Consider the following 106,889-nt stretch of genomic DNA (forward strand, 5'->3'; position numbering starts at 1 on the left):
CTAGGGGGGGAAAAAAGAACTGCATGTGACGCTTGTTGTGCATCCCACAAAGTGAGAAAAAAAAGGCTCAAAGCCAACGTGTGCAACAGAATCTTGTCTGGAAACCCCCAGCTTCCATTCCAGGGCAAAGGAAGAAGGCAGTGTGGGGTTTTCACATTTTCTCATGGAAAAAGGAGAAGATGCCTGACTCCACGGCTGTCCTGAGATTTGAATAATGAAATAGTCCTGGCTCATGTCTGTATTAAGGTTTGACTTCTGTGGTGCTTTGAATTGCATCCGTAGCATGCATAGTGCTTTCCTGCCACCAAGGAGAGGCATCTGGCTCCCATAATCTGGAGCCCCAGTCCCACATACCTGTTCCACGTTAAAGGTGTCTGTGAAGTATATCAATGATTGTAGAAGTGGAGCTTTGGGAGTGTTAAGGACTATGAATTTTAAGATGGTTTCTGCTTGGGATTTTGTGGACGGATCGTATAACCAATGTTTGATACTATTTTTGTTTTTAATTAAGATTTTAATCAAGGTTTCCATTAAATTTAGTATACTTCACTGTCAAAAAACATCCATTTTGACCACTTGTAAGAAATTGCATCAGAGTGACTTTAATATACGGGACTGAGCAAGTCTCTGTAAATACCAGTGATGTAGGAACAGAGTGGTTTACTTTAATGGAGCCCCAAAGCTCTTTCCTGTTTCAAAATGATGCATTCCTGGGCAACCTTTGTGCCCAAGGCAATATGAAAATAGTCATGCAGCTCAGAATTGCTTGCAATATTTTGTTCCATTGCTAGCCTAGCCTTTTTTCCAAATCTGTGCCTAACTCACTTCATGCAAATGCAGGAGACAAAATATTGGTTCTGCAATAGCTGAAGTAGTCCTGCAAACCAGTGTCTAGATATCACAGACTCCTCAATATTGCTGCTCTTGTGCTGAGAGGATACATTTTTCCTATGGGAGACAGTTGATCTGTTGGTTGATGATTTCTGCTATTACCTGCTCTCTAGGTTTCTTTGTACAAGTTAAACAGCCTGCACTGGTGAGCAGGCTAATGCCACGCTATGTCATCTCCCTGACACTGGATATTATCTCTGCATTTATCCTCTGGTTTACCTTCCAGGAAGAAGTTATGTCCCAGATAAATATCACAATCCCAGTTCCCCTGGGAAGTCCTTACTGCTGTATTCAAATTACCAGAGTGGCACAAACTGAGGCTTGTTCACCCATTGCTAGTGAGTTACATGTATATATGTATGTAGTCGTTAGTCTGTCTTGAAACTAGTTTTGGAAAACGAGGCATCAGCTCGTTCCTTTCAAGGGTTACATAGATCAGTGTCCACAGAGAGTGCACTCTTTCATGGTATTTTCTCCTCAAGTAGACATCTGGTGCTACTTCTGTTGTCTTGGAGGCAGTGAATGTTGCTTCCAGTGCACCACCAAATGTCTCATTATTAAGTAATTAGAGTATGGTTTTTATAAGCATTTTGATTATAAAGAGCCCCAATTATTACTATTACTACTACCTCCTGGCAATGGAGAGGAAGACACTGATGAATCCTCCTTTGATGTCTGTTGAAACAAGCTGAAGAAAAAGGGCAGACCTTTGGACTAAATAATGATACTATCCATAAATAATAAAGCTCTTCAGAGCCCTCTGTGGACAGACTGTAACTTCCTTCCGAAAGGTATTAATCTTCATGCACAGGCACCGTGCCTGTTCCTGTTCTCTTCTCTTACCACTGGTCCAGCTGCATTTCATGGCCATAAATTTCTTACAGAAAGTATTTCTTATTGTGGTAGTTGTAATGCCATCCAAAAAAGCACACATCTGGACTTTGGGTGGAGGTTTTTTTGATAATTTAGAAGTTTTTCCAGACAGAAATTTTCTTTGAGCAAGAAAAAAAAAAGAAACAAGAAGCAACAACCAAGGTCATTTGTTTGAGGTTTCCAGACTACAGAGGTGACTACAATTCTGGCCCAGTTCTGCAACTTGGTAGCTGCAAAACTCAGCAAGTCATTTGGAATGTTTTTGGACTTTGGACCAAGAAGCCCAGAATGTAGTCACCAAACAACCTTACTAATAGTCAGGAAGATCTGCTAGGCCTGCCGGACATCCAGAGGTCCTGGTCTCCTGGCTCCAGACAGCTTGCTTTGCAGCTTTGCAGTGCACATAGAGTAGGACCAGTACAACTAGGACTTAACTGACCTGCTGAGCTGGTCCTGCATCGTGGGTTGCTGCATGCCCACCAAGCATGGTCTGTTTTGGATGTGATTGACTGTGTGTGGCTATCCAGCAGACACTGGACTTCCCATGCCCTTAGCACAAGACTGTTCAACAGTACCTGAGTGTAACTTCTTCTCTTTCTCTGTCCCATATCCAAGAAAGATTCCATGTGATGGCAAAGTTGTAATATCACCTCTAGACTTCGTCTTGCCATCATTTCTGTTAGAAACATAAAACTGCCGTGTGGTGTCAGATAAATCCAATGTTGACAACTCTCTGAAGTGTAAATCTAGAGTGAGATCTTGCCCATTTGGTCATCCAGGGATGGGCATATCATGGCTAAAGATCTCTGTGTGTGTCAAGGGCAACTCCCAAGATAAAGGTGCATCATTTAACCACTGCTGAGGGTGTACTGATGGAAGGCAGCTTGTTAATTGCAAACTCCAGCTCTGCAATTGAGCCCCAAGTACACAGCAGCACATCTTACAGCAGCTCCCAGTCTTCCCCAGCACATGTACCACACCTGCTCCCCAGTTCTCCGAGGTCCACGCTGTGTGCCTTGTGCTCAGGCACCTGCAGATTTGGAAATATGGGCCATCAGTTCAGAGCATGCCTTGAATAAGCCCTTCTCAGGTGCGTTGCATTGCTGTCATCTCAGTGAATCAGATCACAATCCTTCCTGAAGGACCATGCTGTTTTCCCTTGGGAAGGGTGCTGGTCGTTAGGGAAAGGAGGGGTGAGCACTCTCTCCCAGGCTGATTACTGAGCCTCAGGATGAGCCACCCTCCCTCACCCAGTCACTGAAGACTGCCCATCTCCCTTGTATGAGTCACAGAATCAAACCTTCTTTTGGGACATCTGTCTTATATCAATGACCTGATGAGGGGAAAGGGTTCTTGAACCTTTTCTGTAAATCAAGGAGCTTTCAAAAACAGTCTGTAGGTAAGCAAGCCCTTCTCTGCTTCTGTCTGTGCTCCTCCGTCACTGTGGTGCTTGGGCGAGATTATTACAACACATATTTTTCTTCTGCAGCCAGCAAGTTCCCAGCTATAGGAGGCTGACAGGCCTTGTGTAACTTGTCATTACTCATCAACACTCCCTACACTCATTTAGATCTCAAGGTGTGGCTTTAATTAGCTGATTTTGTAATAACACCCAGGTGACTTGGTGATGGATAGACAACCTAGAAACCTATTAAATAGGAGTATAGTGACTCTAGCTCCTTAGAGTACTCTCTTAGATTGCTTGCTCTAGAAGTTGAGGCTGTGGGGTTATTTTTCCATCCTTCCCCGCAGCTTTTAAACCTGTTGCTTGGATTCAACCAGGTGATGCTGGTGGATAAATCCCACAGACCTGTAGATATTTCATAGAAATGTGCAACCAGGTAGAGCAGTAACAGATTAAGTGCTTGGACTGAGAATCTTGTGCTGGTTTAGGTAGCAGAAAATGCACATGGGAAGGAGCGTGTATGAGTGCCTGGGGTCGGGGGGGAAATATACCTCACAGATCAGTTAGCAAATCTGAGCAAAGCAGATTATAAGTAGGTGTTTTATTATCCTATAATAAACTTAGTTCATGTTTGGGTTTTGTTGTTGTGGTGGGGTTTTGTTGTTTGTTTGTTTATTTTTTCCCCTCTGTTGCTGCCTTTATATTCTATTATCTCAGCAACTTAGTGACTTTGCTAGGCTTCTGTGGTGTTCAGCATGTATCAACCAAGTCCCATGGGCTTTGGCTGACGCTGCTTGGGGCTTTGAAGTGATCTGCTATCAAGGTATGCACTTGGCCAAGGACTTTCTAGTATTTGATATCAGATGCAGTTGTCCTTGTATATCTGAAGACTATATTGTTTGGAGCTAAACAAAGCTTTGCTTTAGTTTTCTTTCTAACACTGAGCAGGTTTTTGGGCTACTTCATTGTCTTTTGAATAGCTCAATAAAATCGTGCACCTTCTGTACAAGTTGGAATTTTGCTTTACCTCTGTTTTGCTGGGGTTTCATCAGACTTGATTTTTCAGTGGTGTCCCTAGATCTGAAATAACAAGCTAATTTCTAACCTTATGCAGTAAAGACTGTCCGATATCTTCCTAAGAATGTCTTGCCCCATGTTCTGCAAATTAGGCAGCTGTTTGATCATCTGCACACATCTGTACTCAACCCAGATGTGTTTGGGTCTTTCAGCCCAGTATTTCAGGCTCCGTGCAAAGGTGTCTGCCCAGACATAAGCACACTTGGGAGCTGGTCTCATTTTTACATGGTGAGAAGTAAGATGAATGTTCATTTTCAGTGGTGGTGGTAACTGCTCTGTTGATACTGGCTTCATGTTCTGTATTGCAGTATCTCTCAGGATATATGCTCTTGGTGTTATTTCTTTCTACTGTTTGAAGTCAACCAGCTGTGAAACCAATCTTCCATCTATTATGGAACAAAGAAAAACCTTTTCTAAATCACAGGATTGAGAGTTTATCTTCATATAGTGTGCAGGTGACTATAGTTAATTTTTACCTTAATATGATTTTAATCTTTCAGAAAAGATGTGTTTCCATTGCACACACAACAGCACACTCTAGATACAGCTGTTGTCATAAGCATATTTTGCCAATGCTGTTTCTTTATCCTTGCAGTCTGTCCTTAGGCCTTTTAATTTAGAAGCTAGTTTGGGCATGGGGGGTTGGCAGCTTTGCTGACACTTTCATTTGGAAAGCATGATTGTCTCTAGCCTTGGAAATACCCATTGTTCTTTGTAAAGTCAAATCCATTTTTCATAGTGACCTTGCTTTGACCTTGTTATCGGTCTTACCATGTGATTTCTAATTGGTCCATCTGTTGGCTGTCCAGGTTGACACAGGTCAGAAACTAGCTGAATGCACAAAGAAAAAAGGATAAATGAGGAATGACAGAGAATTTGGATGCTGGTAGCTGTCTAATGTCTTGTTGCAAAGCCTGGTGTTAGAGCTGGTCTTCACATGGTTAATAATCTGGAGTAAGAGTTGAAGGACACATTGATGAAGCTTTCAATGATATTATCTGCTTGCTTTTACAAAGCAAGGCTCTTAAGCAAAGTTTGCCTTGAAATAGGCATGCTTGTTGCATCAGGTAGTGCTCACTCGCAAGCCTTGGGATTCAGTGGGTTTGTGAAGATTGAAAGTTAGACCTTGGCCCTGAGAAGGAGAAAGGGATTTAGTTAAGGAGACACCACACATGACTGAGCACAATGGGTTAGTGAGCTTAAATGCAGACTCTGAAGGGCTGTACGTTGTTTGGCTTATTTGATGAGCAAGAATGTGGAATAGAAGGGGCATGTGGCTCTGCACTTTGACTGTACCAGGGAGAGACTAATGTGGTGTTATCAGTGAACACCAGAGTCTACCAGGAGTACCTCCCCTTCACTGTCCATTCCTTGTGCTAAGAACTCTCTGACTAACTTTTAATCCTTATTTAGCCTTGTGTGCAAATGGTAGCATGGGAGTTTGTAACTGATGGAAAAGGGGCAGTGTGAAGCCTTCGAGCAGCGTGGAGTAGGGTAGGTGAGCATGTGGGAGCCTCAGAAATAAAGCCCTCAGCTGCTGGGTGTGGTGGGAAATGATTCATGGACCTGTGGGTTTGTTGGGACCAGATGAAGGTGACCTTAGGAGCAAACGAGTAGGGTAAAGGGCTGGCTGGTAACACTACACTTCTGAACAGAAGCACCATGGCTTTAGAGCCAAAAGTTGCATTTCCCCACCCTTCCCTAGATCTGCTGCTGTAGAGAGTTGTTGATATAAAAGACCTGATGATGAGCTCTTCTGGAAAATGCTGTCACAAACATTTTCAGCCCGCCGTGCCGCTAATGCACTTGCTCGAAGCTCAGACATTTTGGTCCTTAACTACTCTTATATCACAGCATCCCAAAACTTGCCCTGGATTTGAGGGATCTTTCCTAAAAATGACGCTGCTCTGTAGAAATAAGCAGTTAATGTCTAAGGGTGTTGAGCCAAAAACCAGCAGCACAGTTCTCCTTGAGCTCTTTGGAGTGGATCCTGTGTGACAACATTCGTGTGTTTCCAAGCTAATTGATGACTGTGGACCACTGAAGGAAAAACTGCTTCCAGAGGGGGCTGGTTTGCAAATGCATTTTAATGGGGGGGAATTGTGGAAATATCTTTTTAGATGGCAGAGTGGTACTGTGGTGATGCCACATCACCCAAAGTTTCCATACTGTCTAAAAAGAGTATGTGCAGTCTCTCACTAGGGAATGTCATGGGCTGCGCAGCAAAAACCTTTCTTATCACTTAGCAAATGGTGTTCTGTTCACACAAGAATCTTGTGCTATTTCGGCATCATCCGGCTCTGTGTACCATGTTGTTTAAACCTGGCAAGTCCTCAGGCAAGAGCCTCTCTACCTGTGAGGAAGGCAGTGTTTTAAGTTGGCTATAGCCTTTTAACTTTTACCTTTCTTGGTGCTGCAAGGATATGTGATGTTCTTGGATTCCTACTCATTCTGGCTTGAGAGTATCCTAGAATTTGGACTTCATTTGAAGGCCTGCCCCTTCATAGAGGGCTACTGGATGAAAATGAGCAGCTATCCAGTGGCTTTGAGCTGAAAATTAGTCATGCCCATTGAATGAGGGCTTTTCTTGCCTTGTTCTGGTAGAAATGGTGACACCTGAATTTTGTGGTGCCTTGCTAGTGCATGTGACCTGAGCAAAGTGCCAAATAACAGGAGATGTAAGTGTGCACTTATTTTTGAGCACACAGGTCTGCGAGTGCCCAGAGCTTGCAGAGAGGAGTGTGGGGCTGAAGGCCGCTTGCTCAGCAGTCCTGGGTTTGGCTGTGTTTGTGGATAAGAGATCACAGCTAAGGAAAGCCTGTGCATGGCATCGTTGAGATCTTTATGGAGAGCGTGTCAAACATTTGCTCGGTATTAGCTTACACAAGCCATAAGGAAAATCCATTTGCACAGTCCAGACTTGTTCCTGAGCTAAGTTTGGTAACTAAAGATACTGCAAACTCTGTACGAGGAAAGTACCGAATTCGGAGTCCTGCCTCTTCGTGAGTCATGGCATTACCCCATCGCTCCCCTTGCAGATCTCCTTCGGTTCATTCCGCTTTGTCTGTATTTCTCTGGCATGGCAGTTAATCTGGTTATGCTTCTTCTCTCGTTAATGGTGTGGTCTCTCCTCCTCCAGCCCCCTGAGGGCATCTAACCACCCTTCCCTGTGTGCCTCTGGAAGTCTCTGCAGTTGTAGCATGCAGAATCACTGCAAGATTAGAGTTTTGTTTTGGTTGTTTTGCTGGTAGCCAGCAGAATAGTTTTTTTCTTTCTTGTCTGGCAATGACTTAAAGGGGGAAAATATTCTGCTCTATCAGTTTTGCTCCAGCTACATTTGTGTTAAAAGCCAAGCCAAGGGGGTTAATGAGCAGACAGCTGCCTGTGTTTTGTGGTACTGTTAGCTTTGTGGTGCGTGGACCTATTGCTTTGACCAAACAACTAGTGAAACTTTACCTGTAAGGCTGGCCGTTTCTTCTCGTCATCCCTGTGTGTCAGATCTGGAAAGCGCTCCCCCCGCACCCCTGGTGTGGCCCTGTGCAGCAGCTCTTCCACAGGACAGTGTTCTCTGTTCATGGATCCCTCCCTTGCATTGTGCAGTGCTGCTGCCTGTGGCACACGCAGCTGCTTGCCCTCACGCAGCAGGACCCATAAAGATATGTCCTCCTGCAAGCATGTTTCCAGCACTCTTGCAGGTCGTCTGCTCATGGGCTTCATCTTCTTCTGTTAACCTGTTCTGTCTTGCATCACTTCCCTGAGCTTTCATTTCTCATAGGTGCAACTTGGCACACCTGGAAGGCATGAGTGCATTCATTTTGACTGGAGTGAAAACTCCACTACTTCAAAGAGCATCTCTAGGAAAGGTCTCAGTTTGTGAGTTCTTGGTGCATGGGGAGAGTTGGGGGTTTATTGTTGATTGGTTGTTTTTTATTCCCCTGGAGGCTACAGCCCCTGCTTTTGGCATTTTTGTGAGCTGTACCCACCACTGCAGTACATGTGATGAGTCATGTCTCTAAAGACCTGCATTGGATGAAATCACAGTTCAGAGCTCCCCTGAGGGCTTCCTCAGCTTCACAGTCACAGAAGCAGATACTGCTTTTCTTCCCTATGACCTGAACCAACAATTTGCCCTTCAGCCCAGAAAAGCCCTAGTTCTTCAACCAGAGGAATAAACTGAGAGCGTATTTGGAGAAGGAAGAACTTGGCCTCTCCCTCCTCTCCTATATGCACATTTGGATTGTCCCTGGGACGTCCGTCTGCTCTGGTCACTTTGTCCAGGAATGGCCAGTGGTTGCACAGCCTCCTGTGTCATCTACAGGAACTGTTAAGCAAAGGAATTAAAAAGCATAAAGGTATAATGGCTTAATAAAGCTCTCAACTTGTGTTCTCAAGCTGGAACAGTGTGGTGTTTGGGGAGTTGAGTGCAAGTGCTCTGAGAGCCAACTGACATTGAATTATTCTGGTTATACAGTGGTGAATTTGAAGAAATTACCCTTTGGGTACTTCCCAAGGGGAATGTTTGTTGACTCAGTTCACAAAGGAAGTAAGGATGTGCATTTGCTTGGGAAAATTATTATACAAATCACAGTGTTCTTTTGAAACAGTTGTTTGACTGAATACCAAAAAGAAGCAATCAGATGCTTGCCTTAAAAGACCTTCGCAAAGCAGTGAATGGTAAAATTATAAACTTATTCTCTTACACCCTCAGAGTGGAATGATCTATATTTGGATTTCTTTTTTTCAGCCACAGAGAGGAAGTGAATTGAGTTTTCAAATGGTGTTTGGACCAAATGCAATTAATTTGGCTGTGCTTCTTAAATGTAGCTGAACTAGAACGGCATCCTGGGGAGCAATGCCTTTTCTTGACTCACAGACCCAAACAATATCCCTCTCTTTCCTAAAGACATTTGGTAAAAAAAATGTGAATATAGAGCTGGGAGGTTAGACGTTTGGGTTTCTTCCCATCACTATCAAAACCCTACCAGGGAAGCCTTTTAGGCTCATTTTAGCTCCAGCTCCACTCCCACCTTTGGAATGTCCAGTCTATTTAGACTACAGGGACTGCTCCATCTCTGTTGCTATTTCCTATTTCCTAAGAAATCCAGAGCATCTGTTTCTCTTCACTGAGTACCAGGTCACCGTTTTCCTCTCTTTCTCTTACTCTCACAGCACTTTTTGCAGCCCTTGGATCCTAGCTCCTCTCCTCCAAGATTGTTCTGGACAGCAGGGCTGCCCCCTCTGCTGTTGTCCCTGGGTGAAGTTGGGCAAGCACTCATTCAAGATGTTTTTCATTTTTGAGGCACAAAGTTTGTGGTTGGGAGAAATACCATGTAGGAGCATCTTTTTTGATTTTTTTTAGGAAATACACTGAGAGCAGTGAAGTATTCCATGGCTTACTTAGGTACTTTGAGGATGATCTCAGTGCTAGCAGATGGGGTGCGTGAGTGTACATGTTCCTCTCCTGAGCAGAAGGACCAGAACTCATCAGACGAGTCTGTATCTGGTTTCAAATCTCAAATTTGTTCTAGTCCTTGATGCAACAAGCAGTCCTCTCTGCTGTCATTACTTTCCTGTTTACCTGCCATTTGCTCTTTCCTTTCATCTCTAGCTCTTTGGAGTTTTTTGTTTGTTTTCTTTTAGGTATCTTACCACTAGCTTGAAAAATTCAATGTATAATAACAATGTTCAAGCTATAGTAGTGCTCTGAGATGTTTGTGGGATCTGATCCTGCAATTCCATTCCCAGTGGATTTGATGTGTTAGATTGAATTGTATCAGTGAGAACCTCAGGACTGATCTCCTGGAGGAAAGAGAAGGTGCAGGAAGCTGAGCAATTAGATCCATCCCTGGAATTTTCATTTTTATACTTTATATATTTCTTAACTCTTTAATGTAATTTCCCTGGATGGGTGGATTTTAGACATTCAAAAGTGTTAAAAAAAAACCTAATTCCAAATTAGCAATGCCAGGAAGATGCGTGCTGTGGATACTTTCTTCTTCCCAGCTGTTCCTGTGAACTTGGAAGTTGGACTGGCCTGGCAAGTGGCCCAACTCGTTCCTGTTGATGACACTGCTCCAGCAGAAGCGGTGTGTGGGCAGACAGGTAGTTTCATCATGGGGAGGAGGAGGCATGCATCACCTTTTGTTTAAGCAGAAGCATCTTTTTGGAATGCTATCCATTTTATCGGTTAGGGCTTGAACAAGGAGCAGCCAGCAGAGGCTGGATATTGTAATTAGCACAAGTGGAGGCAGGCTGCTGTGCCTGCCTGCCTGCCTGGAGAAGAATAACCTGTTGAATTTGCTGGGAGCTATTGCTGTGAGGACAAGAGCTACGGTAACTTGGGAGTACAGCAGCCACAAGTAGATGAAGTAGCTGCTTCAGAGCTATGCTGTGGGGAAAGGGCAAAGGCTTGGATATTGGACACTGGATGCCCGTTTGGGTTAGAGCCTCTGCTTTTGCCTTCTAAGCCTGGGGAGGAAGAACACACAGCCGGTCTGGTTTTGGTGGGGTCGGCCAAGGATGGCTGCGCTCTCTCAGCACCTGAGGATCCTGCTGTGGAAGAACTGGCTGAGTGTCAAGAGGCAGCCGGTGAGTGTGGAAATAAAGTAGCAGAGGAGGGGGATGCTGGAAATCACAGGAGACGAGGAGCAAAAGGGGGCACTGCAGGAGAGGAAGGTCACAGTATTAAAATAAAAATATTTTGAGGGCTAGTGATAGAAGCAGAGAGGGAAGGAATGGGATGGAAGTGAAGGTGGGTCTTTTTAAGCCAAAGTGATTGGGTCTTGCTTTGACGCTCGTGCATGAGGGCTCAGGAGTACAGACTGACTACCATGGATGCCACTGTTGTTCCACGCAAACAAAACCATGCACAAACTCTTGGGCAGGCCTGAATTCAGGCTGCAGTTCAGTATCTTCTGCCATGTGAGCAGACCCCATCGTCTGTGTACAGCCTCCAAGGGGTCCCTGGGATTTGAGGGTGACAGGGGAGTGCCCTTACATAAAACAGTTTGTAAATGAGGGACAAATTAAAAAGTGTCTCTGAGATGCAAGTAGGACAGATTTCCAGTGTAGTACGGTGTGTTGCAAATCAAACACCCCAAGTGGTCTTTCTTTCCAAAAACTAAACCATTGTCAACAGTGTCTAGCAATCTGAACTGCAGCAGCATTGAGGAGACAAATGTTCTTTTGGGTGGCATTTCATGTCCAAGCAAAGCTTGCCTGGTAGTTTAGTCCCAGACTGGTTACAGTACAGCTGCACAATAATCTCAGCAGAACCATGCTGCTTGTTCGTGCACTTGTATTGCAACCTGTCCTTTTGCTAGTAATCCAAATGTGATGGTTTAGAACTTTTCAGCGGAAAGGAAGCCTTGGCAGGTGCAGAAAATGCTGACAGAAGAGAAATGGCCATGGAGGGTGTGATCTGAGGATGGAGCATGAGGCCTCATATCACTGAATGCTTCTGCAAGGTCTGCTCTTGCCTGCCCTGTCCTGCCTCTCAGTTTTGGAGCCTGATTCAGAGAGGTGTTGAGTTTGTCTGATTCCTCATGATCCTCCATAGGAGCTGTGGATGTGCAGTGCACCTTAGAGTAGCGTATCCTGCGAAGGATGCAGGAGACTTTTTCTGGAATGCAGAGGAATCACAAATTATGTGTAATTTCTCAAGAGAAACTGTAGCAGCCTTATTAAAAGCAGAAGGCTTGGGTCTGTCTCACCTCTTCTGTACCCAGAGTAGATGCTAACCTAAGCCCTACCTGTACTTCTGACCATGCAGTAGCACTTGCTTTAAGTCTGGCTTGCTGTGGAGTTGAAATATCAATTCTGTAGAACTGAAATGTCAATTAAAATAAAAATCTGGCCACTGCTGATTATTTTATGGCAGGTAGTCCCTGCAACCCTCCTTCATTTCCCTCTCTTGCTCCAAATCAGGGAGGTTGTTCATTTGGAGAAGATGTGAGGAGGTAAACCCAGATCTTTGCTCCCAAACACATCCTGATTTCTCTGTCCTCCTGTTTGTAGTTTTGTTGTGCCTCTCTGTTTCTGATCAGGAGTGAAACTACCTTACTAACTTGCCTAAGTGGACTAGATGACCTTTGAAGGTCCCTTCCAACCCAGACTGTTTTATGATTCTATGAAGGCAGTTCCAGGTGCTGCAGTCGTGTTGGCTGCCCTTTCCTCAGCTAACTGGTGTGTCGTGGAATGGTAACCTCATCTAGGTGTTCCTGCTCCAGCAGGAGGATTGGACTTGATGATCTTTCGAGGTCCGTTCCAATCCCTAACATTCTGTGATTCTGTGATCAGACAGCCCATGTCCTCACCCCACAGACTCAAGTGCTTTCCTGCTCTGTTTATCAACCTCTCTAGGGCTGGAAAACATATTTGCTTCTTTCTTTTGCTTTACGCTTTATTTCCTCTGGAAATAAGCCCTGTGAGAGACTGCTTCTACCTGTGCAGCACACAGGGGAGAGCTACGGCTTGTTTGGCTCTTGGTTGAAATCAGCTGAAGCTCTGCAGCCATGGCCAGGGGTTGCCTCGATACAGGTTGCTCCTGCTGAGAAAAGAATGTTCATGAGTTTAGGCGGCAGCCTAAGATTTGGCTTGTGTTCCGAGAGAAACTGGAGAAATCAGTGCCTCTTGCACTTCTGGTGCTTTCCATCCGTCACTTCTAGGCAACTCGGTTATTTAAACATAGAAAAATGTGCCTGCAACCAGAGATACTAAGTGAGGTGTGAGCAATTAAATCTACTTCTAGCAGTGAAATATTCCAGCAACCAAAGGATTATGCAACAGGCATCATAGTGCTTAACGTACCGAGAGCCAAATTGAGGTTGGTTATGGCTTCTTTCAAGTCAACGTGTTCCACCTGCAGTCAGCTTGGCCAGGATGGCTCTTGTTTTTGTTGACTAGAAAGGCCTGGGACAGTGGGAATGCTGTTATGTTGCAACTGATGTACCCAGCTACTATTAAATCCAATTAAGTCGAAGGACAGATACTAAGGGAGGAGCTGTCTTGAAAGTGGGGAGTAGAAGCACCATTTTAGATCTGAACAGAGAGCTATAAAAATTTCCCAATCAGTATTAATTTGTTTCTCCAAGAATATGACAGATCTCTTGCCCTTCCTTTAGGCAGCCGCTGACTAATATCAGTTCCTCTGCTGTTAACCCATAATTTTACTTTAGCCAATCTGGTACTAAACCAGGAGGAGAAGTTAATAATACTGTTTGCATGGGAATTAATCAGAGTTAAACAGTGTGTTTGGGGATTGATTATAGGGAAAACAGGTGATATAAAAATTTAACAAGATTCATCACTGAAACCAACATCTTTTTATGTAAGTTGTCTGTGCATACATAAGAGCAGGAAGAGTACTGTCTGTAAAAGCTAAAAAGTTGCTGAGTGCTGAAATCATAGGAGTACCCTCTCTGAAAGGATACAGGAGATGTGCCTTGTGGTTTGATGTCTATCAGGTGCCTCTTTTGGGGCACGAATCTTGCTCCTACTTTCATGACTATGTGATCTTGCCAGGGAAGATAGGGACGGAGTTGCTGTAAAACAACCATCTTTAAGCTGAATTGCTCTCTGGGATTTTTTTTGTCTGTTTGGTTGGTTTTATGTTCCAGTAAGTATCACAGGAAATGAAAACACTGTTATGGGTTTGGAATTACTATGGAAAAACAGTTTTGGGTAATATGTTCTGATCTGAAAAAAACAGCAACACAGTGATGAAAAATGGGATGATTTTGAAGAAAGACATCTTTGCAGTTTCAAAAATTGGCCTGAAGATAGCATAGCAATTTTGCAGCACGGAGTGGTTTGAGCTTAACTACTGATGGATGGAAAACTCTAATCTAGTAAGCACAGTAGCAAGCTAGCCAGCTAGTGCAAAAGCAGTTGATTATTTGAATAATTGCGTTTTCCTAACTTACAAAACTCCAAGGCTTGTAGTTTTAAGACGGACTGAGTACCTCATACCTAGATTGGTTTACTACAATGGATGACTAGCAGACTGTGTTTTCTTTATTCCTGTCCATTGAAATGGTCAACCCTCATGTCAGAGACAAGAGCTTTATACATTTTCATGGTTTTTCCAACAAACTAGGCTGATTTTATATCATCTTCCATCTCAGCTCATCTGCATGGACTGCTACAGTCTGGAAATGGAAGAGTGTCAGGCAGCTGGGTTGCTGGGGCCAGAAGCTCCTATGAGAGATCCTGGTGATCAGTGTTTAAATATGACTTCTCCAACTGGTTGCACAATTCCACAAGCCTCTTCCTTAACCACGCTTGAGCTCCACATCCTGTAAATGACTGTAGTGAAAATCCTTTGGTTCAGCTCTGCTGTGAGGCTGAACTACAGTTTGAGAAGAACAGTGAAAATTTGGGGGGGAAGAAAAGCTGTAGACTTGTCAATTTGCCTGCCAGACATTTTAGTTTTGACGTATAACTGAATCAAAGTCATTTTTACCCATTGTTTGAGCAGTGCTGTTCACCGAAAGCAGAACCAACCTTTCACGCTTTAGCTCTTTTATCTTGCCATCAGTACTTCCAAAAGTCTTGTACTTCTCCGCGTGCTTTTACTATTACATAGCAGTGTCTCAAAGCTTGTGTAAACACCGTCCTTGGTAATTATCAGCTAAACTGAAACACAGGAAGGCTTATGTTATTTTCAGGCTTGTTATTTGCTCCTAAAATCTCATGTAGTTTTCCTTCCTGCATAGATAATATTTGGCTTTTAATAGTATGCATACCAAGACAGGTGTGATTTACAATGCATCTTATAATTCGTTTAGGCAGCTATTTGTACATTCCAGACAAACTCTGGGACACATCAATACAACAAACATAACCGATATATTTTCATTGCTGTTTTATAGGTATGGTCGTTCGTTTTAATTTCCTGGCCTGTGGTGGTTTTCATAATCTTGGCCATTATCCGTCTCCGATTCCCTCCAGAACCACAGCCAAACTGTAAGTAACTGGTTTTGTTTTACATCTTTGGGGTTTAGTTCTCATTTTGGTGGCTGATGTGTTAATTTGATGCATTTTGTTACTTTTACAAATTTGTTTATTTGTAGTTTCCAGTGGAGATTTCCTGGGATGCAGCATGCTGTAAATAAAATGCCTGTGTTCCGCTGAGGTTGTTCCTGTTTATTTTTTCAAATTAGTTTTATAATTAGAAAACAATTTTAAAGAACTGTCTTATCAAGATGCACTCAGATACTGCTGCTGCAGAGAGCAAAGTAAATTTACATGATAAATTGAGGTACAGGAGTGCAGCTGGGGGAGATCCTGTTCAGTAAAATAAGGGTATAGGCTTCAAGTGGGATTCTGAAGGTAAGGTAACAAGCATGATGTTGGTCAACATGAAAGATACTACCTTGTGTGCTACAAGCAAAAAGCACCTATTCAGGCAGGTACTACTAAGGCTCAGCTGAAGGGTGTTTGGCTCCTGTGACCTGATGGAGTCAAGTCAAAGAGCAGATCTTTAGGTGGGTGTATAGTTGTTGGTGGTTAAATGGATGATGAGTTTGCACAAGCTGTTTTTTACTTGCAAGCCATTTTTTCTGTGTCATGAGAGTGTGTCTGTATCTACAGCATGGGTGCACTTAAATCTGCTCTAAAAAACTTATACTGGTTTTGTGAGTCCTTATCATGATCAGAAGCAGCATGTCCCCAGCCCTGGACATATTTGTTTATGAAGTTGTATGGTAAAGCAGAGCATGGAGTTTATCCAGTTGAAAGCCCTTTTCCCTTCCACAAAGTTAATTTTTGTGTTGGATCAAATCCCTGATTCTGCTCTCTGTGGCCTCAGAAGTGCAGTCCCAAGTGAGATGAAAGGAGAGGTTGAAAGGGCTGAGCCCCTATTTTCAGTGATGGTCTGCCATTGTGTTGGGAGAAATCGAGTGTGGAGCTGCACTCTCTTTGATCTGCTCATTAGAGGGGTTCTATGGTCTTATTGTGGAGACTCTGAAAGTATACGCAAGATTCTTGCTTTGTGTTGCACATCACTTCTGCTGAATCCCATCCATGTGCTGCAGCATGAAACTGATCAGAGAGCTCTTAGCAAGAGCCATAGTTTCCCAGCACAGGGTAGGAGTTGCACCCTCAAAAAATATCCTTACTGAAAGATTTGCAGCATGTAATTCGTAGAAAGAGACACCACCATGGATGCCCTGCATCAGACTGTCATCAACTGGGCAAGAACAAAGCCCTGGTGTAGGCAATGTTGGATTTTTGTATTTGGGGCATGGAAGACTGATGCAGGGGGAGAGGAGACAAAGTCTGGCAGCAGGGAGGACAAGCAGTTGGCTTCCAGTGTTTGTAGCTATCATGTGCAAAATGTGGCCATGAGAGATCTGCACTTGATGATATGTATGTGCACTGGAAATGCTCGACCTGGTTAGCATGATGTGTGTGATTCTTTAAGAAGTCTTTGTGTCTGTATGATGTGTGAAAATGGACCACATTGTGACAACCACTGGATATACAGTTAGGATAACTTTGTTGAGAGCTTGCGGCCTGATCTAGCTAAAGGTTTGTGAACCTAATTTTGTAGACAGAGGTAGAAAGCCAGAGTAAGCAACAAGTATCACAGGAAGTCTTTAATGGAGAAGGACACTCTTGGTCTCTTAAGGTGGTCTTTTAACACCAAGCCCATCTGCTCTCAGCAAAAGGCCTTCTTTAGGTGTGTTATGTATTTTAAGTTCTCCCAAATTCCCTTGAACCAGTTGGAGCAGGCAAGACGGGACATGTTGTACTTTGTGAAAAATCAAAGTGTGGAAATGGCAGTTCTCCCACGCTTCTCCATTGGTTGTACTTCCTGTCCCTGATAAACTGGATAAGATGAGTATCAAGAGAGCCAGCTGGATGGTAAAATATTTATTCTTTTACTCTACATGGCTATTAGTTTGAATGTTTATTTAATTGGAGCATGTTTGCTCTGGATGGTTTCATCTTGGAATTAATGGATTGGAAGGAAGGTTCTTAGGAACAGCAAGGAGCTTCATCACTTGTGCTTTGCTGTATCTTTGGACTAGTTCCCTTTTCTTCCACAGATGAATTCTATTTTGGGACAAGTCTCAGTAAATATGCAAGTAGGTGTCTGTTTCTCTTAGAAGCAGATGATAGGAACTCTCTAATGCAAGAGAAGGTTTATGCTGGAAAATAATAGTTTTGATGTGTTCTTGTGATCCAGATATTCAGAGACTTCCTAGGAATCCCAAGGGATGAAGAACGTTAACCAGAGCATCAGACAGCCAGTTCCTTCTACTTCCCTGGTTAAACAAGAATAGCCACTTGACAATTCCTCTCTTTTTTTGAAAACTGGAAAAATATATCAACTTTTTGCTTGAAAAGCGAAAGATAAATCATTTGGGAACTTCCTTTTCTGATGGGGGGAAAAAGTAGGGCAGATGGGCATATCTAGGAAAACTAGTGCAGGAGGGAGTTTTTAGTTTGTTTTGAATAGGAATAAAATCCACTTTGTGCTGAGTTCTCATGCCTTCCTTAAAAAACCACAATTGTTAAGATGTGACAAGAAGCTGTTTCCAGTTCTGCTGTCAAGAAATGATTGCAGGTAGACAAAAGTCTGGAAGCACAGGCTCCATGGCACAGAGACAGAATAAGCTACTCAAATTCTGAGTTTTGAAGCCTTAGAGATAACCCCTGCCAAGAAAATATCAGTCTGTAAGCTTATCTCATATATTCAGAGCCACGGAAATATCATGAAATCTATTATTGGCTCAATTAAAATAGCTCAAATTCGAGACAGTAAATTCTTTTGAAATATGTCTAATAAACATTCAATTGATTGAGGATTTTGTAGAGAAATTACTTAGCACGTATCAGTCAAGAATGACCAAGTGGTAAGAGTTTCCTGCAAGAGTAAGTTGCTTGCTTTGAATTATACTTGTGTAGCACCGAATGCAATGGGAGTTTGTGCCAGGCTGGACTTAGAAGGGAGATGACATGCCAAATAAATGTCACCTGTCAAGAGGATGCTCATAGGAAAACTAAGAACTGAAGAAAACAAATGAAATCCGTCTAATATATAATCTTCTTCACAACTAAAGCATCTAGGAGGGGGAAAACCAAACAAACAAACACAACACCTCTCTTGTTTCTCCCAGGCAGCTGTTTGATGATGTATTTCCAGGTCAGCAGAGATTCTTGTCAGGAGAAATGAAGAAGAGGTTTCTCTCTTTCTGGATACCCAGTTTCTGTGATGATCTGAGAATCTAACCAAACAAAATCCCAGTCCAGTTTACTATGCACATCACAGTTGTGGCTTTTGACCTTTTTATTACAGCCTTTACATTTGCTAGAAGATATTCTGATGTGTTTTATGGCATCCATGTGGAATAGGAAGCTTTGGATTGGAAGCCTGCAGCGTGAAAGCCAGTGGATGGGGTTTGATGGTATCTTCCAATCTTGTGTGCCTGTATCACCTGTATTGTAGAGTGAGCAGGGACTTAAGTCCCTTTCCATCACTATGGGTTTTTGCAACGTATGGGAATTGTGTACAAGATACAATCTGTCCCTCAGGGCTCAACCCACTCAGTCTACAGAGAAGCCCAATTACACTCCTTGCTTTAACGAGCTCTGTGACACCCTGTCACGCCTTCCCTGCCCGCTTTCTTCCCTGCCTGTTCCCCATCTCTCTCCTCCTGTCAGTTTGGGCTCATCATTATTCTCCACAGAAGCTCTCTTGGGTGTGGTTGGTTGTCCACTCATTCACAAACCCTTCTCTTCAGTGCTATGGAGAGGATGTGGTAGAAGCCTTGCTCTGCTTCCCCTGCCTTTCCACGGGACAGCCCATGGGATGTGGAAACTACACCCCTTTCACAGATATTTATCCTTCTTCATGGAAGGAAGCTGTACACTATCCTTCCTCTGTGACACCATCCCAGAGATGAGAAAGTTCTGGAAAGATGGGCCTGGCCTTAAAATGCACCAAATCTTTTCTGACAAGGAATTTGTCAAGCTCTTCTCAGTGAACCACATCCTACTCTTTACCTCTGTCTAGAATTTCCATCCACATTTCATCAAGCCCATGGAGATGCCTTCAGGGTGTATTGCATTCACTTGGAGACATTCTGCAAGACTGCTCTTTGCAGCCAATATTCTGGGGCAATATTGTAATGGTTGAGCACTACATTGTTTCGCAGGACTAGCATAGCTGTTTAGGTCTAGTTTAGAGCCAGAGCTGTGTTGTGCAATGCTATGTAGGAGCAGATACTCATACTCTTCTCTCATTCTTGGCTCCAGGGCTCCTGGGAGAGGACCCAGGATAGGAGGATCTCTGAGCTATGCTCACAGAATCACAGAATGTAGGGATTGGAAGGGACCTCAAGAGATCATCTAGTACAATACACCTGCCAGAACAGGAACACCCAGATAAGGTTACACAGGAAGGTGTCCAGACGGGTTTTGAATGTCTCCACAGAAGGAGACTCCACAGCCCCCCTGGGCAGCCTGTTCCAGTGTCTGTTACCCCCACTGAGAATAAGTTTGTTCTCAAATTTAAGTGGAACCTCTTTTGTTCCAGTTTGAACCCATTACCTTATTATTACCTTACTATTGTTTGTCATTGGTTGTCACAGTCTTACTGTGATCGGTAGCCAGAATTTGACCAGGTCCAGAATTGGTTGGAAAAATCAGTGTCACAGAGATCTGAGATGCTTTAGGAGAGCAGCTGTGGCTTGTACCTGCAGGTGAAGCTTTCCTGTGACTTCTGTGCTGAGCACTATTGCCATGTTAGAGATAAATGAGACATGAGTTAACCTGGGCAGGGCAGTGTCAGAAAAAGGGGGAGGATGCTCTATATTGCTTAAAAAAAAGGATAAATGTAGATGTTAGTCCCCTTTCCCATACCACTGGGGAAGCAGATAATGCAGTTGGTTGTGATGGGTGCGAAGTGTCTGTTCTGCCAAGCAGTGACTGTCATGCTCTGTCACAGCACTGTCCTTCCTCTGAGATACCATACTGAGTATCAGAAAGGTCTAAAAAGATGCTTCCACTTTAAAGGAGTTTGCTTTGTAGTTGGAAGAACCTGAACTCATGTCTTCTTCCAGTAGTGTGGAAAAATTAATAGGTTCCCATGCTAATTACAGGGAGTTGAGATGGTGGCTCAGTGACACAGGCCACTCCATTAATTTGGATACGTCACGGAGATTTATGCAAGACATAATCCACCCCAAGGGTTCAGCCTTCTCTATATTGACAAGCACCCATCAGACTCCCAGCTCTCCTTCACCATTTGCCTGTGTTGGAGCAGCCCTACTCTTCCTTTACACTGCTGTCTGCATTTTCCTCCCTTTCTTTTCTGTTTCTTTTCTCCCCTTTTTGCACAACTCAACACCATATTTTTGTCTGTGTTCAACTGCAGTGTGTTTAGCGAAATAGCCTCATTAGGTCCCTCCTTGCTTTGATATGAACTTTTTGTTTCATTCTGTTGTGCTGCTGTTTTGCCAGGGAGTAGATTGCCATATGACACTCTGTTTCTTTGACACAATGCTGAAGGAGGGTATGAATTACATTAATTATCCCCACATTTGCTGGAATAGACCTATATGTTGATCTCTTTGCACACAGAAGCAATGTGCAGCCATACAGTTCCCTGTGAGTTGCCCAAGCATCTCCTTAGCTCAGAGACCCATAGCCTAAACAGAGCACTGTGATGTTTATAATGCTTCCCTTTCCATAAATCTCCACACCTCCATTCTTTCCTCAGACTCTTCCACCTTGTGAGCTGTGACTGAGGGATGTTTAGAATTGGAGATGGGAACTCCTGAGTTACCAGTATTTTTTCCTCCCTACTGAATTACAACAGGACCTTGGGGCAGTCACTTAATTCTAATTGACTTCCTGAAGCATCTAAATCCATATGCTGGGACCTAGAAGCAGAGAAGTATTCTTCCAAAGGTACTGAGCAGTTTGCCTTGCACTGACGTTAGCAGTTATTGATGTCTGTGTTTCTGGAAAGGTCACTTTTGTTTAAAGAATCCGAACCTGAACTCCAGAGACTACCTGGATGCACTCAGCATTGAAAGACACTGGCTTAGTAAATACAGCTTTTGTGCAGATTTTTTTTTCCTAGAGTCTAGATATGGATTTAGGCTTTTAGGATCCAGTTTCTAGTTAGGAAATATTCTGACTGTCGTCTTTAGTCCTGTTTGTGCTGTGCCCTGCTGCTCATACATACAAGAGCAAGGTGGCTGTTATTACAAGGCTAAGTTAGCCTTGTTGGCATTAAATATTGCTTTAAAAAGCTCTGTAGGAACAGGGCTAGTGTACAGTTCCTCCTCTCTCTAGGTGTATTTGTGCTTCTGTTGGTGGTGCATCCTTCCACAAGGCAGTCAATCACTCTGTCTGCAGTGCAGACATCAGGTCTGTCACTTCCCCATCTTGACCTGAATTTGCAATACCCCTTAGAAGGTTTTACACTATCTCTCTTTGTTCTTTGTGTTTGGTTTGGGGGTTCTTTCTCCTCCCTTTACACCTGCTGCTTCTCCTGCTCCTTTGAAATTTTTATGCTCTCTTGTCTTTAAGATCTTCCTCATCAGTACATGAACCTAATGCGTTCAGATTCAAGTGCTGATTTTTAATTTATTAAATAAGAGGGTGGAAGGTGAAGGTCTGTGGGTGAGCAAAACTAGCTTGCCTAGTCTTAATAAGCATGGAAGTAGTTGCAGTCTGCACTGGGATGGTTGTCTTATATGCAGAGCCTGAGATGCTGGAGGGAACAATTAGGTGATGAAATGCTTCCTCCGTGGAGGCCACCAACACAGGGAGGAGCCTTGCAGTGAGTTGTCTGCTGCTTCAGACAACTGAGGACATGGTGTTATTGGGACACTGGAGAAAACAGAGATGCTATTGCTGTAAAGATGAAAAATGCAGGCTCTTGAATCTCACCCAGCCACACTGGGATTCTGGGGGAGGGGATTGAAAGGAGTTATCTGGAGTCCTGCTGAGCTTATATTTAGGAAAAAAGGATCCAGGTAGTGGGTGTGTGACTTGCAAATCAGGATAGGCTACGCGTTACCCAAGAGAGCTGGTGCATGTGCAATAGATGCTCACAACATTTTTGTTACATAATGATTTCTATAGGGGAAATTTAAAAAAAACAACCAAACAAATTAGGGTTGAGGAAAAGGGGCTGGAGATGCATAACAGGAATGCAGTGGAGAAATGTGTGTGCTCCAGAGACTGTGAGACATATTGTCTCTGATAGAATAGATACTAAAGGTGTTTGATGACTTGCAACTTAGGGAATTTATTTCAGTGCCATCTGCTCAACAGGTGAAACTGTGGAGGTTCTGCTGGCTCGCCAAAACAGGGTGAAAGAAATCACCTGCTGGCTCCAGGGTGTTTTTAAAAATCTGCTCTATGATACGAAAGGCAGCAGTGTAGGGACAGTGGGAATGCAAATACCAAATCCTTATTTCTGATCCAGTATGGCTCTTAAGTGTGTGTTTGACCTGAAGTCTGAGTAATCCCATTAAAATCAGTAGGGCTAATCACTGCTCTGCTATGGGCTTTGGACACACTGAACAAGATTTGGCCTGTACTGCTCCTCACCCCCTCCAATTTTTTCCCCTTTTTTTCCCGTGTCACAGCAATATAAGTGTCATGGCAACTAAATACTCTTTTTTTTCATAGATAAGGAATAGGCCAGCTGGCTATTTGGACCATTCTCCATGTGTTTAACAGAAATACTCTGCTTCAAAATTAATATTGTTCCATAAGTTTAATGGTTGAGTTTAGTTTTCCGAGAGAGATCAGAAGTCCTAGCATTGTCATAAACCTTTCTATTTAATATAGGCAGTGTATGTTGTTACTCAGAAATAGATGTGAACAAAGCTGGAAATGGGTAGTTGCACATGGTTGAAGAGAAACAACATTGTCATCACGTCATGAAACAGGCACGTTTGTCTTCTTGACTGTTTAACAAAGGAAAGGAATAAAGTTTACTGCTGTGTGACTATAGGAATGACTAGAAAGGAAGTGAGAAGGTTGTGTGTATAAAATACAAACATTTTGTTTAGAAAACTGGAAGTAGATCACTGTCGGAGTAAATATTTTCATTATATTTTGTAACTTTTTAGATAAACATAAATCACAGCTGATAAACAGAATAGCCACTCCAGGTTAGAGCCCCAGCTGCATGTGGGAATGCAAGGCATAGGGTGTTCCCTCCACTATAAAAGATCTTCAAGGTTTTAAGGTTTCTTCAGCCAGAAGCTGAATGGGTTGCACCCAAGTGCTCATATTTAATAGCCACTGGGAAATCTATTTTTGTTAATTCGTCTAATAGTTTTTTAAATGAACATCCACTTTTCAGCATACACCACCCTGTGGCAGTGAGTTCCACAACACTTTGATATCTGTTTAAAATGGTACTTTCTGTTCCCTTTATCTGCTGCCTCATGATCTCATTGTGTTTCTTTGTCCCTGTGTTGTGAGGAATGATCATTTACTCACCCTTTTCATGACTGATCATGCTCATATTTATTTCTCTATCAAACCATTTTTTGGCCATATTTTTCTTTGCTGAAGAGTCCCAGTTATTAAGTCTCTTTGTGTGATTTAGCAGTGATTGAATGCATTTTCAATTAAACACAATGCTTCCTAATGAAGTCATTTGCTCATTAATACATTTAATTCACCAGTGGGGGAGTTGAGATTTGTATGGATTCTTTATGAACTATGGAAGGAATTAATGCGTAAGGTATTCGCAGTACCAGAGTGCATGAAATCTGAGCCAAGGGAATTTTTTCATGCCCAAGGAGGGGTAGTGATATGGCACTAAACTATGGGTGAGTAGAAAATAGAAAAGCTTAGCATGCTTTTTTAAAAAAATATTGGTGGTAAAAGGGGAAGTGAATACAGTTAACGTACCCAAATTTATTTAAGTAGTAGCTATTCATAGTGTACATCCCGTATCTTTGATATGAATAAACTGGAATAGACATTTTGCCTGGTTTTGCAGGCTGGATGGCAGAGCTTGGTAGGAAACCCTGAAACCAGAAATATAGTGTGGTCAGAAGAGGGGGAAGGGATGCATGGGTGACAGTTTGAAAGCCAAAGATACGGCCCAAGTAGTTCCATTATATTTAAGGGGATTTGCACGTTGGAATTTTGGGGCTGTGGTATAGTCAATGTCTATCAGAGCAGCAGAGCTGAGACTGGGGAATGGAGGGAAAGGAAGGTCCTTTGTGCACTGAGTGAACTGGTTGCTGGTTTACACAGGGGATGTGGCTGGTGTAAACCAGAGTGTAACTTGTAATGGATGCGGACGTATTCCTGTCTTTATACCCTTATTCCCTGCACAGCAGTGATAATAAATGCAAGCAGTTATAACCTGAAAATACTACTTATTTCCTTCCTTTGCTCCAGTGTGGGCATTCATGCTGCCAATGGGGGTGGCATGGGGGGGCTGTGTTCTTGGTGCTGTGCCTGGGGTCTGCCGAAATGCACAGTTCCTTGAGATGAATGGTTGGATTCGGCTGATGCAAATGCCTGAAACCTCAGTTCAGTGAAAGAAGGAAAATCAATGTGGCAACATAAAACATGGTCCATTTAGATTTAAACGTTTCAGTCAATTTCAATTAATCTTATAGATCGTAGTGAAATAATAATTTTCATCTGTCGTGTATGACTTCTATTATTACTCTGACATTTTTCATCGTTATTATACAAGGCACCTTTACCTGAAGAAAACAAAATATGTTGCTCCTGTTTCAGGGAAGCAGGCTGGAATCTACAACAGTCAGGGAAACAAGACACATGAATTTTCCTCATTTTATTCTGAATGAAAGCAAATGCAGAAATGCCAAAATTTCCAGTGGCATACATGTATCTATTATAGATATGTTGTGTTTATTATTGCTGGTGTGCATGCTTTATTTCTCCTCAGCTCTTGGAGATGTGGCTGGCCTGGCTAGATGCCCCTGAGCAGGGAGAACCAGCCAGCCCATGCAGCGCTGAGCCCTTGACCTCTCCTGCCCTTTGGGGAGGAGAATCTTCAGATTCAGTGCCCTTCTTCCAGTGGTGACAGAAAATCAAAGCTCTCAGTAAGAGGAGGCAGCAAAAGCCTCTGCGCTTGGGATTCAGCTGCTGTCAAGCCCTGAAGTCAGTCTTTACTAACATGATACAAATCTGGGCTCAGATTTTGGTCGCAGACAGGCCAGCTTGATGAGAAATGTGCTGGTGACCTCTCAGCTCAGACATGGGGCAGCAGTGGGTGCAGTGGTCTATCCCTCCTGGCTCATAGGCAGTGTAGTGACACCCTCCAAAGGTAATGGTCATTTTAGGAAATGAAGAGATTTAAAGCTAAATGCAGTGGAGAGAATGAAAAATGATGTCATATGTTGGGGATCTGCTGTATTGTGTGATGTGGCATGATAAAGTTGGGGACTAGAGAGCTAGGGAAATCCATATTCCTTGGATGTGGCATTGCCATAGACTTTGAGAGAAGGAGCTGCCTTCTGCAATGTGTGGAAGGCTGTGGGGATTCCCAACAATAGAAATACTACAAAAGTCACTAATGGTGGTGTTATGTTTCAGATTGCAAAACTGTCCCCATTGAAAGACTGTCCTTTAAAATCTGCAGTGTCTTTACAACTTTCTTTCAGTTATGTTTCATAGCTAATGCTTATGTAGTGTACTGATCTTGTGGACGTGCCAGATAAACCTTAGCCAAGGGAGGGACAGGTAGTTCTCCGTGTCTCCTTGAAACATCACAGGGAATCAGGAGCCAACTTCCTTCTCAGCCGTCCCTGCAGCGGCGTACAGGGCTGACATAGGGGGTGGACATGGATGTGTGGACAGAGCAGCTCGTGTGGCTCTGTGGAGTCACGTCTCCTTGCCACAAGCAAGAGGACGGAGGGCGGGAGGATGAAGCAGAGAGCACCTTAATCTCTTGACTCACCTTCTCATCAGGAAATTCCTTCCTTTGCAGGGGAGAGCTCTGGGGGTACGCTGTATGTCTGGGGGTTGGGTTCCCAAATCAGCTGTGCTCCCTCCACTTCAGGTTACAAATTCCTGTCTCTATTTTTCAGCCTGCTATATCAAAAGAAAAAGAGCTTACATCATCACTGTGTTCTTACGCCATGCACCTTGTTTGTGATATTAGCAACTCATTGTTTAATTGTCCACTTAATTCAAAGTGTACCACCTTTGAGTCCAATCTTTGAATTTGTTATTGCTACTTATATCTCAAGGAACTATCTTCCCCCACTCTAGACTCCACAGGATCTCTTGCATAATTGTCTCTGTAAACATCTCACATCTCTCTGAAGAAAGACAGCGCTCCCCAAGGTCCCAGCCTTGTGTTCCCTACTCTGCTGTCCAGGTTGGAGTCTCACTGCTTCAGCAGCTCGAGGTCTCCCAAGAAACATGAGCTTAGTTCCTGGTAGAAACAGTGACAGAAAGGTCTGTGGTGTGTGTTTTTGAACTGGGGCTTGAGTCAGTTTCCTGCATGGGAATGAGGGTTATGGGAGATCAGAAGGAAGATGAGAGAAAAATGCCAGTGTGTGCAGAACACCACGATGCAGGGTTGTAATTGGTGATCTCAAAGGGCAGATGTCCCAGGCGTGGTAGGGATATTCACGCAAAGAAGCTTCCTGATTAAAGTGCCTTACTCTAAAGTTTCCCTCGTGGGCAGCTGACCTAATTACACTTCCAAACTTTCCGAGTGGCGTATGTTTGGTCCTTTGGTTCCAACACCAGAACGACTGCCTGTAGGGACAGGAGAGATCCTGGTGCTCTGGGATGACCGGGAGCTGGCTCAGCCTGATGTGAACTGTGGTGGCCCAGGGGATGCAGTGAGTGTTGGAGGAGCTTCCCACAGCATGTAGAGCTCCAGCCTTCTCCTCTGGCAGGATATCATCTCCTTTAATTTTCTAGGGCAGTTCTGTGCTGAGATATATGAGAGAATCACAACAACACTCAAAACAGGTGCCTTTGACTCTGCAGGTCTCAGTGATCCTCTGTGCCAGTTGCTCACTGGCCCAAAGCACTGGGAACTCTGGTGCTAAACTATAAGCTTTTGTGTTTTGACCCAAAAATGCAGTGCACACTCATAGGTTGTGACCAGCCATGCTGAGGAAAGCTCAGGCAAGTAAAATCTCCTTCAAGGAGACTGACAGCTGTGTATTCCACCTGTCATCCCCTTTGGGAACAGATCGTTTTTGACCACAGCTGTAATTAATAAAGGTAGTACAAATGTAGTATGGTGTCCTTGTTGGAGGAGTTAGAGATAGAACTGTGGCTGGGCAAGAATCACAGGTCATCTTTGTAGTCTAAAGAGCAAGGTAATCAATTACCCCAAGCCTGCCTGCAGGCCTTTTGTAAATCTGGCTCCTTTCCATAGTAGAAATAATAGCAGTGTCCTTTGCCAGGTAATTTTCCAAATGATTATTTTAAATAATATGTTGCTGTGATCCAGCAAAAGAGTTCTGAGATTTATTATAGCATTTGTCAGTGAGAGGAGAAGCAGCCAATGAACTCTGTGGGCTGGCAGTGAGCAGAACAGGGCAAGTGGCACATAAAATACTAAAGTCTCTAATTGCTCAGGTCCACTCTGTGTTTGCAGAAATGAGCGACAGGGACATACATCTCACCCCTCAGCTCTGGCTGCCAGCATCACATGTCACCAAGCAGATGAGGTGGGACCTGCTCTGAGATGATGGGTCGTGGTGAAAGATTGCTTCTCTCCCTTCCCTGGGCAGGTGTGCACAAAAGCAAAGGAGGTTGTCCAGTCCTGGATCTGTATCCAGGACCAGAGCCCTGTTTAAACAGCCTGAAACTGAAGCTTGTGACTTTGCATAGAAACTGATCCAACCAAGCCTTGGAGAACATGCTCTTAGGTGCTTCAGGTGACTCTGGCCATGTGCCTGCTTTTATTGTATGTTATTGCAGGTGGAATTAGGCTATCATAAACCTATGGTGCTTTTGTCATTTCTTGCCTGTTTCTTGCATTTTGGAGCAGATGGAGGACATCCGAAGTTGCTTTGGGACTGACATGTTTGTTATAAACAAATAGTTTGACTCTTTTTACTAATAAATAGCCTTTCATAGGTTTGTCAGTGTTGAGGAGGCACTTCTAGTGGGATTTGGCAGATAGTGCAGCCAGGGTGGAGTGAAAGAGCCTCAGTGAAACTGAGAATCAGTCTTATGGCTTGGTAAGAGGAAACAGCGTATACTGATATAAACACATGGCAAAAAAGTGCACATCTGCATCATAATAATGGTATTTTCTTTCTCCTTCCTTCAGGTTATCTTGCACCCCGAAACCTTCCTAGTGCTGGCTTCTTCCCATTCCTGCAAACTGTGCTGTGTGATTCAGATGCCAGATGTAAAGGCACACCGTATACACCAGACGATCTGCTGCCAAGACTTAATGACATCTCATCCCTCAGACTGTAAGAGAATCTGAACATATCTGGGGGTTACAAGCTGTAAAGCAAAACTTGCTCTGAGGTGGAGGGAGCAGCAATGCATGTGTGTATGTGCAAGTCTGTTCACAACAGAATTATCTCAGGTGTCTAAAGACCTAGAAATGAAAAGCTGGACTGCAACATGGGACACTTAGAAAATGTTCGTATTAGGGACAGCTATCAGTAATGTGTCAGTTGGTCCAAGCTTGATAGTAGAAGAGAAGTTTAGTCCCTGAGAAAAATGCTTTTGCTCACACAGGTCAGAGCAAAGAAACTTTTTTGGCATGACTGTGGGTCAGGTCCTGCAGGGTGTCAGTGGATCAGTCTTGCACCAAGAGCAGCCCAGTGTGCTGATCTGCCACTGTGGCCATTGACTCAGAACTCTTTGGGTGGAGGTGGCAAATGATCCCCAACAGCTCTTGTTTGAGGTACACTTGTTCTGGAGAAACTGCTCTCAGTAGATTCTCCAGGTGTCAACCAGAATGAGCGTCCTCTCTGCAAGCCATCAGACATACCAGGAAACGGATGAAAATAAAGCAACAGGTTTTGCCCACAAAAGCATAGGGAGTTGCAGCGTGGAGCTGGCCGGGCATGTTTTGTTGGAATGTTGGTTTGTTGAATTTGAAATCTTCAGTGGAGGCATTTCAATTTCATTGATGTTCCAGTGGAAGCGTTTGTTTTCAGACATGCCAGCCAATGTTGTTTCTACCTCCTGGCTGCCCGGTTCTCACACACCCCTGGGGAACGCGCTACTATGAAGCCTGGCTGGTTAATGGAGAGTTTAAAATCTGGGCATCTTGTATACAAGGTCCCTAGTTGCTTATGTTTGCTTTCAGGTGAGAGGCTACTCCATAATGTCTATGTCAGAGCCTCAAAATCCCCCTTGGCCAGAGCTGGAGAATCTGGAGAGCTAAGGTGTGCCCCATGCTTTCTACCAGAGAGCCCATCAGGCAGGATGGGGGATCCTCGGGTTGGTGGCTCCTTAAGGAGCCAGACAGGTCCCCAAGGGTCCTCCTTAGTCAGTGCAGAGGGACTGATGTTTCCTGGTCCAAGTCAATGGTCAGGATCTCTCCATTGGTTAGAAGGAGTCTGGGTGACTAAATATGTGGATGGCTAAAGTTAAGCAGGGTGAATCCTAATAAAATTCAAGGTCACACAGCAGAATAGGGCAGAACTGTGCAGAGACTAGATGCCTGCATTCACAGCTCTTCACTTGTTTCCTTGGTGTCATTGTTTTTCCCTGAGCGTGTTAAACAATGGTTAATTTGGGGTATTGAAATGAAGAAACAGGAACTTCTAGTGCCAAAGCTGGAGGTCTTCCATGGGTTTCAATAGCTACAAATCCTCCTTGCTTTCTGGTTTTGGTTTCTCTACAGCTATTTAGGAAATAACTGTTTTTTTCCTGCCAACTGCAAATCAAAGGATTTGGCCAAAGTACAGCTCAAGCCACATGAGTCATTAATAAGCATCTTAACCACTACTGATGCTAGCAGTTGGCTGTGTGAAGTTATCACACAACTATGTGGGTATACCTACCCTTGTGTGGTCAATGTCAGCTTTAGAAATATATTTTATGCAACAAAAAAACCCACCCAACTATTAAGTAGTCACAGCAAACCTAGCAGTATACAGCAGAACCTCAAACCTCAGCAAAAGGTGGACTTGGTAGGGGAAGGCTCCAGAAGCCAACATGAGTAGATGCAGCTTTGCCTCAGGAGATAAATCACCCTGGGTGAGTTTGTCATGAAGGCAACGTATTTGAGCTGTGACCTTTCACTATCTGGATATATTATTGCTTAATATTCTAGGGTTTGTAATATTCAGCAGTGCAGACTATTCTTTTTTCCTCTCCTGTTCTGCAGCTCACTGAAGCTCTTATTAAACAGTTTTATAACTTGTCCTATAACTGTGTCTTACCAATGGTCAGCAGAGAAAATATGCAAAGTTCTTAATCTTTGATTCTGTTCCTCAGAAGCCTTTACCAAGGTGTGCAAGTCATGGTTGCTTGAGATCTCCATTAATAAAAGGGGACAAAAAACAAGCTCAACACCAACATCTTCAACCCTTTCTTTTTCCTTGTAGTTTGGGAAGGATGAAGTAAGGTCCTGATGTCTTGAAGGATTTTGTGGTAGGGGTGTGTGACCAGGTATTATAGCTTAAAGGCATTCCAGCTCTCTGCTCATTCCCAGGGTCACTAACAATACCATAAGGTTCTGCACTGTTTCTTCTGCTGAGCATACACTAGTGGAGAACAGAATAGGACTTGATGCAATGAGGCCTTCTTTCCAGAAGTGGGAATTTTTAAAGGTTTGACCCAATATGTATGTCAAGCCTTGCCTGTCTCTGGTGTCCCTGCAGAGCAGGCATGAATGCAGTCCTCTCCATCGGTTTCATGCCTGGGTGTGCTGCAGTTCACTTCCCCAAAATACACACCAGGGCTCTGGAAGGAACCAGACTTTTGCACAGCCCAGGTTTCAACATACCTGCCATGAAATCTGGCTGTAGACCCATCTGAGTCACGGGTAGTTAAGTGTGTGCTTAATCATAAGAAACTCTGAGTATTACAGGGGTCTTCTAAATTTGTTTCTTTTTTTCCTTCCTTCCTCTAGGAAGCGAAGGAGCTCGTCCGGTGTGACAAAGGACAACCAGCCATCACCAGGGAGCACAGAGGTTCCTAAAAGCAGGAATGCTTCACAGGGTAGGTTATTCACTGTTCTGCAGACTTCTGGTCTTTAAAGGCTGATCTTTTGAAGATCTCTGGACAGAGATGCAATCACTAGAGCACTGCTGGTATGATTTACATGTTCTGTACAGGCATGTGATCATGGCTGTGACATTACTGTAAGTTCTTGGGAATAATTACAAGTAGCTGTCTGTAAAAAAGACATTCAGAATTTGACCAAGTTACCAGGATTCAATTGTTGTGCTTTACAGAAGTAATGTGAGATTGCAGACTGTTTGGACATTAATTAAAGACTTGGCTATTTATGGAATATTGCCCTTTTACTGCCCACAAATTGTCCATAAACAGCTTATGATTTTTTTTTCAAATTTATTTCTTATTCACAGTTATCCAGCAAATAAGTCTTCTGTGCCACAGTGGATATTTATTGTTGATGTTCTCCTCTGATGTGATTCTCTTTCTTGAAGGAACTTTCAGACTTAAATTTTCCATAAAATCATTACAGCTATCATTTATTGATGGTAATGGCTAGTACTATCCACAAGCCACCGTGATGGATAGTCCTTTCTCCAAGGGAGCTCACAGTCAAACGAATGATTACAAATTTGCATTCTGTGGCTGTTCTGCCCCAGCTATTCACCGTTCCCATTAGCATTCCTGCCAATGCACTCAGTCCTTTGTGTACGGGCAGAAAAAGGCAGAACACGAAACAAACCAAATGCAGAGACATGGGGAAAATAATAATCAATGAACTGTTATGGGAACTATCAATGCATGTTGATGACCGTGGATGGTCAGGAAGGAACTCAGTTCTACATCTGGAGAGTTTTCCCTTACAGGGCTCCTGGCTTGATCTGCCATGGGCTTCCTTGTAAGGCCACCCATGCCTCCTCCTGCATGGGAGAACTGCAGGGCTGGAGAAAACAGGTGGAAATTAATGTTCAACTGAAAGCAGATAAATGCGTTTATTTCCTTCTGTAACTTTTTTAAAATTAGAATGTAATCCAAGATTTAATTACATCAGAAAAAAACCTTACATAGGTAATTACAGAATGCCATTGGCTGTACCTTTGGAAATAGATTAGTAACGATGGCATGCCCAAATCTGTAGTCGGATATCTTGTGTCATGGTTTGATGTAGCAAAGAGGTTAAAAGACATTAAGTAAAATACTGTGTTTCAAACTGTTATTGCAGCATTTGGGGATTTGGTATCTTATGGAGAAAAAACTCTTCGGAATATTTCATCATCATCCAACTTGACTTCCAGCATCAACACGTTCAACAAAATCCTCAGTTTTGGGAAGGTAGGCCTGTATTTGCATAATAGCTGAGTGTGAGGATTTATGTATAGTCACATTTAAAGAGTTAGTAGCTCAAAGTACAAACATACAGATTTTATTGCTTTTGGATCTCCCCAATTATGTGAATGTACTTGATTTTGGAAAGAGGAAGACAGTTATTGTGGGTGGATTTTTAAGCTCTGTGGTAAGTTTCTTACCTTCTAAGCAGAAACCAGGTAAGCCAGACACCTTGGGACATAATACTGTGAATTCCCAAATACGGTCTCACACAATACCATGAGATATCTTGCTCAAAACTTGTTCAGAGTGTGTTTTCTTTCACATGAAATTAAAGATATGATACTACAGGCTTTGCCATTTAATTTATTTGCTCGCAATACTCCTGCAGTGGCATCAGAGGCACTGTGTGTGTATTATGTAGGTAATTGATTGCGTGTAGAAACAACTCCTTTGTAACAGGAACGTGGTACCATGTAATGGACACCAGTATGCTTATGTTTTTGTATTAAGGCCTACAAACACTTGTGCACACATTTCTCTTTACATGAGGAGTTTGAGGGATTTCAGTGACGCTTGTTCACCTTCTAGAATTCTGTATGTGTGTAAGTGCCTTGTAATGATAATACTTTTCAGATGTCTCTACTACCCCTTGAAGTCTCATCACTATTTAAAACTATCTCAAATAGAGTATTTCTTTAAAGCTACCTTTAACATTATGTCTTACTTTTAGAGCCAGAGCCAATATTCAACTGCAGCAAATCTCAAAGTCATTCTGTGCGAGGTCTTGTCACGATACATCTCGCATCCCAATCTCACTGAAGAGAAGATGGCAGCCAATATCCACCGGATGTTCTGCTTTACTGATTCATCACTTTTAGAGTCATTTACCCAAGAGTTCAGAAGTCAACTCTCTCAGGTGAGTACCTGGGACCTTTGCTATATCCACAGCTACTAGCTGTGTTAGTCACATACCTTATTGCAGTCTTAGGGAGATAGAACGTGACTCCACCTGCCCAGGAGTTGCTTTTCTCTTTACCAAAGAGCATGCAGTGCATGATGAGGCTGAGCTAATTCTTGTGAAAGGGATTAGCCCAGAGACCTTAGCACTGAGAACGCAGCTCGGAAAGGCAGGGACATGGAGCTATCAGCTGGTGGCCACTAAGGGTTCTCACCATCGCTGGGTCTTGTTTCTCTTCTTTACTGGCCCCGCTGCCATGATAGGCAGATAAAACAGTGGGAGGGTGTGGTGTAAATAAGGATATTTAAAGCTAGGGGAGGCAATAAATTTAATCATGTATTACCTTAGCTGTATAACTTCATCCAATAACTCCTGCATCTGATCCAACAATTCATTCTTGAAGCAGTACTTGTCTTTGGGAAAGCTATGTAATTAAAGTAAGTTAATCCTTTAAAGGTAATGCCTTCGTTTTTGCCAGGGTGAGGATTGATATTAATTTTTCTTATATTCCTAGTCTTTTGACTGCCTGGGACATAGTGAATCGTGGGGCTTGTCTATGCAGAGAATTTATTGTATAATCTGGGGTGTGAAGGTAAAGCACAGTCACTCTCTCAGTTATTGCCTGTCACGAGAGTCCTTTGAATGTATTGTTTGTAGGGTTGTGTACAAGTGCAGTGCAAACTGGAAATCATAAGACCCACTGGCAACAAGGGTTCTTGTTCTTAAATAATTTTTTGCATTGTTATTTGTTAAGGTGCAACACAACCCACAGTACCAGGCAGCATTCGTCAATGAAATGGTCTCATTTCTAAGGCTCATCTCCCAAGTACAGAATGATACCTCTCTGTGGCATCTCCTTTTGCTGGCCCCAGATGTGTTTCAGGACAGCATGCAACTGCAAGATATAATGGATTTCCTTCAGAATCCAAGCAGGTAAAAACACAGAGAATGCCAGGAGGGTCACTGAAAGCTGACAGGTTTGTGTAGTGAACTGTAAGGACGTGTCACCTCTCATTTTGCAGAAGGGGTATTAGCTTAAGAGCATGGCTCCATACTAATGTATCTGGGAGTGAGCAGTGTTTTGATTCTCAGTGATTCTTGTGTCGCTTTGCAAATGGACGCTTTATATGAACTCTTAGTTTTCTTCCAGCCTGGTTAGAGGCACTGTCATGCCCCTGTGTGGATAGAAAAAGTGGTACGTGACAGCCACTGCTTTTAACAAAGGCATTCCTGGCTGGAATGGTTTTCTGCCAAAGGCAGCAGCTGGCCCCTTCTTTCCAGAAAACCATAGAGCCGAATTCAAGTTGCTTTGGAAGACCTTAAGCATTTGCTGGGGAGCCAGGAATTCTTTCTTGTTTGTTTTTTTTTTTTCTTTTAAAAAATTGATTTCCTGATTTACTGCTGTTTTATCTTTCAAGATTGATTCCAAGAAAGCAGAGAAGAGAGGGAGCCTGGTTCTTAACAAATGGGGCTTTGAATATGTGTGACTTCAAGAAGAAAGTACCAGCTATATTCTTGCTCAATGGTTATACAAAAAACAGAGCTGGCATAACTTCATTAATTGTGCTGAGATGGTTGATGTCATATGCAGCTAGGACAATAAAAGCTCTTCTAAAATTATTTTAGCCTTGAAATCCCTTTCCTAGTCCATAGTTGGGCTAAACCCTCACTGATATCTAGAAGACTTGAGTTACTCAAGAGTTATGGGGATTCTGTTCTGTATCATCTACTGGATATGTGGCAGACACTGCTGTAAATTATTCTGAATAGTCACTTGTTACAGCACATGGAGGACAGCAACTGAGTGTCTTCAGATTTATATATATATTTTTTTTTCCTTGGATATGTAAGCAGTTGGGTTAAGATTCCAAAAGAGGTTGTAGAACCTTTGCCACTTTGGTGACACATAGGCTTGGAGAGATTCACTTTTCATCACTGGCATGTTACCAAGGCACTTAAAAACCTGTACATTTAATATATAGCTAGTTTTCCATATTGTGTTGTGAGAACTATTTGTAAGTTGTAATGTCCTGCCCTTAAAGGAGTCAGTAGCAGTGTGGCAAGAATTTTAATTTTATTCAGAGATGTTCTGTCCGTGCTGCTGCTTCAGTCACAGGACTATTGCATTTGTTTGCATTTACTGGCTTGCGGAATCAAGCCTGAGAACCTGCACTCTTTGGGTGCCCAGGAAGAAGTAATATTTACTGTGCTGTTCTGCTTTGCTCTACAGCTGCAGAACTGGGCAAAGTTATCATACAGACAACAAAGAAGCACAGAGAATTTCATCACCAGAACTGTGCAGCGCTTTTATGCTTAGCATCTGGCAGTGTAAGCGCATGAGTAAAGAGTTATTGCAAAGAGATTGCACAAATAGTATTTTTAATGATGCTTACAAAAGCACATCTTGGCTAGCCTGGCCATGTCTTTTACTCAGGCAGTACTGACCTCCAAAAGAAATGCTGTCCAGGGCATTTTTTGGTAGTATAAATATGAAGATATGAAGGCAAATAACTTTTGCACATTGTGGCATCTGTATTAACCACATGATAACAACCACCACTGTGAAACACTAACTTCAAAATCATGAATTCTATAGAAAGTTTAGGAGCAAATTTTATTACCCACGCAAACCTGTTTTACAGGCAGAATTCACAAATGCTCCTGTTTGTTGCTTTAAAATAGTTTTTCAGATAAGCACATAAGCTGAACCTTTTCTCTAAAGCCGATGTCTGCAAAAGCCCTGCAAGACTGAAATAAAAGGGCAACAACACCACTTGTTTCCATGTTTGCTGCTTTCTGATCTGTATGATAGGTGTCCACTTTTGGCAAGCCTGTACCTCCCTCCTCCTGGCCCTGCCATTGCTCAACTAAATATGTCATTTATAACTGCAGATTCTTCCCCATCCTCCCCTCTAAGACTCTTGCTAACAGGCAGCTCTGCAGAATGGAAATGGTGACCACCAAGTCCCTGAAACCTGCACGGAGACATTATGTTAAATGAGGAGAAGAGATCTCTGGTGCTCTGTTCTCACTAGCAGTCTGTTCCCACAAATCAGTATGTATTTATTCATGCCACTGAAATCAGCTCAGCTAGGTTCTTTGTGTGTCACCGGCAGAATTTCAGGCAAGCGAGAGATTGTGCATTTCACGGTGACCCTGTGCCTACAGTGAAGAGCGACTCGTTATACGGGAGAAGCAAAAGGGACTAATACTCACCGTGAAGTTTTCAGTAACCTGCGCACATTGAACTGAGCGTCTTTTAAATGACTTCCTCTGTGATACAATATGCCTGATTATCAGCTCATTCTTTCCCAAGACTGAAAAATATTCCTTGCTTCGCTGTCAGCCTGGTTATTACAGCATAAAAGAGGAAAGAAGCAGAACTGGAAATGGTAATTGTTATTTGCAATTGCCTCTTCCATCCACAGATGTTTTTCCCTGGGGATCCCTGCTCTCTGTGGAGCCTTTTCTGCTCACTTCTTGGTTTCTTTTAGGAGGAGATTCACCCGCAGCAGTGGGCCTGGCATATCACCTGAATGTTTTCTAAGCCCTATTGTGGGGATTTAAGTGGTCTATAGATTTTGCATAAGCCTTTAAATAAGTACATCTAATGAATGCAACACATACATTTGTGCTATTATACTGCCAGGGCTTTCCATCAAAGATGTTTTTATTTGCATTTTGTGCATGATCGAACAAATATTAAAAGTAGGGACAATGTCATGTCTGTCAGACATTTTAAGAAGCTGTACTCCAGCTGCTTCCTATTTGAACACTTGTTTTATTTCATTTCATTTTGTGTTGTGGTGTGGGTGTTTTTTTTCCCTTTAGTGTTGTGTTGGCAGCTCAGAATGTCTCTGCCTTGCCTGTGACTGATGGTAGATTCAAAACTGTTCAGGATGGGGTTACAGATCCTCCATATTCCCTGAACTGCTTGGAGCAAGGTAAGACTTCCACATATAGTCATGACTCTTCCACATATAGTCATCTCTCTCCTGACAACCTGTGATGCTGAGGAGAAGCAAACTGCAGGCTAATGACTAACCATACAGATTGCATACTGTTCAGGACTCAGCATAATGAATTCTTTAAACTTTTTACAAATGTGGATAAAATACCTTATTTCAAATGGAAAAGTAAAAAAGCTTGATTTTGTCGGTAGACATGAGTTTGCAGTCTCAGTGGAAATGGGGAGCAGTAATTCTTTACCTTGGTTGTTTTTTTTTTTTGGGGGTGGGGGCGGGAAGTCAAAATCTGCCTGTAGTTGTGGGCTCTGTCAAACCTCAGTATATCAAGGTAGGGGCTGGGCTGCACAACAAGGTGTATGCATCAAGATTACCCATTCCTTTAAACCCCTGTCTGCTCACAGCAGGGTCCTGGGCATTGGCTATGGGAGAGATAAATGATGCTGCAGACAGAGCCTATGTGTGGGTAGTAAAAAAGCATTCCTGAATAAAAGGAAAGAGACAATACATTTTTGGGCAGCTTCTGCTGCATTCCTGATAGACAAGTGCTCCTAAAGTGGGAGCAGAGCTCCATTAGCACCCAGGTCTTAGGAACATCGAGCTGTTCCTGAGATGGAAAATAACTTTGATAATGACAGGTGGCATCCTGACGTGCTTTGGAAGGCCAGGAAGAGTTACAGCCTAAAAGAACAGTCAAATTTCTGACCAGGGTCTCGCGTCTTGTAGGAGCCCAACTTCAATATGCGTGTCGTCTTTAAAAGATTTGCCATACAGCTCTTCTCAGTTTCCAAACTTATGTGATCTTTACTAATATACTCTTTAAATGTTTGTTGTAGATAAAGAAAAAAGTTTGGTGACGAGGTATATTTGTAATCACTTGGTTAACTGGAAAGACGATCGGACTTTAGTGTCTGAATTGGAGGAAGTTCTGAGGTAAGACATTAGCTAAAGGGATATTACTAACAGTATAATTCAAATCTATGCTCTTTGCTCTAAATCACTGTACTTTTCCACTTGCATTGATTTCATATTCACTAAAATGCTTTTTTCCCCCTCTAGAAAAATAAAGTCACCAGAGATTGGTAGAAAAGACTCCAAGAGGTCCATTAATTCAGATGATTTAGAAGCCATACAGAAGTCTCTACATCGTTTAAAAGGCTTTGAGAAAAATATGAATAGAAGTGAATTAAAAAGCTTGAATTTATTCAGAAATTTGAGGAATAAAACATTACAAAAATTGTATGCAATTCTTGAACTGGGAATGAATCCACATCATGATTATAAATTAAAGGAACCATATAATAAGGAAATAATTGATGAAATCTATAACTTCACATCACAGCAATTACAGAGTGACTTTAATGGGACTTCCATTTTCAGTATAATGACCCAGTGGAAAGAAATTCAGAACGCTTTAAAATTAGCTACAATGATTTGGAATCCAGCTATGTTAAATAATTCTAATTTTAGTGCGGAGCAAGCTAAGGATGCTGTCAAAATGTTGCTCTCCACTAGTGTGCCATCATTTCTGGAAGACTTCAGAGAACATTTAAATGGAATACAAGAAATAGAGTCTTTGTTTTCTGATTATCTGCTGAAGACTGTGTCCTACAGAAACTTTCCAGACCAGCTTCTAGCTCTTCAGAAGATGTTTTTTCTGATGACAGGCACCAACATAGGTTATCAGTACCTACTGATGCCTGTGTTTGAACTGATGCGGGAAGTGGAGACCTCCATGGGTGACGCCTGGTGGGATGAGTTCAATGCCTATTGGCGCATTGGGGAAAAGCTGAGATCAATGAAGTGGAATAACACAGGCATCATAGCCTATGGGCAGTTTTTAGAGGTATTAAACAGCCATTTACAAAAGCTGAATAATAATTCAAGCAGTGTATTCAGTGAACAATTGGATCAGCTGTCAGAATTTATAACAGCCGTGTTTAAAGAGTTTGGGGAAAACTCCGAAGTAGCCAATATCTCACCAGTCGCTCAAGCCATACAAAAGACCTTGTACATATTAAAAGACTTACAGCTGAATTATAATGTCAGTAAATTAAAATCTGTAGATCTTTTATTTAATTTTGACAATAAAACCTATGAGAGCTTGTCTGAACTTCTGCGGACAGGAATGAAAATCCTTCATTATACAAGTGCTAGTGAAGCTCCCAGTGAAGAAATAATTACCTCTGTCTATAACTTCACACGTATTCTACTTGAGGAGTTCAGTGAGTCTTCCTTACAGCACAATACTACCCTAGAGGCAAAAATGTGGGAGTTCCTGCATTTAGCCTTGAGTCCTTTCCTCAAGAACAGCGACAGTGGTTATAGGACACCCCAGAACTGCTCTGCACAAGACATGCTCCACATAGCACTTGAGATGCTGTTTGAAAATGTGACTCTAAGCGAGCCCTTAGCCGGGAGCCCCTGCAAACCCCTCTTTGATTCCATGGACATGGAAGATGGAACAGTGCTCAATGACACCTTCACAGAAATGTTCCACCTTGCCGTAGGAAACCTGAAACAGTCTCCAGAGTTTGCTGCTGTCTACGAGAACAGCAGTGAACGCTTTTCCAAGGAGTTGATGTGCATGGTCCAGTCTCTGCAGTTTTCTCTGAGCTTCCTTTCCAAATTAAACCTTGTCTCAGATCTGGAAAGCTCTTGGGTACAGCAGAAGGCGAGAGCTCTGACTGCTGTCACGGAGGAGCTGCTGCAGAGTGATGTCTCCTGCCCCATCCCAGTCCAAGACGTGCATGGTGTGCTCCCATCTCAGCTTCTGAACGTGCTTGTTCCTTTCGTGCTGAATGAAACAGTGCTGAACTCCCTGAATTTCTCTGACAGCTCAGCAGCCTGGCACAGGCTGCCCACATTTTCCCATCTGTTACCTACTGCTTCTGTGAGGAACAGCAGTATATTTGAATTGCTACAGGTGGGCAGAAATGCTTCCAACCAGTCTGAATGGGAACATTTCTCGCGTCTGTGGCACACCACTGGCAATGTGTTGGCCACCAAATGGAACCTGACAGAAGTGGATCAATATGTGAAACTTCTGGAACTTATGAGGAAAGCTCTAATTCTTGTGGACTTTGGGGTTGCTCCTAGCAAAACATCAGTATATGAGATATTTCATAATTTTAGTGGAGGAATTAAATCCTCAGATTTGAATGATTTGTATAGTTCATTAAAACTCTTTTTCAATTCAACTTCTGCCACAAACAGCACGCTGGAGATGGAAAGAATGTTTCAAGAAGTACTTCCACTTTATGAAGTTGGTGGTGAAGGATTGTTCTACCCTAATCCCGATGGAAAAGAAAATCAAGATGTTCTAACTATGGCTGCAGTGATTTGGAATCAGATCATTTTAAACAGGACTCATTTTAATACAGAGAAAGCATGGGAGGTTATCAAAATGATTGCACTTCATGCTATCTCGCTTGAAGACATTGAAAATTACCTCAGCACAAATGAAAAAGTGTCATCATTATTTTCTGACTTCTTGTTGACCCCTGTGACTTCTGAAAATTTTGCAGAACAGCTTTTGTCCCTTGAGCAGCTTCTTCCTGCCATGGCAAAGGTGAATACCAGTGATCGCTATCTGCTGATCTCGTCTTTGTCTAAACTGATGCACAAACTCCAGAGTTCTCTTCATGGAAGGCATGGAAATGAGCTTCGTGCTTCATGGCAGATTGCTCAAGTACTCCAGTCTCTGAACTGGAATAGCACAGATGCTCTCACTTTCCAGTCGCTTCTAGATATACTGCAAAATCAGTTCAGTGCCAATGAAAATGACTCCAGTCTTCCTTTCAGTAAGGAACTGAAGCAGCTGGTAAACTTTGCATCCTCTATATTTGAATTGTATAGTGACGAAGAATCCAGAGGAACCAACATCTCTCTACACTTGCAAGCCATGCAAAGGAGTATATTAATTTTAAAAGGTTTGCAGAAAAGTTATAATGTCAGTGAACTTGGAACTGTCAACCTATTATTTGATTCTTACAGTAACTATACCCAGAGACTGATTGAAATACTGAGAGCAGGAATGGAAGTCCTTCATGACACCAACTTAAACAAAACATTCAAAGAAAAAATCAACATTGTCTGTAATTTCTCACATCTGCTGCGGCAGAAGGAGTTCAGTGAGTCTTTCTTACAGCACAATACTACCCTAGAGGCAAAAATGTGGGAGTTCTTGCATTTAGCCTTGAGTCCTTTCCTCAAGAACAGCGACAGTGGTTATAGGACACCCCAGAACTGCTCTGCACAAGACATGCTCCACATAGCACTTGAGATGCTGTTTGAAAATGTGACTCTAAGCGAGCCCTTAGCCTGGAGCCCCTGCAAACCCCTCTTTGATTCCATGGACATCGAAGATGGAACAGTGCTCAACAACACCTTCACAGAAATGTTCCACCTTGCCGTAGGAAACCTGAAACAGTCTCCAGAGTTTGCTGCTGTCTACGAGAACAACAGTGAACTCTTTTCCAAGGAGCTGGTGTGCATGGTCCAGTCTCTGCAGTTTTCTCTGAGCTTCCTTTCCAAATTAAACCTTGTCTCGGATCTGGAAAGCTCTTGGGTACAGGAGAAGGCGAGAGCTCTGACTGCTGTCACGGAGGAGCTGCTGCAGAGTGATGCCTCCTGCCCCATCCCAGTCCAAGATGTGCATGGTGTGCTCCCGTTTCAGCTTTTGGACATGCTTGTTCCTTTCATGCTGAATGAAACAGTTCTGAACTCCTTGAATTTCTCTGGCAGCTCAGCAGGCTGGGATAACCTGTCCCTGCTCTTCAGTGTGGCACAGGATGAGCTCCACACAAATGACCTGCTGCAGAGACTCCAAGGCACCTTCAACCTCACCAAATGGAGCTATTACTCAAGGGTCTGGGATGTGGTTGGCAGTTTTCTAGAAGCTAAACTGAGTCTAACCGAAGTGACTGCCTTTGCAAAGTTGTTGGAAGCTGTGGAAAACAACTCTGCCAACAATGTGTCAGCTGTAGAAATCATAGAAGCCAGTCGCGACATCCTCAAGGGGCTGAACTTCTCTGATCTGCTAAATGAATTCAATCTAAGTTCCAGTTTGTCTTTTCTCTCCAACAAAACTATCTTTGACAGTGTGATTGATATTGTTGCTCATCACTTCATCGTCATGGCAGAAACCATGTACAGCAAGACCCTGCCTTGGACTCAGAGTGACCAGACCCTGTCACCGACCAGTTTGATCACACAGTGAGTTTCCTTTCTGCTTACTGTAATTGCATTTATGGGTAGTGACCATTATTCTCATTCCAGCAGGAGATGTATGTAATTGTCTCTCAGTGGAGCAACTTAAGCCTGAAATTACCATAATTTAACACACTACATATAAGATGGGTTAAATTAAAGAGGAGGAAATTTCTTCTTGAACTGAACGTACAGCTAAAAGTGAGACTTTCAAGAATTTTTGTGTTGGCATGTGTCAGCTCACAGTGAGAGCAGAGTCCTGCAGGGAGGCTTGCCACCAGTGGTAAATGTCAGAAGCTCCTTCTCTGAGGTGTGCCTCTCTAATTTTGGATTCTTAGTCTCCCCAGGGCATGCCTTTCCATCTGTATCTTGCATCCACAGCGAAGCTTTCAAGTGTATTTTCTTTACATATGATTTGAGAGTGAATGACAGCTTCGGGAGATAACAGCAAAAAGAATTGATGAAATAAAATTGGGTGGGTATCCACTTAGGAGATGTCATGGGAGACACATGGCTTCATCTGGAATTCTTATTTACACGGCCAGGGAACAGCTTCTACACAGCTGACAGGTCGCTCACTAATATACCTTGTTTCTGAAAAAGAAGCTGATTTAAAATCCTATCTTATTTTCAGATTTCTGTTTTTAGAATTTGAAAACACCATCTTACAGGTGACAGCAAATAACAGCTATAGCCCTTACCTGATGTGTTTAATAAATGCCACTGAAAACGAAGACAGCAAGTTGACAGGTAATCATGATTTCATTAATGTTGTGGGACCTCAGCTGGAATATGTTGTGCCTGTCTTTTCAAAGTGTTTTCTGTAATGGTGGGAAGGAATGGTGCTACATGTTTTCATCTGCTGGCAATTAAGTGGAGCGATGAGACCTTGGGAAGCCAGACTCCTTTTTGTTTGAGTTGTGTCACATAGTGGATATAAGTTTTCCATCCAGCTCTATCCAAAAGGCACGTGTACTCTTGGCTGTGTGGTGACAGGTTGCTGACACTCAGATAAAGAAATCTTACAAATAGAAACCTATATTGCCTTCACAGCTTTATGTACCTGTAAGATGACAGCAGTTATTTTTGAGAGTTAACATGGTATTTCGCACAGATATTCATCATAAGAGCTTATTGTAAAACCTGAGAGGTTTATCTGCTCGCAGAAGAGAGATACCGGGTGTGCTCTGAAGGGCACCATAAGGAGTCTTGTTTCCAGCATGGGGTGGATTTCTTCAGGAGCAAAGCACTGACTTGAGCTGGCTCCATTAACAGCCAGTGTGGTGGGTTGACCCTGGCTGGACACCAGATGCCCACCAAAGCTGCTCTGTTACTCCCCTCCTCAGCTGGGCAGGAGAGACAAGATATAATGCAAGGCTCTGAGAGATGGCTCAGCAGTTACCATCACGGGCAAAACAGTTTCAACTTGGGGAAAATTAATTTATTACCAATCAAATCAGAGTAGGATAATAAGAAATAAAAACGAAATCTTAAAACACCTTCCCTCCACCCCTGCCTCTTCCCCCATGGCGATGCAGGGGGCCATGCAAACCCAATACATCCAGATTAAAACCTAGGTCTTGGTCTGTGATTTCAGAGGTCCTGAGCCATGGGAATTCTGTGAACAATAGCAAGGCTCAGTAGGCCTTGGAATAAAAGTGACGGTATTCCCATCTGTGAAGTTTCTGCAAGTCTGGCATTTTGTCTAAAGTAACTTTTGTTTTCTTCCTTGCACAGAAAACATCACGCTGCTTTTGAAGCGAGCTCATCTGAAAAAGAACCCTTTTATGCAAAATAATACCTCTGAGAAACATTCATCCATACCAGAGCTCCTGAAGCTAAAAGTGAGTCTGCTTAAAATGCTGACTTGAAGGACATCCTGCAGTGATACATGAATGTGCAATAGGATTTTTTTTGAAACAGCATATAGAAAAAAAGTTTCTTAAAAAAAACTGATAAAAACTAGGACTGAAAATGTGTTTTCTGCTTGCTGCCTAAATTTAAAGTTCACCATTAAATGGGCTGAGGAACTTGTTATGTGAGTGCCTACCCAGTGTACACCCATTTTTCTGAGAAGGGAGAGGTGTTCCTGTCCTCCCTGTCTGTTGGATAGAATGGCTTCTGTTTTCCACCAGCCATCCCAAAAGTATGATCACTACATAGGTGGCATCATATTCCTCGTGAATCTGATCACTAGTAGTTTTGAAGTTCCATGCACTGATAATTAGCGAAGCACCTTGCAGAGCGGAGATTGGTAGTCTCCGTTCCTGGCTGCCTCAGCTTCATTTGAGAAGTATGTCAGGAGGAGTTTCCAAAGGCACAAACAGCAGTTAGATAACTCTGCCCTGCTGAAAACCAGTGGAATTGTGGATACCCAGCTGGCAGTTAGAAGCACCACTGATTTAATTATTAGTACGTCTGAGCTGTACCAACACCGACGTGGCTGGAGTCCAAGTCCCCGCATGCTCCCTTAGCCCTGGGTGCCTCAACACTGTAATGGTTTCTGACATTAAGCACCTAAACAATATTAATTCATTAATTTCCTTCACTAGCTTTGGATTTGGCAATGCCTCATTTGGATAAAATGCTTCTTACACCATACATACATGATTGCACTAATATCGTGCATGCACATTATTTTTCTGTATGAGAAATATAATTAAAAAGTTTTTTATAAAAAAGCTAACAGCATGCAATGCTGTTGCTGCCTAATGTCTGTAACAAAAATACAGTAAGTGTCCCTGTGACAGGTGCTGTAGGTGGAAAACAGTTCTTGCCCTAAGAGACTGATAATATAGTGATGTCAGACAAGAGGGAAGCCCATAATAGCAGAATAGGCGAAGTCCTGACTTCTAACCAGCTCCATTTCAAATACTGTAGTAGAGATGACCAGGTGGTATCTGAAATGCTAAGCCTGTTGGACAAGGTAGATTTATTTGGTCTCTGGAAATGTTAAGTCATCAATAGGTAAGTCCAAATGGAGTGTTGCTGGGTATGCATGTTGGACAGGGGAAATATGTTGAGGCTTGCAAGGTTTGTTAGATCCCGTGCAATGTTGTGTACTCACAGCTGCTACAAACTCATGTAGGAATGATTGTTATCAACTGTTTTGTTGGAGACCTTTTTAGTGAACTAAAAAGATATATTAAAATTTTAATCCTAAAGAAGAATGGAAAGGGACAGCTAGACTCTTTAAAACTTGCCTTTTATAATTCTGTTATCTAACTGGTGTTTGTACATTTGTCTTCCTTTTCAAAATTTGCTTTAAAGATATCTCGCCTCCGGGATCTGACAACACTTCTTTGTGACTATGAGAGCTTTAAGTCAGTACAGCATGTTTGCCATCTCCCTGATGTTAGCTTTGGAAAACTGTGTGAACAAAGTCAATCTCCTGAGCAGCTCCTTCATGCTATTGAACTGAGCAATCAAGTTGTGACCAATGTCTTAAATCACAGAAGAATCTCCCAAGAGCTTAAAAATATATTGATTGGGGATGCCACAAACATCCAGACACAAACGGAGTGGTAAGGTTCTCCCTCTGAGTTAGATTCCTTTATATTCTATTTATGAAATGATGAAATGGCTTTTTGTCTTCTTTTCGTATTCCCAATTTTGTTGATTGTTTTGTTTTGCCAATTTAGGTTTCAAGAAAATGTACCGGAAATCGCCTTTTTTCAAGAGATTCCTCAGTATATGAATACTTTGAATTCCGTGTTGAATATCACTGAGAATTTAACAGATTCTAGCACGCAAGGTAGCTTTCTGTATTTACTTTACAATGTTGGTAAACATCATCACTAGTGCCGTATTTTCAACTGGAAATCCCAAGGCTTGCTTAGCTGCCAAGAAGTTATATTAATTAAATCACCATGTCCTTAGGTTTGTTCACCTGGGGTAGTTCTAGAGCATATTCTAGACTACTCTATGTTTTCTGTGCAGCCCAAGTAGTCCTATGTGCTGACAGTTCCAAGTCTTTGTATTTGAGTAACTTCTGTTATCACTAGACCTGGCAACTTTAGCCCACAAATCAGATGTTAAACCCTAGGAAACGCGTCTGTATTTTGCAAGGTTGTTTTTTCATCATCAGTGATGTACCACACTTCCAGACTTAACCTAAAGTCCCATCTGTGTGCTTGAGATTGCTGTATGTCTGGAGAAAGCAATTGTTCTTTGATTGTTCTTTACAGAAAAGTTAAGAGATGTGTTAAAAAATGTGGACCAGCTTAAAGAGGATCTCAAAAACACAACAGGAATGTCTACAGCCAGTATTGATGCTCTTCTAGAAGCATCTCTCCCAGAAAACAGCAGTCAGGTAAGTTTGCTGTCATCCTGGTGGAATATCTTGTTGCTTTCTAACTCTCAGACCATTAAAACCAGAATTTGTTAGTGAATGAGCTAAGCAGATCACTGTGTGTGTGACAGCACAGAGAGAGGTAGATGATCCCACAGGGACAGGCAGCATGGCATGTTATGGATCCAAACAGCCATCAGAAATGCAGTAAGGGCGATATTTGATGTTAGTTCAGCCACTGGAGCCCAAGAGCCATATGGTGGTTGCTCTGAGCCGTATCAAGGGCACAGTTCACTGTAACAGGCTAATGAGGACCAAGTGGTGTCCTCGGTGGAGTCCTCAGTGCTGAGGAGTTGTTGCAGCCCAGATGGAAAAGCAGATTTCTAACCACCTGAGAGCATGCAGGGTCCCAAAAATAGCCTCCCATAACAAGAGGTGAGCTTGCCTGTGCAAGCAAAGCTCCAGATGCTTTTCCCCTTCCCAACCATCTTGTCTGCACCGAGCCCCAAAGAGGGGCTCTTTTCCAAATTTCACGTGCATCAATCAATGGGAAATTGAAGCCACAAAATCTTTTATTACTGTGCCAGCTCAGCAGTAAAACACAACCCTCAGGATTTGTCCCTTGCAGTGGGAGTAAGGGGTAGGCATTTTCTGGTTCTTGTGGAAAGCACAACAGCAAGGCAAGACTAATCCATGTGTGCCAGAGCTAGCAGTCTACCCCCCTAACAAATCTTTTCTTCTGTTGTGCAAACAGCTCATTTCTCAGATTCTCCAGCTGGAGTCCTGTAGCGCCCGTCCTGCTGACCCACAGCTGCAAACAGTAGCGGAGGAGCTCTGCAATCTCTCTCTTTCAGAGAGGACTCGTGAGATGTACATCCTGGGGGTCACCCTGTTACGACACTTAGACATTTACAATTTCTTATACAAGGTTAGTGCTGGATTTGTAGAGTGCTTTCTATAGTCTTTGCCGCGCGTAGTGGCTGAAAGGTCATAAAATATCATTGCAGTGGCCAGAAGCTATGCTGATTTACACAAGCCAAAGATCAGGCTTTGCTCGTGCAGTAATTTTTATTGCATATCCATGCTGTGACAGTGTGGCTATAAATGAGGATCCCAGCTGGTGTAAACCAGCAAACCTCGTTTTAAGGCACTGGACCTACTCTAAATGCCTCCCTATCTGCTAGTATCTTTTATATGCTGTCACAACCTCTTGAACATCCCCAGTTGAGGTCAGCCTTCACAAAAGTAAGGCACTGGGCTAAATTTCTTTATTCCTTGGAAAGGAAAGCCCTGGAAAAAGTCCTTTAAAGTACATTTTCCCAATCTAGTTGGTACTGCCAAGTTATTAAATTATTCAAATATCCCATGCACACAACTATATAAACGGCATGTAAAAATACCATTCATGGAGAAGTGTGTATTGAATGCATATTTAAAAATGCTACAGCAGTGATCCTGGGGGGGAAAAAAGTTATTAAATGAGAATTTCAATGAATTTGGCTCAGGTGAAAAGTCACTTGTAGTGTTTGGCATCTGTGTTGTGTGAAATGCTGCCTCTTAGAGACTTAAACTATATCCCAGCCAATATCTGATAGACATTTCCTAACTGTAGGCGTTTGGAAATATGCACTGATCGGAATATGTAATATTCAGGGGAGTGGTTTTCAAAAGCATTTGGAGATTTAGGAATACAAATCCCATTCATTTCCCATGGGACATCCTCTCCCTAAGCCTCCTAATGGTTTTTAAAATCCCACAGTCTTTGTCTTAAAATTAATACAATATGGATGTGTGCATGCATATGCACACAGATTCCTTCCTGCTAATGATAATTGATTTCCTTCCTGCCTCTCGCAGGTGTTTTTCCCTAAGGAACTGCAGAAACCCATGGACATGATGTTAGACCTTCTGACAAAAATGAAATATTTCAGACACCAGGTTGAATCTGGTGTTGAACCGTTGCTACAAGCTATTCATTCATTGAAAAAGCTCCGGGAGTCTAGAAATGTGCCACTGACTAAGGTACGTGTAGTCTGCATGTGCTTTGGAGGCAAAACACCACTGGAACAGTTCCCACAGGAATTTTTTACCCTAGAAGTCAAAGGTGCATTAAGTCATTGATTACTGATTCTCTTTAGAAGCAGCAGTGTTCTAAGAAGAATCTCTGTCAAAGTTGTATGTTGCCCTCTTGGGAGAGCTTTGATTTGGAGCAGTGGGCTCATCATGTGCTCATAACGGGGGGGGACATTGGGAACATCTGCTGTGGGAGGGACACTAGGAACAAAAATGCTGGGAATGAACAGCTGTCTTGAAGGAGTGTAGACTTCCAACAAAGTGCTGGAAGGGGTCAGCTTGTGGAAACAGCTGGAGAACAAGGCTTATCCAAAACCACGTAAATCAGCAGCAAAACTTTGCTCTAGCTTTAGTGTGCATGAGATTACACCGAAAGCCTCAAGGTTGCCCAAAACATTCAGTACAAACCCAATCCTGCTCTGACAGCTTCAGTAACTTCAGGTTGCACTAACTTCATCCAGCACTGGATCCAATCCCTCTCTGATCCACAGATGGCAGGCATAATTTCTGGTAATCACACATTGTAGACATTTCTCACATTGGATCTTGTACCTGGAAATGAATTTACCACCTCTGTCATAGCAGAGGTTAGCTGAAAAAGCATGGCAAGTCACTCTTTTTTTTTGGTAGAGACAAACTTCTCATAAGAAAGCAATATATAGAAATGTTCAATCCTTGCCTTCTAATTCTGTTTTTTCCCTTTTTCTCTCAGAATGGGGTGCTTCTAGCATGCAGGATTTATTTGTATTTTATCTCTTCTGCAGGCATTATTTAAACCAGACAACTTTAGGACAACACGTGGCACATTTAAGTCCATGTCAAAAGTTCTTTGCAACCAGCAGATCACACCCCTGTTTTTTGAGTCCTTACTTCCAGATTTTGGAGACCATGTAAGCAACAGTTCTTCTCTGGAGGATATCCATGTCCAAAAGATGATAAGGAAATATGGGATTCCTCCTGACTCCAGTAAGTCTGACTTTTCCTTAAGGCAAAAAACATTTCAGAGCCAAACTCTACTGTTTCCAGAGAGATCCAGTGCTGAGCTGTCCCTCTGTATGTCTCTGGGGGGCTGTAAGTGCTCATGATTTATGGAGCTGAAGATCTGCATTGCCCTAATTATCAGCGGTTGATTTCCATAAATGTTAAAAGGAAAACAGCCTGTGTAGCAGAGCAGTGCTTGATGCTGTGCTATTTCCCATTTGTTGCTGATCTGGTCTTAGGGCTTGACAGGTCACTGCTTTTCCTTGATGTATAGTTTTTCTGACTGTACTGACATTATTAGCTCCTATGAGTTCAACAGAACTTAATTTAACCTTCAAGCGGAGAATCTTGGCTCGAACACTGAGACTTTTGTTGTCTTGAGTTCAGCAACAGGAGGTTTTGGGGCTGGATTGCTTTTGTCAAGACACATTAAATCAGTCAGTGAAGAGGCCCCTGAAGTCTTTCACTGGACACAGCAACAAACTGGGCAGATGGGGAAAAAAATACACTGGTAGGTTTCTCAGGAAAAGCAATTTGTTTGCCTTTCTCCCCTTGCAGCACCGTTTTGCTTATCCTTTTACCTGGACCTGGTCAAGACCCCAAGTGGAGCTTTAATCTGGTCTTTTTTAAAACCAATGGTGCTTGGGAAGATCCTTTATACACCAGATACCATAGAAACTCGAGCAATCATGGAAAAGGTATGGCTCTGTTTACACTACATCAGGATACACCCACTTAAAAGGATTTTAATTTATCTAGCACGGGCTTGTTTCTTTGAGAAGAAGTAGTCTATTTTCTGACTGTTTGGAGTATTAGTCAAATTACCTTTTCCTAGTTGCATTGCTGGTCATATGAGTAATCTTTTGTCTTTGAAAGCATCTTACCTCCAAAATATTGCAGTTCGTCTAATATTTATAATACAATTTTTTAAGGCCTTCAGCTTATAAGGTTTTACCTCCATGTTTTCAGCCAGTAACAGAGTGATGTCTCCCAGGACAGATGCTATAACCAGTGCTTGTTCACAAGCAGCCCAGTAGTAGAGGGAATGCTGATATCCAAGGCATGCTCCAAACGTCCCATATGAGGCTATACTTTTAAGTATTTGCATCCCAGTTCAGTGTGTTAAGGGGCATTTTGCCAAGCAGTGACAGGGCGCTAAGAAAAATCCTAAGGAAACCGAAGTTGGTCTCAGCTGTTTTATTGACTTGTTTATTTTTAAAAAGCTTTAAGGTAAATGAATAAATGAATCGCTACATGATGTGGGTTTTTTATAGTCTAGTGCAACCCTGAAGCAGATGGCTGATCTAGCCCTGAAGTCCCAGGAGTGGTTGGACAAGTCTCCTGTCATCATGAATTCACTGACTAAGCTAAACCAGACAGTTCCGATGATCAAGGTATGAGATCCGACCTCTCCCATCTCTCTCGCGGGAGGGAACTGGGGGGGTGGATTTCTGCCCTTAGGTAAACTGGGGTTCCACAGACCTCAGGGACATCTTAAGTCAGCTGGGAAAACCCTTCTCAGGCTTTTTTTGTGCCAGACTCCACAGTTTCTGTGCCTGCCTGTTGCTGTAACAGAAATACTCCAGACGCACCTTCCCATTTAAATCCTCTTTCTGAAATGACCTGTTTGTAATATGCCCCCTGACACTGGCCATGCTGGGGCCTGCTGGAGGGTGAAGATGAGCGAGGAACACTCTTCAGTTTGTAAATTAACTTTCTGCTTGATGGAGTGATTCAGCCAGCCAAGACCAGGCAAGAAATGACTTTTTCAGAAAATGAAACAGTATCTATAATAAGCATGTAGCTCTGGGTACACACATAAGAGCTATAAGATGTCTTTGTATCCCAGTGAATGTAAATAAAATTTCTTTTTCCCTTCTTAAGGAGCCTAGCCTTGCTTGGATACAGAAAGCAGTAGGCTGTAATGTTTCGCATACTTGCTTCCCATTCTCTGCAGTAAAAATTGTCTCCTTTTCTTACAAAACTATGAAAATTAGATGTCTGGAACCTCAAAGTATTAGAAGTTAATTTTGGTGGCTGGAATTCATTGTAATTTTGATGGCACTGAGAGAAAATTCAGAGTAGAATATGCAAAAGTGAAATGAAATATTCTCTGCTGGCTGCACTCGTTGGTGGAATAATAAACTATTTAGCAAAAGAAAAAAATCTGTCTACCAGTCTTCAAGCTAAACTTTGGTCACCTACCCATTGTTCTCTGGCTGTGTTCACAGGACTTAAAACACAGGTGAAATGTACTGCACTTTTAGAATAACAAAGGTTTTCTATGAATTTTCTATGGGACTCTGGTTCCTGGTAGAGAGAGACAAGAGACATCCTCTCTTGACTTCAAGAAACATTAGCCTGGACTCATAGGGTTCTCTATGTTGTTTTTCATGGCTAACATTTCCCCATCCTGATAAATAGAGTGAAATATGGAAGGTCAGGAAAAGACTAGGGGAGGGTTGTACAAATGCACAGTGAAGGCAGCTGGTTTGTTGTATTTTAGAAATACATTGAATAAGATCAAGGGGCCTCTGGTCAAACTGATGCTTTTTCTTGTTAACAGAACACCCTGCAGAATCCCTTTGTGCAGGTTTTTATCAAGTTGATGGTGAATTTGGATGCAACTGAACTGCTGAGTCAAATAAATGAACTGGGTAAGTTGGTCCGCATGTGCTGTCCTCTTATTTGTAACTTCAAGTGTGGGAGCTCCAGAGTCACCAAACTCTAAGCCATCCTCTGGTACTGCTGTCTGGCCAGTACCAGATGCTTTAATGCAAGGCAATCTCAACTGTGACTCAAAAACCTAGTCGTCTATGGGAAAAGGCTCTTGGAAAGCAAAGGGCTTGTATGAAGAGATATATCTGGTGAGTGTTGAAGGGATAGTAGGATGGGAATCTCTGCAGCTGAGTGTGGCCACTGGAGGACACTGTTTAACCATAATTATCACTTCAAATCAGCTACCTGAGGCTCTACTGGTAAATGTTGAGGTGAGCTCACTTGTATCACATCAGAGTTCAACTTAAAAGTTTTCCGGAGCAGAAAAGCAAGGGATCAGATACAGGTACCCAGGCTGATGAAGCCAGAGGCATCATTACAGGAGATGCTCTGCTGGAATTTGCTGTTCTCTGGTGGTCTTGCATGGTCTTTCAAGGTGAGAGTTGCTGGTCTGCACTGTGGGAGTCACCAGCTAGCAGTGGTGGAGGATGCATCCTGTTAGTACACAGTGCGATGAGCACAGTCCTTCCTAGCTGGTCTTATTGTCCCTACCTGCTTTTTCAATGAGTGGCCATACATATCAACATAAATCTGGGTTGTGCCAGCAAAACCCAGCATAAACCATGAGTGGTTGTCATTTGTCGTAGTCAGGATATTTACATACTGTTTGTGATGACCTCTGTGTAATTTCACAAGTAGCATCGCCTGTCTTTACTCCCCATAAAATCATCGTGCCTGCAGCAGCTGTTCCATATTAGTTACACTGCATTATGCAGTCACCTTTTACAACAGCCAAGAAACAGCAGCCTCTTTATTAAACCGCATTATCAGGTTTAGTACACACATCAGCACAACAGACATAACTTCTCCTTGATGTGCTTGGATAAAGCACATTCTCCCCTGAGACAGAGCAGCTCAACAGACAAGTTGATTACATCAAAAACTGTAAGATGTGGAATGAATGGCGAGCATCATGTGCGAGTCTAAAACCTCAGCAGGTTAGTAGCAACTTCTGATTTGGGATGGCTGTCACATCCCATTGCTGGCATCCTCCCAAAGGTGAACTCACAAGTGTATTACAAATGATTAACATAAAAATCGGGTCAACAACATACCTTCATTGTGCTGCTAAGTGCAGAAATGTATTTTACACTTAATGTTTAGTATGATGGCTTGCTTTCTTCTTTTCTGGTGTCATTGTTAGTGTAAAGAGCAGAATGATGTGTTGGATTTTTTGCCCTGTGTAGTGATGCTACTGTTTTTGTTTGTGTTTCTTTTCAGATGATATTCGTCTGGAATTACAGGACAATGCTGACATCGTCGATCAGCTGAATACATTAGCTACCCTTGCTGTAAATGTGTCCTCCTGTGTGTCATTTCATCGCATTCGGGCAGTCAAGAGCTTAGAGGAAATGGAGAAGATGGCTAAAGAGCTCTTTCTGAAGAATGAGCTTTTTGCAAGTACGTGACAGACTTGTGTCCCCCTGTGAATTAAAGTTGGCCTCCTTCAGGGTGGGAGTCCAGCATAAGAAGTCTGACTTTCCAACAGCAACTGTCGTGGTCACAGCTCCTACCACACAGTGATCAGTTCTGAGCCAGTGTCTGCGGGACCCACACACTGGGACCTCCTTATGGCAGTGGTTTACACTCTCTTTTTTGTATGTCCTCTTCTCTTACACCTCTGCTGTCTGTATAGAAATTCTTTGGTCAACTAGTGTCTTCTCTTGGTTAATTCTCAGTTTGAACAAAATTTCACTGCCCTTAGGATAACTTCATGACAGCTGCCTTCTTTCAGGCTCCCCTAGGAAAAGATGCTTTAACTGAGAAAGAGATCATGGAATCCTAGAATCATTTAGGTTGGAAAAGATTTTTAAGATCAAGTCCAAATATGAGACAGTTCAATTTATTAGAAGGTCATTAGAAGGTCTTGAGATGTTCCAGCCAAACAATGTGATATTGTATTAGATCTCCTCAGTCACATATTTCACATTTCTGGGATCGGATTGTAGGCTCAGATCAGACTACAGAGAGGGGTGGGAGCAGTAGAGAATAGGAACTTATGTTAATTTGAATGTCTTAATTTTTAATAATACCACCAAATATTTCCTCAATTAGGTTTTACTTTTAAGTCCTGTGACCTATTTGATTTTATACCTCGTAATTGAGGAGTAGATAGAAACTTTTTATTTTCTTGAAACTTCAGACCCTGATAATATTTGTCTATTCCCATAAAAGCAGTCTTTTTCCATGTTACTCCTCCGTTCCGTCATATGCTTTATCTATGGAATAATCAGGAAAAATATTCTGGAGAGAAGAACTTCCATAGTATTGCCTCTACTCAAACAGACATTTTAAAGGAAAAGAAGTCCTGTCTGTCAAACTGTCCTACAGCATGCCATTTCCTAACAGGAACTTGCAAAGCTTTTATATTCTTAGACATCTCAGCTTTGCAGGAATTTGTGTGGGCGCAAAAATATGTTTATAGGTCATGAACAATTTTCAACACTGTGTTCCTGATATTTGTATGTTACAGCATCACTGTGTGAGCTGTATTGATAAGAGAACCTTTGGGCACGTTCACGAGAGGTTTGTGTGCTGTGTGATGTACCCAACAGATGTGTGGCAGGTCATGTTAACAGCAAGACTTTTCTAAATACAACTGGCTATTTTGAGAGCCTTTGATTTTTGAGTGCTCAGTGGGAAAAGATTTAAAGGCTTTGGGGGTGTATTTTGGGGATGTATTTCACACTCGGAATCATTGGTCACATTTGAAAGTTTGAGTAGCTGCAGTGATGTATAGTTTCCGCTTCCAGACCCTCAATAAGCAGCCTACCCATCTGAGCATTATTTGTGCAGCAACAAAATGAAATGATGGATTGTAATGTAGAAAAGGCTTATATAAATGAGGAATTCCTACATATCTGTGTGTACTGCTCCCATGCTATCCACTCTGAAGGGAAAGCCTTTTCTTCCTTTCTCTTCCAAGGTATCATTTTCAAGCTGCCTTCGAGCCAGAGCAGCCCTGGGGACTTGGCCCTCCCTCCCGTGCTCAACTACACCATCCGCATGAGCAGCCGGATCACGCAAACCACCAACAGGATCAGGGAGCGCATCTGGACGGTGGGGCCGCACAATTCCACCTCGCAGAGCCAGATTTACAGCCGGGCATTTATTTATATCCAGGACAGCATCGAAAGAGCCATTATTGAGCTACAGACTGGCAAGAATCCAGAGGAAATAGCTGTTCAGGTCCAGGCCATGCCTTACCCCTGCTACAATAAGGATATGTAAGTTCGTGTGGCTTTTGTCTTCATGCTTTGTGTAAGCTCATCTTGTCTGATTGCTGGAGTTTGCCAGCTGTACTGGTCTCCTTAATTTGATGTTCACATGGCATAGAAATAATTTCATTTTGTAGGTGGTTTTTTTTGTTTGTTTCTTTTGTTTGTTTGTTTGTTTGTTTTTTCGTGAGTCTGAACAAAATTTGGACCCTAGTGTAAATTATCTCTGTTTACTTTGCTCAATCTTTTGTTTTCAGTGGTCTGTATGTACCTGAATTGTCACAGTAACTATAGGTTTTACAGCAGGTAAAATTATCTGTCCCTTTTTTTACCACACATAGTAGAACTGAGACTGGGGTTGGAAGGACTTGGGTTACATATGAGTGTTGGCTTGTTCTGCAGGTGTTTACATGCAGACAATGCAGCAGAACTTAGAAAATTTATTTATTGGGCTAAAAGTCCCTAGGTTTATGAGCTTTGTTCCTAGAGATTGCTATCCAGCTGTGGTATTTGTTTTTCATTCCAGTGATTCTAGCTCATGTTCAGTGTATAGTGAATAGTTCTAAATACAGGTGCTTCTCAGATGCTTTAAGAAGGATAAGAGGGAAGATGAAATTATACCATTCATCTCTGCAATAATGAGGGAGGACAGAGAAGCTTTTGATGCGCTGGGTTGCCGGAGTTAACAGCCTGTTGTACAGAGCAGTGCAGCATGAACAGTGTGTGGACCAGCATTAAGTTTCGAATGGTGAAGCAGATCAGAAAGTTTTGGATCATCTTCTGTTCCTCTCATTTTGAGCCAGAACTGCAGCTAATATAAACTGCATTTCTGCCAAACGCGATGGAGAGAAGCAAATCTCTCACAGCTGAGGACCTGCCCCTTCTGGCAAGGCAATTTTGATCTGCGTTGGAAAGCTGGCAATGTAGTATGTCCTCAGAATTATTACCCTGATCACAGCTGGTGGCCAAAGTGAGTGGAAAACACACAGGGAAGGGATTTCAGTGTCCATCAGAAAGCACTGAAGGATGTTCAACAAATAGTATTGGTAGGTTGGATGGTCCCTCCATGCTGACATGAAGGTCTCCTTTGGACCAAGAGTACAGACTAGACCTAGGAGCTCTTTCTGTTGAAAAGCCTGCGTGTCTCCCGCCTGAGCTGGAAGATTTCTGGGAGCTATAGCTATAGGACCTATAGCAGACCTATTAACCTTCTGTCACTCAAGAGAGCTGGGGACCTGTTATCTCTTCTCGAGGTAGCAGCATGCAAAATGCCTGCAAGCATGCAGGCAGTAAGCATTCAAACCAAGTGTCAACTTCTTGCAGCAAATATGTTGGATTAGTGCTGAGAGAGAGTTTTGTACCACGATTAACTGGCTGCTGGAGGTGTTTATTACAGCGTTAGCTGCTCTTTCTCTTGTTCTTGAGCTGCTAAGAAAACCACTTGCCTTCGGGTTTCCCTCTTCACCCCAGGTTCAGAGGGATATGAGGTTGCTCAATTATTAAAATACCTAAAGGCTACATCCAGTAGACGTCATCATAAAATGGTTGTATATTGATTGTTATCGCATAGTTACCATCCTGTAGGGAAATGGAGGAAATACGTAGACCAGTACACAGAAGGTGTTGAGAATTTTTAGTAGCCTAGAGATAATGCATAAGGTGGTAGCCAAAAGAAACCCTAAATAACAAAGAGGTAGTAGAGCTACTGAAATGCACTTTCATTGTTCTTTATATATATGGCTTCATTTGCATGGAAGCATGCCCTGAAACTGCTGGTTTGTGGGAAAATTTCAGCGTTACATGTAAGAAATTTTAAAAACAGATGTAGTCGTATTAATTTCTTCCTATTATTGCACATTAAATTTTACCTAGGAATAACACTTTTTAAACCAGGTTTAGAAGTGATGGAGGAAAGCATAGCCCTGTAGATACAACAGAGTGAAGCTCCTGCTAAAAAAGTTTGCTTTTCATCACAAAAGGAGAAATTTTGCATTGGCCATTGTTGTCTTTGGGCACATTTGGCACAGGAGGAAGGCTTTAACTGAAGTGAGGAGCCAAAAATTGTGAAGCCCATGTTGCAGACCTCGATCTGCGATACCTCTCCTGTGGGATAATAGGACAGACACTCTGAGGGGAAGTACCTATATCCAAACTCCAGCACTAGGAAATATAACCTGATAACAAAATTTGGCCATTATATTTCTGAACAGAACTGGGGATTATGGCTGGCTGCTGTGATGTTTCAAAATGGGATGCACCCCATCAGAGAACCAGGAGATGCCCCTATCTGTGGTGGATCCTGCTCCTGCCAGTGGTGCAAAACTTGCAGAATGCATCTGGAAATCCCTCTGTGATTCAGGAAAAGAAAAAAAGATTTTGAACAGTCAGGAGTCCCATGAATAGAAAATCCAATGCAATGGCAAAATAGCTTTTTTTGTAGTTATTAATTATAGTCCACGTTTTGAAATATAAGCATGTCTTTTCCTGTGCCAAAGTATTATTCTGAAAAATATATTCTGTATAAAGCGTTAATCCCCAGAACATTTTGTATTCAGCTAAAGCCTCTATTTGCCTTTTACAGGTTCTTAACCAGTGTGACCTACTCTCTTCCATTTGCTCTGATGGCTGCCTGGGTGCTGTTTATAGCTGATTTTGTTAAAACACTTGTTCAAGAGAAAGATCTGAGGCTCTATGAGGTACGGTGAAACTTTTTGGGGCGTGCAAAATTATAAACAGATTTTCCTTATTAGTGGGTAGTATGTCTCATGTGCAATAGTAAATGGAGCAAAACAAGCATTAAGGCAACTAATATTCCAAATATCTATTGTTTGACCTGCAGTGTTTGAATTCTGACATTGTAACCAAGCTTGAAACCACAGAAATGCAGGGCACGTGCCCTTCAAGTAGCGAGAATATTCCTTTGCAGTTATGAACAGTTGAAACATGGGGACCTCACAAAATTACAAGTTTTCTGAAGATTTAAAGCTCTCTAAAAATTGACTTTGAGTCATACCTGCTGGGGACAAAGACATGAAAAGTGACTTATTTCCTATCCTTGAAGTTATTATACTTAATATTTCAGAAGGTGCTACATATTACATCAGCTCCCCTGAAATGAAGTTCTTCATTCAGGTTGCCTATTGGAAAAGAAATGACATTGAGACACAGGGAATTTATTAAATTAACTCAGGTTTTCAGTGTGAACACAGTCAACAGAGATGAGCAGCAAAAAACTTTTGTAAAACTAAGCTTCAGCAAGCAACAAAATCTCGAGCAGATTTGGTTTTTATCCAGTACCATGGAAACAAATACTGATTCACCAAAAACATTTCCAAGAAAGATCACTCTATGAACTGTGATTAGACTGAAAATGAAGCCTGGTGACTAGATGACAGCCCCTTGCTATAGTTTAGAAAAGCCAGTTTCACTGTCTCTAAGAACCAGGCTGTCAGTAATCTTTTCAGGTGTGTAATAATCAACAAAATGACACCAGCACCTGTAGTTTCTTTTGGATTTAGCAATACAAACTTACAGATTTACAATCCCAAACATACTGTGATACGTCTGTGGGCTAGGTCATCAGCTAATATGGTTTAATAATGCTTCCTCATAACCATGGTAATTTAGACATTATTTTTTGTCTTGGGGGTATGTGAGAAATGGTTTGCTTTCGAAGACACTTAAGAGTTTTTACACTGAAGCCACTGAGTCAATTAGCATTATTTTTTTTTAAAATAACCAAAATACTTTAGAAAAGTAACGAATCTAAGGGCAGAAATGGCTTTGGAGCTTGTGGGCTGTGACACTTCATACTTGCAGATCCTGTCTGTGCTGTTCTTTTGTAATAGACTGCTTTGCAAACCTGGGGCATTCCAGAAATGTGAGTGCATGGTTTCTCCCTCTTTATTGACATTCAGTACTCTGAAGTATGAAAGAGCCTGTTTGGATTGTATGCCATGTCCAGAAGCTGAAAAAAAGAAACATTTCAATATCAGCAGAAAGATCTCTTAATAAACAGTTGTATTTGTGATTCTTTTTTTCACCTTTCTCTCTGTAGTACATGAAAATGATGGGTGTTAATGCCAGCAGCCATTTCATCGCCTGGTTCATAGAGTGTGCCATCTTCCTTTTAATTACTGTCACCTTCCTCATCATTATTCTGAAAGTGGGCGACATCCTTCCCAAAGCAAACACAGCGCTCCTGTTCCTGTACTTTATGGACTACAGCCTGTCCATCATAGCCATGAGCTACTTCATCAGTGTTTTCTTCAATAACACCAACATAGCAGCCTTGGTGGGCAGTCTTGTGTACATCCTCACCTTCTTCCCCTTCATTGTGTTGCTTGTCATCGAGAATCATTTGAGCTTCTCTGTGAAGACCCTACTGGTAAGTTCTGCTTTTCAGTAAGAGGACCGTGTGTGCACCTTCAAAAAATTTCCACTCTTATTATAACTTGTGTTATAAATATACTTGAGTTTGGTGCCTTTCTGAATTCCATCAGTGAGTGCTGACAGAAGAGTTGGCCATGGCCTGTTTGAGGGAGATCTGGAATTAATTGTGTCCCATGATTCAAAGCAATACTTGTGGAATTCTAGTAAGTTCCCACCTGCCAGCTGAATCAAAGTATGTTGAGCTACATACTTTGCCCTTCTGAGTTGCAAAGCAAAATGGGTTACTTTCAACCACTGTGGAAAATGAGGCTGTCTCAGAAAGGAGTTTAGGTAGCAGGGCTGTGAAGCAAGGCTGGCTCTGCTCATTGCTGTCTCTGCCCACTCTTTAGTTTCATGTATCTCAAATTCCAAGCTGTGGAAGTAGAGGTAAAGCCTTGTTTCTTACTAAGGGTAGAAATAGCCAGGTATTAGGTTCCAGAAGGCAGACTTGTTTTCTTTGAGTCACCAGATTCAGGAAAGGACATCTATTAATGCAAGTGGTAAAAATATTAATGACACGGCTGGTAATTCACAAGCACTGCTGTATTTCAAAAGCCTGAGATAGAGCCCTGTATGCAGGAGAAAATTTGGTCCTGGGTGTAGAAGCAAAAGAAAGGTGGGCTCTAAGGAGATGTTACAGCCCATCAGTAGAAGCACTGCCCATCATAAGCCTGGTCCAGTGCTCTTTGTGACTGTTGGGAAAAAAACCCAAACAAACTAAAACCAACCCTATTCATTTTTCTGGCTCCTGGACCAAGCCAATGAGGTACCTGATTGGTTGACTGACTTGATTTCTCTTTCAGACTCATTCATAAGTTCTTTATTTTCAATATGTATGTATATATTTTTTTTATTCCACAGAGTTTGTTGTCTCCGACTGCGTTCAGTTATGCAAGTCAATACATTGCTCGATATGAGGCACAGGGCATAGGTATGTTTATTGTGGACGAAACTAGGCTTTGAGCTCCCATGGTAGTGACGTTTCACTAATATGGATTCTGTATTTCTAAATTCCTTTCTGCAGGTCTGCAGTGGGACAACATGTATAAGTCCCCAATGATTGGAGACAACACTTCCTTTGGTTTGATGTGCTGGCTCATTCTGATAGACTCTCTCATTTACTTCATCCTGGGATGGTATATAAGGAATGTTTTCCCAGGTAAGGATATGAAACATCAAGGCTGATGCTGAACCATCTATTTTGGAAAACAATGAATTCAACACTGGCTCATTCCATGGTTCAGGCAGTAGAGCAGTCTGCACATGCAGGATACATCTTCTGTTTCTAGGCAGCATGGCTTTGTGGATGTCTGAGAGTGTTAATGAAACTGAAACAGAGCGGAGCAGGGAAGAATTAGGGTTTCTCTGCTTATCACAGGGGTAGGTGGGTCTCCTGAAGAAGCTTGAAACCAAGGACATGGTAGGATGTGTTTATGGTCTGGTGGGTGAAAATGAGAACAGAGCATGTTGGTCTGCATTTGTCAGTTGAGTGATTTTGTGTTGCATTACTTATATCATTTGATTTCTGAAAGTAATTCCTGCCTTGGGCAAGAACCAGTACATTTGTCTTTTACTCTTCTTCCCCACCTAATGAAGCAGTCCACTGGCATACAGAAATCTACCCAGTGGAAAATGTAAAGTACTCCTGCCCTCCAGCTCTGAAGTTACTCAGAATAACAAATTAGTGAATGCCTCTTATTTTGTCAATCAGGCAAAGTCTCTACCAAGTATCAGTAGTACATGAGCACATCAAGAGGGGAGAGATCTCTGTGGAGTTTTATTTTTGCAATTTTGAACGCACCCCGATGTTGATACTTCCTCAGAAACAGACACCTGAATGAGATTCCCCTTCTCCTTGCAGGTAGATATGGCATGGCTGCTCCCTGGTATTTCCCGTTGCTTCCATCTTACTGGGTCGAATACAACAGTTACCTCCCCCTCTGGAATGAGAAACGAGGAGGCCTTCTCTTCACCAAGCTGATATTAAGGAAAGAAGCCACCCTCAACAATAAGATATGTACGTGAGTACGGGATGGGGTAGTGTGATACTAACTTATGTTCTAGGTAAAGGAAGCCAAATTTGTACAGGGGCACCATACTGAGAAAGCACATTTCTATATTGACCCTGGTTTGTAGCTCAGAAAGAACTGGAAGCTGTTACATGAATGGAGATATGGCTTTTAAATTGTACTTGTTCTTCCTATTTGTGGAAATCCAGTACTGATATTCACATACAAATTTGTGTGTGCTGTAGTTGGGCAGTTACCTTAGATGCATATATCCGCTCTACAAAGCTCCGTTTAGGAATACATTTTTGTTTATGCAAGCAAATAGAGGTTTCCACTTGGCAAAATGGATGTGTGCTTCTTTGTTCATCTCTTTAAATATTTAGCCTGTGAAATACTGTGTGATCACATATAAAAGCTTGCTGTTTCTACCTCACTGAAAATAACTCGGCAGCTTTCCTGTATGTCCTCTAATTTTCTGTGCTTGCTTAATATAAATTAAGTTAGGTGCTCCGAAACATCTGAATATGAGACCTTTTCAAAAGTGATTAATGCTTATTGTCAGGAGTTATTAGAAGCGGCAGAAGTAAAAAGGAGAAATCCCAGAGAGCTCAAAATGGTACAGACCCTGTGAAATGTTCTCTGTGTTCCCAGCTGAAAGGCACCTACTTCTGCTGCATTTTGCTTTTAAAAGCCCTGCTTGTCTCTGAGGTGGAAACAGAAGCACAAACGTGCTGCAGTGCAGTAACTGTCGTCTGACCCTTCTCTTTGGTGTCAAAGGTGCTCCCCCTCCTCACCTGGAGCCCGAGCCCACAGATCTCACCTTGGGAGTCTCCCTCCGTGGCATAACAAAGGTTTATGGATCCAAAGCTGCAGTGAACAACCTCAGCCTCAACTTCTATGAAGGGAATATCACCTCCCTGCTGGGACACAATGGAGCCGGGAAAACTACGACCATGTGCGTATCCTTTAAAGACGTTGTTGCCTTTTTATACTGTGGTGCTGTGTAGTGTTGGGAGACTGAATAATGTGCTTTATTAGGCCAAATCTCTCCTGTAGTTTTATCTTGCTCATGGATGACCTTGCCAGTCCCTTCATCTATTAGAATTAAAGGTTCTTTTCTGCTTAGGAACATGCTTTTTCATCTGGTAGGATACCTGTAATGCACAGCGCAGCAGTTGTTCTAGCATTTTGTTCCATGACAGTTTGGTGCCTGGCATTGGGTTGTTCTGAAAGCCGTGGGCAGCTTGTGCACACACCAAAGCAGAAGTGATGTGAGCAAGAAAGCTTAATAAAGGTGTATTTCAGCTGTACAAACTCATGTGTTGGCTGGGCTGGAATGCTAGTGGGTTAATATATCAGCCTTTCAGCCCTTCCAACCTTGCCATTTATAAATTATTATTTGAGTTGTTAGATAATAGCACTAAAACAGACCTGTAGAACTTGACTTCTTCACTGATATATATGTACATCACACTGAAAGCAACATTAAGCTGATAAATAGAAGCCTCAGAAGAGCCAAAACCAGTAAGACAGATGTGTGCTTCATCTCAACTTATTATCAATTCATCTCATATCCTCTTTGCAAAGTGTAGGCAGAGGTGATATACAGAAAAGTATAATGGTTTCTTGAGACTTAGTGCCAGCTTCAAATCCTAAGTAAGGTCACAAGTTACTTCTTCTCTTTTTAATGATGGCTAAAACTCCCAGGAGAGAGAGAAGCTCTGGGGAGGTGAAGGGCAGTCTGAGACACATCTTCTCCCTTTAGTCTCTACAGGACAGCACCAAAAATTACTTATAATGTGCAAGTAGTTATTCTGAGCAGAGGGTGTTTGACTCAGGTCTGCTAGGTATTGCTAGGTAGGTAATTATTCGCTTGAACTAGATGAAAGTGCTGCTGACTGTGAGGTGTTTTGTCTGGAAGTCCTCCCCCATTTTTTGTTAATAATGGCAGTGAAATCAGGTTTCCATACTCTGATGTGGTTAGTAAGATGAAGCTGTGGTTTTCAGTCTCTGTTGTGGTTAGCAATATGAGGCTGTCTGGCTACTGCAGACAAACCTCAAAGAATGAAGAGTAACTGGATTATATGAATTCCCAGTGGTTAAATTGGAAGCCCAGGGCATACATGAGTATTGATGTATGGGATATGCAATGGTCTGACTTATGGAGGGGAAGGTTGAAAAAGATAAAAGTGCACACGAAAAGTAGCCAGAGTTCAGTGTGTCAGCTTGGTACTTGCCCTCGGATTCTCACAAGGGGGTACGAGGATGTCCTTTGATGTTAATTGGCCACAGCTCTGCCAAAGCATGATCAGACAGCAGAAGCAGCAGTGGCCAGTGGTCTCTGGCTGGAAAAAGTGTGATGGTGTTGTAAGGAAACTTTGAAAGCGAGGATAGGTACAGGACCATGTGAAAAAATTCACTATGGCTTTCTCCTTCTGACTTCCTTTTCTATTTATTTTTGCCTTTCAGATCTATTTTGACTGGGTTGTTCCCTACATCATCAGGTACTATCTTTGTGTATGGCAAAGACATCAGGACTGACCAGGAAGTTATCAGGAAGGACATGGGGGTGTGTATGCAGCACAATGTGCTCTTCAACTACCTCACCACAAAGGAACACCTGCTGCTCTATGGGTACATCAAAGTCCCTCACTGGAGTAAACAGGAGCTCTACGAAGAAGTGAAGAGGTATAAACATAGCAGGGTTGGAGAAGGGAAAGAGGGCTGTCAAAATTATTCTGTGCTAGTGCCATTGCTACTGCAAAGCTCAAATGAATGATTTTGAGGGTTGTTGCAGATCCAACTTACAGTTAAAAGAATGCCTTGGTTTGACTAGAGGAGTATTTTGATATCTGTGGTTGTAAGAAAACGTCTCTTCTCCAGGGGGCTTGCAGGCTTCTGTGGCAATTCTTTGGAGATGAATTTACGGGCCTAAGGGTCTAGTCCTTGCTGCTTTACAGTTTTCCCCAGAGAGAGATTTAATCAACCAGTCAGAATGATGATGTTGGCTTTATTGGTTGTGTAGAGAAGTGAAGCAGCCAGAACATCCTGGGGAGCTGGGATCTTGGTGTTCTCACTTGATGAGGTTGAGCCTTTAACCTTGACTTCTCAGACGGAAACTTTGAAAATGTCCTAAAAAAAATGTTTTGAATTAGAATCCCAGTGACTGAGCTGCAGGGTGAATAATTTCCCTGCACTGTGACCATTCAGTAGAGCAGTCCATACTTGACCAGTTTTTCATTTGCAGTTATGTTTTTTTGGGGGGTATTTTCAGATTCCCTGCTTTTAAAAGGTGCCTAAAGGACAACCTTTGGGGGTTGTTTTTTCATTGTTTTCAAGGACTTTGAAGGAGACAGGACTGTACAGCCATCGTCACAAGCTAGCTGGCTCTCTGTCCGGAGGGATGAAGAGGAAGTTATCTATAGCTATTGCTCTCCTGGGTGGATCAAGGGTGGTGATACTAGATGAACCAACCACAGGGGTGGATCCGTGCTCTCGAAGAAGTATTTGGGAAATTATCTCCAAGAATAAAAAAGGTACTGTTATGCTGCCCAGTGGCAAAGGTGATTTGTGGCGCTTTTGAAACCGATGGCTTCAAACAGTGTGTTTTGGAGACCGCAGAGAACAAATTGTGGCAGGCTGGGATTTTGCAGGCTCTCTGGGTGCATCCTAGTTGGTTTTTGTAAATTCACAGTGTCATTTGAAAAGTAACTTTCTCATAGTACACAACTTATAATGCGGTAACTTTCAACTTCTCTCTAATGTTGCCTTTCACCCAATTTCACTGATAATTAAAAAAAGCACAGTGGATTTTCACGTGATGCTCTGTTCCCTCATTCAGCATAGCTTTCACCTATCCCGTGGAATCATGTATTCTGTGGTGGCTGATACCAGCTTTGTGTTTTCCAGGCAGAACCATCATTCTGTCAACACATCACTTGGATGAAGCAGAAGTTCTGAGTGACCGGATTGCCTTCCTAGAGCATGGAGGGCTCAAATGTTGCGGTTCACCATTCTACCTCAAGGAGACATTTGGTGATGGATACCACCTAACACTCACGAAAAAGAAGGTTCGTGCCTGAGTTGCTCCTAAATTTTCAGCGCCTTTGGCTGGGAAACTGAATCAGTTGTATGATAGGAAGGAAGAAGGCATGTCATAGTGTGCCACAGACATGAAGCATACTGCAGAAGGTTCATCTCAGTCTTAGATGTCTGTGGTGGAACAGTTGTTCCAGTATCATTTCAATTTCATGGAATAACTTCTTTATGCCTAGGCAAAAGTGAGGTGTGTTTTGGGTTGAAACCCTTGGGTTTAGCCACACAGGTTCAAGAATATGCTGGTCTGTTTCCTTGGGCTGCCATAGCATCATGTTTTCATGAGATGCCTGGGTTGCAGTCACTCTGCTCTCTGGCTCTCTCTGCCTATCCCATGCTGCAATTCACATCCTTCTTTTTTGTATTAAGTTTTTTTCAGAAAGAGAGTTCACCAGAACACAGAAATCCCAGCTTCAACCCCTCTACACAAAGCCTTGCAGCTCTAGTTGACAAGGCACAGGTCTGAACGTGAGCCCCCTGTATCCCAGGTGCACTGTGCAGTTCTTTTTATCCTCCCTTCCCTGCTGGGCCTTGGCTCCCTTTCATGTCCCATGAGCACGGTCACCACAGCAGGAAGAGGCAGGGATTCTCTTGTTTGTGAGCCTGTGTGGAGCTGAGCTGGAGCTCCCAACAGCTTCATCTCTGAGGGGGGCTGTCAAGGCTTGCTCAGGGAGTGACAGATGCGAGCACGGTAGTGATACCAAAGAACTATTGAAGATCTGGATGTGAGCGTGCTGCCTCTCAGTGAGAGATGCTAACAGAACGTGTGGCCCCCGCTTCTCTCGAAGCAGAGAGAGACTCTCCAGCAGCGCCACCGGACCAGCCTCCATGCCCTTGGAAAACAGGAACGTCAGTGCTCTGCTGTGTAGAACACTGCTTCCTTGAGGGTTAAAGGCAAGGCTGGGTGCAGAGTGTGAATTCTGGAGTTTGGAGAAAGCAAGCAGATGGGGAGAGTTCACCGATAGTAACTGGCCTGAGGCAAAATGTTCTTGCAAGGAAGGGGGAACTCTCCTCTTGACAGCATTTATTGCAGTGCTGTTCGTAACCCAAACACACAGAATAATGTGCAGATACCATAAGAGATCAGCCTCTCTTCGAGTATAGATAGAGAAAATGGAAAAAGAGCCATGTGCAAGTCCTGGTTTTCATGGGAGAAAGAGTGTATTTGTGCTGACAGCCAAGTTCAGGTGTCAGTTCTCTTGTGGCTCTCTAGGCTTCTGCTCTGTTGTACTACAAACCCTCTAGCTAGTGCAGAGTGGTTGATTCAGCCCAGTCCCAGTATCCCTGTAGACAGAGGGAACCCAGTGAGGTCTCAGATGGACCAAGGTGAGCATGGTGCCACATATCCCTCTTCAATGGCCAGAAACCCACTTTCATCTCCTTTTGATATTTAACTTGAAATGTTGCATACCTGGGCTGAGATCACCTGCCAGTTATGCTCTGAGACAGGATTTGGGCTAAATCCTACAGTAGGAAGTCTGACCTTGCATCCCTTTCAGTGACCACAGAGTGTTTTCCTCCTTTTTCAGAACATGATAGAGGAGTGCGACACCACAGCAGTGACCTCCTTGATCCAGTCCCACCTCCCGGAGGCTTATCTCAAGGAGGACATTGGTGGAGAGCTTGTGTACGTGCTTCCCCCCTTCAAGTCCACAGTCTCTGGGGCGTACCAGGCACTTCTCAGAGCCCTCGATACCAGCTTGAGTGATCTCCACCTTGGTTGCTACGGGATTTCAAACACAACTGTGGAAGAGGTATGAGCTCAGGATCTGCTCAGTTTAATGGAATGTTATGGAGATCAGCTTCACAGCACTGTGTAGCTCTGCTTTCTGGGCCAGACGGTAGCATGTTCTGGATGTGACAGGTGCAGGCAGGGGACCAAGTGGTTTGGTTGTTCACTGAGTTACACTTATGAACATCTGAGTGTGTAGATGTATTTATCAACCTATAAATATACTAATGCACAAAGTGCACCACTGTCTCACCTTGATAACAGCTTTATGGTATTTTACCCATAAAATGAGATACTAGAGTTAGACTAAGGAGAAAAGGCGATGATGTGTTTCTCTTTGAACTGTTCTCCTGGTCTCCACTAATCTGGGTTGTCTACAGATGCAGTGAGTGGGGAAGGAGTTAGTGAACCATCTAAGTTATGAACTTCAGTATGGATGTTGTATTATACAAGTAAGTCACCTGGTGCATCTCGGAGTAACATGGCACCTTTCTGCCCATGGGAAATCTCTGGTCAAATAAACACAAACATTTAGTTGCATCAGAAACAAAAAAGTAACTTTAAATGATGAACAGTGGTGACCCTTGTCTTGCAGAAAGGAGGGAGGGAGATTGCTACTTTTCTCCTCGGAAATTCTTGCTTGCTTTCAAGTTTTACTGAGGCAGTGGGAATGAGTTATACACCATATACCATGGGCAGCTGGGATGCCATGGCCATGTACACTCCCAGCATGGTGGCAGTGGGATTGTTCAGAGGCCAGAGGGAAAAGTATCCCAGGGAAACATCCTTCCTTGTATCTTCACTGGTGCCATGCAGGGAGAGCCGCCCGTGCGCTGCTCACTGCGTGGGTGTGGGGGGAGCAGAGTTCTGTGGGACTGAGCTGAAATGCAGCCTCACTTACATCTACTCATTAGCAGGTGGTATTAGGACAAGCTAAGTCCAGGGGGCAGCAGTAAAGGTTTAAGTTTCCACTGCTGCAGCAGGAGAGAGACAGGAGGAGGTGACAAAGGAGCCGGACAATAACAATTTTATATTGAAAAAAAAAAGTGAACTTCTCTCACGGAGCACAAAGAGAAGAGAAAGAGGATTGTAATTCACAATTGCTGAACCAACTACAGCTACAAAGTTAGGAGAGTGGATTTTGATTATTGTTTTGGTAAACTGAGTCATTTGGACCAATTTTCCTTCATACTGTCTTGCTCCACAGGTGTTTCTCAATCTGACAAAAGAGCTAGGGAAGGACCGGCAGGAAGATGCTGAACTGCCCCAACAGCCTCCTGGAGCCAGTGGTCAAACTGGCAGTGACGATATGTCTATGAGCACGGAAACCTTCACAGAAAGAGACGGTACTAAATTACCTCCAGGTTTTATTTCAGATCTGTTGCAGATGTAAACAGTGACAGATGGACTGATTTGAGCTCCCCATCTTCTTTTTTTGTTGAAAACCACATTTCACCCAACCAGGAATCACAAAACTAGTGAATCACTGGAAGCACAACACTCAAGATTTGTTTAGATCCGCTGGTTTGAAATAGTCTGAATCACAGAATAAATTACAAAGGGGTTTTGTTTGCATCCGCCTTCCTTTAAATTGATCCAGGTTTTAATCTAATCAAATACAGTGTGTGGGTGAAAGAGCAATGTATACCTCTGAAAGTAATTGCTGTAATTGATGTAGAGGATTATTTCTACGCAAGTGGTAGAACTGGAGAGAAACTTTGTGGAAACCTATTAGCCTGTTGCAAAAGCAAGACAGCTCTGAGCTGGGTCCATCTTATGTTGTGTCCCAGCCCTTGCAGGGTGGAAAAACACCTCAAAGGGCCTGGCAGAGGGAGAAATCCACATCCAGAAGAGAGTCAAACTACACCAGTATCTCTGAGGGTTTGAGAGCTGCAAGAGGTGTCATGGCACAAAAATGATCAAATACCTGGTTGAAATGCTTTCTCAGAGTAGAAACATCTTTTGTACTTATGAGTACACCGTTTATAGTTAGGGAGCCATCCAAGGGACAATGCAGAAGTGTTTTCGTACTTACTTTTCAAAGCTGACCCTGCACTGTAATTGTTACTGTAAACAGTAACTCATATGCTTGGAGGAGTGTTTTGTGTCACTCCTAGTGAAAGCACTGGAAAGGATTTGCTTCATGTATTATATAGGTTAATATTTCATAAAGAGAAATAGGTTGCACAGAATTTGGCTCTCTTTTAGTATACCACAAGCCTGTCAATGCAAGAGATCAACTGTTTTATGTGCCTTATTTTCTTATTTCAGGATTAATTATCTTATTGATTTGTCCAAGGAATTGCTTTCTAAATGATGAAAAAAATCCAGTTTGCAAATACAAAATAGTAATACGTTTCCTCTGTAAATTGCAGCAGGGAAGGTAGAATGTAGATAACTTGTAAGAGGAACACAGGCTTCCAGATGCTACAAGATCTCAAAATGAATTCACTACATATACACATTTGAAACTAATAAAAAAAAAAATGGTGTTACATGAGCCAAAATCTGAGTTCTGTCCCAAGCTTGACACTTTGTTTATGTCCAACTTAATAGTTTTGATTTGCTATCTGTAAAGGAGTGCAGGAAGCTAAATATACTTGCCAGGTACTAAAACCATCAGTTCTCCCTGCATTTCACAAATACTGATCCATGACAAATGCTTTCTTCTGTTGTACCCAGATCAGCTCCTGATTAGATCAAAAAGCCTGCAGGGTTTGCCGTTGCTGCTTAAGAAGACGTCAGCTCTGTTCATTAAGAGATTCCACCATACCCGTCGGGATGTCAGAGGCTTCATTGCTCAGGTCATCCTCCCGGTCCTCTTTGTGATGGCTGCAATGGGACTTGGGACGCTGAGAACCAAGGAGACCGAATATCCCGAGCTGATTCTTTCCCCCTCTCTGTACGGCACATCTGACCAGGCAGACTTCTTCGGGTGAGGCGTGTTCTTCGTGATCCTTAAACCCATTTGTTTATAAAGAACCAGTTTTATAATCTTTCTAAGACCACCCAGTGGAAAAGTGTTACGCAGATAACATGTGGTTACATTATCTGTGTAGTTATGTTACGCAGATAACACAAACATTAGCAACCAATTTATCTGTTGCCATTCTCAGTGTATGATCCTGCTCAGTACTCTCCTTGGTTTATCCTTGTAATGGATGTATACTTATGGCCACAGGGTTATGTTTCAGGTCCTCAGACTGCTCAGATTCAATGCTAAGTGGGAAAATGAATAAGAAAGCTTTAGCAAATGCCTCTCAGGTGTATGTTAGAAGGATTTTATCTGCACTTTAGGAATACTGTCTAAGGAATATTAATTTAGATCACCTTGATTACAAAAAATTATTTTCCTAAATCAAGCTTTTTAAAAAAATAACCCAAATTGCTGTTATTTTGTTATGTAAAAGCCCGTTGAAACACCACCACCACCTCACCCCCCAAAAAAAAAAGAAATTTTGATAGCTCTTTGAACAAATGTTAATATAAAATTAAGTTAAATAATTTACTAGAATCTTGTGTGAAATGTATGATTAAGAAACATGAAGGAACTGCTGATGGCTTTCCGCTTCAGTACTGCTAGATGGCGGAATGAGCCAGAACTGGAGTCCTCTGTTCCTAATGTTCTCTACTTCTTCTGATGGATCACTGCTAGAAAGCAATGGGTCAGAAGAGAGAAGCATCTTCTTGAATGACCAAAACCAAATGGACTTCACAGATGAGAGAGCTGATTGAGACGAGGTTGGAAATAGTGCCTGAAAATTGCAGTAGATGCTTTCTCCCTGGAAACAGAATCTTGATTGTCCAAAAGCTCATCATTATCTTGCTTAGATCTAGAGGCAGCAGATCACTGAAATGTGTGCAATGAGGAGTCCTTTCAAACATGTGTGACTATGCTCATGTACTGCAGGCACTTAAGTGGTTTGTAGGGCCAGCACCACAAATAATCATTTATTTAGCATCGTAAATAAACCTTATTTCGTTCAGACACAGGAATTTCCTTGAACATTATTTTTTTTTTTAATTTGTTAAATCTTAGGAATTTTAATGAAACCACAGATGCTTTAGTCACTTCAATGCTTGCTTTCCCTGGAACGGATAACACGTGCATGAATGAAAGCAATTCGTAAGTAGTTCTTGGTTTTCTTCCATTTTAAATTCCAAATCTGCGAGAGAATTGATGTAACACTGTTAGCCATTAGACCTTAATAACCATCTCTGATCATCTGCAGAATTTTCATACATTGGTGTCACATGCAGAGAAAAAAAGAATCTGCCTCTCCAAATCAACTTGTAGGCTCTTTCAGCTCATTAGGAGATGTCAAACTGGCCTTTTGCAGGCAGGTGACAGCTTGCGCTGCCCGCAGACTTGAGCTGGTGGGATGCGTGTCGGTTCTGAACAGGGAGCTGTGTAGTGACTGGTGTGAAGCAAAAACTCAGCTCTGCTGAGAGCTGATGTGGCTCCCACGTGGCTCAAAGTGATGGCTTGCGTCTGGCAGCACAGAACTGTAGATATTCTCGGAGTCAGAACTATACTCTGCTTTAAGGTTGAGACTGGGACTTCCACACAGTCCTGGGACCTTGACACGGGTGTTCTTTGCTTGTTCCAAGACGTATTTGCAACCACAAGCAGACCCTTTGTTACTATGAGTAGTAAGGGAGCAGCTTCGGTAGTGACAGGATGCCAGGACAGGAGTAAGCTATTCTCCTATTTGGGAAGTAGTCCTTGTCTCCCCAGTAATCCCAGTTATAACACTGAGCCCACCCAGAAGGTTCTTAGCATAACTGTTGTTACCTGTATCTAAAAGCTGTGCCATGGGGGTTGGTTGGTTTGTTTCAGGCTCTGCAGATAAATTTTCAAGGAATTAGTAGTAAAATCCTGGGCAGATTTACATGCTCAAGGGTGCCATGTTTATGTTTATACTGAGTGGCTGCCCAGTCAATACAGTCCATTGCAGGACTCCCCAGTTATTGCACTGACAGTAGCCCTTATTTCTGCACTGTAAAATGGTTTTGGCCTTTACATGCCAACTCCTTACACTATCTACTGTGGGAAAGAAGTGCTGTCTGGATTCCTTCTGATCAGCTGAACGAATCTTGGTGCAGAGAGGAGGAGTGAGGGCTCTGCCGAGGGGCAGCGGGAGGATGGGTGTTCCCTGCAGCACCCATCCCTGAATCACCCAGACCTGACAAGGTCTGCTTTTCCACTCACTGCCATCCTTGCTGTCATTGAACATGACAGCAATTAGCATCATTTGCACACCTGAGCATAGAGAACCTCAGAGGAAAATGTGTTCATTTTCAGGCAGTGTTTAAAGGAGGACATGCTTGGCCCGTGGATTATCAGCAGAGACCAGGAAACTCAGTATTCTGCCTGCAACTGCACAGATGGCATCCAGGTAATTTGAATAAACCCAAAAGAGAGGGGGCTTGGGAGGATATTTGGGGGGTCTTGTAGGTTGGGAGGTTTTTTGTGGGCAAGCACAATACTAAGGGGAACTCAGTGTTCAGATTTCTCCTGTTTCTTTTTGGTCTTGTTGATTTTGTGCACTGGATAACCACTGTCTGCACCAGTTTTGAAAGGAAACAGTGTCCCCAGAAGATTCACATGTTAATATATCTGCCTTCCTGCCCATGGTGGGAAAAGGCTCAGTGGTGTTTTTGAGTGTCATATGATTGTCCCATCTAGCTGAGGTGAACATATATTCTAGAGGAAAATTGCATTGTGTTAAAGATGAAAATTGCATTTTATTCAAACACAGTCATTATATAACAGCACAGCTAGTGTTCCTGTTTGCTTCTCAGAATTTAACTTTATGCAAAGGCTAGATTCATCTGCTTTTCCTCTGCTCCATACTATAAATAGCGATGATAAATAATATTAGTTATTTCCTTTATGGCGGTACATACAGAAACAGATATGGACACTGCTGGGCTTAGTGTTTTTATATGCACACGGGGAAAAGGCAGATTCTACCCCAAGAATGTTACGATTTTACAGTCCAGTTTGAAGTTGATCTCTTCTCCCTCCAGTGCTGTTCAGCTTGTTTACAGTAGGAAATCGGACTCAAGGTGCAGTGTGATGCCATTTGTACAATAAAGCATGTCCTTAGTTGAATGTTTGTAGTCATTCCTTAAAATCTGGCTATTTTGTGTGGGTTTCTGGACATACACTTAATTTCACATCATGAAAAGTGTTGGCATAGTTTCTCTGGTAAGTCATTATAATGTTCAGAGCAAATTCTCACCTCTAGCAAGCAGAAGCAGGTGTTCCTCAGCATGAAGGAAGCTATTTTGTGCATTCTGATGCAAAGTTATGAACAGATACACAATGGGAGAGACCAGGGTTTTTCTTATGGATAAGCAGAAAGAAACAACCAGCATGCTGGTAGGACGCTTCAACCTTATAAAACAGTCAATGTGACCTTGACCCTCAGCATGTTAAATTATATATATTCAGAACTAATCCAAGGTTTCTCTGAAGCTCTGGTAAATATTCCTAGAACTGATAGTAAAGGAAAATGTGGACTGTAGCTGCTCTGAAATGCAAGGTGAGAGCTTGAGGCCACCACAGAGTTTTCCGCTCTGTGAATTTTGCCCTGTGCCATTGTCTTTGCAGTCACTCTGACGCTCTGCTAAGTAGGATCACCCTTAATTCAGCAAAACATCTTCCTACATAGCATAAAGCACATGTGAAGATCTCACTGATGTCAGTAGAACTGAAGTGTAGGTTTAAGCAAAGGTTGTTTTTAAGCACCTTAAGAAATATATTCAGGACAGCATGAAGGAATATATGCGGTGTGTCTTTGCACCCTGATTTGTGAATTGGTTCCAGGACCAGATTGTTGCCGTTACCTGCTCTCAATCTAATCTCGATACGCTAGTTTTCAGTTAAAACACAGACACTAACATTTTTGTTCTTTTGTCTCCACTCAGACATGTCCACAGACAAACTACACTCCCCCTCACAGAAGGACCTTCTCGACGCGGACAGTTTATAACCTCACAGGGCACAATGTGGAGACCTACATTCTGGCAACTGCCAAAGACTTCCTGCAGAAACGGTACAGCATAAATCTCCAGTCCTTCTCCTCTGAATCCTACTGGGAGCAGACTCTTATACATATCTTACCCACCGGGCTTGAAGAGGTGTCAGTGCGGTAGAGGTTTAGAAGGCCATCTCGGCTGATGGTCTCTGTGAATCTGGTGAAAGGAGGAAAATGTCCTGCAATCAGGGAGTTAAAGGTTTGTGCTTGATCATAGCAGAAATAGCCTAGGGATAACATGTCAATCACCCCGCAGGCTGATGGCTGGATCTGCAGACAAGCCTTTGTCTGACTCAGAAATGCTTAAAAAGAGGAAAATCTGACATAGCCTGTCACGAAGTAAACCCCGGGGAGAGACTTTCCTCCAAGTTTGATTCTCTGAAGACTCTCAGTGTGTGCTTCACTTAAACAAGTGCATCCGTTCCAGTGAAATCAGAGGCTGAGCGTTTTCTTGCACCATAGGGCTGTTAGAGCTATTAGTGTGTCTGGACTCTGCAACGCAGCCGCACAGCATGTCTTGGGGCAAAAATAGCCTGCCATTAAGGTTGTCAAGGAATACGTTCATCTGCCATTGATTTACACTGAGCTGCTTGTCTTCTGGTTAAGAAGCAGTTGTCTTATTCCAGTGTGGCGGGTAAGCGGGTTAGGAGTCCACACGGCTCCAAAATGTTTCTCAGATAGAGGCTTTCAGCACAGTTTTGTGATAGTGATAGCCAAGTTTGTTTCCCTTTTTTTTTTTTTCCCCACAAATAAGGGCTCCTGCAGCAGTGTTGGCTTGGTCATACACTGTGTACTGGGATATGTCCTTTTAAGTCAAGCTAGAATTAACTGGGGTGACAGTGGCATGCTAACATGCACCAGCCAAAGGTATTAAAGCTTTTGAATGAGGGTGGCAATGCACTTCCCTCTGGTTTTCACTCAGGTACGGTGGCTGGAGCTTCGGGCTGCCTTTGACACCAGATCTTCAGTTTGATATCAGGCCGGTGCCCCCCAACAGAACGTTGACTAAGGTAACTAACCTCCACCTGCTTATCCTAGTGTGGGACCCAGGAAAAGTGCTGTTGAGTTCAGGGATATTTCAGAAAATGAAGCGAAACCTTCTGAATTCTGCAGCTTGGCATGGGAGAAATGGCTCGCAGTTAATTTCCTTTCCTCTCCCCATTCTTCTTTATTGGTCTGACTTTTCTTGCTAGCAGGAGACAATTTTTCTGCTGTCATAATTTTATTATACAGAGGTGAAAAGACCAATTAGTTAGCACCTTTATCTCATGAGAGAATGTATGTATCTTAGCTAGGGCTGGCTGGTGCATTCTGATATACCCTTTCTCTGTTTCTGCTCAGTGAAAAAGCTGTAACACATCAGCATTAAAAGCACCACTGCTGAAATCTGAGGGAGCAGGGAAGTGCAAGAGAGTTACCAAGATCCTGTGATCTCACTGCAAAACTGAGCTACCAGGAGAGTGTTCCTGCAAGAGCAGTATTGTTTTCAGAGATGGCTCCAATGAAAGGGAACCACGAGATTTGTTTCACTATCCCTCAGAGGTCATGTAATGAATTTGCAGGGGTTTTCACCCCTCCAGTCTTACAGCTTCATCTTAGATCTGAAAGTGTAGCTGTTTGCTTATCCCATGTCAGATTCAACACCTGGAAACCTTGATAGTGTTGGAAGCTGGGCAGACTCCAGTCCTTGCTCTGCTGGGCAAGGAGAATGAAATCACTGAGCACGCAGGATTTGGGGATATGCAAAGGTGGATGCTGTGGGCTGTGTTGAAGCCTCTAACCTTAATAGCCTAAGCTCTCTGTCCTTTGGTAGGTAACTTACACCTCCAACCTGGGTGCTGTGAGTTGTGCCTAAAGTAGGTGATGGTAAACTCCCCCAAAGTGCACGTCCTGTGATCGGATTTTTCCCTTCAATCCCCAGAGTTTATGAGGGATAGGTAAGAAAAGTTTTCATGGGGAGGGAAGTGCTGTTGCTGAATGAGAAGGTGACGACTGGCCATTTTCTGCCCCAAAGCAACCTTTTTTTCTCCTGGCTTTCACGGAGTGTCAGACATTTGACTGCTTAACTTTCTTTGGGAAGTCTCCACTGCTGGTGTTCATCAGGTCTGAGCAACTTATTACAGAGCAGAAAACAAATGTCTGTCTGCTTTACATCACATATCCAGCTAATGCTTCTTTCTTCTCTCCCAGAAGGCAAATTAAGCTGATAGGACTGCTTCTGCTGAAAGTGAAATGTGGTTTTATGCTCATTTAGTACTTGATGTGGCTTAATCGTGGGACTTTAACTTGTAGAGCTTATGACTTCAGATAACAACCATGGAATGTTTCATTTGCGCAAGCAGAACAAACCAAAATGTTATCAGTAACAATTTATCTCCCAAATTGTTTCAATTTTTCAATTGTTGCAGGTGTGGTATAATCCCGAAGGTTATCACAGCCTTCCAGCCTATCTCAACAGCTTGAACAACTTCATTCTTCGAGCTAACTTGCCAGAAAATGAGAGTTCCAGATATGGTAAGTGTCCCTTTACATAAACAGGTTATTTCTCCTATTTTTGGGGGCAATATCCTGGTTCTGTTGAAATCTATGACAACACTTACCTTGACTTCAATGAGGCCATTTCTTTTTTTCCCAATTATGCAATTCCTTTATAAACAGAATTGAAACCCATGAATAAATCACATGTTTAATTTGTCTTTGTCGAAGACTCAGGGGAGCTGGACAGAGATGACCCCAACTCCTACGTAAACCACTTCCTTCATCTAAAAAATGCAAATGGTTGCTATTTGATTTATTGCCTCACATCATGGTACTGAAACAGCTTTCTTGTGATAGGTGGCCATTAGTTATGCATAGAAAGGCTACTTTAGGTCATCTTCGGGGGTGGTTTATATTAGTAAATTTTAATATGTCACCCTTCTGCTGAGAGCAACTCAGGATGTGGGTATGTGTGTGTGTTTGAATGAGAGGGAGATTAAGTGAGAAACATAATTTTCAGCTATATTTTTCCTCTGACATCCAGCAGACACAGATTCCAAGGAGTGTTAGCGTAACCCATTTGGGGTTATCAGTTCTCAGAGTTTCTCCTCAGTAATGTAATGCAGCAACCCAAATTCCTGCTGATAAACCAGGGCATCCTCTCTCATAGTTTGTGGTTTAGCCTACTTTAAGGGTGCGGCATGGGCACAAACACGTCTGTGTGTATATGCCTGTCCCTAGCGAGGGATGGGGTGCAGGGAGTAGAGAAAGATTTATGTTGATGCCATTTTGAGAAACCTTATGCACAGATTTATGGGATCTGACAAGAGTAGCAATTGTGTGCAGAAATGCCCTACCGATTGATTTTTCTGTGACAAATGGTGCCCTCCCAGCTCTGTCCTGGTCCTGCTTTGCCCCCTCACCTCAGAGAGCTGCTGCTCCAGGTGATGGTGAAATAGGTGACAGTGTCTCTTTGCTTATAAGACTGTTGCTCATTGATGTGTCTCAAATGAACTACAATGGAAAAGGCATCTGGTCTGAAGCTTTGAGTGTCATGCCATGAATTAAAGAGCAGGACACTGATTACAAGTCAAAACAGCATCTCTTTCACCCCACCTCCACATACTGATGCACCAAAACTCCACTCGCAACAAGGTCGGCTCAAAACAAGTGAAGCCAGTGCCTTGTCCCTGCCGCCATCCTAAAATACCCCCCGGGCTCGTGCCTTTGAGGTCAGGAGGTTGAAGCTCTTAGGTGTGCACTGCAAGAACGTTGCACAAAGCTGCAGCCCCTGCCTGGGTGCAGAGAGAGGAGACCTGAGCTGGGTGCTTCCAGCAACAGGAACATCCCAGAGCAGATGAATTATTAAGCAGTGAAGCTTCTTGCCCTATCTCTGTATTCCCAACACATGCTGTAGCGAGAGCAAAGGCAGGAGGCTCATGTGAATAGTCAGAGAGTTTTCACAGGGTAAGTTTTATACCAGGAAAAAAAAAACAAAAACAAAACCAGAAAAACTATCACAACACAACAATTTTCAGTGGGAAAGAATAGCAACAGTTTTTATTCCATCTGTCCTGCTGCTTATGCATTTTTGGAAAGAAATGCTTAGTAGTAAATGACCAGGCAGATAATTCCCCACTTCCCACTAATGAGCCAAGCCATAGAACAGGGGAAATAAAATGAATGGATAAGGATGGCTCCCCTGGGGTAGTGTAAATCCAGTTTGAAATACAATTGAACAGACGTTCTACGTGGTATGTTCCTGGCAGCTAAATCTATTTGTTGTTGTGACAAATAAATGACAGTTTAAGAACCGCTGAAATGGCCAGATAAAAGTGTGTTGTCATTTCAGCAGTTTGAAAGAGGTGCCAGTCCTGCTTTAGAGGTTTGACTCAGGCTGTGTATATTTTTAAAAAATACATAAAAAGCTTTTTACCCTGTCACTAAGCAAGTCATAATAGCTTTTGACTTACGTATATTGTGCTTTCTCTCCTCTCAATCCCAACTAACAAAAAAGAGAAAGCATTGAAATGGAAATTTTGACTTCTAGCCTAAGCTTCAGTAAAGGAAAATGGCTTTATAGTGAAGTATTAACAGATTAGACAGACAGTATCTTTCTCTCTCTCTTTTAGAGAAGAGAAACATTTCCTGGCTGTTTGTGTGGCTTTATCAGCAGCCCGAGATTTTAATTCCGTTTCCCTCACTGATGACAAGACTGAGGGTTTTTTTTTTCCCCCCTCCAAAATGAATTTCCTATGGAATCATCCCTTTTGAATTTATTTGCTTGGTATGGTATTTAGACAGCCCAGCCCACAGTCTCCCCCTTTCTGATCCCTGTGTGGAGTGCTGGTTCTTAGGGAAAATAACCCAGAATAGTTCTTCCTCGTATAACTGCTGAAAGTCAGGTGCCTGCCTGTAAGGAGCTTAAATTTCAGAGGTGGCATGTTCTAGCAAATCACTCGGGATTTAATAGCAGCTACAGGTCCTCTGGCACTCCCTGAGAACTGAGGCATTTACTTAGGGGCCTAAATATGGATTGAGTACCTTGTTTTTAGCCACATAAACATCTTAGCCTTAGAGACTGGGCTGTCGTCTTGGTGAGACCTGGACAGAGACCTTCACCGAAGGTTGGAACTGGCCTGCCAGAGCCCCCCATGTTCCTCCTTTTGTTAGGAAACTCTGGTTTTATAGACACAAATTGCCTCCAAACAGAAAATGCACTGTGATGAACAATAGTATTATATTTTGGGTTAGGTGTTCTGCTTGGTAAAGAAGTACTTAAACCAAATCTTCTGAACGTGATGCACAAGAGCAGAAAATTTCTCTCTTGCAGCTTGTGCCCAATACAAACCCATTTTAAGGGATCTTTTTGCAAAATATCACATGGGGCTTACCAACACAGTAACTAGATTTTTGCTAGTTCCTTTGGACAAAATGCTATTTTTTTTTTCCTAGCTGCATAAGACAGAATAATTCAGAATTAGTTCATTGCCAAACTGGGAACAAAAGTGTCAAGTGTCTGCAGCTTACATGGGTTTATGCTAGAATCTCAACAGATGTTATATTGAGAAAGACATATATCATAGGAAGATAATAGTTGTAGAAAAAGCCAATAGGGAATGATTGTTTCTGATGATAAAAGAACAAATTAAATGCAGTGAGATCATCAAGCAGCGTCTTTAAAATGAAACATATTCACCAGTTTTGAATGTGCCTGTGTTGAGGAATCCAACCTCAAATACATGGACCTATGACCATGTGCCTCATTTTAGGTGTAGGAGTGCTCTCACTGAAGTGAATGATACCATTAGCCAGATAGATGCAGAAACGGGGCTTAGGGTTTGAATTTCAGATCTACTGTGCATCAAAGTGAAGTCATAGGAAAAATGAGGATGCTTGAAATTGTGCCCAGCATCACACCAAGATGACAGAACAAAAGCCAGCTTTTGATCTGCTTTTCTTCTCTACTCAGAGTTTTCTGTATTACTGTCAATATCAGGAGCTGGTGAGGGAAGCTTTAAGTTAGCCACATTTTCAATTTATTTTGTTCTTGTTGTTGTTTTTGTAGGTATTTTCTTATCATCTCACCCATATCCTGGAGGACAGAGTCAAGAACAAGTAATGTAAGAAGATTTATTTGGCTGATGCCTGAATTGTTTAGCTTCAAAAGGAGCAAACCAGCTTCTTGGAAACCATAAACCAGCCGAAATTACTGAATATCTCTCGATGATGAAACTGCTCTCTTCCTTATCTTCATTCCCTCTATGCTTGAGTAGCATCCTGCTTGCCATCAGAGCTGCTGATTCCTGTTGTGGTTTCTTTGCAGGATCTCGTATAGATCTGGAGATCACTGTTACAGCATCACACGTTTGTGCTTTGCCACAATAATAATAATTACGTAGTTTTCCTTTTGGCCTTTCCAATCAATGCCATAGTACAGTGTTACGACTCAGTGCTGTGACTCCTTTTTGCTGGGAGTAATTAACATCAGCAAAAGATGCTGGCACAGAATCAGGACCTTTTGCTTCTGAGCTCTAAACAATGCCTCTGCAGTGAGGGAAACCTTCTGCTTTCACTCACCATATACGTCTTTTTCCCCTTTCTGCCCAGGCTCAACAGTTTACTCGACATCATAGTTTCAATGTCTGTCCTGGTTGGCTACTCTATCACAACGGCAAGCTTTGTGCTCTATGTGGTGAAAGAACATCAAACTAAAGCCAAACAACTGCAGCATATTTCAGGCATTGGGATGACAAGCTATTGGGTGACTAACTTCGTTTATGATCTGGTAAATAATTCACATTCATAAATGCACTAAGAGTAGCATTACGCAGCAGGGGAAAAAAAAAAGTTCTTTATTTAAAGTTGGTTGCTTAGACTTCTTAATATTATTACTACCAGGAGTGTTACTTAGTAATTGTTCTCCAAGGGACTGAAGACTATTAAAGTGAACCACAACGCTGGATTTTGCTAAGCGAAGGCATTTCTTCTCTCTCGAGTGTATGCAAAGCACTCAGCACGTTTATATGAGAGCAGCACACAACAGGCCAGAGTTTGATTTCGATTTTAACATGCAAGCAGCAAGCTGCCTTTCTGGTAGCTTGCAGGGCTAGATTAGTTGTCATGCAGACTTTACGCGTCTGGGGTAAGGCTTTGGTTCTTGAGGCTACAGCTATTCTGGAAACCCTGGGGGTAGAGAGTGTGACATTAGCAGACATCTCACAGCTGGCACTCCCCTGTTGGGCAAAAATCCATTGCTGGGTTGAATGCTCAGTTTAAGGTTATATATTATAAAGGTTTTTGAGCCAAGGGAAGCTAATAATGCAGCTATATGCCTTCCAGGACCTGAGCAAGTTCCTTTCTACGGTGCTGCACTGCTCTGTATAGATTTACCATCTTTTTCCTATAGATGGTTGAGCTCCCCAGCACTGTGCTGCATTATGTGGCGTAGGTGTGCCCTTGTTCTCCCTGAAGTTAAGTTTCCACATGGTAAAGAGGGTTAATAGCACTGCTGGAAAGCATCGCTGAGCTAAGAGGATCAATATGCACAGTGTCTGTAGACTAAAGTACTCTATGTCTTATGAATTACCTTCAGTGCACAATGTCAAACCCTCACACTGTTAGAGAGCTGCTCGTGAGCTTTGGCACTGCCAGCTCTGCTGTAATGGTGATCAGCTCTACGTATCTAACAAATTTCTATCGATGCAGTTGTATGCATCCCACTGATGTCATCAGTTCCTGAAAATGTGAAATCTTGGAGGGCACTTGGGTGGCCAGCCCCTCTGCCGCAGTGAAGGCTAAGGGCTGAAATCCCTAGGGGAACATGAGCTGTGACTCTTTCTGCAGAGCAGAGCCTCAGCTTCTGGGTGTTTTGGTAACACCAATGCATGCTAACAAAGCAGTCCTAACACTACTATGCTCACCAGTAAGTAGCCTGTTTACAGGGACTAGTGTGATTAGGCAATAGCACAAGTACCTGTGGCTTGGAAGGGGTCTGAGGGCAGCGTGGCTGCAGCCTGGCTTGGGCAAGGATGGGGCAGGTTGTGTCTGCATCCCTGATCCGGGCCCTCCCTCCAGCACTGCATATTTATTAAATCAGCCTGTGGAAAAATCCCCAGAGTCCTTGCCACAATCAGTATTCAGTGGGCTGAGACTAATCCAGTGCTCTCGGCAACTTGATATTTCTCAGCGAACCCGTGCCAGTAAATTCTGTTAAATCCCAAGGCTGGGGAAGAGAGGAACCTCTCAATGCAGATGTTTGGTAGGTCCCTGGCTTGACTCAACATTATAAAGACGAGATTTACAGGGCACGATAAAGTGGTCTGACTGCAAGGCTAACAGAAAACCCAAAGGGGTATTTTTCATTCACAACCTTTTTTTTAAAGCACTTTCTGTCCGCAGTCCTGAATGTCGAGGCTTAACCCATTCAAAGTGGCTTTGTGGGAACTCATTTGCAAGACTCCTGAAAGTCTCGGGAGGACTGAGACCCTTCCTGTGTTTGGTTTCCCTTATAAAACCCAAACTGTGCTTGTGGCACCAGATTCAGGCATGGCGTTGTTGCTTCTGCATAGTTCTAGAGAAATGTTTAAGAATTATCGTCCTAATAATATCTTTTTAATATCATTTTGCAGGTACTTTTTATGGTCCCTGTTGGACTCTCAATAGGAGTTATTTCATCCTTCCAGATACCAGCTTTCTGCAACAACAATAACTTACTGGCAGTATTTCTTCTTCTGTTAATGTTTGGGTAAGTGTGGAGCTTAGTTATTTAAATATCATTGCACAGAGTGAGGATCAGGATATTGCAGACTGCTGTGATTTGGGATCCAAGGGAGGGGTACGTGGGCTTTTTTCTTTGACATTTACTTTACATACGGTAACTAGTTGCTCTTTCCAGAAGCAGTGAGCTAAACTACTGTCATCATGCCTGCTTTGTTCAAAGCAAACTCTGTGTGAGGGCATGAAATATTCAAGGTCACAGTGACGACCCGAGCTGTAAGCAGATGCTTATTGTACTATTGCAAAGTTCGAGATATAGAAGCATTTCAAAATCAGAGAAGGGAAAAAAAAATAATGAGCAGCATAAATCAGGAAAACTTAGCAAAACTGTCTCCCTGGATTTGAATCCTCCAGGCCCAGTCTGTCTGCTTTCAGTTGGGGTTCCATTTTTCAAAGTAAGTAACATAAACCTCCTTTCCAAATTTGAACAGATACAAAGCTGTTTTTGTTTCTTGAAGCTTCTGTAATATGGAAATCTAGTCACATGCCAAACCAGAACTATTAGTCTGAGGTCTTTAGTTATTTGTTTTCAATTGCACTTTGAGTTACTGTAGTGTTCTCTGCACTGTTGGCAATTTATAGATATGCAACATTTTCATGGATGTACCTGCTGGCTGGGTTTTTCAAGGAAACAGGAATGGCCTTCATTGTTTATGTTTGCGTCAACTTGTTCTTTGGCATCAATACGATCATCACTCACTCGGTTGTATTTCTGCTCTCCCAGGAAAAGGCCACTGACCAGGTAGGAACCCTACTAATATTAAACCCTTGGTGAAACAGCAGGAGGCTTCTCGTTGAGTTTGGTGGCTTTGATCAGGTCCTTAGCAGCTGGCTGGTTTCAAGGTGTTTGAGGTAGACCAAGCAGAGGACAGTAGTTGCAGGACTTAATGGGGTTCCCTACAGACAGGGCATGATTCAAATAGGAATCTTGCCTGTCTGTAAATCTGCACCCCCAGCAAAGAAGGAAATGATGGTGACAGAGGGGAGAATACAAAAAGAGGGGAAGAAAACTGCCTGTGCAGAGAATGGCGGGAGGCGGGTATAGGTCTTTGATTAGAAGTTGATAGGGTCTTTGAACCATTGCTAAGTTATTATAGCGCAAACTGTGAAGAGTGACAACTAGATGTCATTGCCCTGGGTCTGACATGTGCTGTATTAAGCCCAGGAGCGGCTGTCTGTCATCTAGTTCTGTAATGCAATCTTCTTCTCCCTACAAGGATGAAAAATGACTCAGAGATAGTGACGATTCCCTGAAGTAAAGCCTTCTCTTAAACTGAGATATCCCTGGGAACTACTGGGATAAAATGTACACCTTACATGTAGTTTTCTTTTTTTATAAGGGGCAGTTGCTTTGTAAAACAATAGCTGGGTTGGATTTTTCTCTCTAGCTGGTCAGTGCTTGTTTAGCAACCCCCTGGATTTTAGGGATGTGCAATTGTGATCATCTTTTATCCCTCTCTGCCCCGGCGGCAGGGAGTTGGTTTCTTTCCTTGCTCATTTACTGCTTCCCCGCTTTGCCGTGTGCACTAATCCTTCCTTCTGCTCGAAAGGTACCAAATCTCGTTTTGTGAGTGTGAGACTGCACACTGGGCTGTTTTGCCATGAGTTAACTGGAAAGGCTCATCTGTGTCTTTTAAAGCCAAATCTTGTGTTTTATGGAGATGTTTGTCTAAGGAAAACAGACAGGACAGCGCTCCAGGGGAGGGGGCCGTGCTCCCCAGTGGGCTGGTGCAGGAGCTGTGTGGTTTTGGGAGGCGCAGTGCCGCTCTGGGCTGGATTAAGCTCTGGCTCAGGGGTGGGTTTGTGCTGCTGCACACACAGGGTGAGCGGCTGGAGCGGCAGTGAGGGGCTGCACTGGGAACCGGCTGCTGTTTGCTGTGGGTGATCACAACTTCAGAGCTGCCTGTTGACTTTTCTGACCTTGTGCCTGTGAAATGAGATGTCTCCAGAGCTCTTTGCTTTCAATTTATCTCTGCTCTGAGACACAAGCAAATCCCAATGTAATTGTTACACTTCAGTCCCATAGTAAAGTCGATGAGTTTGTTCCATGAATAAAAACAGTGACTGACTGCGCTGCATTTTTTTATTTTCAGGGCTTGCGTGAACTTGCTGAAAACTTAAGGCATGCGTTCCTTCTGTTCCCACAATTTTGCTTTGGCTATGGCTTGATTGAACTGTCACAGGATCAGGCACTGCTGGGCTTCTTAAAAGCCTATGGAGTGGACTACCCTGACAAAACCTTCGAGCTGGACAAGACCACATCCAAGCTGTTTGCCATGTTTATCCAGGGCACTGTGTTTTTTGCCATTCGTCTTGCAGTTCAAGACAGGATGATTCAGAGAGTCTGGAACAACATACTGGAGTAAGTAACATCTGGAGTCTCGCAATGAAAACAAACCAAGCCAGCACTCAGTGGTTTAATTCTGGGCTCTCGCACCATCATTGTCAATTATGAAGCCCATAAATTTCCAGGACACTTTGCAAACCAGGAGTAAGTTTTCTCTGGCAGCAGTCCCAGTTTCTACCAGTAATTAGAGTATTAACTAATAGAGGTATAGGTTGCCAGAGTCTCTTGGTAGTCCTTGTTGGCTGAGACTATGGCCTTTTTTTCAGCACTCTGGGTTGGGTAGGCTGATGTTCAGTTGGCTGGTAAGAGCAGTCAGTCCATTGACTGTTTCAGTCTCCCCATCTCCTCTGGCTTGGGTGCCCACAAGGAAGACCAAAAATGGCCCTGTCACCTGCATTATGAGTGTGTCTATGGTGTAGGATTCCCTCCAGCTCAAAATATTTGCTGAAAAAGAATAAAAAAATAGGCAGAAAGAGAACGCAGGGGTTTTTTTAATTCCCTAAATGGTTCAAATATCAGGAGAGAACAGAAACTGTGTGTATACCTATATATGTTAGCATGCCATGGGATGTCCCAGGAAGGCTCCTTAGTACCCCAAGCACACAGGTGCACTGCTGTCTGCTTGCCCGAGGGTCAGGTCCCCTCTCTGCCCTCCCTGTAGGTTCCTGTTTGACAGAGTGCATGGCAAGACGTCGCTTCTGCCGCCTGCGGCTGAAGAGGACGGGGACGTCCAGGCAGAGAGGAACCGGGTGGAGTCTGGCAAAGCTGACTTTGACGTGGTTCAGCTCCAGAACCTCACAAAGATCTACCACCTCCCTCACAAACGCATCATGGCTGTGAAAAACATCAGCCTCGGGATTCCTGCTGGAGAGGTAAGTGAAGGGGAAGGGTTGCGGGCACCTTCCACCCTGGGCAGGGACACTGGAACAGGTCCACAGTCCCACTGTCATCTTCTCTCCCAGTCCCTGTCGCCATCCCAGCACAACTGTCATGGTTTGTTCTGCTCCAACTTTCTCCTTTGCCTTATTTATTGATTCTTGGGGTTATAGTAGTGACTAAAGGCTCCTGGTGGATTTGGGACACCAAGTGACAGTTTGAAGGCCCCAAAAAGAGGAAAAGTGGATGGGGCAGTGACGGAGCTCTATTCAGAACAAAATGTCTGCCTGCTGTGTTTGTACAGCACCTAGAATAGTGCATTTTGAGGGGGGGCAGTCACTGTGGATTGCCACATAGTAAGTGAAGACAGCAGAATTTGTCCAGTTGCAATTATTCACCTAAACTGCATGGGAGACAGTGAGCCAGGCTTATCTGCTTGTATTTCCCACCAGGGAAAGACAAATCACTTCAGCTAAGCACACATTTTCATGTATCGGGACTTAAAACTAACTCTAAAGAAAAAAAAAAGACTCTTTGGTCATGTCAGTGCAGTTACCTGCAAAAACACTGACTCACGAGAAAAGCCTTGAATCAATGCTGTACATCTGCAGCGGGCCCAGCGTGTGAGGATTGTCACATCAGCTGCTCCGTACTAACAACATCAAAATAATAGGAATTATCAGCACAGTGGTGATTGCTTATGCAACACACAACTGCATATCTCCAACCTTAGCAATAAAACAAAGATTTTAGTATGAGATACTGAACTGCACTACAGGGAGCCAGTTCTTAATCTTATTAAAGTAGTGCATTAGTGAGATTATTTGACAAAAATCTTGTGTCGCATTAAGATTTTACCAATGACAGCACAAACCTCACTCACCTCATTCCTATGAATAGCTCCATTCCTGTCAATGTGAGGCTTTGCACAAATTAGATGATCAGGATTTGGCCTGTCAGATGAGTTCGCTGCAAAAATGCACCTTGCAGTAAAAGGAATGACTCTATTAGAGGCACATCCTTGATTCTTCACCATATTAAACAAACGGTCCTAATATAAGCTGCAGTATATTGCACCATAAACAACCTCCATTATAACGTTTGTATGCTCTGGGTACTTCTGCTGCTCTAGCAATTCATCTTGCTCAAGGGTCCAGAGAAGAGACAAGATGCACTGAGCACTCATCTCAGAGCAATATTTTCTGCATTATAAATACAAAATGGTTACATTTCTACTTTTCTTTCTCACAACTCAGTGCTTTGGCTTGCTTGGTGTGAACGGAGCTGGAAAGACGACCATCTTTAAGATGCTGACAGGTGATATCGGAGCATCCAGCGGAAGGTTGCGGGTCCAGGATCATTCTGGGTACGCAGGATATGATTTCTGGGGAAAGCATGTGAGGAAGCCAGCTTGGGAGCAGTTTTTCAGGCTGAATGGCAAAGGAAAAGAAATGTAAAAGTCTGAAACAAAACACTGAGAGCAAAAATAAATAAGGCAGGAAATTTCATCCTTTGAAGATGGTATGGTTGCTTCCCCAGGGTTGCACTTTGCTGTCGTATCTCTGCTGCTCGCAGTGGTGTTTCTTCCATATCATTCCATTGCCAATGGGATCAGACTCAGACTGAGCGTGATCCCACTTCTGAGCTGGTATCTGGAGACCAGTAAGGCCCATCTCAAAGCGTGCTCTGACAGGAGCAGGCTTGGTGACAACTGTGCCATCTGAAGTGTTGATGGTAAATGGAGAGTCATGTACTAGACACCACAGCTAACCGACCTCACAGATACGGATCTTCCTTTGCAGAACTGAAGGCCTAAAAGTTGAAGGTCTGCAAATTCATAGAATTTTTCTTAAAGAGTTGAGGACGGGATAGAAAGCAGTAGAAAGTTTTTCTCTGTCCTGTGTGATTCCAGAGTACACTGACAATTCACTGTGTTTAACATGACTTGCTGACTTCCTCACACAGGTCCTTGAATGACATTAGTGAGGCACACTGGTCACTCTTTGGCTACTGTCCTCAAGAAGATGCCTTGGATGACTTGCTGACAGTGGAAGAGCACATGTGTTACTATGCTAGGCTACATGGCATCCCTGAGAGAGACATCAAGGGAGTGAGTATCACTGGGACTCAAGTTAAAACAGACAGATTGACAGATTTTACATTGATTTAATTAGTCTTTCAGTAAACAAATATGCATGTGGTATTTTATGCCTGGACATGGTTGTGAAATCAGTCGTCTTGCTCCCATAGGTTGTACTCCAGCTTCTCCACCGGCTGAATCTGATGGCCTACAAAGACAGAGTCACCTCTATGTGCAGTTATGGCACCAACAGGAAATTGTCAACTGCTCTGGCTCTCATTGGGAATCCATCAATTCTGCTGCTGGTGAGAAATGGGGGCCTTGTTGTGCGGCAGATGAGACATAAGTGTGATGAGTCTGACAGTTTCTCTGTTAGCATCTTTCAAAAATAGATCTTCTATTTGCTAAGTAAATTCTCCTTGTTCCCAGGTCTTTCTTGTGTGTGTTTTCTGTTTGTTGTTTGTTTCTATTGACTACCTGCACAGCGTTGCAAGAAAAGCAGAATCCAAGGCTCCAAATCTGTAGGAGAGCAAAGGAGCAACTTCCATCAGGATTAGAACATAAAACTATTTTTCTAGGTTTGGCTTCCCCTTCTGTTTTTCACTTTGAACTTTCCAGTTGTTCCATGAGAGATGCCATTGCTAAAATATACCTTTTTGTGTAGTTTTTCCACTTGCTGTTTTTTGAATGTGTGCAGTGTGCTGTGAGCAGGTTTTCCAATATTAAATTTGATACCTAGTGGACATAAATCTCCCTCATCCAAGCTTGTATCAAGCCCAACACTACTGCCTTTCCTTCTGACCACATATACCAGCCCTCTAGCTGCTGTTGTGACATAAACAAAATCTCAGCAAAAATAGAAGGTGGGGAAATTTCCTCCATGCTGACTGCTGCCTGAACTCAAGCTGGTTTATTTCTGCCTTATATAAGGCATTATCCTCAACAATAACAATTTGTCAGTGGGAAATGGGCTAACAATTTTATCAGTGATGCAAAGATAGGAGACAATAGCCCATCTTTCATCTCTAGCTTACTGTCTCTCTAAATGGAAAAATGCAAAACTCGCTTCGTCAGCAGGTGAGAGAGAGGCAAAACGCAGGTGCACGTGGGAACCGAGTGCCAGTTGATAGCTTCTTGTCTGAGGTTATGCCTGTGGTGTTTATAGATATCTAAAGCACAGTGTTAGGAAGATCAGATTTTGAGTGCAAATTTACATTCGGTCCTGTCTTTCCCAATAGGATGAACCGAGCTCTGGAATGGATCCAAACGCTAAACGCCACCTTTGGAAAATCATCAGCGAGGAAGTGCAGAACAAATGCTCGGTGATACTCACATCACACAGGTAGGGCTGGTTTTGGCTCTGTCTCCAGTCTCAGGATCTGCAGGGGGTTATGGAGAGGCCCCCTTTCTTTGGTTTGTGTTTTGTTGTTGTTGTTGTTGTTTTTTAATTTTACACCTTCTCAACTCAAGTTTCTTGGTTGGCTTTCCAGCATGGAAGAATGCGAAGCCCTCTGTACCAGGCTGGCAATTATGGTGAACGGGAGTTTTCAGTGCATTGGCTCATTGCAGCATATCAAGAGCAGGTCAGTAAAATGTACCAATTTCTCTCTTACTGAATGGCATATGGAGTTAGTAACCTACAGCTTTGAGGACTCGGAACGCGAGACCTTTGTTAACAGGGCATCAAAATAATGTCATTCTCTGATTTATGTTTCTTACTATGCCATTGAAATTCTGTGTTAACTAATGCACTTTCTTCTTTCTCACAACCTTTTTCCTAGAGATGTGTTCCCTAAAGTAATCTGCTCACTGCTGAAAATGTGAAATGTATGTTAGGGTTGAGCTTCGATTTTATTAGTTATCACAATAGCTCAGCTTCTTATTAAGATTCACTCCGGGTTAACAACCCTGACCCCCTTCAAGCTGCACTCTGCCTGGATTAGATTTCCCCAAAGAGCCTGTGCATTACTCTCAAAGGATTTTCTTCATCTGTTTCTCTTTCCTACTGTGTTAATTGTGATTTTCTTTTTTGCGTAGGTTTGGAAGAGGATTCACTGTGAAGATGCACTTAAATAGCAACACAGTTTGCACTGAGAAGCTGACAGAGTTCATGAAGTCACACTTTCCAAACACATGCCTGAAGGTGAGCAGGACAAATGCTTTCAGGAGAGGCCCTCTCAAGCCCTTCAAATAACCAAGAGGATCTAGCAAGATAGACAACTTGCAACATGCTGTGCATGTAGATCTGTGCTCTTGGAGTGTAGGGGATTCATATGCACACACTTCTCAGTGCTATCAGCAATGTGATCCAAGGGCTTGAGCACCCCAGTTCCTTGGTAGCTTAAATAACTTCAGCCAAGCAGCTGCAGAGATCCTGTAAGGCAGCTTTGCGGTGACCCTCTGCCTCTGTTAATGGTCCCACTGAAGCCTGGGCTGTGTGGAGACCCACTTCATATGCAGTGGGTAGTGAGACAGTTGAGTGCTTCCAGTAACTGAAGAACTAACTGTAAAACCAGAGTAACTGAGTCACAAATCCCATCTGTTGTCCATAACCCAATCTCTGTGTTAATCAAAACAGCAGACTTGGAGCTGGAGAGTGCTATGGCTACTCTCAAGCTTCCAGCTCTGGGGCTTAATTATCATCTCCCACTCACAAAACTCACGAAAGTTCCCAATGGAGAAACACTGATCAATACCAAACAATAATATTCCTCACCTTTGGGGGCCAGAAGAACACACCCTCTGCCCCTTCAGTCTCCTGTGATTCCAAAGCTCCTCTTTGCTTTTGTTCTTGGCCAGATGGCCACCAGATCTATTGGTGTTTTATAGGCAACACCCTCTTAACTCAACCCCATCGCTCCTGTTCCCACAGGATCGGCATTTCAGCATGGTGGAGTATCATGTTCCGATCTCTGCAGGAGGGGTGGCAAATATATTTGATCTCCTGGAAGCCAGCAAAGCAGCCTTCAATATCAGGCACTTCTCAGTGAGTCAGACAACCTTAGAGGAGGTAAGGAATTAAAGATGTGTGGCCATCCATTTAAAACTGTTAACAGGGGAGCAGACTGATGGTTACACATAATGGACTGCTGCACACAACAGACTACGTTTTGAAAGGGATTTCCATCTATATTCCTCGTGGGGATACTTTATCAGGACTACTGCCTCCAGATACCTGCGCTGGTGCTAGGAAAATGCACATAGAAAGCTGCGCTTAGCATAAAGAACCTGCTTTTCCCTTTGTGACTGCAGATTTCAGCAGCCCCATAGGTGTGGATGAAGGGCAGGATTATGAATCACCCCTGAGTTCAGTGCTAGGCTTCCTGGCAGTGGGCTTTTCCCACCAGTCCTGGAAATTTGCTTGATTCTGCTCTTTCTCTTACTGTATTTTGCTTGTAAGTTCATTTAGCATTACTCCAAACCTAGCTTCATGGTTGAGTTCCTTCCATTTTCCCTTGGAAGAACATTCTCACTGGCTTTAAAGTCTTGTAGGAACCACATCAGCTGCAGGGATGCCGCAAGGAATATGCAGAAGAAATCATCCTCTTGAGCATCAGCCTCTGATATATTTGGTCTGTCCCAGAGATGAGAGCAAAAACTGCAGCCCTGTAGTCCTACAGATTGTTAAACAGAGATCTGGGGAGGAGGAGGTCCTCAATATTGTTTTAATAAGAGACAGTGGTGGTGAGAGAAATGGGCAGACAAACAGCAGGAAGCCCCAAGTCGTGGTTTGTGGGAGGACAGCTTGGATTTGTCTATATGCAAATGTGATTGCAGGCAGTGTTCTAGTAAGAATATTTTATGTATTCATTAGATACTGTTCAAACAAAGACTTTTACGTGTGATTATATATACCTATCTATATAATATGCAGTTCTGCATGCATGGATGTCAATTATATATAGACAGATGGGTTTATAAAGTAATAATATAGCTCTATTAGACTGTGATCAAAACGAGCCACCACATGGGTATTGCCTCGCCAGTACTTCAGAAACATGAGCTGCAGGACAATTAGGTTTTGTACAGGAATGTACCTTTGCATCCTGGGTATCAGTTCAGTGGTACAAGAGTGTGCATCCATTTATTTATGTTAGCCCACAGAAGCCCAACATTTGCAATTCTCAAATCCAGTGTGAATCCATTCCTGAGCACTCTCTCCAGGCTCACAGCCATTCCTTCTTTATATTAATTCATACAATAAATTCTTTATGCTGTCACATAGTGAATGTTTTCCTTTAAACTTCTAGGTTTTCATCAACTTCGCTAAAAATCAAGCTGATCCTGACGGCGTGGACGCAGGTCCTGATGTGACACTGGACAGCTCTGACACAAGTAGCCAAGATAGCACCATAAGCTCCATCTATTGAAGGGACCCAACCACAAGGGATTGTAGAAGCTGGGGAAAAGACCTGATGACCCCCTGGGGCCCTTCCAGCCCTGTTTTCTATGATTCTGGGATGGTGGAGAGAAATGTCACATTTTCTTAAAATACTTTTTTTTTTTTTTTGAATATGCACTTATTTTGTTACTAGGAACATGGTATGCATTTAAGACTAGCATTTGGTTACAAATCAGATTGGTCTTCCCACAGGTTCTTTTTCCCCCCACTCCCAGCTCTTCTTTTATGATCTCTTTTATGCCCAAGAGGACTTAGTTGGCATCACCTGCTGCTCGTGGCCACTTGGTTACAGCAGAAATGGCCGTGATGGAGCAGAGGAGCTGTTGGCAGCTCAGGCTGTTTGACAAAAAAGCAGTCCCCTGGCTGCCCTCTCTGAAAGCCCACGCTCCGCTCTGTGCTCTGCAACAGACTGTCTGGGTCACCATGAGAAAGTTGCTCAGTTTTGACAGGTTCCCCACCGGTGAAATGGGCTTCATGGCCTTGTCCTACCTCACAGGGGTGCAGTGAGGATGTAGGTGTTATGTGCTGAGAGTCGCGGGTGCTGTTGGTGGGGGCCGTCTTTGGTAATGACATAAAGCTTATCTGTATGTGTGGGTTATGTCAGCACAAATATAATTATTTTAAACATCATCACTTCCAGTGGTTTTGGTTTGTTCTGTAGTTTTAGTCCCAGGCAGTTCCTGGCTCTTGGTACCCAACAGAAGATCGTTCCACCAACCAGCCCCTTTCTTCTTCAGAGCTCCTCCGTTACAGAAGAATGGTACAAGGCAGGTATATTGGTTGAATCCTCCTTGAATCCTCCGAAACAAAGTTAGCTTCATAATGTCGTGTTTCTCTGAGCAGATTAAAAGCAACAAGCATCTCTTTTGCTCAGAAATCCTTACATCTGCCTCCGCCAGCCTCCCTCTCCCAGGCGGCTCTGCCTCTCTGCTTCTTCTGCAGTGACCTTCCTCCTCAACACCCGGGTGGTGCCTGCCCCTGGAACTCTAGAGCTGTATTATCCCATGTAATGAGGCATAATTAGCTTCCCCTTCAAAGACTCTGCCCACTGGCTTTAAACGAGACCTCTGCCTACCCTTGAGCAGCAGCCCCCTGTAGCTGAGCTCAGCACACACATCCTGCTTTTTCCCCCAGAATCATTAAGAGGGAGAAGAATTTAATACTACTCTTTATTATAAGTACCAGCATAAGGCCTCAAAGACTCAGTTTTGGGTCAAGGCATTGATGTATGTGGGGCTATTCAAGCACATAATGAACTTAAAGTCTTTGAGCTCAATAAACTAACTGTTGCTGGTAAAAGATTGCCGATAAAGCTGGGTCATACGTAACTGGGGAGTTCGTTTTGGGTTCACACAATTTGAGCCAAAAGTTCTTGTTTGGTTTTGGTTGGTTGGTTGGGGTTTTTTTGTTTGGTTTGGTTTGGTTTGGTTTGGTTTGGTTTGGTTTTCTTTCACCCCCCAAGCTAATTAGAGCCAAAGGAAACTTTAGATGAAAGCTGCAATTACACATCTTTCTCACTCTGATCATCAGAGGAATTTTACTAGTTCAGTTCCCATTTGATGCTAAGACTTGCTGAGATAATCATGCAAGGGATAGGTACTTTCAATATCAAGGGTGTTCGGGATTTTACAGTGGGATACTGAAGTTCAGAGTTTAGCTACTGCAGGGAGGTCACGTTTTCTCCTTGATCACAGTGTCAATGTCTTACTGATAGCAGGAGGGTTTTAGCTACGGATTGAAGGTATTATCAAGCCTTGAATTATGCCTCAATGTGCTGACTGTAATTAAAACTGGAATTCAGCTTCTTTCCAGAATGTGTTTGACACCTGCAGTTTATAAGTAACTGAAAAAGCTGCCCAGACATTCATTGTAGCTTCTATTATTATGTCTCCAGCTCTGCAAAAGCTCTTTTTTTTCTCATTTTCATTGCATATCTTATACAGATCACAGTATAAAATTAAGCTTTTCTCTAATGGAGGGCTTGTGCTCCCTGCAAAGGACTCAGAGCATGAATGCCAATGATTTAAATGCAGCCTTGTAATACCAATCAGAGTATTATTTTATTATGTCGATGGCTTTGCAACTGCCAGTGAAAGATGGATCTTCAGACTCTGTCCAGATGTACTTTACATTTAATTGAGTGAGACTGATACAAAACTATTCTTTTGTCCCTTTAGAGCCTACTAATCAAAAAAAAAAAAAAGGAAATGATTCATTTGAATACTTCAGCAAGTTGCAGTTTAATTGGGTAAAATAGAGTTTTCAAAAAAAAGCATCCTTTGGATTTCCACCCAATTCTGGCATTAATAGAAACATCTGCTTCATGCTAAATGTGTCACTGCCAGGATATATACTCCCTGTTTCCACTCACAGGTAAAAATAAAACATCTGCTATGGCAATCAAGTCTGTAGGTATTGGTCCAAACAGGCCAAAGTTTACATACTTTAGGGAATTTAATTGCAACCTGTGGAGAAGCAGTTACAACTGTTTAGGGGGTTGAAGCATCTGGCAAGGATGTTGTACATCACATCACCAGGGGCTGAAGTACCTTTTGTGCCACATCACAAATATCCCAGCAGAGCCTCACAGATTCAACCCATCCTTTTTGGAGGTGGGACACACTCCAGGCTCAGTTCCAGGATGGTAAATGTGGAAGGTAATACTGTCCTGCATCACAACACCAGCTCCATGTTTCTCATCGCCCCTTTGCCTCCCCGAGAGAGGTTGATTCTGGTTCCACGGGTGGCCAGAAATGCAGAGCCCCACCTAAGAAAATAACTGATAAAACCTGTCTTAAAGGTGATGAGCGGGCTGCAGACATCAGAGGAAGGACAGGGACACTCCCTGCCCTCAGCGCTTGTGGTAATCTTCACCCTGCTGATGTGCAGGTGTCAGAGCAGGTGCCCCCCACTGTCAGCCCTCTCCAAATCCCCTCAGAAATATATGTTTTACATGACTCTGCTTTCAAACCCAGGCAGGCAGCCAGCAAGCGCGGTCCTTTTTTTGGTTTGAGCAGGGAGGTAAGATCTCCAAAAACACTGACCCTGGTGTCCCTGGAAGGGACAGAGGAGCCCTCAGCATGCCACTGTGCATCACCTCTCCCGGAAAGAGAGATGAATGCTGCTGTCCGGGGGGAAAACAAGCTTTTCATCTCACTGCTTTAATGCAATCTCACTTCAGCCACCCTAATAACCCTTCTTCGAGGCAACCGGGAGCAGCAGTGCCGGGCAAGCCCTGCCGGAGCGATCACACAGCCCATATGTGCTAATTGGAACTGCATGGGCCTCGACTGAGCTTAATTTAAAAATACTCTAAAATATTACAGACACAAGGTATACACGGTGCAATCGCTATACAAGTCCGGGGCCAGGAAGTCAAGGAGGAATTTCATAATTGGTTCTGTGGCTGGTGAGACTGATTCAAATCAGTTTTGTAATTGGAGCTGTGGGCTTGGAGACAATGATTCAAATCTCCATCCTGGCTTCCTTCATTTATCACTTTGCGCAGCTGATGAGAGCACGGTGCTTCTCCAGCCTGGTCCTTGCTTAGCTTCAGTCTCCATGCAAACAGCCACCCAGGGCTGAACTTGCAGGGTCAGAAAAGGTCTGGTGGCAGCCAAGGAAAGCTGTCCAGAAGGACCATGGTTCTCTCAGCCCTGACCATGACTATAAATATAAATTCAGGGTCTAACAGGATTATTTTGTACTTTCAGGCGAACCTCAGGAGTGGTTTTGCTACTGGATTGGATCAGAAAACATGTTTATAGGTCAAATGAGCATGTCCAAGGTAAACATAACTCAGTGACTAGTGAAGCACAGGAGCGGGTGGTGCCCACAGACCTGCTGCCTCTGTGGGGTCACTCCTGGGATCCAGGATTTGCAGGATCCCACCTCATAACAGGCTCAGGATGGCACCTCAGCTTCCCCACATGGCTGCAGCTTCGCTGAAGCTGCTGTGAGGCTTTCTGCTTTTTTACAAGCCAAGACAAATGGATGCTCCTGCACTTCATAGGGGAAGACTCTCTTGTGAGCGAGTGGAGGAAGAAAAAATACTTGTTGGATGGCAACAGCACATAGCTTGATTTTACTCTCTTTTTATTTATTTTTTTAATTTTTTTTTTCACACAACAGCTGTGATCTCGCATAGCTATATCAAAATATCAACAGTGCATTAAAAGAGAGCACAACAGAGGAAAGAAGCAGTGGGGAATGACAAACAGAAAAAAAAAAAGAGACTGGAATTATTATTCCACAACAGTATTTAAATAAAAAAATCACTCTAATTAATTTAGTTGTTCAGGGAGAGGGTGGAAATAAGGAAGATGGCACTGAAATAGTAAGAACAACATTAGTATGGGCCACAGCCAGCGCTGAGTTGCTGTTGGCTCTGCTCCCCACACTACCCGCATACACAGTGCTGGTAATGAGGGAGGAGGATCAGGCCCTGCTCAGGGCAGCACAGGGAGCACAGCCCATTTGGGGCCAGACCGGGCCCCCCCCCCAGTAACTCTCACACAAGGGGAGATGCACAAGATCACCCCAAGGCATATCAATATTTTGGGTTTGGGGCCCATGTCATGGTACAATCCTGCGGCACCTGAAAATCAGCACGTGCTAAAACAGGGGAGAGACACAGTGGCCACATTCAGCCCAGGGTGAATATGTGGCTTGTGTGATATATTAGATACAGAGCAAAGCTTGAAACCAGGTGCCTCTCCACAGCGCTCGATTCCTGGGGGCTGCAGCCCCCCACTTCATTGCTAACTGCTGCTGGAGGAGACTTCTGGAAATAGGCCATCGCCAGGGAGAGCAGTTCTGAGGGCCTCGTGCTGGGAGATAAATAAATGGCAGTGCTCCCACAAGCTTTGAGGCTCAAAGCAACAATCTGATCATCCACCTCAGCCTCCAGTTTAATGGAGGCTCTTGAATTTTAAGCAGTGGCTCTTTCAGTACAAACAGGCAGGCTGGGTAGAAATAAAGCATCTCTTAGAAGGAGCTCAGGTCTTCACTGACTCCAAAGAAAGAAGCAGCACATTTGCAGGGCACGACAGAATTTATGGTAAAACACATACAAGATAAAATCCAAGTGAATATAGGGTAATCACTGAGGTTTTTACCTCCGTTTAGCAGGTCAAGGTGAACTCTCAGCCCTCTACTATGTCCTAGTTACAAGCTGAAAGCGTTTTACACAGTCCTCTGCTTTAATGTGTGGTGGCTTTTCCACAGCCAGAGCCTAACAAATTGCCGTGCATCCCGTGTGTGATGGGAAGGAGGAAGAAGGATGACCTGCATCTCCATAACCAGACCCAATTGGGTTATTCCTGTGCAAGACAGCCATGAATTTAAGTTAAAATGATACCAACCAGACCGAAATGTAATTAAAGGAGGTCTCTTAGGGTTGCACATCCAATTATAATAGTAGAGTACCTTTAATTACACCAGTGCAGTTTCAAACAGACACATGCTGAGGGGACAATCAGCACAGAGGTGAAGTTTGCCTGGTGACACACAGCTCCAGAGAAGTCACGCACAGGTTTGCATCACCACATGGTGGTTCACTCCTCTATTGTGAGGAGAGCTCCTGGGGTGGCCCAGGGGGCCTGGGAGCAGGGTGACTGCTTGCAGAGGTCACCAGTGCTCCTCAGAGTGTCAGCCCCAGATGTGAACACCCCTGCCTTAGGGAGTTTTCTCTTGCTCCCGCAACCTCAGCACAGCAGGGCTGGTGGCGGGTCATTGTGGACAGATCTGTTTTGGGGTGGATGACAAGAGATGGAGCTCGATAGGAAAAGCCCTAACTCACCTTCTCAAGGATCCTCTCTCTGTTGGGTGGCTGCAGGGGGGAGCCTAGAGAAGCTCTCTGGCTAAATTGGGGCTCTTACCCGAGCTGGGTAACCCAACCCAAAGTGCTGCCTCTTATTTATCCCCAGCCAGCCCTAAGGAGCAAGGTGGAGGAGAAACACAGAAACCATTTTCAGCTTTTTAAAAGCAATTTTCTCTAATAAATGATTGCTGGAAAGCAATTATGATCCAGGTGCTTCTGAAAGTTAAGAGATTTTTTTTTTTTTACCCTTTTTGGTGCATAACTCTTTCCCTCTTGCAGTGACTGAACATCCTCCCCTCCCAGGAACTGTGGAAGCTAAAGTATTTGAGTTTGATAAGAAAACTCATTAAAAAATTAACAATGCAAACCTTAAGAAATGCTAGAAAGACAAGAGTACTTCTAGGTGTTCCTCAGCCATCTCTGGGGAATTATCTGAGGTCTAGGAACTCAAAATACTTTTCTCCCTCTACTCCAGATCATAACAACACCCTCAGAGCAGACAGATGCAGCAGGCGCAAGTCAGGAGTGTCGTCCTTGGCTTGGAGCCTTTGTCGAAGTCCCTGTTGAAGCCCATAGCCAAGCTGCCCTGGATGCAGCATGCTGTGGGACTACATCTTGCTCCCCCAAAACTCCTATTTATAATCATGTCCAAGGGAGAAAGCAAAGCTGAGGGAGACTCCTTATTGCTCACTGCATTGCCAGCCTGAAGGCTGGTGTGTGTTGATTACCCAGGGATCCAATTTTGATGCAAAATCACGTCAGCTTGCACCAGATCATGCCCTAAGATCAATACTGCCAGGTGCACAGAAGCACGTGTTCCATATATCTTCATATGCTCCTCTTCAAGTGTTTCTTTGAGTATCTTCAATGTCAGTAAGACGAGCAAAATTTGAGACCACAGGCTTAATCAGATTAACAATTACAGTCATTCCCATCCATCACGGCAAAGCAGGCTGCGATGCTGCTGAATCCGTTCTGCTTCAGGAACCCAGGAAATCAGAGCCACACCTGATCAGCCAGACAAGGGCAGCTCCAGGCTTGCCGTGAAAGAGGAAGAGAGTGATTGCTCACGCTGACTTCTTTATTCATTTTTTCTTATTATCCTTCAGAGCCTCCCTAGAAATTATTAAAGCTTCTCCAGAGAGTGCAGCACCGCTGAGGGAGCGTTTACTCCCAGCTGGTGCTTCACGCTGCAATAACCCTCTCCATGAACAAGCTGGGGCAGCTTGTACGTGTCTCCTGCCTCCCACGTGAAGCAGTGCTGCTCCTTTAACCTGCTTTCTACATCTTCAGCATTGACCCATCTCTTTAAAGACTCAGCAAGCAGCTATATATATTTTTTTTTTCACCCATAAACAAGTCTTTGTGACACATCGGTGGATGGCAGCAAAGGCGAAGTTCATATGTTTCTTATCAACACCCTTGGTTGTCAGGATGAGGTTTGCTGGGTTAAATGAAACCTCTCATTTCTCAGGGTTGGGTTATAAACTGGGATTTGCGAAACTGGGCAGGATTAGGAAATACTAGAGTTACAGCAATGGAGACCTTCACTGGGAGGTTGGGGGCTGGAAGCTAAGCAGTGTGTGTGCACTTGAGCTACAAGCCTGTGCTTGGAGACGCTGCTTGTGACCTGTTTGCCCATCAAGCTTTGTTTTTGAACTGGAAAATGGTGTTTTCAAAAGAAAAAAGCCACCAACAACCATTAAAAAAAAAAGACCATATCTTCGAAAGTCCTTAATGTGCTAGACCTGAGCCCTCAGATGCCTGCAGGGGTGGGGTGTTAGGAATGGTTCAGCCCTGGCCAGCGGGAAGGGAGATGGGACAGTTTGCTCCACACATAGTTGCCATGCGTGCATGGTAACTCCAGTGCTTGACATCAGCTGATACAGAACACATTAATACAGTGCCCCTTTGCACAACACACCACCACTCTCACGCTAAGTTATATGGGAGAGATAGGTGTCACCCCAGGACTGCCAAGTTTCTGTGTTACTCATCAGCCTCGTCCTGACAAATCAAATCTGCCGTCTTGTGTTTCCCTCCCACCCTTCTTGGTGTTTGTGAGCTCTGGCTCAAGCAGAAATTACTGAGTGAGATCACTTGGCCCATGTAGGCACGTCAGCCTACGTGGTTATATGAGCCCTTGAAATCATCTTAAAAAATGGGAAGCTGTTTTCCCAGCCCTGGCAGCAGGTGGGAGCAGCACGGGCACAGGACTGGGGACTAGCAGAGGCTTTGGGAAGGGAGGTTTTGTGCAGAGGGGCTCACAAACGATCTCACTTGCCTCAGAGGTGAACCGAGAGGAGTGACAAAATGAGAGCACAAAAACAGGGGTTGGTGCTTTTTATGTTTGAGTGACAGACGCTGATAACTCGAAGGGGAGGATGCGATGGTGCTGGCTGCTGCCACGTTTCAGCACTCTTCTCCTGCCAGGTCGAAGAGGAACAGCCCCCGTGGCTCTCAGGTCAGACTGGTGTTTCTTCCGGCAGTTTATAGAATCCTGTTTGTGGATTAAAATGCAGCTGTCAAGGCTGCTCATACAGGATTTACACCATGGCCTCACAATACAGGAGAAAAGGAAAGCTGAACTCTCCTTTGATGTCTGCAAGCGTAATCTGCAGACCTGAGCTGAACACACTGTAAATAAGGATCATTAATCATCAGCTAAGTGGCACGCAGTTGCAGTTATTTATTATAACAACATAAATCATCAGCAACTGCTACCGTGTTAATTTGGATTTAGTATGGATTAGTATAAAAAAAATAACATCCTTCCCTATTTAAAAATATATATACCCTTACTTGTAATCACATATAGATGTGTTGGGTGTTTGTTCCTTAGTTTCCTCCTGTTAGGAAGTGAGTTGGGAAAACACTCTGGGCTCTCTGCATGGGTGGGCGTGCAGCGGTGCCAGCTGAGCTGCAGCTGAGCAAAATCTGTCTCGCCATCACAGATCATCTCGGCACCTGGGGGAGAAGCAGGACTGGGAAGTCTCCAGCACATTTTGGAGGGGCAGTTCTCTGTACTTCCCACCTCCCCAGCGCGTCCTCCAGCCCCTGTGTGGGGCACACGGCCAGCGTTTCCCAGGTACCACATCGCATCCACGTATCGCTGTCATAACCCCATGGTTTTCCTTACTGTTTTGTTTGCAGCTCAGCTCTGGGTTTTATATTTAAAAAGTGTGAGACATGGGTTTTGTGTGGGATCCTGGAGCCCTCTGCTCTTGCCTTTGGAGGGAAGGCTTAGCAGAGAAGGAGCACTACCCACGCACTTCAGATTCTCCAGAAATGGCAGCTACACTCCTTGTTGATACATATATGTATATTTTTTTTCTCTGACTTGACTTTATTTAAGCTGAGCCCCTCATGCACCAGAGCAAGGCCAGCAGAGGCACCAGCACAACCATATGCAGTGTCTTGGGTGTGGAGCTCACGCCGGGGCTGGTGAGGTGGCCACGTTCCTCCCAGCCGAGCACTTCTGAATTTGGTGGGGTTGGAGATTCATTCCATGGGGGTCCCCATCTGTCCCTGCCCTTGAGTGCTTGGGTGTAACCAGGAGGTCTGCTCACTCTCCCCAAAACAACTTGAATTCTTCAAAGTGAGGCACGTTTCTTGTCAAGAATTCATGGCCACTTTCTCACCAAAATAAGCCCAGAGCCCACAGTCCTGGTAATCTGTTTTATCCTGATGAAACCAGAGGTGCTGAGCCCTGATCAGTGGTGTGGAGAACCCTGACTGACCTTGAGGAGCACATGGCAACCAAAAGGTAAATTTAAAAGCAAGAACTTCAAAGGGACACTTGGCTGCACATCTTCAAAAAGACACATACGGGGAGAAGGGAATTAAATCCTGACAAAGGCATCCTGATGAAAAGGAAATGATTGTGCTTTCTTCATTTGAAACCAAAACCAAACAAAAAAAGCCCCACAAAAATCCCCAAACACTCCCTCCCCAAAAAAATCCCCAACAACCCCCCCCTCAAAAAAACCCCACCCCAAACCCCAAACTAAACCAAACAAAACAAACAAACCACAACACCCAAAAAAGCAATGTTTTCCGTGGAGCATGCACTGCCCTCATCGTTCTCCCTTCGGATCAGATGGATGCAGAGACTCCAAATGGGGGCAGGGTCCCATCGTGGCTCATGTCACAGCAGCTGTGGCCTGTTGCCCCCATCACCCCCTTGGCACAGCCCAAAAACCTCGCCAAAACTTTTAATGTCACCAGTGCTGTCTTAGTTGGGGATGAGTCCCAATTAAGAAATAGGCCTTGATAACTGGGAAACAGAAGTCAGAAGAATTAGGGTTTGGGTTTTTAAAATTTAACTAAAAGAGAAATAAAAAAGATTTTATGTCTTGGGGAGGCCCAAAGATTTCCCACAGGCTTGATGCTGCAAAGATACATTTAACAATAGGCTCGTAAGTCAAGGGTAAAAAGAATGAAGGTGATGCTGCACCCACACTTCGATTCTGACATGTCCAAATGTGCAAGCAATTGCCTTTAATTGCCTCTGTCGTTTTTAACCTGTGTTTTGTGTGTGCCAGATGAACTGCTATCGAACCAGGGAGATCTTCTCCAAGTGCTGAGCCAGAGCTGAGGCTTGCGTTAATTAAAATGGGGTTAATTATAATGACTCTAGTACAGTAGGGATAGTATAATAGGACTAATTAGAGCTAATAATAAGAGGGTTTGAACCACAGCAGCCACTGCGCAAAACTTGCACCCAAGTTCTTCAAAGGTGGACTTGTTTCCCACTCAACTCAAGGGCAATCCAACATCTAAAAGCGGCTGCAAAGCTTTGACTGCGTTTTCCCGAGCATCCAGGCTTGCGTCGCGCCGACCATATGTCTGCCTCTGCCTGCTAGCAGATTGCACCAAATATTTTCCTTTTTTATCATGGCTGAGCAAACAAACACCATCTGTGGGGCTCATCGAGGGAAATCCTGGCCCCCTCCGTGCCAACGGGAAGGCAGCCGTGCATGTCCGTGGGGCCCGACGTTTCTGCCATCCATACCCTGGGACAAGAGCTCTTCTCTGCTCCTCATCCCTGTCCATTCACCGAATAAAGTTAGGACCTGGCTTTTTGCAAACAGATTTAGAATTCATATTTTATTCTAGAAACCCTGGGTCCTGTCAAAGGAGACTGCCTAGCCTTGACCCAGGCTTGTGGTGGTAGGTCTTGACTAGTCTTGACCCATGTGGTGGTGATAGGTGGAAGAGCGCAAGAAGGCTTTTTTTTTGTTGGCTCCATCCACATAGGCATTTCTTGGATGTATTCATGCTGACAGGGATTTTGGGAATTTTCCAGCCATGCTAAAATCCCTGGCCCAGGTCTGATGGTGATTTTTGGTCACTCTCAACCTGCTACAAGCCAGGGGTCTGGGTGAGGCAGGAGGTGAAAATCATTCCCTGTTCAAACCTTTATTGCTTTGAAAGATAAATCTCCTGGGGGTGCTGCTTAATAGGGAGTGTCTGTGTCATCCATTTGTGCACCCCAGCACTGGCTGGGAGCTGGGGAGCATCAGCAGCCACTGAAGCAAAGGTTTGCATGTGGTTGCCAGCTGCATGGCTGAGCGCAGAGCTTCCTTCTGCTTTGCTTTTCTCTGTTACTTGCTTTTCTGTTGGAAACTCATCTTCTCCCTCTTCTGGAAAACACAGAACAGTAATCTCAATTTTGTAAAATCCCCTGCAGTTTTGCTCCAGTCAGGAATTCACAGAATGATCTCACCAAGTGACAGGCCTGGTGGACGCAGGTGTAAATTACCTGTCACCTCGGTTGCTTTTCTGCTCACACTTCTGCAGTGCCAGGTCCAGAGCAGGTGCTCTGACAAATCTTTTGTACAAATGCCCTTTGGATTTAGCAATTCGCACGGCAAAAGCTGAACCGATGAACCACAGGCTTCTCTGCGGCTGCCTTTAATTAAAAATGCCATGTCTAACACCAGCAGATGTTCCTGCTATCGAGACTTGACTAATAATTTCATGCCGTGTAATGCAATGCTGACTGTGCTGCTTAGTCTGAAAGTGTAATAGACTTTTTTTTAATTATTATTATTTCCTTTTGGGGATCAAATCTCTCAATATTTGATATCTTAAAACTTGCTAGTTTAATGGCCCTTACCAATTACTGCACTGAATGATCTTAGCAGCCACAAGTCGGTGCCGCAGCCCACAGTGCCTCCGAGACCACGCTGAGTTCGCGGGGCTTTGGGTGTGCAGCGAAATTGGCCCCAGACAGCAGCCCGAGGACCAAACTATGTCTGTTAAAGGCTTTGATTCAGAAAGAGGGAATTTAAAGCATGAAGCTGCTCCTTTTCCCTTTTTTTTTCCAGTCATCTGCAGAAGCCGACCCATCCTGTCGCTTGCTGTGGGCGCTCAGCATGTTGAAGCTGAGCACCCTTTTGTGGCAAGACGTGGCAGTTTTGAAATGTGCTCAGTATTCAGGGGGACGAGGGGAGAGAAACCCCCTCTGCACAGATGCTTTGGCTCTTTTAACCCCCGGGGAAACCAACTGGCTTGTGAGACCTGAGGAAACTGCCTCCCTCTGCAGGCTTCTTCCTATTACATGATGAATCACATAATAATTGTATATTTATTGAAAAACAGCTGTGGAACTTCACTAATGAATAAAATATCAGGTACCAGCATATTTGCATAAAAGGGTCTTTACCAGATGGGCTATGCTTTGAAATGAAGCATGAGGTCGATGAGGATTTTTATGTTCCTCAGCAGCCGGTAAGCCCAGCACCATCCTTCAGCGCAGGTTTTGCTCCAAAGCCTCACATTGTTTGAAAATCACGTTATCAGTTTAGGGCGGTGAAGACGATCATTGCCTCAGCGGGGTGCGGAGCGGCTGATTCATGCACGCACCAAACGCGACTGTCGCACTATATCACACCACTGTCAAAACTGTTTTACTGGCTTTCTGTCATGCAATGAATTTATTTTAAAGTGTGTGGGCCTTATACTCCTTGCAATAGCTTTACATGTACTTTAAATACTGCATAAACCAAATTTAGAGATATATTTCCTGTTTCCCCCTGTTCTCTGTATCATTTTTTTTTGCTTCTGACTGTCCAATTGGTTGCAGTAATTCAATGCAGAGGAATAAGTTTCTTAGATTTCCAAGAGCACCAACTCCTTAATCTTT

At 43.2% G+C, this 106,889-nt stretch overlaps 1 protein-coding gene across 1 annotated transcript; it reads left to right on the forward strand.

Moving 5' to 3' along the window:
* Positions 1-10,765: 10,765 nt before the first annotated feature.
* ABCA12 (ATP binding cassette subfamily A member 12) lies at positions 10,766-93,886 on the forward strand (the record flags this gene model as incomplete). The annotated part of the gene is made up of 54 exons (XM_080346617.1): positions 10,766-10,834; positions 15,118-15,211; positions 28,521-28,668; positions 31,293-31,381; positions 32,562-32,671; positions 33,399-33,584; positions 34,381-34,559; positions 37,458-37,570; positions 38,428-38,524; positions 38,651-42,808; positions 43,437-43,552; positions 44,540-44,646; positions 46,073-46,326; positions 46,444-46,556; positions 46,990-47,114; positions 47,848-48,021; positions 48,951-49,115; positions 49,931-50,132; positions 50,706-50,845; positions 51,422-51,541; positions 52,714-52,804; positions 54,147-54,326; positions 55,852-56,152; positions 58,725-58,839; positions 60,201-60,530; positions 61,436-61,505; positions 61,599-61,733; positions 62,436-62,591; positions 63,361-63,538; positions 65,053-65,271; positions 65,923-66,119; positions 66,493-66,653; positions 68,208-68,432; positions 69,618-69,756; positions 71,093-71,345; positions 72,450-72,536; positions 73,716-73,809; positions 75,347-75,474; positions 76,379-76,466; positions 77,865-77,970; positions 81,503-81,557; positions 82,045-82,222; positions 84,066-84,181; positions 84,796-84,955; positions 86,307-86,575; positions 87,222-87,432; positions 88,693-88,802; positions 89,402-89,546; positions 89,687-89,821; positions 90,755-90,858; positions 91,007-91,099; positions 91,554-91,659; positions 92,389-92,526; positions 93,767-93,886. The coding sequence occupies 54 exons, from the start codon at positions 10,766-10,768 to the stop codon at positions 93,884-93,886; spliced, it is 11,952 nt and encodes a 3,983-aa protein (XP_080202743.1).
* Between the last annotated feature and the right edge of the window lie 13,003 nt (positions 93,887-106,889).

This window comes from Nesoenas mayeri (assembly GCF_963082525.1).
Source record: "Nesoenas mayeri genome assembly, chromosome: 6".
NCBI lineage: Eukaryota > Metazoa > Chordata > Aves > Columbiformes > Columbidae > Nesoenas > Nesoenas mayeri.